Source organism: Lynx rufus, unplaced genomic scaffold (genome assembly GCF_022079265.1).
Source record: "Lynx rufus isolate CCGP_SWC_20201006 ecotype Redwood Valley unplaced genomic scaffold, mLynRuf1.p SCAF_2, whole genome shotgun sequence".
NCBI lineage: Eukaryota > Metazoa > Chordata > Mammalia > Carnivora > Felidae > Lynx > Lynx rufus.
In genome coordinates this window covers 191,546,189-191,688,665 of record NW_025814834.1, presented here as the reverse complement: position 1 = coordinate 191,688,665, position 142,477 = coordinate 191,546,189, and the positions used below count along the sequence as shown (strand labels likewise).

General features: G+C 45.5%; 3 protein-coding genes and 1 long non-coding RNA gene across 8 annotated transcripts; 2 read left to right on the top strand and 2 right to left on the bottom strand.

Annotated features, from left to right (window-relative positions):
• Positions 1 to 22,513: 22,513 nt before the first annotated feature.
• MFSD2A (MFSD2 lysolipid transporter A, lysophospholipid) lies at positions 22,514 to 35,505 on the top strand. The gene is made up of 14 exons (XM_047085708.1): positions 22,514 to 22,736; positions 24,238 to 24,369; positions 25,824 to 25,948; positions 30,063 to 30,186; positions 30,321 to 30,399; positions 30,756 to 30,913; positions 31,309 to 31,399; positions 31,519 to 31,640; positions 31,875 to 31,958; positions 32,386 to 32,469; positions 32,568 to 32,680; positions 33,089 to 33,232; positions 33,323 to 33,499; positions 34,370 to 35,505. Exons 1-14 carry the CDS (start codon positions 22,644 to 22,646, stop codon positions 34,431 to 34,433), a joined length of 1,590 nt encoding a protein of 529 aa, XP_046941664.1. The 5' UTR covers positions 22,514 to 22,643; the 3' UTR covers positions 34,434 to 35,505.
• A 41,049-nt stretch (positions 35,506 to 76,554) lies between these two features.
• LOC124515801 (uncharacterized) lies at positions 76,555 to 85,078 on the bottom strand. Its single transcript, XR_006962878.1, has 3 exons — positions 84,806 to 85,078; positions 77,712 to 77,794; positions 76,555 to 77,425 (listed from the first exon to the last, which is right to left on the bottom strand). It is a non-coding gene; the product is annotated as an uncharacterized LOC124515801 (long non-coding RNA).
• Positions 85,079 to 85,106: 28 nt separating this feature from the next.
• On the top strand, positions 85,107 to 113,702 carry CAP1 (cyclase associated actin cytoskeleton regulatory protein 1). Of its 5 annotated transcripts, none has more exons than XM_047084822.1 (13): positions 85,107 to 85,205; positions 100,990 to 101,111; positions 101,712 to 101,815; positions 103,230 to 103,307; positions 105,301 to 105,444; positions 105,546 to 105,631; positions 106,971 to 107,076; positions 108,243 to 108,420; positions 110,484 to 110,668; positions 111,120 to 111,243; positions 111,368 to 111,450; positions 111,775 to 111,918; positions 112,517 to 113,702. In XM_047084822.1, the coding sequence occupies exons 2-13, from the start codon at positions 101,000 to 101,002 to the stop codon at positions 112,598 to 112,600; spliced, it is 1,428 nt and encodes a 475-aa protein (XP_046940778.1). In that variant the 5' UTR covers positions 85,107 to 85,205; positions 100,990 to 100,999; the 3' UTR covers positions 112,601 to 113,702. The 5 variants fall into 5 exon arrangements, with proteins under 5 accessions (XP_046940778.1, XP_046940777.1, XP_046940779.1 ...); XM_047084821.1 differs by having other exon boundaries at positions 85,115 to 85,223; XM_047084823.1 differs by having other exon boundaries at positions 85,115 to 85,223; positions 100,987 to 101,111.
• Positions 113,703 to 113,891: 189 nt separating this feature from the next.
• On the bottom strand, positions 113,892 to 141,025 carry PPT1 (palmitoyl-protein thioesterase 1). The gene is made up of 9 exons (XM_047084825.1): positions 140,902 to 141,025; positions 136,393 to 136,502; positions 136,043 to 136,170; positions 135,659 to 135,729; positions 133,767 to 133,869; positions 119,345 to 119,435; positions 117,996 to 118,094; positions 116,646 to 116,717; positions 113,892 to 115,436 (listed from the first exon to the last, which is right to left on the bottom strand). Exons 1-9 carry the CDS (start codon positions 141,023 to 141,025, stop codon positions 115,314 to 115,316), a joined length of 921 nt encoding a protein of 306 aa, XP_046940781.1. The 3' UTR covers positions 113,892 to 115,313.
• Positions 141,026 to 142,477: the final 1,452 nt, after the last annotated feature.

The following is a 142,477-nucleotide window of genomic DNA, read 5'->3' as shown; positions in this document are numbered from 1 at the left end:
GGGGGGCGGGGGGCAGGGGAACACCTGTATTTGCAGTGTTTAGCAGAGTGCGAGGCCCAGAGGAGAATTTTTTTATTTTTAATTAATTTTCTTAACGTTTATTCCTTTTTGAGAGACAGAGAGAAACAGAGCCTGAGTGAGGCAGGGGCAGAGAGAGAGGGAGACACAGAATCTGAAGCAGGCTCCAGGCTCTGAGCTGTCAGGACAGAGCCTGATGCAGGGCTCGAACTCACCAACCACGAGATTATGACCTGAGCTGAAGTCGGATGCTTAACCGAATGAGCCACCCAGGCGCCCCTCAGAGGAGAATTTTTTAAATGTCAGTTTTCTTCTGTTTCCTTCTTTGGCAATTTAAGGTAAACAATATGGGTGGAATCTCAACCAAGGTCTTGAGTGCCTATCTAAGGAGCTTGGACTGAAGCTGTAAGCAATGAGGAATTATAGGAGATTTGTGAGTGGAAGAGTGACAAATATATCTATGCTTTGGATATATCCCTTCCAGAAGAAGAGAGTCCAAGCATAATGCAAGAGAGGGAGTCCTGAGCCACAGCTCTACATCTAAGTGACTCCATTTTCTAATGTGCCCAACACATATGAAAGGTCTCCAACAGTGTTTCCCTAGTGGGCTGTGAGTTGTGTGAAAGCTTAATCCCTAAGGCAAACAGGAAAGCAGCCTGTCTTCTTAGAGACAGACCTGACCGTGGATGTTCCCCAAACATGAAGGGCTGGTGTAGCCAGCCTGAGCTGCCACCTGGGGGATGAGATGGGACTTTTGAGAAGCTCTAGAGAGTGTGACAATGGCCGAAGCCCAGAGGGCCCCCCTGGCGCTGCCCTCCAGAGAGAAGGAATGCCAAGTGCCTGAGGACAATTTTGAAACCATACGGACCCTCATTAAGAACATTTTCTCATGAAGGATGACCAACCTCATCCACACCCTCTGGGTTGAACCATGGACACAGGTGGAGCGAGAGAATCACCTGGAATGACTCTTCTGTCCACTAGAGGGAATCCCAGGCTAGAGATGGGGAGTCCTGTGTGTAGGAGCCCTGAAGCTGGAAGAAGGCACGGAGGGAGCTGCCAGCCAGGGGACCCGAGTGACCCTGGCTCAATGTTGACGGGAGTTAGCGTGTGTCAGCTGGGTGAGAGCCGAGTTTTGCATTTCCAGGAATCGTGCGAGCTGGTTGTTAAGCCCGGTCATTAAAAATTAAATTCTGTGAATTGACACTTAAGTTAAATGTTAAAAACAAAAGTAGTCAAGACCCCAAACTCACCATTCCCTACTTATTTTACTGTTACCTCTCTATTGAATCTGTTACGTCAGCAGTACTGTATAATGGTGTGCTCTATCCAATTTCAACTGTGGTAGCTTGAAAGTGGCCATGGTGGAATATCTGCTCCATGGAAACCCGCAAATGCTACAAATTGGGGCTCCACCCCCCCCAATCCCGTGCCAGTTGTTAAATATTTGCCAGGACATCACTGCCTCGGCCTCTCCCACATCAGGTGTCGCGGGGAGGAGATGAGCTTTTCCAGTGGTCTTGCCAACACAGACACACTCAGATGTCCCCATGGAAGGAAGCACCCAATTGAAGCAGGCAGAGGCTGTTGAGGGGTACAGCAGTGGAGAGCACTGTTGTGTTGTTGCAGGCAGTTGGCCCAGGGGTCCTCACCCAGGCTCGGGCTTTGTGCAAGCTCTTCCTTCCACCTGAAACCTGTTTATGCTTAAGTGTTCAGGCATGCCTTTCTGTCTGCATAGCAACGAAGTGAGTTTCTAGATCATCCAACCCTAGAAAGTGTTCCCCATCAGAAGGGGGGTTTCTTGAGGGCCAGGGAAACTCCCACCAGGGTCCCAGGCCTGCTGCAAATCCCTGCTCCGGAAGTTTTGGAGCAGCTACACAGAACACTGCAGCACCAGGCAAGACACGGGAGTCCTGCAGATCTGGGCTGGGTCACCCCATTGCCACATGACCTGAGAGAGGCACTTAACCAGTCTGGTCTCCGGTCTCCTAACTTGTGAAATAAGGAGAAGAATGATCATCTTGCCTTGCATGGCCGTGGTGTCCATTAAACGCGATTATCCATGCAAAGCTCTCAGCCGGTGATTCAGTCACCTAGAAGGTGTTCCATGATGTAGAAGCTATTGTCATACTCAAAGGCAGGGTGTGGGGTGGGGAGGAGGGTGTGAATTTAAGTTGGCTCCGAGTGCCGGACCACCTTGACGCTCTGTGTTTCAGGAGGGAGGGCAGGAGGGGCAGGGCCAGGAGGCAACAAATCCGTGGTGGTACCGCTGGCCTTCTTGCCCCAAGCCCACAGCCAGGAAGTGGACTCGAACTGGAAACCGGCCCTCAGGCCAGGACTCGGCCAAACACTGGGCGACCGGCAAGGGCGCCTCCTCCGTACCCCCTTACCCCTCCCCCGCCTCCAGGGCTGGGACTTGGGGGCGGGAGGGCCGGCAGCCGGACGTCCAAGGGCCGGGGCTGGGCGCAGGAAGCGGCGGCAGGCCTGTCCTGGAGCCTCAAAGCGGCGGAAGGGAGGGAGCGGCCGGCACCTGCATTGTGCGAGCCCCGCTCCCTGCTGGGCCGCCAGGGACTCCCCGGGACGCGTTCCTGGCATCCGCTGCTGGGGCAGGACGGCGGCAGTCAGGCAGGTAGTAATAACTGGGCAGAGAAGGCTAGAGCTGCACTTTCATTCGTTTATTGGTGCATTCATCAATTTTTGAGCTATGGCAGGAGCAGGAGCGCAAAACCAGTCCATGACCCAAGGACGCTCCCACTTCGTGGCTCTGTGGCCAGATGGCTGGGTTGGAATCCTTGCTCCTCTCCCTCACTAGCTGTGTAACTTGAGCAAATTACTTGGTCCCTCTGGGCCTCATCAGGTGGAGTGTTGGATTAAATGAATTGCATGTGAAGCATTTGGAACCAGTCTGGAACTGGTAAGCATTCATTAAGTGTAGGATTTTTTTTTATTTGATTTATTTATTTTTTAGATTTTATTTTTAAGTAATCTCCACACCCAACATGGGACTTGAACTCATAACGGGGAGATCAAGAGTCCGACGCTCTTCCAACTGAGCCAGCCAGATGCCCCAAGTGTAGGATTTTTTTTTTTTTAATAATTTTTATTATTGCAAAAGACCATTTCGAGAGCAGCATGGAGGGCACACTTAGAGGGCCCCAAAGTTGCATACTGGGGGCTGAACACTGGTTTTGAAGATTAAAAAAAAACTTTTTTAACGTTTATTCATTTTTTGAGAGACAGAGACAGAGCATAAGCGGGGCAGGGGCGGAGAGAGAAGGAGACATGGAATCCGAAGCAGGCTCCAGGCTCTGAGCTGTCAGCACAGAGCCCGACGCAGGGCTCGAACTCACAAACTGTGAGATCATGACCTGAGCCGATGTCGGACGTTTAACCGACTGAGCCACACAAGTACCCCTCAAAGATTTTTAAAAACTAATTGCTAACATTTAAAATTGTGAGATCTTACCTAAAACTCAGATTTTGGCTTCTTTTAAAAAGGCTAAAGGTCTGGGAAGCTTGTATTTCCTAAGCTGTTATTGTATTATTGTATTTTGCTAGAAGTAGTTTTTTTTTTTTTTACATATAGTGTTTATTTATTTATTTAAAAGTTTTTAAATATTTATTTTTAAGAGAGACAGAGTGTGAGTGGGGGAGGGGCAGAGAGAAAGGGAGACACAGAATCTGAAGCAGGCTCCAGGCTCTGAGCTGTTGGCACTGAGCCTGACACGGGGCTGGAACTCACAGACTGTGAGATCATGACCTGAGCTGAAGTAGGATGCTTAACCAACTGAGCCACCCAGGCGCCCCCAGAGTGTATTTTTGTATGTCTCTTGCAACGTGGTGTTAACTTTTGGACCAGAAAAAAACAAAAAAAACAAAACCAAAATCAAAAACCTCTTAGGCAACTCCCCTGTTGCAAAGGTCTGCAAGACAAGTTTATTTTGAAAGGCAGATACTGTATTTAAGTTGTGATTATTGATTGTCAGATTTTAAAATGTTGCCTTCTGGAACACGTTCTTCTTCTAAAAGATGTCTCAAACATTTCAGAATGAGGCAGTTTATGCCATTCGAGTCCCCCGAATCAAGGAAAGGATTTGCAGGCCTTTGAGCTTTCCCAGCTGGGCTGGAGGTCAGAAGTGACAGGGTGGAAGATGTGGAGACATTAGCAGAAAGTGGAGCAGAGATGGAGAGAAGGAACAGACAGGCTGTAGGCATTTAGAAAGCAGAACTGATAAGGTGCGGTGTGCAGAGGAGAGAGAGGAGACAAAGCCTGGGAGCACGGGTGGGAGGAAGACCAATTCACTGACCCGAGGGTCCAGAGGAGGTGAATAAATTCATTTAGCCACGCGGGGTCTAAAAGTCTGGGCCAGTTATAAGACCAGTGGGATAGAGGGGGTCTGGTGCTCAGGAGAAAGAGCTGGCCTTAGGATGTATTGTTGGTGACAAGGAAGTCCTGTGGGCATGTGGAGGAGAGCAGGAGGCCCAGGATGGACCCCGAGGACCTGTTAACACTAAGGGATTAAGGACATTTAAGGGATTACAAGGGGAAGGAGAGGAGTCTACAGGCTCTGCGGGGTCCAGGTGCCTCCCTAGGTGGCCTTTGCCTCCATCCTGTAGGACTGGACCCCTCCTCAAGACCTCCCTGCACAGATAGACTGAGGGATAGGTGGGGAGGAGGGTTTCTGACTGGAGCCTGCTGTAGCCCGATAAAGGGTGAGGTGGGACAAGACCCCAGGCTGGTTCAGGACATCTAAGCATCCTTCAGAAGTTCCTTCCTTCCTCCAGGGTCACTTGGTGGGCCTCTGGGACACTACCGGGAAGGGGAGTTCAGAGGAGAAGCCCACCTGGGCCCACTGGCTGGAGAATAAGCAAAGAGGGCATCCAAGACATTTTTCTCAGCTGCAGGGAAATTGGAAGGCTGGAGGTACCTGGAGCTACCTATCACATGATAGGATACTTGGCAGGTCAGGCTAGGTCACCCCTTGTGGCCAGGAAGTATTGAGATTGTCACTGATAGAGGCCAGTGATCTTTCTCGGGAGCCAGAGATCTGGGCTGGGGCATGACTGAGTTTTGAAAAATTAATTGGCCCTTACCATGTGCCAAATATCATCATACATGTTTATAAAAACTCTACGAAGGAAATAAAAATTTCCCCGTTCTACAGAAGAAAAAACTGAGGCTCATAAGGCATAAATAACATGCAAGGACATGCAGCTGGTGAGAGGCCTAGTTGGGAGGACAAGGCTGGAGCTTGGGCTCTGTCCCTGCAGTTTCTCCTGGGGTGACCCCACTTCTGCAATAGCCCTCCCAGCCTCCCCGACATTTGAGCTCTGCCCTGAGGGTCCTCCTAGGCTCACCTTCTCCCTCATAATCAAAAAGTGATCACCAAATCCTGTCAATCATACCCCCTCTGCAGACCTTGCATCTGTGCCCTTCCCTTCAGTCCCAGAGTGACTGCACCAGCTTGGGCCTCATGATCTCCTGCCCTGGCTATCAGCCTCCTCCTTGGTCCCCCTGCCTTCCAGCTCTCCCTTTCCCTCCCCCAGGCCCTCATCCACACCAGCAGCCAGAGGGCTCTTCTCAAACACAAGTCTGACCCAGTCATTGTCCTTAACACCTGTCTATGATGTCCTGTTGCCCTCTGAATAAAGCCCAAATTCCCAAGTGGGTCATCAGGCCCTGTGGACTCTGGTCACCAGCCTTGCCAGCCTCGTGCTCACTGATCCCTGGACTGTTCCAGCCAAATGGGATGTTAACTCCCCCTCCTCTGAACAGACCCTGGGCTAGGCTTCCTGGCCTCGGGGCCTCTGTTCCCAGTGCCAACCTGGCTTACCGTAATCTCCCTTGTCCATCTCTGGTGACTGAAGTTCTGGCTACCCTTGAAAGCCTCGCTGCACAGAGGGTCCTTTTGCTGGAGCCTAATGTGCCTTGGATTAAAGTTCTTTGTGTCCCTGTCTCTCTTTCCTACTGAGTGGCGTGAGCTTCTGTGCATCCCTCCCTTGGTGCCCAGCATGTTACCTGACATAGTGGGGAGGCTCTGAAAACGTGGGATGGGAGCAACTTAGTCTCGATCTCCCTTCCGTCTGTTCCGGCTCTGGCATGGCCTGGAGTCACTTCAGAGCCAGCAGCAGCTGCAGGTCTAGCTCCTGGCTCAGACCCATCTCTGATTCCAGCTCTGACCTGCTTCAAGCTGGAGATCCAGCTCCAGGCCTAGCACCAGCTTTGGCTTAATATCCAGGACTAATATGGGCTTAGTCCATGGCATTGGGTCCAAGCTCACAACCCATTCATCTGTTTCCTACCCTCCCTTTTATTTTTATTCTTCTTTTTTTTTTTTTTTAAAGTAAACTCTACTCTCAACATGGAGCTTAAGCTCGCTACCTTGAGATCAAGAATTGCATGCTCCAACAAGCGAGCCAGCCAGGCGCCCTGTGTTTCCTACCCCCTCCCAATCCCCAGCTCCACTTTCCTGGGCTGAAGTTTCCCACCTCAGTTCCACGTTTCCCCTGCATTCCTATGAAGCCTTTTGTAAGCTAAAATGGCGTAAAGAAGCAATGGCCATGAACTTATATGGAAAAATTCTTCAGCATGCCCACACCCAAAAGCTTCTGTTAGGCTTTTCTGATACTTTAGGACACATCTTGCTAGTGTATGTGCAAAATAAATCCGAGATTAAAGCATAGATGCTTATAACACAGTTCAGATCTCTGGTGGCTGGATGCTGAGATGCTGAGTGTACTTCCTGGGGAAGGAGCTTGGTGGGGCCACTCTGGCTGTCAGGGGTTCACGCTGCTTCTGTGACAGCTTGATGCCAAACACTGAGCACTATTTTGGCTATTTACCGTTTTTGTTCTTTTCTTTTAGAGTGAGAGAGCGTGCAAGTGGGGGAGAGGGGCAGAGGGAGAGAGAGGATCTCAAGCAGGCTCCACGCTCAGCATGGAGCCCAGGGTGGGGCTCCATCCCAGGACCTTTGGCCCCATGACCTGAGCTGATATCAAGAGTCAGAGGCTCAACTGACTGAGCCACCCAGGTGTCCCGTTTTTTGTTTTGGGGGTTTTTTGTTTGTTTGTTTTTTCATCTTTTATAAAAGTGAAAATCCCCCTTGAATTTCTTTGGTTAGTAAAAAAAAACAAAACAAAACAAAAAACAGGTACTGATGTAGGTCTTTTGTAAAAGCAAAGTGGCGTTTCATGCAAACGTTTGAAAAGCATGTGGTTTCTGACTCTCCAGTTAGAAGGAAGGAGAGAGACTGGGAAAAGACCAAAACAGGGCCCCATGTGGCCGGTCTGCTTCTGGGATTACGCCTGCCCTGGAGCTGCCTTGCTGCATGCAGCATCCCAGCCCAACCTCAGGGCCCTGGTGCTGTAGGGACAACTAGTCCCAGGTTCAAAGCAAGACCCTACCACTTACTGGCTGTGAGGCTTTGAGCACCTCCTTGGGCCCCGATTCTCTTGTCTATAAAACAGGAGAACAGATGACATGAGAATGATAGGAGACAATGCTGTGGAGGTCTGGACATGGCGCCTGGCACACAGTAGATGTCAATAACCGCCAGGGCCTTTCCCCCTCACTGTTTTTCCAGATCCACCGGGTCAGCTCCTGTAGGTGCCCTGCACATTCCACAGTGCTCATTGCATAAGGGTTGTCCTGCCACTATGACATTAGTGGCCCTGGCACAGCCTTGCTTCCAGGCTTCTGGCTGGGACTATTGTCCCTAGGGCATCTTGGGCAGTGGGGTCAGAGCCAAGGCACCACACTGGAGCCCCTGCCTAGAACTCCATGTCCCTGACGTCAGGGGCAAACATGGCTCCACAGGGTACTGGGGAAAAGGCTGGTCTTCCTTCTTTGCTGTGGGCTGAGTGTATGTATTTGGGTTGCAGAGGTAGGGGTGCTTCCTTCTCCCCTCTGACTACCTCCTGAGTTCTGTCCATCAAAGCTCAGAAGGCAAGGGTTCCTATGCATAAGGGAACTTGGGGGCCCCTGTACCTTAAACACAGGACCCAACATCAATGGGGGACTGGGTGTGATGTGTACATAGGTAAGTGAATATGGAGGTATGGATGTATTTGTGCATGGTGTATGGTAAATACAGGCATGTTAGAATATCACGTGTAACACGTATATGTCTGTGTGCAATGTACAAGGGTCTCGAAGTGATGTGGGTAGTTGGAGGGCCATGTCTACATGTAGCACATATGTAGCGTGCGTAGGTGACTTTTGCGTGTGAATACCTGTACGTGGGGCGACAGATGTAGATCTGGGTACATGGGCTAAGCAATGTGCGTTGGTGTGTCTGTATATGATGTGTGTGTCTTGTGTGAGCTAGATCAGGGGGAGAGCATGAACTGGAGAGTTCTTTTAGGCAGTGGGGAAGTGTTGGTGTATTTAGGATTCCCTGCTGAACTCTCTGAGGTGGCCCGGCCAAGGTCATGGTCTACTTGCTGCAAGAGCAAAGAAGGGCAGTAGGGGCAGAGTCAAGGGGGTTGGGTCTATTCTCCAAAGAGCCAGATGCTTCACACTCAGCTGACTATCTTGCCCTGATGTCTGGGGAAAAAAAAAAAAAAAAAAAAAAAAAAAACACCAGGGAAATAAACACAACCTTTGGAAGTCCTGGTGATGTGTCTGGGGAGGCTGCTACAGCAGGTAGCTCATGTGGGCAATGCCCTGCCTTTGACTGGCCGCTAAGGCTTGTGAGGCCAATGGCCTTGCTGCCATTAACTGCTCCTAGATGATTACCTAAGTACTGCAACCCCATTCCGGAATTTCCACAGTATTCCTGCTGAATCTCTGTTCATCAAAGCTCATAAGGCACAGGTTCCTACGGTTAAGAGAACTGGGGAACCCTGACCCCCAAACACAGGAACCAACATCAATGGGAGGGTCTGGGGGTGACACATAGGTGAGTGAATGCGTAGGTGTGGATGTATTTGTGGCATGGTCGTGTCACAATTGCAAATTGGCATCTCTTGGGACCCCAGGCCCCAGAAGGAAAGTTAAGGGACTTTTTTTTTTTTTTTTAAGTTTGTTTATTTTTGACAGAGACAGAGTTCGAGCACGAGCTGGGGAGGGGCAGAGAGAGAGGGAGACACAGAATCCGAAGCAGGCTCCAGGCTCCGAGATGTCAGCACAGAGCCTGACGTGGGGCTCAAACTCACAAACTGTGAGATCCTGACCTGGGCCGAAGTCAAACGCTTAACTGACTGAGCCACCCAGGCGCCCCTAAGGGACTTCTAAAACCGCATCACACCTAGGCTGTTGATCTCTAGAGAAACCTAATTTTAACACAGGTTGGCTCCTCCCTGCCCCACCCCTTGGTGTGTCTCTTTCCTCAGAATGCACCAGGACTCCCCCTCTCGAAATGACTCCTCAGATAATGTGATCTTGTCTGTATTTTCCATTGCTCCCTAAGATGCACTCCATGCTGGAGACGCCTTGAACCACTTGCATTTCCAAGAATGACTGCCTAAAATGGGCTACTCCGCCTGGCTGACTCTGATTCATCCCTCAAAATTCAGGCTAAGTGTCAGGTCCTCAGGGAAATTTCTGAGGCTGAAACTGCTAGCTGTCCCCTAATACCCAATTATTCTGCTTGCCCTTAGTCATAAAACTCTGATTTTTAGTGGGGCACCTGGCTGGCCTGGAGTAAAAACCCTATTTCCTAGAATTCCTTGCAGCTAGGTGTGATTCTGTGACTGAATGTGGGTCAACAGCTTGTGGGCGCGACTATTCTGTGCAACTTTCAGGAACTGTTTTTTATCTTATTTTTTATTTAAAAAAATTTTTTTTAAGTTTTATTTTCACTTATTTTTTGAGACAGATAGAGAGCAAACAGGGGAGGGACAGAGAGAGCGGGAGACAGAATCCCAAGCAGGCTCTGGGCCGTCAGCGCGGAGCCCGATGCGGGGCTCAATCTCACAAACCACAAGATCATGACCTGAGCTGAAATCAAGAGTCAGAGGCTTAACCCACTGAGCCACGCAGGAACCCCAGGAACTGTTTTCTTTTTTTTTTTTTTTTTTTTTTTTTTTTTTTTTTTTTTTACTTTTTTTTTTTTTTTTAATTTTTTTTTTTTCAACGTTTATTTATTTTTGGGACAGAGAGAGACAGAGCATGAACGGGGGAGGGGCAGAGAGAGAAGGAGACACAGAATCGGAAACAGGCTCCAGGCTCTGAGCCATCAGCCCAGAGCCTGACGCGGGGCTCGAACTCACGGACCGCGAGATCGTGACCTGGCTGAAGTCGGACGCTTAACCGACTGCGCCACCCAGGCGCCCCAGGAACTGTTTTCTAAAGGGAGTGTGTGCTGTTTTTTACACCTTCCTCCTTCCAACTCACATGGAAGCCACGCTGGCCAGTGAGATAGAAACATTGTGTTAAGGATGGCAGAGGATGATGGGGCAATAGAACAGAAAGCACTGAGCTGTGATGATCATGGAGCCGCCATACTAGCTCGTGACGTGGCTGTGATTGGGGAATTTTGTCACCTATAGCCAAACTCAAGCCTAGCTGATACATTTCCCTGGTACCAGCCGTCTCTTCTCTTGTCCCTCAGCTCTCTCTGACGACACACTCCATTCCAATTGCCTGGTTCTATTTGTCCATCCGACTGTGATCTCACAAGGCCGGGGTCTGTGTCATCTACCAAGCACGGTGCCTAACAGACCCAAAAACGTTAGTTGTATTAACAACTGTGTGAAATACACATTCAGGCATCCAGGTGGGGTGAAGCCGTAGTTCGGGGAGTTATTGGTGTAATATGGTCACTGATGGGGTGGGAGAGGACGGGGTAAAGAGGAAAGAGGGTTGAAGGAAGAGGTCCTCAGAGCTCTGACATCTAAGGTTGAGGAGGAAAAGCCCTCCTGGGTCTGTGCTGAGGCCACCTCTGCCCAAAGTTAAGGGACTAGCGTTGAGGGAAGCAGTGGTCAAGGGTTCAGGGTTCTAGAGTCCAGGACATCTGGGTTTCCATCCTGGCTCTGCCACTCACTAGCTCTCTGACCTTGAGCAAGTTAACTACTCAGCCTCAGTCTCTTTATCTGCAGAGGAGAGAATAATAAAGAACTTACCTCATGGGGTTGTTGTGAAGTTAAAATTAGAGAATTCACGTAAATCACATAGCACGGTGTTTGGCATAGAGTGAGTGGTTAACAAATGTTGGCCATTATGATTCTTGTTACTATGGTCTTTCTTGCATTCATTAACTCACTTAACAAACAAGCTCTAGGCATTCTTCCACATGTGCCCAGTGCTTCAGCCAAAATGTATTTCCTGAGATTTCCTAACACTTACCATTCTCCCTCACCCCCTTTGGCTTTGCACATGCTGTTTGCTCTGCCTGACGTGCCCTTCACTCTCCTCATCTGCCTGGCACACTTGCCCTTTGAGCCTCAGCTAATAGCTCATATCCTTAAGGACTTGCTGAGACCTCCTAGGCTAGGTTGGAAGCCTCTGGGCTTGCACATGACCATGGCCGTCTCATTGCACAACTCCAGTGGGGGACCAGTCATATAGACCCTTTTGGCTGTGCAACGTGGCAATCTTGCCTGTATCACTCCTCTGTTTACCTTTATCGTAATTTTTATCAGCCTTTTACTGTAATGATTTATTTACCTGTTGATCTCTCTCTCTAGACTCTGAACTCCTTAAGGACTCTGCCTGACACTGAGGCAGGGCTCAGAGAATGTTCATCTGAATGAAGGGATCCTAGCCTCATCCCTGCATCCTGGGGTTCCCAGTCCGGCTGGGGAGACAGAATGAACAAACAAAACATATCAAGAACTGAGTATGACCAGGAGGTTCACAGCCCTGTGTGTTTCAGACAGAGGCGTTCCCACGATGGACAAAGAGAGCTCTAAGAGAGGATGCGGTGGTCAGAGCGGGGAACTGGAGCGGAGATGTAAAGAATGAGTACGTACTAGAAAACCCAATGCCCCACACTTCTGGATTGTTCTTCTCAGATGGGGGAAGAATTCTCGCCTTCCACTGCCCCTGACTTTCATATGGTCCAAAAATAAGAACATCATCTTTTCAAAGCTCTTACAAGGACAATGTATATCCAAGAGGAACCAGCATAGATTGAGGTCTTTGCCAGGCCAATTGTTACGCTGGGCCACAGCCTGAAGCAAGAGGAGGTACCCAGAGGATCTGACATTGCTCTAAAACTTAATTCGAGTTACCCCCACTACGGGCTTAGGACCAGATTATGGGGCTCTTAGGAAAGTGTTTCTCCTCCTCAACATGGATTTAGACTATATTGTTGCTGAGAATAAATAGTTGTGTTTTGTGTGCATGTGTGTATGTGTGTGTATTTGATCTGCATTTAACCACTCTCCTGCCATTCCCACTCACCCCAAAAGGCCAAATCTGAACAATGAGGAGGAGGCATAGCTCGTCATTTCTCATTGGTGGAAAGACTTTAAAGAGACAGGACACTGAGAGTCAAAATTTCCAAGCCCATCCTGGGCTGTTTGGTGAAGGCTATTTGCCTGTACCCCTCCATGCTCCTGCTAGGATAGTCTTTTAGACTGAATAACTCAGACTTTGGGAAGTGTTCTGCTAAGTGTTTCTTATCCTGTTGATCCTATCCCATGTGGCTTAGGGGGTGAGGCTTCCTGAACAGAGCCTGATGTAGATTTTGCCCAGGGGAGAACTGAAAAGGTGGTCTCTTTCAGTGGGTGTAAGGGAAGGAAGATCTGAGACGGGAGAATAAAGTTAGGAACTGAGTGTACTCACAAGGAGACATCCTGTTAACAGGTTTTGGTTGTTTTTCCCTTGGGCAGTCACATGACATGCACAATTTAAAATGATTTCTTCTAGTTGTATTTCCCTACAGGAATTCCTGCCCCTTCAGTGAAGTCTGTCACAGGCATGTGGGCCTTGCCTTCGTGGTAGCTCATGGAGTGAGCATATCCAGCAGTGGGGCTGGGGAGGAGTCCTTCTGGGTGCAAGGCTCCTGAGCAGGCATGGGAGGAAGACAACCTTACCTGAAGAGGAATAAAATGCGGAGCAGTCCATTTTAAGGGACAAGGCAGTCAGGTTAAGGGTGAGGGTGCAAGTAAAGCTTAGGGTGAGCCATGGGAACTACCTTTTCTGGGGACTGAGAGCTTCAAGTCCAACTCCTGGCCGGAACAGAGGGTGGGGTGAAGTTTCAGGAATGAGGTGGGAAAGGGGGGGGCTGGGAACCCCTCAGTCTCAGTCCCAGCCCCTGGTTGTGGCTTGCCTTCCCAGTGTCCTCACTGCCCTTTGCTCTGTGGGAAGGTCCTGATAGCAAGCAGAATGGATCGTGGCCACCGGAGGACACTTCCACGTGCCATCAGCCCTACCCTTCACCTTTCGTTTTTTCCTGATGGCCAGGAAGTCTTTGGGCAGCTCAAGGAAGGCTGCTACTACCTTCACTTTGGCCCTGTCACTCAGAAGGAGTAAGCAAAGCCAAAAGTCTCCAAAAAGAAGTGGGGTGAGGGGAGAGGCTCTAGAATTTGCTATTTTCCCTTCTTTGGCCTCCTGTTCCCACCCAACATAAGCCCAGAGCCTGGAATTCAGAGGAGAGATCATAATTTACCACCTAAGGTTTAGAATCCAGCCCAGCCCAGCCCCAAAGTCCAGCCCAAAGCTTGGAACGCAGAGCCCAAACAAGCCCAGACGGGTCAAAAGTCCAGCTCAGAAGCTAGCACTAAAGCCCAGAACCCAGGGGTGCCTGGGTGGCTCAGTTGGTTGAATGTCTGACTCTTGATGTGGGCTCAGGTCATGATCCCAGGGTTGTGGTATCGAGCTCTGCATCGGGCTCTGTGCTGAGCAGGGAGCCTGCTTAGGATTCTCTTTCTCTCTCCCTCTGCCCCCCTCACCAGACCCAAAGACCAGAGCTCAGGACTTAGAACCGAGTCCTGGGCGTATAATCCAGTTCACAGCTTAGAACCCAGAGCCAGAGGGCCAGAAGCTCAGAGCCAGAATTCAGACTAAAGCTAAGCCCAAAGTCCAGAGCCCAAAGCAACCCAGAAGCTACTCAAAAGCCTAGAATACAACACAGACCCATCTTAGTTCCAGGACAGCCTAATAGTTCCAGCCTAATAGTTATGGGGGTGCATAGAACTCCATACCCAGCCCACAGCCTAGCAGACCCCAGATGTTCCTCCTAGCAGCAGTTAGGGATAGATCAAGGCTGCAAGATGAGGAGGAGGAATTCCAGATTTCAACCCTACTCCTGGCAGGAGGGGAACAAGGAGCTGGTGTTTGTGTGGTGGCAAGGGGAGTGTTCTGTGGTTCTCCTAGCCCTGGTCTGGAGGGTCCATACTGGGGACTCAGACATCAGGCAAAACATGGCCTGGGGCTTTCTCTGCAAAGACTACCCCTTGGAATCTCAATGGGATGAGAAGCCATCCCACCGCTGCTGACATGCTGTGTGACTTTGAGAAAGTCCCTTCCCTTCTCTGGTCTTACTTTTCCCAAAAAGGCAATCAGAAAGTGTTTTATTTAGACTCATAGACCCAGAAACACAGAAGGGCCTATTACAGATAGTCCCTTTATTCATTTAATCTCTCCTTCATCAAATATTGGTTGAACACATACTACAGGTAGACTTTAAACAGGATGATGAAATGGCCAGATTTTTTTTTTTTTAATTCATCTGTTGTTGAAGATTGGATTAGAGGAGGCCCATTAGGGCATTGTTCCAATAGTTCAGGAGAGATAGAACGAGAGTCTAAGGATTGCAAGTGTCATGTCATATTTATAAAGTACAGACGTGGTCATGGCGCTTAGGTTGCGCAGTCCGTTAAGTGTCTGACTTCGGCTCAGGTCAGGATCTCATGGTCTGTGCGTTCGAGCCCCACACTGGGCTCTCTGCTGTCAGCACAGAGCCCACTTTGGATCTTCTGTCCCCCCTCTCTCTGTGCCTCTCTCTCACTCATTCTTTCTCTCTAAAAATAAACTAAAAAAAAAAAAAAAAGAGTGGGAGGTAATGATTTAAAAGAATACTAATAAAAAAAATAAAGTACAGATATGGTCATTTTACTCTTCTGCTTAGAATCCTTATAATGGCTCCCCACTATCTTCAGGGTGAGGATGCAAGGCCTCTTCCCATCTTCTCAGCCTCAGGGCTTATCAATTTCCCATCTAGCAAATGCCCAGTCCCCACCAAGATACTCATTGTTTCTATACCCACCATGCTCCATTACTCTTCCATCTGTGGTGTTCCTTTTGCTTCACATGCCCTTCCCTATCTCAGAAACTCTTACTCAGGGTTTGGCTCCATCATCACCTCCTCTGTGAAGCCTTCCCAGACTTCTATCTCTCAAACAGAATCTAGTGTTCTCAAGTCTGTGCACTCAGACAGATCTCCATTAGGACTTCGCTACATTTTGTAGCTTAGTCTGCTTATGTTTGTCTCCGTGATTAGATGTGACTCCCTCAGAGGTGCCTGGGTGGCTCAGTCAATTAAGCATCCGACTCTTGATTTTGGCACAGGTCATGATCTCAAGCCCTGCGTCGGGCTCCAGGCTGACATTGCAGAGCCTGCTTGAGATTCTCTCTTTCCTCTCTCTCTGCCCCTCCCTCTCCTCCTCCCCCTCCTCCTCTCTCTGTCTCTCTTTTTTCTCTCATGTAAGTGTGCACACACATTCACACTCTCAAAATAATTAAATAAAACTTTTTAAAAAATGTGACTCCCTCAAAGGACAGGATCATCCATACCTTCTTCACCTTTGTGTTGCTGGGTGGGTCCAGAGTAGCTCAGTAAACCACGGATAAGGCCACCTTTCTACCTCTTCCAAGTAGATTTTATTAAAAGAACAAAAAAAAATTTTTTTTAAGTAAACTCAATGACACATATGGGGCTTGAACTCACAACCCTGAGATCAAGATTTGCATGCTATACCAACTGAGCTAGCCAGGTATCCCTAAATTTTTTAAAAAATGTAAGGCCTCCATGTTTTAAGTTTATTCTATTCATTTTATTATTTTTTTTAATTTTAAAGATTTTATTTTTAAGCAACCTCTATGCCCAACGTGGGGCTCAAACTCATAACTCCGAGACCAAGAGTTGCACACTCCAACTGAGCCAGCCAGGTGCCCCTTTAAGGTTTTTTTTAAAAAATTTATTTTAGGGGCGCCTGGGTGGCTCAGTCGGTTAAGCGTCCGACTTCAGCTCAGGTCATGATCTCACAGTCCGTGGGTTCGAGCCCCGCATCGGGCTCTGTGCTGACAGCTCAGAGCCTGGAGCCTGTTTCGGATTCTGTGTCTCCCTCTTTCTCTGGCCCTCCCCTGTTCATGCTCTCTCTCTCTCTGTCTCAAAAATAAATAAATGTTAAAAAAATAAATAAATAAAAATAAAAAATTTATTTTAAATAAAATATTTTTAATTCCAGTATAATTAATGTCTAAAAATTTTTTTTACCTCCTATTTTGTTTTTAAACCCAGAACAGAAATGTTTTTCCAATGCCTTTTTTTTTTTTTAAGTTTACTTATTTTGAGAGAGAGAGAATCCCAGGTAGACTAGACACTGTTGGCACAGAGCCTGACTGTGAGATCGTGCCCTAAGCCAGATCGAGAGTCAGACCCTTAACCAACTGAGCCACCCAGGTGCCCCCCCTCCCCACTGCCTCTTCATCAAAGACATCCGGCCAGTCAGAAGAAATGGACAAAGGGCATAAATTAACATATGTTAACAGCCAACTATAAGTTTTGTTTTGCACATATATATTGTCTCACCCGATCCTCAGGATAACACTATGAGCTGTTATTATTGACCAAATAAATGAAGTTCAGAGAAGTAAATGACCTGCCTAAAGTCACAGACCTAGCTAGAAACAGAACTATATTCAAAACCTGACAAGATTGACTCCAGGCCACACTCTTTAAGGGCCCCAACTATGCTGTTCTCTTATTCCTTATCAGCATGAGATCACAGGGTTACCACAAGTCTGAAGGCCACCAAAGGCCAGGTCTCCACATGCGGTAGTGAAAGTGGAAGCAGCCGTTACTTGGTGCTAGGCTGTCCGACCTGCTTTTTTGAGCAGATGGGTAAAAGGAGGCCCAGAAGTGGGGTGGAACTTTGGGCTTCCCAAGGCAGGCTCCGCTTCTGCCACGCTGGCCTTAGTCCAGCAAGTCACTTATGCTGAAGATCTTACTCTGAGAGGGTCAAGGCCAGCAAGCCAAGGCAGGGCCTCCAGGCAGGAACGTGGTGTGAGCATAAGGAGAGCGAGGGCAGAGTCCTGGCTGGCCAGGAAGGGAGGAGTATTGCTCAGGTTTCAGCCTCCACCCCACCCCTTCTTCTTCTTTTTTTTAAAGTTTACTATTTATTTTGAGAGAGAAAGAGAGATGCAGGAGGGGCAGAGAGAGAGGGAGAGAGAATCCCAAGCAGGCTCCATACCATCAGCAGAGAGCCCGATTTGGGGCTGGAACTCACGACCTGTGAGATCATGATCTGAGCTGAAACCAAGAGTCAGATGCTTAACCGACTGAGCCACCGAGGTGCCCCATTGAGCCACCCAGGCCCCCCTCCCCCTTCTTCTGAGGCCAGGCTCTAAGCTCCTGCCCAGAAAGCGCCTCACCTGATCTCCTGGATCCTGAGGCTACCTGGCAGGATAGGCTACCTGGCAGGCTCCTAGCCCAATCCCTGGGGCTGTCTCAGATGGTGTGATTCTCTGAGCCAAGGCTGGTCTACTCAGCTCCTTCTACTCCATCATTCTTTTTTTTTTTTTTTTTTTTTTTTAATTTTTTTTTCAACGTTTATTTTTATTTTTGGGACAGAGAGAGACAGAGCATGAACGGGGGAAGGGCAGAGAGAGAGGGAGACACAGAATCGGAAACAGGCTCCAGGCTCTGAGCCATCAGCCCAGAGCCCGACGCGGGGCTCGAACTCACGGACCGCGAGATCGTGACCTGGCTGAAGTCGGACGCTTAACCGACTGCGCCACCCAGGCGCCCCTACTCCATCATTCTTACAACTCCTCTGCAGAGTCTTCCTGGGGGGTAGGGATGTCTCTCTCTTCTGGGAAGAAACTTGAACTTGGGGGAACCCAGGATGAGAAGATACAGGGATACTGGCTGGTTGGCTGGGGGAGGCACCAGGTATCCCAGGGAATCTCTGGGCACTCTCCATGCCCCTCAGTCCCCTGACACCTGATGCTCAGAAGTCAGACCTATCACCTAGCCTAGTCCCGAAGCCCATAATAGGGGGCCTCCCTCCGAAGTGGTCTATAGCCTCTCGTGGTCAGATGGATCAGCCTCGGAGACTCTCCTATCCTACAACTGCCCAGCCGACATACAGGCAGGAACTAGCAGCCTCCTGGTGACTTCAAGGGCCCTCAGATACTTCCTCCCCAAAGAGCCTCTCTTTGGGACCCTCAAGAGTCCCTTCTTCCTACTTTCTGCCCTGCCTCCTGCCTATAGGACAAATAATAGGGGCTCCAGGGAGAGTAGGTTGGGGCATCCCTCTTGTAGCAGCCATTCCAGGAAACCCTTGCTCCGGGGCCTGCCCAGGCCTTAACTCTGGCCATTCCCTGGCCTCAGAGCACCACCACCCAGAATGTAAACTTACTAGTGACTCTTGAGCTAAGTGTACTTTAAGGAATGGGCTGGTTCCTTTTTTTCAGAAGTCAGGGTGGTGAGTCTGCCAGTTAGGCACTGAGGAAATCTTCCACTGGATAACAAACTATAAGCTACCACACTTGGCAACTCTTTCACTTAGCTGAAACCTCAACAGCTCCACCTGATCATCGTGCCCCGACCCAACAGCATCCAATTGTGCTTGAAATACCACATTGTGGAACCAGACATAAATCTAGCCTCTAGCTATTTACATCAAATTTCCTCCCCTCTGACTTAAGCGGCCTTACTTGGAGAGGTTTTGCCCAGGGTGCTAATAAAGATAATAATAATAATAATAATAATAATAATAATAATAATCCTTTTATTTTTTAATGTTTATTCTGAGAGAGAGAGAGCAGGGGAGGGATGGGGAGAGACTGAAACAGAGAGAGAGAGAGAGAAAGAGAGAGAGAGAGAGAGAGAGAGAGAGAGAGAATCCCAAGCAGATCCATGCTGCCAACGCAGAGCCCAACGAGGGGCTTGATCTCATGAATGGTGAGATCAAGAGTCAGATGCTTAACCAACTGAGCCACCCAGGTGCTCCTAATAATCCTTTTAAAGTGCTCACTCTGTGCCAAGCACTGTTTTAAGCACCCCACTTAATCCTCATGCCAACCCCAGAGACAGGTACAATTATTATCCCCATTCGACAAGTGGGGAAAGTGAGGCTCAAAGAGATTTGGCAATTTGCCCAAGAGTAAACTGTAATGGTAGAGATAGGCTATGCAGCCAGGTAACCTGTCTCTGAGATCTTTGCACTTAACTCTGCTGCTCTGCCTCCCAAGAAGCTCTGGGGACCTGTTGGCCTCCCCCAAGGGCTCTCAGGGGACTATGCTAGGGCATATGGAGAAGCCCACCAAGCTAGGCATGGTGCTTCATGAGGGCATAGACAGGTGGAGAGCAACAAGGGGGCAGGGAGAGGGCTCTGAAGTTCATTTGCCCTAGGCCGTGAGGTCAGGCTAGACCCAGAAAAGGTCAAGGATGGCTAGGAGGGTGGTCCGAGCACAGAGTGGGGAGCTGTCTGCCCTTCAAGGAGAAACCCTTGTCCTCACTGCTGCCCTAGATGAAAAGAATGTTACTATGAAAAATGGGCCCAGGCCCCTGCTCCAGGCTCTGGAAGCTAATAGAGCCCTCTGCCTACTGTGGACTGGAGGCTCAGGACAGCCCCTTGGACTCCAGGCCTGGTGGTGTGGGGGTAAAGGGGAGTAGGAAGGACAGTTGGCAAGAAGGCCAGCGGAGACACGTGGTCAGGACTGGAAGGCATCTCTAAGTGACAAGTCTACAACCAAACCATCACCAGAAAAAGGGGCCTGACTCTGGGTTTATAAAACTAGTCCCTGCTTCTCCTCTATTAGCCTCAGGTTCATCGTCTATTAAATGGATTAATAAAAACTACCCTCTCCAGGGGTGTTGTGAGGAGTAAATGAGATGATATACACAAAGCACTTAGCACAGTGCTTGCCTGGCATACAGAGAGTGCTCAATAACTGGGAGCTTCTGTATTAGCTGTGCTCTGTTTCCATTGCTGGTCAATGAGTGTCCCTGGAGGTATGTTATGGGGGCTCTGTCCTCAGCAACACTATGGATGGTGGGTGGAATGAAGCTGCAAGGAGCAGCCTGGATCTAAACTTAGGGAGAGAAAACAGTGGGCAACAGAACCGGCATTCAAAACAATTTCTACAGGCTGGAATAAGCAAGATGACATTGTCCTTCTGTGAGCTCGAAGACATTCACACAAAGCAGAGGGTGGGGGAGAGACCTGACTTGACCTCAGCTCTGCTGAAAAGGATCTGAATGATTTAGTTGATCACAACCTGATGGGAACTAATCATGGGAGAGAAAGGCTCTGGAGCCCAGCAGTCTTAGGCTGCATTAACAGTGTGTCGCGTCCAGACTGGGGGAAATAATAGGTCTATTGTGCTGGCATGGTCAGGCCATATCTGGAATCTTGCACTGCTACACTGACAGGCTGGAATCAGGCCAGGAGGGGGACCAGTCCGGCTTCAGCTCCCAGGTACTTGTGCTAAGCACTTCCTGGGCATTTTCTTGTTTCATACCCAAAGCTACCCTACCAGGGAGTCACTATTACTATCTCCACTTTACATACAGGGAGGGTAACTGAGTTGCTCAGGACCAGCCATGCAGCTAGTAAACGGAGGAGCCTGAGGCTTTCCCAGATGGGCTCTTCCTGTGCTTGTACCGGAGGAAGACTGAGCATGCATCACTGAACACATATTTATTAGTTTCCTTCTATGAGTCAGATCCCAGCTAGTTTGTGGGGACACAGCAGTGGAAAAAGATGTGGTTCCTGTCTTCCTGGAGCTCATGGTCTGGGGGTGGGGGTCTAAATCACTTGTGATATGGCGTGATGCTACAGGAGTGAAGATTTCAGGGCTGGGAGGGATCAGAATCCACCACAGCCAACTCAAGCCTGGGGAAGGGAAGAGACAGAAAGAACAGTGTCACACAGCTCCTGGTGGAGCCATGGGAGGTCAGCCCGTGCCCTTTTCACAGCATCCAACTGTCTCACTTTGGCTCTGTCTGCTCAGCAGTGACCAAGAGCTGTGTGCCAAGATGGGAGCTGCTGGGGCATATGAGGAAGCTTGGTGTGGCCATCCTGGGGTAGCCAGACCTTATCTCTCCTCCCTGCAATCAATCAGAGAGCCTAAGAAAGAAAACAGGAGTGGAAGCTCAGCAATCACAGGAACGGGAGAAAGTGGCCTTTGAGATCCCAGCATCCCCTTCACTAATTAGAGCAACCGACCCCCACGCCCCTTCCCCAGCCTCTTGAGTGTCTGGGAAGCCTGGGGGTGATGACCCAGAGGTGGTAGAAAAAGCAGGTTTTCTGGATCTGTGTTTGGCGTCTGTTCCAGACTAATGTCCTTCTAGATATCTTCTTTCAAGGACCAGATTACTCAGTCCTCTCTTTTTCAAATCCTTCCTTGATTGTTTCAACCCAGAGTGCCACTGCAGTTTTGTCACATCTCCTAGGGCTTTTTGTTGGAGAAACACATATACCCCATTTAGCGTCCTGGTAATTTTTGCTGAGAGAGAGCAGGGCCGTTAAGAGAGAAGGCTCTGGAAAGGGACAAACCTGCCAGGCCTGGCTTTGCCACATAACAGCTGTTTCACTTCTCTGAGTTTCCATTTCCTCAGCTATAAAATGGGGATGATAATACCGTGCTCATGTCGTTGCCGTGAGGACTGGATGACATCATTTTAAGCACGGAGGAAACTCTCCATAAAAGGCCACTGCTACTATCATGGGGTACTGGGGGGCTGGTCCTGTCTCCTCTGCACACCTTGGGAGCTCCCTGCCAGCAGGGGCAGTGACTGCGATACGTCATCGTTGTCCCCCATTGCCCTGGGCCCCAGAGAAGCCAGTGTTGGGAAGAGGGAATGGTCAGTCTTGGGAGATGCAAGAGGGACATCGATACTGGAAGTGCCAGCGCTACATCCTCCATCCAGGTTTGGAGGAGAGGGAGGCACGACCTGACTCCTGATTTTGGAGGGGGGGGGGCAGTGGGCTTCCCAGCCCCTACCTTTCCTAGCCATGGGGGTCAGAAGTCACCGGCCGTGGGCCCGACTCAGGGAGAACTCACTCTGGGGCACCTCGGGCAGGTCCCTTCCAGCCTTAGTTCTCAGTTTCCTCGTGCGTGTCAGGTGGGTCTCCCGGTCTTCTCCGGGGTTTGCGAGGAGCACGCGCAGCCGGATGCCGGCTTTTGAGAACGTGGCTCAGTGGCAGAGAGGCTGGGAGGCTTAGGCAGGCGGGAGAGCCGCCAGGCGGGCGAGGAGATTGGCTGCAGGCAGGGCAGCCGGCTCGGCGATTGGATCAGAGTGGGCAGGGCCGGGCCTTTAAGAGGCGCGAGGGGGCGTGCAGGGGAGTGTGCGCCTCGCCCGCCCGCCGGGTTTACTAGCGAGAGGCGGCCGTGGCGGCGGCGGCGGCGGCGGCGGCGGCCACGACGGGAGTCCCAGCAGAGCGGAGTCCCGCGGAGCAGAGGCGCATCCCGGCTTTCCGGTCCCAGGCGGCGTGGCCCGCGGGTCATGGCCAAGGGAGAGGGCTCCGAGAGCGGCTCCGCGGCGGGGCTGCTGCCCACCGGCATCCTCCAAGCCACTGAACGGCCGGCCCAGGTGAAGGTGAGGACCCCCCCTCACCGCCCCCCCCACCCCCCCGGGCGGAGGGCTAGGGGTGAGAGCAAGCTGAGATGGGGACGTCGAGGAAGAGGTTTGGTTCCGGACGCCTCGGGCTAGCCGGGGACAGGCTAGCCCAGTGGCAGGGGAGGGCCCGGGTGTACCGGCCTTGGGGACAGGGGGTGATGGAGAGGATTTGTAGACGCCCCCTTTTGCTCATCCCCACCCCGCCTCTCCGCCGAGCGGCCGCGCCGGCAGCTTCACGTGGTGCCTGGCTGTGTTCAGCCGGTTTCCGTTCTTCTGTGACGAGCGGTTTAGGATTGCCGCCCTGGAAGCCAGAGACCCCAGAAATCCGGGAAACTCCCCTTAATTCCCCATCTCTCAGCCCCTACTCCCCACCCCCACATGCCCGCGCTGGCACCTCAACTCTGCGGTGAGGGCCGCTCAAGTTCATTCATAAGAACAAGGGCTCTCTGCTCTTAAAAGAGCAGCACTTCCGAGAGAGAGAGAGGCCCTTGTGTGAGTGTGGGTGTTGATGAGCGCGCCCTGCTTTGCGTGTCCTGACCTTCGACCCCATCCCCAGCTCTCTGGACCTAGTGAAGGACCCATTTGAATCAGGCGACTCCAGGGGGAGATCCCAGGCAATAGGTACCTGCCTGGGAGGTGACTGCCGTTTCCTTTTAGTTTTATTAAGTGATCCTTGCAAGGAGCGGAGTGTGTGTGTGGGGTGGGGGTGGGGGGGAGCAATTATGCTCTAATATGAGTAATCTTCACTTTCCTGGGCAAACTCAATCTCTCTAGTGCCCCACCCAGATAGGGCCCAGCCCTGTACCTAGAGGCCTTTCCTCCCCTCTCCAAGGTTCCCTAGGAACTGGGGATGGGGAATAGCAAGAGGGAGGGTAGGACAGCTCCCGGGTTTGCCTCAAGCTCTGGCTGACTACAGGGGCCAGGGTCGCTCTGGGACAGATGGAAGGAACAGCTGTGCCCCCAGCCAGCTGGGCTGGGCCCCTCACCCAGTAGGCAGGTGGGTCCTGGCCTCTGAACTAGGGCGGGAGCAGGGGCTGGGCTTAGGCGGCTCTTGGCAGCCGGAGGATTTTCAGGTTGTGACGGTTGGTGGTGCCTGGTGGGGACAGGTCCACAGGTCTGCTGCTGGAGCATGCTCCCCCTCCAACTGGAACAGAGCATGGTTGGAACCCTACGGGAAGTTGTTGTTGTTGTTGTTGTTTGTTTTGTTTTTAGGGATGGTGGGCTGCTAAATTAACTCAGAATCTGGGGGTAGGGTGGCTTAGGGGCCACTTCCTTGGTATGGAATCCCCTTTTCCAGCTTCCTAAGATAGAGAATACCTTTCTTTTCTTGTAGGAAGTGAGATCACCCTGGGTGGGAACAGGGCAAGGTAGACTTGTTCCTCCTGGCAGAGTGGATCAGAAGAATGGTCCTGCCTCTGGAACCTTCTAGGATGGAGGCCAGGATCCTGGGTCTCTTTTCATCCTTTCCTCTTCTTCCCAGAAGGAACCAAAGAAGAAACAACAGTTGTCCATTTGCAACAAGCTTTGCTATGCAGTTGGGGGGGCCCCCTACCAGGTGACGGGCTGTGCCCTGGGGTTCTTCCTGCAGATCTACCTGTTGGATGTGGCTCAGGTAAGTGGGGCTGAGCCCACCAGGGCTCCTCCAGCATCCTGAGGTGGGAGGGTAGATACGTTCAGTTTTCCCCATCTGTGAAATGGGACTGGGAATCCCTACTTTGCTGCCTCTCAGAGTCAGCTGTAGATAAGAAATAAGAAGGCTTGCTTTGGAAAGTATTCAGCAGGGGAGTCTATCTGCCCCAGGAGTCTTAGTTGGCAAGGTCAGGCAACTTCTTGCCTGGCAAGAGCAACAGAGCCTGGAGGGGCAGACAGTGGTGTGAGAAAGAATGGAGCCTGCTGGTGACCGTGTTCTTAGAAGAGACTGGCACACCGTGTCCCCAGCTGGACAACAGTCAGCTGGCCCAGCTCAGGGGCTGGTAGATGTTGCCAGGCTTGTACATAAGCTGTTTCCCACCTTCACCTGAGAGGCCGAGGCATGTCAGTGGGCAGAGAGGCCCCCAAGTGCTGAGCTAGGTTAAGGCACCCAGTGCACAGGGTCTTTGACTGAGAGAGGTACTTAGGGTGAAGCAGGGTTCTTCTCTGTTCTGAGAAGCTTTGGCCAGCAGCCTGGCATCCTGAGAATTCACCTTGTCTGGATGGGAGAGTGGGAGGCTCAACAGCCACTGCAGGCAAAGCATCTTCATTGTATCCATTTCTAGGTGGGGAACACTGAGCCCCAGAAAGGACAAATAACTTCTTTCAAGCAGCTAGTTTTCCCATGGGCTGGGTCCTGAGTGGGGTACAAATATGAGGAACCTGCAATCAAAGTATAGAATTGTCTTCATGAGTGTGAGGTTAGGGAGAGTCAGTTTGGGGAAACTACAGTGTGAGAGAGGCCACCAGTTTCCCTATTTCCTGGAGCAAAAGCAATATAGTAGAGCCTTGATGGATGTAAGGAAGAGTCCAGAGAAACTATTTAGGCCTAAAAGGTTTGCAGGGAGGGGGACGGCTTCAGTGGATAGTCACAGGTCACTTTTTAAAAGCATCTAAAGATTCCTTTCCACATCCAAGATAGAGCTTGACCTGTAAGACAGGGATCTTAACTCCAGTCCTGTAAGATAGGGATCATAACTCCCATTATACAGATGGGGAAGTTGAGGCCCACTGTAGTCAAGTGAGCAAATGCTCATTTTGATACCAGGTGCTTGGCGCTCAGGGCTGTGAGAGGGAAGCAAGGAAGTGATTCTGGATTCATTCTAGTCAATGGGGAGTGTTTTCAAGGGCATTGGAAGGGAGTACATAAGGGAGCAGATCTGGGAAAACTTCTAAGGCACTCTGCACTGGCTGTTATCAGGGAGCTGTTATCATTATGAACAAGGCAAGAGAAGATGATGAAGGCCTGAGTGAGAGCAGCCCAGAGTCCCAAGGGCCTGGCTGAGATGGGGAGGGAGGCCCTGCTTTTGCCTACCATCAAGGGTTGAGATGAGTAGAAGGATGAAGGGGTCACCTTTTACCTGTTCCCCATTCCAGGTAGACCCTTTCTCTGCCTCCATCATCCTATTTGTGGGCCGAGCTTGGGATGCCTTCACAGACCCCCTCGTGGGCTTCTGCATTAGCAAATCTTCCTGGACCCGCCTGGGCCGCCTCATGCCCTGGTGAGTAAAAGAGGCTCCTCTGAGGTGGCAGAAGGCAGGGCTTCAGGCATGCCCACTAACTCTTGATCCTTCCATCTGACTTGTCACAGGCTGGGGGGTGAGAAGAAATGACGCAGAAAACCGAGTGTTGAAACCCAGCTGAGGCCTCAGCTGCCCCAGGCATGGGCACTGGGATGGATGCTCTGCCAACTCATTTCCCAGGCTGGCTAAATTGCCAGACTGAGCAGCTTCCCCTACACCAGGCCCCATTGCTCCCCAAAGTCCATTCCCTCCTGCGAAGCTGGAATTCTAACTCCTCCCCCTCAGTCATTATAGCGGCAGAGATAGTGCTGCATAGTGGTTGAGAGGTTATACTCGGAAGCCAGCCTGCCTGTGTTTCACCACTCACAGCTATGCAACCTTGGGCAAATCACTTAACATCTCTGAGCCTCAAGTTTTTCATCTGCAAAATGGAGATAATAATTATGCCTATCTCGTGCATTTATGGTGAGGATTAAATTTTTTTTTATATGTAAAGTACTTAGAACGGTGCTTGGCACATATTAAGTAATGTATAATTTGGCACCCCTTCAGAGTAGCTCCTGGTGGTCAAGGGTGGAGGGTAATACCAAGAATGGGATTTGCAGAACCATAATCTCTGGCCCCTGGGATGATGTAAACTACCTTTTCCCTTGATACAAAGCCTACACTACTCAGCCTCAGGCTATAGGGCAAAGTGGGGGGAGGTAGTACCACAGATCACACAGCCAAGGGAGACACACGGGACCAGCTGACAGTCTGGAGCTCTGGTTCTCTCCAGGACATCCTGCTTGGTGGGGGGAGGGGGGTGGACATACCCCTTTCATCTCCAGCCCATCCAGGCTCAAATGGGCGCCTTCCTGCCCCAGGGGTGCCCATACCTGGTCTCCGGCCTTCAAAGCTCTTCCCACAGCTCCCACTCCACCCCCACAACTTCCTTTCCCACGAGGCCCCCCTCCCACCACAATCGCACCAGCCCCTGGCTAAGGCCCAGATTGGGGCCTTTGATCCAGGCTGCAGGGCTGCGGGGGTGGGGGGGGGTGGATTTGTGGGGAGGGGGAGGGGGAGGGAGATGGCGATGGGATGGGGGTGGCTGCAAGGCAGGACCATCCGCCTCACCTGGACAGGCCGCCCAGGTAGGAGCCAGCCCACAAGGCTGGGCCCCAGACCCGAGTCCCTGGCAGCCTGTGGGAGGTGGGGCTCTGCTGCCACATCTCCTCATGAGGCACAGCCAATGGGAGAGAGCTACCCTGGACAGCCCCTTGCGGTGGCCGGCGGCAGCAGCTGGGTTACTTCCAGTCACATTCGGTTTCTCAGCTTCTCAGCGAAAGGAGAGGAAGGAGTGTTTGACGAAGGCTGACGGAAGGAGCCCTTGTTCTCCGAGTTGACGCGTGGATTCGGGAAGGAGGGGGGAGAGCAGAGAGGGAGAAAAGAGGAGGCCCTCCCTGTGGGAAGCAGGATCTGAGGGCCTGGAGCTGGGCAGGTGTGGCAGCCAGCCTGGTGAAGTTGCTGAGGGGCCTTCAGGCAGGTTTCTGACTTAGCACGGTGTCTGCGTACATGTCCTCACCTGTTCAGGTGGTAATTCTGGGTGATACTTCTTGAATGGTACCTCCACCCCTGTGTCTGAGCGCACGTTGGATCAGTGGGGGGCTGAGGGGCTTTTGTGTAGGCTATGGGACCTCCTCCTGGTCCATACCACAGCCAGGACCTAGGTCCCTCAGGCCCGGGACCCAGCCCCTTTTTGTGGTGCGGGTAGAGGCCGCGCCTTTCCGGGTTCATCAGCCCTGTGGCCCACTATCTTCTCAGGCCTCAGAGCAGCCCCTGCCCTTAGCCGGCACTTACATCCACCCCTCCGGCCAGGAAGACTTTGACAGATGCTCTCCCTGGAGTTCCCAAGGCCACGTGGTGAGAGGCAGAGTATCCACAGGGTCACAAGGGCAGGCTGGGATGCAGCAGGGCTGGGCCTGAGGTCTGATTCCCTGGCCGTGGACCTGTACTCTCCCGCTGGGCTTTCTGGTGTGGTAGTCACAGCGAGCACTTACTATGTCCCAAGCACTGTTCTACATTTTAGTATCAACTTATTAAAGTCTCAAAACTACTTCAGCTCTGTGAGATAGAACCAAAGTCCTTACGGTGGCCTGTAAGGACATGACCTGGTACTCCATGTCCTCCAACCCCATCTCCTAATCCCACCTCCTGTGCTCACTCCACTCCAGCCCCAGTAGCTCCTTGCTTCTCCTCAAACTTGCTTGAGCACCTCTGCACTGACTGTTCCTGCCCGACACACATTTGCCTCAGACAACTGCTCAAGGCCAACTCCCTCCTCTCAGCTGAGTCTTGGCACAGATATCAGCACCTCCATGAGGGCTACCCTGTCTGCTCTTGTCACCTCTACCCCCATACTCCTAATCCCCTTTAGACTGCTTTCTTTTCTCCATGGCACTTAATCACCTTCTAATACATAACCTTTTGAAAACTGTGGTAAAATATACACATAACATAAATTTTTGCCATTTTAACCATTAAAAAAAATTTTTTTTGCATTTTATTTATTTTTGATAGAGAGAGAGAGAGAGACAGAGCACAAGTGGGGGAGGGTCAGAGAAAGAGGGAGACACAGAATCCAAAGCAGGCTCCAGGCTCTGAGCTGTCAGCACGGAGCCCGACGCGGGGCTCGAACTCACAAACCGCGAGATCATGACCTGAGCCGAGGTCGGACGCTCAACCAACCGAGCCACCCAGGCACCCACCCCCCGCCATTGTAACCCCTTCAGTATCATCAAGGGTCTGGCCTCCTGCTCCGTGCTCAGGATTTCAGTCCAGGGCCACTGTTGAAGTCAGCCCTTCCGGGCTTGGCCATTAGCCTCTTCCCAGAGACCCTGGGGTGGGTAGATTTAGGGGGAGGAATTCTCATTGCTGTGCAACCATCACCACCATCCATCTCCAGAACTTTTGCATCTTCCCAAACTGAAACTCTGTCCCCATGAAAAAAATAATTCCCATACCTCCTTCCCCACAGCACCTGGCAACCACCACTGTACTCCCTGTCCCTGAACACCTACTCTAGGTGTCTTGAGAACAGGATCATGCAATATTTATCCTTTTGTGTCTGGCCCATTTCATTTACCACAATGTCCTCAGGGTCCATCTGGGTTGTAGCCTGTGTCAGACTTTCATTTCTTTTTAAGGCTGAATAATATATATAACTTTTAAATGATGCTTATTCTTCATTTGCCAACTAGAATGTAAGATCCACCAGGGCCATAGCTTTCGTCTGTTTCGTTCACTGGTAACATCCTAAGTAATAAGAATAGTGCTTAGCACGTTGCTGGCACTTGAATATCTTTTGAGTAAATGTGGAATGTAAGGTAGGTGCTGTTACTAGTGTCATTTTACAGATGAGAAAATGAGCCTCAGAGAAGTTAAATAACCTGTAAGGTATTTATAGTCACTGGTAGAGCCAGAATTGGGTTCCTGAAGTATGGATCCAGAGGGGTTTCTTTTAGCCGCTGCTCTTTGCTGCCTGTGTGTACTAATGACATGCAGTCGGTCCCTCCTGAGGTCTAACCGCTTTTGCGACGGTGTAGAATGCACAAGTGGGAAGGCACACATTTACATCCCGTTATAGTTATCTCACTAAGCCCAGTCCTTCCGCCTGGAGTCAGCCTCCCCTACCGCTGTGTGTGTGCCCACAGTGTGTGTGTATGTGTGCTGACTGTATGTGTGTGCGCGTAAGAACACTGGTATTGGGGTTGCTCCCTGCCACCCTACTACCCGAGGGTTAGCTGCCATTCTCAGTTCCCCCAGCCCATAGGAAGCCCTTGCCTCGGGAGCCCTCTCCACTGGGGAGATGTAGGCAAGATTCAGGGTCTGGCCTCCTGCTCTGTGCTCAGGATTTCAGTCCAGGGCCACTGTTGAAGTCAGCCCTTCCGGGCTTGGCCATTAGCCTCTTCCCAGAGACCCTGGGGTGGGTAGATTCAGGGGGAGGAATTTCCTTCCCGGCAGGCACCCTGTGGGACTACAGAGCAGTCCAGGCTGGGGCCCAGATCCTGGAGTTTTGGCATCCAGCCCCTACTCAGACCTTCCCCTTCCTCAGGATCATCTTCTCCACACCCCTGGCCATCATTGCTTACTTCCTCATCTGGTTCGTGCCTGACTTCCCACAGGGCCAGGCCCTGTGGTACCTGCTTTTCTATTGCCTGTTTGAGACACTGGTCACGGTGAGTGTGGGCACCTCCCCTGGGTGTCTGGTGGGGAGGAATGAGGGCAGTCCCTGGGGCCTCCAGGGTTGGTGCCCAAAGCCACATCTGCCTGTCCATCATCTGACTGGTCAAGGGCCTCTCTTCCATGCCAGTGTTTCCACGTTCCCTACTCAGCTCTCACGATGTTCATCAGCACAGAGCAGAGTGAGCGGGATTCTGCCACTGCGTATCGTAAGTCTCTCTCCAGCCCACTGATCCATCCACCGGGGACCGTGGGTCTATTGTTCCTGACCCTCCCGCCACATTTCTTCCCTTGCTGGGAGTGGGTGTAAAACCATCTCAAAAATAACTTGATCCTTTTATTGCTTTGGTGAGAACAGAGAGGTGCAGGGACTAGCCAGCCAGAGGTCATACAAAGCAAGGCCATAAGTTTAGGCCAAGGCGTCATCTGCCTCACCACCCTGTATCTACCCTCCTGGAGCTGCTACCATCACCTGGGGCTAGAACTGGGCATCTGTCCACCTGACCTTCCTCCCTGGGGGCCTACAAGCCACAAGGCCCCTCCAAAGGACCCTTTTACCATTCAGGAATGACCGTGGAGGTACTGGGCACCGTGCTGGGCACAGCGATCCAGGGGCAAATCGTGGGCCAAGCGGATACGCCTTGCCTCCAGGACCCCAATGGTTCTGCACTGGCTTCGGAAGGTACCAATCACACACAGAGCGCCACCTCACTCAAAGAAACGGTGAGGCCCTTGGCTGCACAGGGATCTGGGGAGATGAGGCACAATGGGGTGGTTTGCAGTCATCCTCAGCATAGTGAATATTGGGCATCTGCTCTACAAACTGTTAATATGCCCACTTTTCTGATAATTCTAAATAATTTGGCCAGGGTCATAGAACTAGTGATTTACAGAAACTAGATCTGGGGGAGCTCTCACACTCCATAGCCTGGCTTCTTAACATTCTGTTCCTCTGGACTTTGCCTAGCCATGGGAAGCAGCAGCCAGCCCAGGATAGTTCTCCCACTTCATCAGTGGAGACAGGCCCCAGAGAAGGGACTGGCCCACGGAGTGGAGCTGCTGAGAGTTGGGATGAGATCAGACTGATGGTCTCTATGTTGCCTTTATCCCCTTTGCAGCAAAATGCATACCTGCTGGCGGCAGGAGTTATTGCCTCCATCTATGTCATCTGTGCTGTCATCCTCACCCTGGGCGTGCGGGAGCAGAGAGGTGAGGGATCCCTGGGGAGCGGTGCAGGCCCCGGCGCTGCAGGGCTTTGTCCCTCTGCCTGGGCCTCAGGCTTTGGGAGGTGTCGCTGCTCCTTCCTCACTGTCCCCTCTGGCTCCCAGAACCCTATGAGACTCAGCAGGCTGAGCCGATGTCCTTTTTTCGGGGCCTCCGACTGGTCATGAGCCATGGCCCATATGTCAAACTTATTGCTGGCTTCCTCTTCACCTCCCTGGCTTTCATGGTGAGTGGGGGCCTGACATGCTCAGCCTGAGAGCAGGCAGTGGTGGGGAGTGGATGAGTGGGGGTTGAGGGGAGTGCAATAGGGGTGGGGTAAAACAAGGACTCAGTGACGAAGCCTGAGGGACAGATGGATTGGGGGTGGGGTGAGCAGAGGTCCCTGGAACATGGGGAAGCCTTGGCCTTGACCTCACGTCTTTCCTTACATTTCCTTTCCTATATGCTGCCCATCCCCCAGCTGGTGGAGGGGAACTTCGCCTTGTTTTGCACCTATACCTTGGGCTTCCGAAATGAATTCCAGAATCTGCTCCTGGCCATCATGGTGTGTGTGGGGCCCCGAGGGTGGGTAGGCAGCCTGGACTTCTAGATGGTTCTTTGGATAGTCAGAGGATATTTCCTGGACCGACTAAGATTAGGAGGGCTGAGGGAGGAATCTCAGAATCGTCAGTTGGATCTGACCTACAATTGCTTAGATAGGACTGTGAAAGATGTGGGGCAAGATATTCCAGTAGAGAACATAGCAGAAACCAAGAACTTTGAGAAGCTATGCTCAGCTGAGCTCAGAGAAGGCAGGAGATAAGATTGGGACTAGCTCTCAGCTCCCCTGGAGAGCCGTCAGTGGTGCCTGTCAGCTTTCTTACTGCCCAGATGGTGTCATCTGGCTGCTAGGAGTTTCTTTGAGGTCCTGGGAAGGGCAACAGGGGTTCATGACTAACCCACTTCCCTCACCCCCCACTGTGCATCCCCAGCTCTCGGCCACATTCACCATTCCCATCTGGCAGTGGTTCCTAACCCGATTTGGCAAGAAGACAGCAGTATACATTGGGATTTCAGTGAGTGGGGCTGAAGGGGTAGGGCCCGGACTGGGTTGGGGATTGCTGGTGGAAGTCTCCAGGCTGACCCATCTTCCCATACTCACCCCTTCTCCTAGTCAGCAGTGCCATTTCTCATCTTGGTGGCCTTCATGAAGAGTAATCTGATTATCACATACGTGGTAGCCGTGGCAGCCGGCATCAGTGTAGCAGCGGCCTTCTTACTACCCTGGTGAGTGTATATAGGCCCACCTGGCTATGTTTCCCAGCCCCCTAGCCCCTATTCTGAAACTCCTGGGGGACAATTCCGCAGGAACTTCTCCCGCAGACCATTCTGTGGGTCCAGGTTGGGGGTAGAACAAGTCTTCCCTGTACAGTTGCACTGGTTGTGAACTGTGCAAAAACACCTAATCAGGATGGGACATGGGGGGCTTAAATCTGGTTTGCACTCTACTTACCAAGCTGCACGCCTAGACTGGGGCAACATCCACGAAGTTGTGAACTTCACAGAGCTGTGTGCCCTGGGCCTACAAAGTCTCAGAGGGCCACCTCTTCTTACTGACACAGAGGCACCACATGGGCTAGCGGGGGCCCTGGAGTGCTGGGTGGGTGGGTCCTCATGGCTGCCACCACTCTGCAGGTCCATGCTGCCTGATGTCATTGACGACTTCCACTTGAAGCAGCCCCAGTCTCATGGAACCGAGCCCATCTTCTTCTCCTTCTACGTCTTCTTCACCAAGTTCGCCTCTGGAGTCTCATTGGGCATCTCCACCCTCAGTCTTGAGTGAGTGGGTGGGGTCTTGGAGCAGTGCTGGGCAGGGCTGGGCCCCAGGTGCCCTGCCCTCACCACTCCCCTGACCACTGGGTCCCACAGCTTTGCCGGGTACCAGACTCGTGGCTGCTCGCAGCCGGCACGTGTCAAGTTCACACTGAAGATGCTGGTGACCATAGCCCCCATAGTCCTCATCCTGCTAGGCCTGCTGCTCTTCAAGCTGTACCCCATTGATGAGGAGAAGCGGCAGCAGAACAAGAAGGACTTGCAGGCTCTGAGGTGAGAGCAGGGGGGTGGAGGAGGGGGCATCATCCAATCTAGCCCCTCAGCTCATGCCTCCTGTGGCCAAATCCTGACTTAACCTCCTGCCCATCTTCCCTCGATGGTTCCTGCTCTATTTCCCCTTCTCACTGCTGACTGATAATAATGTCAGCTGACATCTCTCTGATACTTAGCTGCATGCCGGTCACTGTGCTGGCTCGTTTTACATTTATTCATTCAACAGATACTTATTGGAAACCTACTATGTGACCGGCATTGCTCTAGTGAATGAAACAAACAGAATCTCTGCCTTCGTGGAGTTTACATTTTAGGGAATGGGCATTCATGATCTCCTACAGTTCTTCAACAACCCCAGGTGTCAGGAGATTCCTACAATTCCCACTCGTTAGATGAAGAAACAGAGGCTTAGCCAGGAAGAGTAATTGGCCCAGCTGATAAGGAGTAGAACTGGGGTTTGCACCCTGACGTTCTCACTCCAGGGCCTGTATTCTTCACAGCTCTCTTGGTGTGCAGGGTCTCAGGTGTGGCCTGAGCCTGCCTTTCGGGAGACCAGAAGGCAGGGTCAAGTGAATCATGCCAGCCCAAGTCCAAAGTGTAGTTCCAGGGCTTGTAGTACCCTGTGGGCAATGAGAGTTGCAGACAGACCAACCGGCAGTTTCTGGGTTGAGAGAGGGAGTGAGCAAACTGTCCATATCCTATAGTTTAGACTCACCTGTACAGTTGCACTGGTTGTGAACTGTGTAAAAACACACCTGACAGCTGGCTAAGACTAGGGCCAAGGTCCTATGCGGAACAAGGCACAAGGCAGTTAGGGACAGGGAAGGGGTAAGGATGCTTCCTCCAACCCGTCTCCTTCGGCTCTTGCAGGGAAGAGGCCAGCAGCTCTGGCTGCTCTGACACAGACTCTACAGAGTTGGCCAGAATCCTCTAGGGTCTGCTGTGTTGCCCGAAGCCACCATCCACAGTGCCTGGGTCCCGGACCACAGAAGAAATCAGGACCTACTTGCCTGATCGCTGAATACCTGGTCTCCAGGTGCCAGGAAGGGAGCCAAAGACTTCAAGAGTAAGTGGTCCAGGATACCTCCTGTGCCTGCCACGGGGAGGGCTGTTCATATAGCCACCTGCCTCACGTCTGCCTGCCCATGGGGCCAAGCCCTGGGGCTGCTACTGTGAATATGCCAAGGACTGATCGGGCCTAGCCCGGAACACTAATGTGGAAACGTTTTATACAGAGACTAATTAATAACTTAATGACCATGTACATAGCAATGTGTGTGTATGTATATGTCTGTGAGCTATTAATGTTATTAATTTTGATAAAAGCTGGAAACCAGAGGTTCCTGTTTCTGTCTTTGCCCTCAGCCACTTTGCCCTGACCCCTTCTGTGCCAAGATGCAGATGGTGAGAGGGAACACTAAGCTGCAGGTGCCCCGGCGGGGAAGAATGTGTCTGGAGGTGTGATAACAGCATCGGCTAACATTTACTAAACCCCTATCTGTACCAGGCACAGTGTGGAGGCTTTACATTCACTTTGTTGGTGTTCACACTCAATCCTTGAAGCTGTCTTGCTATGTCAGGACTATTCCACTTTAAAGAGAAGAAAACTGAGCTCCAGTATAGAGAGGGACGTGGCTAAGGTCACATGGCCAAGAGTTACCGTACTGAAATATCATCCCAGGTCTGTGAGACTCCGGGACCTTAACCACCACTCTCCACTCCCCTGTGTCTGAGAGCGACCTGCTGGCTGTCAGACAGACAGGCTGCTCTGCCCAGGCCTGTGCCCTGTGCCTTCTGCTCTGTGCCTGCCTGAGCATGTGGAGCTGGCACATATCCTATGTGCTTGGGGCTGTGTGGGGTCCCGAGACCTGTGATTCTTTCCCCGTAGCTGTTAATGATGGTGTTGGAAAGTGAGACTGTAGCTGGCTGGGTTCGTGTGTCGGTTGAGGAAGGGTTCTCCCCATAGGTGTGCTGGTAAAAAACCACCTCTGGTGGGGAGGAGGCTGCTGGGGAAGACCTGGTTTATAGCGCTTGTCTGTTTCCATGGTGTAAATGCTCTTGCTGTAGCCAATTTCAGGTTACCTACCAATGGATGTACTAACAGAAGTTCCCAAAAATTTAACAGTCAGCTCTCTAGGAGCTTGCCCCCCAGCACATCACTGGGTCTCATACACTTAGGCCAAGCTGGCAGGATCAGGGGTACCGGTCCAGCTTCTCTATTTTATAGATGGATAAATGCAGGCCAGAGAAGAGAAGTGTGTGCTCTATTCAGGCTTGGTTTTTACTTTGGGTCTAGGGCTCCATTTTCGGAGGGAGCAGGGGAGGCTCCATTTTTGCTCTGAAGTTCTGCCAAGCCACTTTCATAAATTTATCAAGTGTTACTAACAGGCACAACCAGATGCATAATTTCTCTGTGAGGTGAGTCCATTATTATTCCCAGTTTACAGATAAGGAAGCTGAGGCACAGAAAAGTAACTTGTCCGAGGTCATCAGACAGAGGAGACGATGTTTGAATCCATTCTGTCTGGCTATAAGGCCAGTGCTCTCACCCACTACTTTAGGCCATTGTGTGAACCAAGAGTCTGGTCACCGCCAAGCCAGGTCCTGCTGCCTTTAGAGCTGCCATCTCAGGGTCAGGCTGCCTGGGCAGGCCAGGGGCCCTGGGCTCTGGGTTGGCCTTTGTAGTTGGAGTGCTCAGGGACTCAGATAATGTTTGCAGAAACCCACTCCTACCTCCCCTCTCCCTGTACTCCCAACACCCACCAAATCCTGTCTTTAAAAAAATAAAAATTATTTTAAACTTCCTAAACCACTCAAGCTTGCTTCTTTCCCATCCCTACAATTACTTATCCGGTCTCTCACCAGGAGGATTATACCAGCAGCCTCACTGGTCTCTGTCTTTGATTTGATCTCCTCACATTCCTTCTGTAAACTATCCAAGATAACCAAAGTGGCCATCCTATTTAGAAACCCTTCTGTGAGTCCCCATTGCTTTCAAGAGGAAGTCAGAGACCTTTGCTGATTTCCCCAGCGCCCCCAGGCCACCTGCCCAGCCCTGGAACATACTCTGGCCCCTGGTCCATCTGATAGACACTGGTCCAATACACCTTGGCTCCAGAATGCCTCTCTAAAGCAATTCCTGCACCTCTGTCCCTTGGGGCAGCTCTTGAGAATCCACACCCCTTCCACTTTAGTCTCCCATATTGAGCTCAGGGCTGGGCACGGTGGGGTGGGGCTTATGCAGCTGAGTTTTTAAACGCAAGCTCCAGCAAGAAGGCTTTGTGAGCCACACCCAACTGGCGCTGACCCACCATGATGCCTTTCTCTGGCCTCCATTTCCCCCAGTTGTACAATGGAGATTGGGAATTGAAAACCCCCTCTTCAGTTTCATGCTCACAGAAAATTGTTCTCCTCAAAGACCCCCTGCTTATTTCTTAGAAGATGATATGGGGGGTTGGGGGGGTGAGTAGGAAAGCAACCCAGGGATCCCAGAAACTCCTTGGGTCTTTGGCAACACGACGTGCCTTCTGGACAGCTCATATCTACTCATCCTTTGAGAAGCGCATTCTTGAGTTCCTCTCTGCTTGGATCCAGCATTACTACAGAAAATCCTGCCTGTCTCTTGACTCTGCCCTACTGCCCTCAGCCATGCCAATCATACATCCCACCCCCTACTCTCGCTAAGAAACAGGTGTGGCTTTGGCTCCACCTGCTGGAAGAAAGTGGCAAGCAACACCTTTCAACACTGCAAAGAAGGAATTCCAAGATCTGTCATTGACTCTGACCTTGGCTATCCATTTTATGGAACAAATATTTATATTGGGCCTACTGTGTGTCATGCACTGGCTCTGAGGATAGAGCGGTAAATAAAATAGAGTTTACATGCTCAGTGGGGACCAATGACAAATAAGTGGGCATATAAATAAGATAATTTTGGATCGTAAGAAGCACCATGAAAGAAGTAGGGTGATGTCATAGAGGGAACTGGTGTGGAGACTATTTTAAATTGAGTGCCCAGGAAAGAATGTTCTGAGAAAATGCTTTTGACTTGAATCACAAAGGAGGAGAATTAGCAGACCTTCAAAAAGCTTGGGGGAAAGCACTGTAGATAGAAGAATCAACTAGTGCAAAGACTGAGGTAGGAAAGAGCTCGGTGTATTTGAAGTACTCAAAGGAAACAGTGCAGCCAAAGTGCAGTGAATGCAGGTAGTATGAGGTGAGTTTGGAGAGGTCTACAGGAACTAGACCATCCAGGGCCTTGTGGCCTCAGTAGGAGTTCAAATTTTATTTTGAGAATAGCCAAAAAACTATTGGAGGAATTTAAACAGAAAAGTGATTTTAAGGCAGAAGCAAATGGTTCAAGGCTTTGTGGGCCATGTGAATGAAGCCTTTTGATCTTTACCCTAAGAGAAGAGAGAAGACATTGACAAGTTTTAAGTAGGGACACCACAAGATAGACCAAGAGTTTAGAAAGACCATATCATCTGCTTTGTGGAGAAAGGATTGAAGAAGTGGAAACAGGGTGGGGTGCCTGGGTGGCTCAGTCAGTTAAGTGCCCAACTCCTGGTTTTGGCTCAGGTCAAGATCTCACAGTTCTGGGGACTGAGTCCCACATGAGGCTCTGTGCTGACAATGGGGAGCCTGTTTGGGACTCTCTCCCTCTCTCTCTGCCCCTCTCCTGCTAGTGTGTTCTCTATCAAAAATAAACAAACACTAAAATAAAAATTTAAAAAAGGAAGTGGAAGCAGGGTGACTAATGTAGCAAATGCTCTTCTAATGTTTCTAGGCAATGAAAAGTACAAGATGGGTGGTGGCAGTGGAAATGGGAACAAGACAGATTTGGCAGCTGGTTGGCCTGGATAATACAGAGAGGGAGGGAGGAGGGGAGGAAAAGGGAAGGGAGAAGAGAGGGAGAGAGAAATGAAGGTTATCCCTAGATTTCTAACTTGGGAAACGGTGGCACCTCAACTCAGTAGCTCAGGGAGCACCAGAGGAGCAAGCTAGAGGGACAGAACAATTTATTTGTCACCTGTTTGTATCATTTTTATATAAAAAAGAAGAAACCACACTTAGAAATTCTATTAAATCAGGAACAAGAATACACACTATTACCAATATTTCTATATAACCTTTAATTGGAGGTATTAGCTGATGCAATTAGACAAGAAAAATCAATAAAAATTAGAAAATAATAGGTAAAATTATCTTTATTTGTCAATGACATGTTTGTATTCCAAGAGAACCCAATTCAATCAACTGAAAAACTACTGTAAACAACATTCTGTAAGGAAATGGGGTATGAAATTAACATACAAAAATTAATACCTATTATATATACAAACTGCAATCAGTTAAAACTACATTTTTCAACATGATAACCATGAGGCTATTTGAATTTAAATTTAAAATAGCTAAAATTGGGGCGAATGGCTGGCTCAGTCAGAAGAGCATGCAACTTTTGATCTCAGGGTCATGAGTTCAAGCCCCACACTGGGTATAGAGATTACTAAAAAAAATAAACTTAAAAAAATAAAAATAGGGAAACCTGGGTGGCTCAGTCGGTTAAGCGTTTCGACTTTGGCTCAGGTCATGATCTCACAGTTTATGAGTTGGTGCCCCACATCAGGCTCTGCACTGACAGTGTGGAGCCTGCTTGGGATTTTCTCTCCCTCTCTCTCTCTGCCCTTCTCTTTTTCTGTCTCTCTCTCAAAATAAATAGAAAAGCCCTTTTAAAAAATAAATAACAAATAAACATTTAAAAATAGCTAAAGTTAAGTAAAACTCAAAATTCAGTTTCTTGGGGCAGCTGGGTGGCTTGGTTAGTTAAGCGACTTACTCTTGGTTTTGGCATAGGTCATGATTTCACAGTTTGTGAGTTCAGGCCCTGAGTCTTGGGATTTTTTTTCTCTCCCTCTCTCTCTGCTCCTCCCCCACTTGATCGTGCTCGTTCACTCTCCCTCTCTCTCTCTCTCTCTCTCTCTCAAACAAAACAAAAAATTTTTAAAAATATTTTAAAATTCAGTTTCTCAATCATACTAGTCACACTTAAAGTTCTCAATAGCCACATGTGATTTGTGCCTACTCTTTTAACGTAGTTATAGAACAAATCCATCATTACAGAAAGTTCTGTTCAGTGCTGAGTTAGAAGATATGGTGAAAGAGAAGACCATATTTATGACAGCAACGAAATACCTAGGAATGAATAGGAAAGAAATAGTTCTTTGTTAAAGCACATGACTTAGTTTGTGGTCACAAGCCCCCTGCCTGGACCTCTCTGTATTACAGGAACAGCCAAAGTAGCATCTCTTTGCAAGTCGTCCCTGACTCTTCCAGGCTCAGTCAGAGGTTCTTCCAGGCTCCCCTAGGACAACATGCACTTGATTCTCGTTATTTGAAGATTCTGTATTTGCAAATTTCCCTACTTGCTAAAATTTATTTGTAACCCCAGGGAGGGAGGCAGGAGATAGAGGGGAGAAGAAAGAAGCAGCAGTGACAGAGAAAGTAGAGAGCCAGGGAAGGTTTAGGTCTGAGCGTTTTGGCTTAGATCCAGGCCTTCCTCTTTTCTTCCAGGGCAGCTGGGCAGAGCTGGGCAATGCTCATATCTCCAGGGCAATCAAGGAAGTCCCTGATTGCTATGGCCCAAGGACCTTTCCGGGGTGAGGCCCAAGCCCTAAAGAGGCCAAGCCCAGAGTGAGCTCTGATTGCTCATTATCCAGGAAATTGCCTTCTGTCTGGCAGAGATCCTACTGAAACTGGCCTAGGGTGGGTGTACTGGATCCCTACCCCTAGGTGATCTAACATGGCCTGGATAGCTTGTGGGGAGTCTGGGATGTTCTGCCGGTGACCTAGGGCCAGAGAAGCAGGGAGGGGGCAGTTTCTTGGGGCAGTTGCTGTTAATTGGGGCAGTAACTGTAACCGTTAACTTTAACAGTAGTTTAAGAGATGGGGAATGAGGCCTGGAATCTCCCTGACTCCTGTTTCCCACTGTGGTCGTAGTGGTCACTCATCCCAGTGCCTTCCCCTCTAGGACCCCTGTGCAGCCTGGAAGGATGTCTGTACTGGGAAATGCAGGGGAACCACCCAGCCTGGCTCCTGGGCTCAGAGATGGCAAAGGAGTTGCACAACATCACACAGCCCTCCAGAAGCAGAAGCAAGATGTAATTATTGGGTGGGGGGAGGGGAGAATTTTACTTTACCCTTCAAGGTTCTTCTGGCTGGTCTAAGAATTAAATTGACATGAGACAGATGAACACGAGAAATATTTAATTCATACTTATGGGAACTCATAGAAATATGAATCTCAGGAAAGTGACCAAAGTTGGCAACTTTTATACCTTATAGGCAAAGAAACATAAATCTGCGAAGAATTGACAGGGCAAAGAAAACTTATGTTTGGGAGCTTCAGTTAGTAAGGAATTCTAAACAAAATTTGGGCTGGGTAGTGAATTAGTAAAAGTAACAAGGTGTGTTTATATAGGCTTTGGCCCTGAATTCCCATCTCTGGCGGTAAGGATGTCTCTTTATCTGCTGGTAATCTTTCACATAGGAGATTTATTCCCTGCTTTCAAGGGTACAAAGGAGGGTCAGAGTGTCCTTTTTGCACTGGCTGTTTCCTAAGTAACTTTAATTCAAAATAATCAGTATGCCAAAATAGCATATTTTGGAGCAAGCTTGCCCTGAAATCCATCAGAATTTAGCTTTCACTCCCAGCTCAGGGTTATTTTTGCTTTCCCACCAAATTGTCAGTTTCTTAAGGACTAGCACTCTTGTCCTGTGTCCTTGCCTGCCCTTTCACTTCTACCAGAGACCAGACTCCAGAGCTAGCTCTCCAGCAGTCTATGGATGCCAGCAGATGGGCGTGGCCATCTCTGTTAATAGGAGTGGCATTTTGGTGTGTGAGAGGAGCTGTGCCACTCACTGCTATTTCTTTTAAAAATTTTTTTAATGTTTATTTATTTGTGTGTGTGTGTGAGAGAGAGACAGAGCACGAGCAGGGGAAGGGCAGAGAGAGAGAGGGAGACACCGAATCTGAAGCAGGCTCCAGGCTCTGAGCTGTCAGCACAGAGCCCGACACAGAGCTCAAACTCACCAATGGTGAGATCATGACCTGAGCGAAAGTTGGATGCTCAACCCACTGAGCCACCCAGGTGCCTCCACTCACTACTATTTCTTAAAGGGACCCAGTGGCGGAGGCCACAAGGAAAGAGATGTGGGTGGTCTAATCCACCCCCCATCTGGTATTGGATGCCCTCTACAACATCCCTGACTTGTGGCTGGCTGGGAGCCTTCTGTTCCCACACACTGCCACCGCAGACTGTTTCAAGTCCGCCTGTTTCATTTCTGGAGTAAGGTGTGAAAACGATCTTCCTCATCTCAAATGGAAACTATGTCCTTGTGGCTTGCCCCCACAGATCCTGGATCTGCCCTTTGTCATCTGCAGAAAACACGCCCTCCCTCTGTCCCATCTCAGACCTGCAGGGAGTTGAAGATAGACCCATGTCCTCAGAAATGGAGTCAAGTCTTGGTTTCATCCTTTTATTTACATTTGTTTTAATTCCTGTAAAAAGTGTCTATTTATTTTGCTTTTATAACTAAAAAAGAAACTCCTTATTTTAAAACTTGGTATCACGGTATTTCAGATAGGAAAATGGACAAATACTAATTATATTGCTCAACTTACCTGTATGTACACACCCATATAACCTCCACTCAGTTCAAGATACAGAGGCACTTCCATCTCACAGGAAGGTTCCCTGCACCCCATTCAATCAATACCCAATCCACCAGAGGTAACCACTATTCTGATTTCTATCATCATAGATTAGTTTTGCCCATTCTTGAACTTCTTATGAAGGGAATCATATAGTATGTATTCTTTGGTGTCTGATTTCTTTGTCTTAGCACAATGTTTTGGAGATTCATCTGTGTTGTTCTGTATATTAGTATTTTTTTTCATTTTGTTTATTGCTGATAAAATTACCTTTTACAAACATACCACAAATTGGTATATTCTCAGGGGTGCCTGGGTGGCTTAGTCAGTTAAGCCAACTTCGGCTCAGGGCATGATCTCATGGTTCATGGATTGGAGCCCAAAGCCTGGCTCTGTCCTGACAGCTCAGAGCCTGGAGCCTGCTTCAGATTCTGTGTCTCCCTCTCTCTCTCTTCCCCTCCCCCACTCACGCTCTGTCTCTTTCTCTCTCTCTCAAGAATAAATAAAAATTAAAAAAAATCCAAATTGTTGTATTCTTGTGTTGTATGTTTGGATTTTGTCCACTTTTGGCTATTATGAATAAAGTTGCTATGAACATTCTTATTTATTTTATTTTACTTTGAGAGAGAGTGTGAGAGAGCGCGCACGCATGCAAGTGGGGGAGGGGCAGAAGGAGAGAATGCTAGAATCTTAAGCAGGAACTACTCCCAGCACTGAGCCCAACTGCAGGCTTGGCTCGGGGCTCTATCTCACCACCATGAGATCATGACCTGAGCCAAAATCAAGAGTCAACACTAACCAACTGAGCCAACCCAGGCACCTCATATTTTTAAATTTTAATTAAGTCCAATTTATCAATTTTTTAATGGTTACTGTGTTTTCTGATCTGATTAAGAAATCTTTATTTACCCCAATTAAAAAAAATTTTGCCTATGGTTTTATTTAGAAATTTGTTGAAGTGTTGATGTTTTGGTCAATGATCCATCTCAAATTAATTTATTGTTATAGTTTTGAGTTAAGGGTCAGGGTTCCTTTTTCTCCACTAACATCTAATTGTTCCAGCATTGTTTATTAAAAGATCACCCTTGGGGTGCCTGGGTGCCTCAGTCGGTTGAGTATCAGACTCTTGATTTCAGCTCAGGTCATGATCTCACAGTTATGGGTTCGAGCCCAGTGTCGGGCTCTGTGCTATCAGCTTGGAATTGTCTCTTTCTCTCTTCCCCTCCCCCACTAGCTCTCTCCCTCTCTCTCTCTCTCAAAAATAAATAAACTTAAAAAAAGTTTTGAAAATTAAAAACATCATCCTTCCCCTACTTAATTACGGTGACACTTTTGATGTAAATCAAAGATAGTATTGGGGCGCCTGTGTGGTTTGGTCCATTAAGCATCGGACTTCAGCTCAGGTCGTGATTTCACGGTGTGTGAGTTTGAGCCCCACATCGGACTCTGTTGCTGACAGCTCAGAGCCTGGAGCCTGCTTCCTATTCTGTGTCTTCCTCTCTCTGCCCATCCCCACCTCACGTCTCTGTCTCTTTCTTTCTCTCAAAAGTAAAAATAAACATTAAAAAAATTTTTTTTTAAAAAGATAGTATATATATAGTATGTGTGGTTTGTTTCTGGAATCTTTATTCTGTTCCAGGGATTTATTTGTCTATTGCTCCTCCCAGGGTGCTCTGTATTATTTATTATTGTAAATTTTGAAATCTGATGATGTAAGTCCTCCAGCTTTTTCATCAAGAGCTCTTGAGGGGCACCTGGGTGGCTCAGTTGGTTAAGTGTCCGACTCTTGGTTTCGGCTCGGGTCATGATCTCACGGTTCATGAGTTCAAGCCCCACATCTGGCTCTGTGCTGAAAGTGTGGAGCCTGCTTGACATTCTCTCTCTCCCTCTCTCTCTCTGCCCCTCCCCGCCTCTCTCTCTCTCTCTCAAAATAAATAAATAAACTTAAAAAAAACAGAGTTCTTGATATGCTAGGTCCTTGATTATCATTATAAATCTTGGAATCAGCTTGTCAATTTACACACACAGAGATACACATGCACACGCGTGCACACACACACACACACACACCACAGCTTGCTGGAATTTTGATGGGACTGCATTGAACCTATGGACCAATTTGGAAAAAACTGATATCTTAACAGTATTAAGTTGTCCAATTCATGAGCGTGGAATAGCTATTTACTGAGGTTGCCTTTAATTTCTCTCAAGAATGTTTTGGAATTGTCAGTGTCGAGGTCTTATGCATCTTTCAGTAGATTTATCCCTAGGAATTTGATATTTTCCATGCAGTTATACATGGTATTACTTTGTAAATTTCATTTTCCAGTTGTTTCTTGCCAGTATATAGAAATACATTTGTTTGTATCTTCACCATGTATCTAGTAGTTTCATCAGATTCACTTACTAATTCTATGAAACTTCCACATATTTAATTTAAATATATATTTTTTCATTGATCTTAAAGCTAATATTTTGTTTATTTTTAAGTATCATTCTTTGAGCATCACCACTTGTCTTTGTGGCTCACTCTTGTCAGTATCCTGAATCCAATAACTTTTCAACTTCTTCAGGACATCCAGCCCATTGACCCTACCACCTTTTTGTTACCCTTCACCTTGCCCATTTACCTACCTTAGGGCCCTTGTTCTCATTATTATCAATATTCTCTTGCCCCCTTTCCCCTCTATAGATCTTGTCTGGATACATTCCTGTTTCAATCCAAATCTCTTATCTTCACTTCCTGCCTTGGTTGATGCCCCTATTAGACACAACGTCCTTAAAAAAATTTTTTTTAACATTTATTTATTATTGAGAGACAGAGACAGAGCATGAGCAGGGGAGGAGCCGAGAGATGGGGAGACATAGAATGTGAAGCAGGCTCCAGGCTCCAAGCTGTCAGCACAGAGCCCGACACAGGGCTTGAACTCACAAACTGTGAGATCATGACCTGAGCCGAAGTCAGACGCTCAACCGACTGAGCCACCCAGGTGCCCCTCACAACGTCCTTTTTAAATTTAATCTAATTTAGTTTCAAAATGTTTTACCATAAAGAATTTCAAACATACAAACAAATGTAGAGAGAACAGTACAATGTATCTTCATATATCTATTATTAGCATTTAATAGTAGTGAATTTGCTTTATCTATACCCTTTTACACCAAGTGCTTTGTCTATCCCTTTCTTTTTTTCTTTTTTCCTTGCAGAAGTATTTTTTTTTTTTTTTGAGAGAGAGAGAGAGAGATGGAGAGAGAGAGTGCGAGAGAGCAAGCACCAGCGGGGGAGAGGGGCAGAGGCAGAGAGAGAGAGAATCTCAAGCAGGCTCCACTCCCAGTGCAGAGCCTTATGCGGGGCTCGATCCCATGACCCTGGGATCACAACCTGAGCCGAAATCAAGAGTTGGAAGCTCAACCAACTAAGCCATCCAGGCACCCTTTGCTGAGTATTTAAAAAAATTTTTTTTAATGTTTATTTATTTTTGAGAGAGAGAGAGAAAGAGAGTGCACGAGCAGGGGAGGGGCAAAGAGAGAGGGGGATAGAGGATCTGAAGCAGGCTCTGCACTGACAGCAGAGAGTCCCCATGCAGGGCTTGAACTCACGGACCATGAGATCATGACCTGAGCCAAAGTTGGACGCTTACCTGACTGAGGCACCTAGGTGCCCCCCCTTGCAGAAGTATTTTGAAACAAATCCCAGACATCATGTCATTTCACTCCTACATACTTCAGTATGCATCTCTTAAAGACATGTGCCATTTTCTTGCACAACCATGATGCCCTGACCAAACCTAACAAAATTTAAAAATGTTCTTTGGTATCACTTAAAACCAGTCCACAACTGGGGCGCCTGGGTGGCGCAGTCGGTTAAGCGTCCGACTTCAGCCAGGTCACGATCTCGCGGTCCGTGAGTTCGAGCCCCGCATCGGGCTCTGGGCTGATGGCTCAGAGCCTGGAGCCTGTTTCCGATTCTGTGTCTCCCTCTCTCTGCCCCTCCCCCGTTCATGCTCTGTCTCTCTCTGTCCCAAAAAAATAAATAAACGTTGAAAAAAAAAAAAAAAAAAACCAGTCCACAACTACACTTTCCTTTGTGTCTCAGATATGCCTTATTACACGGGGTTTGTCCAAATTTGGATCCAAACAAGGTCTACACATTACATTTTGTTGTCGTGCCCTTTCAATCTTTTTTAATGCTAGCAATCCTCCCCCTCCCTTTATTTTTCATTCTACTGATTTACTGCAGAAACCAGCTCAATTGTCCTCAAGAATGTTCCACATTCTGGATTTACTCCCTTTTTATAACAAATCTTTTGTAATTTGCCCTTTGCTGTCCTGAAATGAAATTCAGAAATAATGTCACTAGTGTATTAGTTAGGGCCTGGCAGGAAACAGATGGCACACTCAAGCTGAGTCCAATTGAAGCCAGTTTAATGAAGGGATTATTGAAAACGATGTGGGCAAAGTTAAGGGAACTGACAAGGAATGAGGAAGCACTGGAGGGAGTTGTGTGCTATCCCAAGGTCTGAAGAGCCAGGATGAGGGAGCAGTATTTCCCTTTGGCCGAACTCAACAGGAAGCCACTGGGCAATGGAGCTGATTGACACCATTCATTAAAGTCTGCCTCCTGGGGCACAGAGCAAGTAACCCAAGAGCCGAGAGTGGATCAGGTCTGGAGGGGCAAATGGAGAGTACCTTTCACACCATTCTACATCCACAATTTCACAATAATGAACTTAATTCCCTATATTATAAGGAGAAAGAAGAGGAAACCAGCGCAGAAAAGTGTCACATATTCGAACATGTATAAATTATGCACAACTTCACCAGAAGCCCTAATGTAATCATCAGATGCTTGCAGCCATTCCTAGAATCACTATGCCTGCCAAAGCTGCACATGCAGACTGATCCAGGAGAACTGGACTGGCATCTCGAACACAGAGAGCAGCTGTGCGGCTGATTTTCTGAACAAGACAAAGCACCTTCTGCCATCAAGTAATCACACGGAAGTGGTGTTCCTGAGATATTCAGTACATATTAAAACCATAGAAAAAATACTCTGTGTTTATGTGGAGAATAGGTTTAGGCTCTAGACTGACATAAACAATCAATATATTTTCCACCAAACGAATGTCTGATAGGACATTTGAAACTTATGTGGAATGTGGGACAATTTCTGTCGTGCAGGATTGTCCTAAGCATTACAGGAAGCCCAGGAGCCCTGGTCCCACACATTAAAGCCTTGTAGTGGTCCCCACCCTAATCATCATGTCATCCCCCACCCCCACAAAATGTTCTGGCAATTTTCCAAATGCTTCTCTACTGGGTGGAACATCCCAGTGGAAAATCATTGGCATAGGTGATCTTCTCTGGTCCTTTGGATTTAAATATCCTGACATCTTCCAAACTATTCATTCTGCCTCATTTTTTCTCTTGAATACACACTTGTAGATTCCATTTCTATTTGATGTCTCTATTTATATCAGTAACTGACATCTCAAAATCTACGTGTCAAAACCAAAACCTTGAGTCTGCTCCCCAACACAGGTAACCCGACCCTCTTCCTCTCCCAGATTGATTTTAGTGTAGTAAGGGGCAACTTGATTCTCCTAATTGTTCAGGCCAAAAATATTTGAAATCTCCCTGACACTTCTTTTCTTCTCACGCTCCCCATCTGAGCCATCAGTCAATTCAACTGGCTCTATCTTCAAAACACATCCCAATCTGATCACTCTTTACCTCCACCAGCACCATTAACACCACCTTGATCCAAGCCATCATCATCTCTCTAAACTGCTACAACAGCCTCCAAAGTGATCACTCTGCTTCCACCCTACTCCCTATTTTCTATCTGTGACATGGCAGCCAGTGTGATCATTTTAAAAATGTGAGATCGGCTCATGCTTCTACTCAAAACCCTGCAAGGTTGTAAAGAAACTGGGACATCCAGCGTCTCTATGTGTTCAAATTTCCTCTTTGTATAAGGACACCAGTCAGGCTGAATTAAGGCCCACACTTAAACATCTCTATAAAGGCTCCATTTCCAAATATAGTCAAATTCTGAGCTACTGGGAGTTGGGCTTCAACATATGAATTTGAGGGGAACACAACTTAGCCTATAACAACATCTTTATGTATATGAGGGATACTTGCATCATATTAAGGGGAACAGTAATGTTGTTTGAAAGTTAAATATGGATAGAAAAATGTATATAAACGTCACTGACTAGCCAAAGGGATAAAACAAACCATACCAGATTGTTGGGTGAAAACCATTCTTACTTCCTTCCATAATTTCCCCTATATTTTGGGGGCTGGAAGCCTCAAACTGCATTTCCCAGATTCCCTTAACAGCAGAGTCCTAGGTATCCTGAAAATGAGAGGTGCTCATGTGAGTTTGGAAGGCAGAAGGAAAGGAGAGGCTGTTATTATTCTGTCAGTGATGATCAGGCCTAGGGCTTTGGCAGACAGCAGACAGAGGTTTGGGGTGCATATTTAGGCATCCTCCTATGAATCACCCATTTTGGTGTCTCTGGCCACTGAGATCATTGATGTTGGTTCCTTGTGATTCTGCACTTCCTGATTTCCTAAATATTAGGACACATATTTTTGGCATCAGGATTCTTTGCAAAATACTTCTCAAAATCTTACATTATCATTACAAACGCTCTTCCTCTTCCTCAATTGTACAGGTATGGAGGCCCAGCTGGGCAGGCCAAGTTGGAGTAGCCTTGTTCTCGAACCAGGAGCAGAGGCAGGGAGCTACTTCCTAATCAGATCTCATAATACCCTCAGGGCTTGGGTTCTAACATTTTCTCCAAGGAAACACTGTAACAGGTCGTTTGTTATGGGACATTCAGGGTGATGGACCAAACCTTGAACTCCGTATCAGAAGACTTTAGTTCTGGGCCCAGCCTTACTGTGTAATTGCAGCATGGCCTTGGGCAATACCCTTGCCTTCTTGGGTTTTAGTTTCCCCATGTATAAAATAGGAGAAAGGAGAAGAAAAAAAGTTGAATAATATCTAACATTTACATACTATTTTCTATGTTCCCGTCATTATTTCTGAGGACTTTCCAAATAACCACTCATTTAATCATCACAAAAATCATACGAGAAAGGTACTATTTCTATCTCACAATTGGGGAAACGGATATTAAGAAACTTGCCCCAGTCATGCAGGAAGTCTGTGCCCTTGTTGTGGTTTTGGCCACTAAACCATTTGGCTTCTTGTTACATGGAAATATGTGATAAATGGCCATTGATTTGTAGTTTTTAGAATCTGGAAATGACTGGCTTGGGATGTAGCACCCTCTGTCTTAAGTTCTTTGGACTCCTTAGACAAAGTAGGAATTTACTGGATCCAGTAACTAAAAACATCAGGAATCGCTATTTCTTCCTCACATATGTCACTCTCCCTCTCTCTCAACATCATTGCTTAGCTTTTTGTTCCCCATAGCAGGTAGAAGATGGCCAAAGTACAGCTCTCAAGCATATTTTTTCTCTGTTTGAGGGACCTTCCCAGATTGAACTAGATACCCCTGATTCTAATTACAGATTTCCCTGAGAGACGGAGAGATCCTATTAGCTCAGCTAGAATCGGGAAGTGATCATAGCACAAACTTGGTACATAGGGCTGCCCACTTAGGGGTGAAGGGATCAGCTCTCTTCAGCTCTCTTGACTGTAGAGATATTTATATCCTGTATCATATTTTTCAATGGCTGAGGGACAGTAATGTGGCTCTCTCCTTATGGGAAAGCCTCTTTCTACTCCAGGCCTGGCAGCCAGCCTCAACGTTCCAGGGATAGCTCAGCTATGGTGGAAAGAACCATACCTGCAATCTGAAGTCCTGAGATGGGATTGACTTTCAGGCTACCATTTAAGCTGTGTGACCTTGGGCAAGTTACATAACCTCCCTGAGCTTCTGCATATTCATTTCAGAAAAATCAGAAAATGCAAACAATTGTAACTAGAAAAAGAACTAGAACTAGACTAGAAATTGTAACTAGAGAACACTCTTTGTCCCTTTATTTCTTTCACTGGGCTCCTTTTCATAACACACAAGAGCACAGACTGGAGGAGTCTCAGGGTTTAGTTTCAAAGCTTTGGCAGGGCCTTTGTGTTTTTGTGTAGGAAAGGGAGAAGCTATTAACGGGTACCTGACTCTTCAATAGGCCTGCTCATTATTCTCAGCAGGCCTAAGAGAACATAGTTTGGAAGGCCAAGGATCAAAGAGAGAAACAAAACTGTTCTGCATTGCAAATAGAAGTCCTAATTCCATTGTGAGAGAGGCAGCTTTGCAAATTATGGGGGCAGAGGGAGTGAGGTAGCTAAGGCAGGAACAATTAGTGAAACCCAAGAGTGGAGAAGTGTATAAACCTCCGGGGGGCGGGCGGGGGTGGGGGTGGGGGGGAAGGTAGGTGAGGAAGTGTTGTATAGGACAGGTATGGGAGGGGTAGGTTTCTCCTTCCTGTTTTGACACAGCCGCGGGCAGTAGGGCCATCTCTGTCCCACAGGGCCCCTTAGAGGAAGTTAGTAAAGGGTACCCCCTCTCTGAGTGGATGCAGCTCTGTCTCAGTGTGTAGGGTTGGGTGAGTGGGGTGTGGGCTGGGCCCTTTATGTCCAGAATGATCTCTAAGTCTATGCCTAGTGGCCCTGAGTGCCAGTTCTCATTGTAGACTAGTAGGCTGTGAATATGTAACATGGATATTTAAACCCACTGAGTGGAGGTCTTAGAGTTAATGGAATTCATCTCTCTTTTTTTTAAGTTTATTATTTATTTTGAGGAGAGAGGGGCAGAGAGAGAGGGAGAGAATTCCAAGTGGGCTCCACGCTGTCAGCACAGATCCTGACACAGGGTTTGAACCCACGAACCCTGAGATCATGCCCTGCGCCAAAATCAAGAGTCAGGTGCTTAACCAACTGAACCATCCAGGTGTCCCTCTTTTTTCTTTTTTTTTTTACAGATTTTATTTTTAAGTAATTTCTCCACCCAACGTGGGGCTCAAACTCACAACCCCAAGATCAAGAGTCTCATGCTCCACCAACTGAGCCAGCCAGGGATCCCTCCCCATCTTTCTTATAATACTATTACATATGATACAGTTGTAAGAACCTAAGGGGGGAAAACTGTTAGATTTATTTGACTATGTAGTTTTCTGGTGAACCTCTTGGACAATGCAATACTTAATACATAGGAGGCATAGAATATTAGGTAAAGTTAGAAGCAAAGTGATTTTTTTAGCCAGACTGAAAACTTGAGTTGTTACCTTGACTTCCACATTGCTGGGAAGTGTGGAATGTTCTCATATATAGTATAGTCAGGAATACATTGATTTTAAATTAACTTGATTTTTAAATAGTAATGAAATCTTTGATTCGCCACTCCCTGAAGTGTGGAAGAGATACAATTAGCTGGGTTTTGTGAGGTCTGAGAATCATATAGTTTTTATAGGGTGTTTTTATTTTATTTTTTTAAATATCTACCTACCTATCTATTTATTTATTTAATTTATTTTGAGAAAGAGAGAGAGTGTGTGTGCACTAGGGGGGCAGGGGCAAGGAGAGTGGGGGAGAGAGAATCCCAAGCAGGCTCTATGCCCTTAATGCAGAGCCTGACTCAGAGCTCCATCTCACGAACTGTGAGATCATGATCTGAACCAAAATGAAGAGTTGGGCGCTCAACTGATTGAGCCACCCAGGTGCCCCTTTTATGGGGTATTTTTTAAATGGTGGTCCTTAAACATTTAAAAAATGTTATTATTATTATTATTTAAAGCTTTTATTTATTTATTTATTTATTTATTGGGGGGGGGCAGAGAGAGAGGGGGACAGAGGATCTGAAGTAGACTCTGCCCTGACAACAGAGAGCCCAACGTAGGGGTCGAACTCCTAAACCGTGAGATCATGACCTGAGCCAAAGGCAGATGCTTAACCTGCTGAGCCACCCAGGTGCCCCTACAAAATAGTATTAAAGATATAACTCAGTAAGACTTCAATGTCCTACTTTGGAAATGATGAAGAAGAAGGGTGCAACACCTGGGAAGGGCGAACACTTGTTCAGCTACTTTGTGCAATTTTGCCTAAAAATGGGGCTACCTAAGTCAGTGCAAATCTAGAGTGTGATTTGGGGGCAGAGATCAAAGCAAAGGGTCTCATTTTTAGTTCAGTTTATTTAATAAGCCAGAGAGTCTACTGTGTTCCAAGAAGTTCAAATCCATCCTGACAGGACTTCAGTGAATCTCAGCTCTTATGTTAGATGGTAGACAGATGTGCCAAGAGGAAATACCTACTACAAACTGGTCTCTTGCTATTCTGTGGAAAAGAGATGATCAAGATGATATATGGTTCCATAACTAAGATATTTAAGATCATCTTTTTAAGTGGGATCTTGTGGGGGGGGGGGTCCACACAGCTGGCAATTTGCCAGGATTCTTTGGAAGGGCAAGAAGCAATGATTGCGGAGTTAAGGGTATAGATGTTGAGTGACTTGGAATGGGTAGGACAGAAGGTTTCTCAGGGGGTCACCAAAACAGAGGGTCCCAGGGACACAGCATCTGCTGCTCTTTCCCCCCACTCCTCATGTTATCAACACCCTAAATCTCCTTTTTCTGGTAGTTGTCACAAAACCTGGGAGGAGGGGTTGTAAACTTGATTGCAAACAGGTGGGGTTCTTTTTAAGAAAAGGATTACATAAATATGAATATAAAATTAGGCCCTTAGAAGGGTGTCATGCAAGGAAGAAGTCTTAAATCTTAAGCTTTATTAGCTTCATGGTAAATATGTCTCTCTGCCTGAGATTTAGAAAACCTTTTTCTGCCTATTGGATTTCTGGCCATTGGTCCTTCTGGAAGGCATCATGGAAAAGGATGAAAATCCCCCATATTCATTCCTGCTGAGTGATGGCATAACATCAGAGCAGCAACTCTGGGTCATCATATGAACCAGCCTTTCACTAGCTCATCAAAGGTCAACTTTGTAATGAGAGAAGCAAGTAGCATAGGAGAAACCTATCTGGAAAATATCAGGTTATTATGACTACTTTTCCAACATTCTCATGCTGATTGCTCAGAGGTTATTTGCACTGGCTGTCCAATGAAGTGTGGAGAAGAGCCAAGATGATTAGGCCAAACTCTGCTATTTATAATTTCCCATAGCAGCAACACCTCCCTCTTTTTTTTTTTTTTTTTTTTTTAATTTGCTGGAAATGGAACATACATCATTTTTATGAAATGGCCCTGGCTTTCCTACAGTGTGGCCAGGGATGACACAGGAGGCTAAGTTTTCCAGGTGCCTTTTACATTGGCCCATGACTATATACCTGATGGGATCTGATTTATATTTTGGAAAAGTTCCCTGTGGCTGTTGAGTGGAGAACTGATAGTGCGGATAAGAGAGAAAGCAGGCAGATGAGTTAAGGGACTGTCACAGTAAGTGAGGTAACCGATGATAGGAGTTTAGACTTGGTGGGTTGGACTTCAGAGACAGGGTTGGGTTCTCAAAATCTTTCGAAAGGAGAGTCAACAAGACTGCTAATGAACCGGATGTGGGGTGACGCCTGGAGTATGGGAAGAAAAAAGAGGATACACAGTTGTTTCTTAAGGCTTTGGCCTGAATACTAGATAAAATTTCAGAAATGGGAAAGATGCGGGCAAGTGCAGGATTAGAAAAAAAGAATCAAGAATTCTCTTTGGATCATGAAATTGACCAAGTCAAACTTCACAGACTAGGGGGCACCTATTCTAAACAATGCAAATTTTCTTTTTTTTAATTTTTTTATTTTTTTTAACGTTTATTTATTTTTGAGACAGAGAGAGACAGAGCATGAACGGGGGAGGGTCAGAGAGAGAGGGAGACACAGAATCCGAAACAGGCTCCGGGCTCTGAGCTGTCAGCACAGAGCCCGACACGGGGCTCGAACTCACAGACTGTGAGATCATGACCCAAGCCGAAGTCAGACGCTCAACCGACTGAGCCATGCAGGCACCCCTAAACAATGCAAATTTTCAATCCTGAAATATCCATCCATTAAAGAACAACTCTATAAATACCAATGCAAGATTTGTATTTATGTAAATTAATGTTGTCTCTTTTAGCCTGACATGGAGAAGTCCATGCTGTCAGTGTTATGACTGGCTCAGCATAACCAAATTCCAGTTCCACTAGAGAATTTCAAGGTTTAAAAAAAAAATAAATATAAGAAGTAAAACTCAAATGACCACCGTGTTTGCAGGCCAAACACTGATAATCTGAAAGGCAAGTCCCAAGGTCTAATTATCAGCAACAGACAATTCTGAAAGAGAATCTTGTTAAAGGAGGAAAGTCTTCTATGTGACTTCTCAGTAATTAATTGATTAGTTAATTAATTAAATAATCTCACATGCAAACAAAAAGCACACTCAACTCCTTCCAAAGGGAGACAGCCCATGTCCAGTTATGTGATCTGTTCCTTCCCTGCTTGCATTCATTCATTTAACAAACATGTAATGAATGTCTATTATATACTAGGCACAGTGCTAGATTGTGGGAACATAATTATGAACAAAACATCCTCCCCGTCCCAATGGAGTTTGCAGTCCAGTGGGGGGTAGGGGATAGAAAAGTAAACACACAGGGACTTCCAACCTCAGCTATCTGAAACATTAGAAAAACTGAACACGTTCATATAATAAGCACTTAGAAATGCTGACTAACATTTAAAGAAACCCGTAACTGGGGAGCCTGGCTGGCTCAGTCGGTTAAGCATTCAACTTCAGTTCAGGTCATGATCTCGCGGTTCGTGGGTTTGAGTCCCGCGTTGGGCTCTGTGCTGATGGCTCAGAACCTAGAGACTGCTTCGGATTCTGTGTCTCCCCCTGTCTCTGCCCTTCCAATGCTTGTGCTCTGTCTCTCTCTGTCTCTTAAAAATGAATAAGAACGTTAAAATTTTTTTTTTAATTAAAAAGAAAAAAAAAGAAACACATAAGTGAATTGGTAAGATGAAAGAGAAACCTCCAGGGTCCAAAGTGGAGAGAGAGCTGAAAACCAGAGTAGTAAGCATGAGAGTGGTTGATGTAGCCACCCAGGAGAAGAATTAATCTCAGTAATCTAAACTATTCTAGGGTCTATTCAATGTGGCAGGGGACCATACAGGGCATGATCACCAGGAGTTGAGAATTATTGGGTGCTACCTTGAAGGCTGGCTATTACAACCCACTTGGCAAAGTACTAGACCAACTGAGGTGCTGGCCAATGACAAGAGAATGTGGACAGGTAGGGGAGGAGCCATAAATACTATAATCAGTTCCATAAGTGAGGACTGTTGCCTCTACTTGTATTTCCTTCCTTGCTGTGTCATGTATATTTTTCTCTTTTATTGAGGTATAACTTTGTGTGATAATTTTTAAAAATGTATATATATATACATATATGTATATACATATATATATACGTATATGTATATACATATATATATACGTATATGTATATACATATATATATGTATATATATATATATATATATATATATATATATATATATATATACACATACACACACATACACACACCCCTGGTTCCCAGCACACAGCTCCTAAAACCTTCCTAATTTCTTCAGTAATAAGAACACTAGGAACATCTTTTGTTCTAGTATTTTGTCTTTAACCCAAGCCCTGGCACAAAATCCCCAAATCCCTGGAATTTCCTGGGCAGTAGCAGTGGCTTTTGTTCTGATGAGGTGACTCTAGTGGGCTCCTGGTTGGCAGCTGGTCATTGGAAAAACCAAGCGATGATTAGATGCTTGGAATTTTCACCAAGAGGAGAGAGGGGCTAGGAATGGAGTTAATAATTGGTCATGCCCATGTGAGGAAGCCTCCGCAAAAATCCCAATAGTGTAAGGTTAGGAGAGCTTCCCGGTTGGTGAACAGGTAGAGGTGTAGGGAGAATGGTGTGCCCAGAGAAGGCATGGAAGCTCTGTACTCCTTCCCACACACCTTGTCCCACATATCTCTTCCATCTGGATGTTCATCTGTGTCCTTTACCATATCTTTTATAATAAACTATTAAGCAGTAAGTAAATGGTTTTCTTGAGTGCTGTGAGTTGCTCTAACACATTAAGAACTTGAGGAGGGTGTCATGGGAACCTCTGATTTACAGCCAGTTGGTCAGAAACGCAGGCAACAATTTGGGTTTGCAGTTGGCATCTGAGGTACGGGTGGGGGCAGTCTTGTAGGACAGGGTCCTTAACTTGTGGGATCTGACACTATTTCCAGATAGCATCAGAATTGAGTTAAATTATAGGACGTTTAGCTAGCGTCACAGAGAAACCCCCACATCTGGTGTCAGAAGCGCTGTGAGTGCGGTAGTCATGCGAGAGTAAAGGGGAAACACAGGAGGAAGACTGGGTTTTCCTTCTCTGACTTACATACAGAAAGTCAGATAGATAGATATAGATATATTTATTCATTTTTAAGAGAGAGAGAGAGACAAAAAGTACGAGTAGAGGAGGGGCAGAGGAGGGCTCAGAGAGAGAGGGAGACACAGAATCCAAAGCAGGCTCCAGGCTCTGAGCTGTCAGCCCAGAGCCCGACGCGGGGCCTGAATTCACGAACCGTGAGATCACGGCCTGAGCTGAAGTCAGATGTTTCACCGACTGAGCCACCCAGGTGCCCCGAAAGTCAGATATATTTAAAAGTATTATCCTTCTCCTCCCTATTGCCTTCCTCTAGAATTGTGTACTGTGTTGGTTGGCAAAGGTTAAATTTGTCGTTTTGTCCACAAGTTGCAAAGTATGGAGGGGGACCTTGATGAAACCTGGGAAGGAATGGATGCCATAACTGGACATGAGTTGTATCCTTTTGGAAGGAGTTGAATGTATTTTTTTGCTTGCATGTGAGATAATTATATTATGTTAGGCAGAGGCATTTAAAAAATTGTGTATGGTATGAAAAAAAGTGGGAGGACGTTGCTTGGCAACCCGTGGTTGGAATGCAAGGACATCTGTTGTTTTTCTCTATCAGCATTCTAGCTCCTTCTTTTGGAGAGTGTCTCCTCCCCCACTACTCGCTGGCTTGGTGGGCTGTCAGTCATGGGTCTCTGCCCTTCCCTCGTCAGACGATGGCATCAAATCCCAATAGGACACTGGAAAAATATTTTAGTGGGAGACAGGAGGACAGAAAACTCCTGGAGCTGATTGATTCTGGGGCGGCATCCTGAATAGGCTTTCTATTACCTACATATCCAGCACTGCCCTGATTTCTGAATATCTTGATCCTTGGTTGCTCAGATTGTCTTTTGATTTCGTGAATTTTCACATTTTCTTTCAATAAATGCCTTTATGTTTCCCTTTAAGTTAGCCAGAGTTGGTCTCTGTTGCTTGTAGACAAAGGACTTTAATTAGTAGTTGATCTCTTAGCATTAAGCTCAAGTAGGAGGGGCCTGTAGCAAAAGGACAGTAAACTCAGAAGAGTACCATAGATAGGAAAGAGAACCCCCAAATGAGATGATATTTAGTGATCCAGCTTTTTCAACACATGCATAGAGCAATCTTCTCCCCAGTGATACCTCCATTATGTCTGGATGGGAATGGTGTCAGGAAGGGTACTACTAGTTACTAGTTACTAGAATACATTGTATTCAGAACAAGCTTATAGGTTTTGCACTCCAAATAACACCACGAAGTGCCATTCACATAGATTAAACAACGAATGGTACCCTTGGTGTTGTACAGTGTAGTGACCTGGTACTCCCCTCTCATGGTCCCTGTTGCTGGACTGGCTCTTTGTGCCAGCCTCATGCAGCCCCCTTCTCAAATTTTTCCTCGAGTGCACAGTTGAGCTTGTCTGCAAATCCATCAGATGGGTTTGTATGTGTCTGAATAAAATAGCGGATAGAAATCAACACTTTGTTTCTCAGGGAGTTCCTAAGAAATCAGTGGATACATTGAATGTTTGTGTACTCCCACCCCCCAAATTCATATGTTGAAGCCCTAACCCCCCCCCCCACTCCATATGGCTGTATTTGGAGATAGAGCCTTTAGTAATTAAGGTTAAATAAGGTCAGGAGCATGGGTTTTTCTGATGTTAGGATTAGTGTTCTTATAAGAAGAGATAGCAGAGAACTTACATTGTCCTGTCTCTCTCTTCCTCTCTCCAAGAGCATCCACTGAGGAAAGGCCATGTGAGGACATAGCAAGAAGGTGGCTGTCTGCAAGCCAGGAAGAGAATCTCAGCAGAAACTGAATCAGTTGGCACCTTCAACTTAGACTTTTCAGCCTCCAGAACTGTGAGAAAATTAATTTCTGTTTTTCAAGCCACTCAGTCTATGGTATTTTGTTAAGGCAGCCTGAGTCGACTAAGCTTTAAATAGATACGTGGAGGTGGAGAGAAGGGTATTAATGAATCTCACCCATGAGAAGCACTGAGTCAAAAACTGGGCCCAACCTAGCAACCTTGCTACATGAAAAGGTTAAAATGAATTGATTGTGTGTCTTTTTGTTGTAGGGGAGAACAGATGAATGAAAAACATGTGAGAGAATAGAACCAAGTCTTGCTTGCTTGCTTGCTTCCTCTTTCCTCTCTTTTCTCCTTCCTTCCTTCCTTCCTTCCTTCCTTCCTTCCTTCCTTCCTTTCTTTCCACACCAAACCAACCAACTCTTTCTTTATTTTATGTTTTCTTCACTATGTAACCCATAAATACCTTATCGCTATAGGAAAGTAATTATCACATCACCACCATCAACACACACACACAAACATTAAAATAGAAATAATATCAATCAGCCAGGAAATGCAGACTGAAATCCCAATGAAATACCACTTCATGCCCACTAGGACTGCCATAATCAAAAAGACAGACGATAACGAGGGTTAGAATGTTGAGAAATAGGAACCCTGATACACTGTTGGTGGGAATACAAAATGATACAGCTACTATGGAAAATAGTTTGTACACAAATGCTCATAGCAGCACTATTCCTGATAGTCAGAAAGTGGAAATTACTGAAATGTCCATCAGCTGAGGCATAGATAAACGAAATGTGGTCTATCCATAAATGAAACAGTGTTCACGCACAAAATGAATGAAGTAGTCATATATGGTGCAACATGGGTAAACCTTGAAAACATTGTACTTAGTGAAAGAAGCCAGACACAAAAGGCCACCGACTGTAGATTCCATTTCTATGAAATGCACAGAATGGGAAAATTCATAGAGACAAAAAGTCCATCAGTGGTTGTCAGATGCTGGGTGGAGGACATGGGGAATGACTGCTAAAGGGTATGAGGCTTCTTTTGAGGTGATGGCAATGTTCTGGAATTAGTGGTGATGGTTGCAAGGCCTGATAAATATGTGAAAAACTACTGAATTTTGTATGCTTAGAAGGATGAATGTTACAGTATGTGAATTGCATCTCAATGAAGAAAACCAAAAAGGATAACAAGCTGACTCCTATACTTCTACATCTTGGACAATCAGCCATTTGGTAACACCATCCAACTTTGCATTTTCTACGAAAACGTTAAGTAAGAAGGAATTACTCAGAGAAGAAGGAGAAAAAGTTGATTATAAATTATGAAACATTAATTTTAAAAATCTGTATTGCACAGAAGGCTAATTATAAATGCAGTATGAGAAGTTACCTATGATTTAATTTTTTAAAACCTATATTGTATAATAGGCTAATTACAAATGCAAGAAAGAAATTGCCTATGATTTTTGCCATAGCTTGGTTATCCCGGATTGCAATTTTCTGCTATTCCCAAATAAACCCATTTTTATTGGGGCGCCTGGGTGACTCAGTCAGTTAAGCATCCAACTTCGGCTCAGGTCATGATCCTCATGGTTTGTGAGTTCCAGTCCCACATTGGGCTCTCTGCTGTCAGGGCAGAGCCCCCTTAGGATCCTCTGTCTCCCTCTCTCTCTGCCCACCCCCCTCTATCTCTCTCTCTCAAAAATAAATAAACATTAAAAAAGAAAATGTTTGTAATAAATAAACCCATTTTTGCTGGCTAAAAAGAAGAAAGAAAATTTTTAAAAAGAGAGAAAGTTCTACAAAATGCAAACAATAACTAAGTGTATATTGTAGAAAGTTAGTCTCCAAAATCCTACTGTGTGAGTAAATGTATGCTAGCAGTTTAACAAATCCTGACATCTCGGATGCATAATAAAATAAAAGTTTATTTTTTCCTTCTGAAATCCAAAATAGGATTTCATCATTGATCACTTAACTGTTCTCTTCTAAACAATGATTCAGGTGCCCAGGCTCCTTTCATCTAGTGTCTCCATATTGAACACAGACCTTCCAAAGCAGCCACAGAAAGAAAGAGTATGGAGAATTGTCAATTCTATTGGCCAGATCCCAGGCACAAGGCAATTCCTAGCTGCAAGGGTGGCTGAGAATGTAAGCTAATGAGTGCCCACAAGGAACAATAAAGAGATCTGTTGAATTGTTGACCGATTTCTGACACACCCACACCATGGGCACCTCTGTCAATGGCTTAGAGCAAAGTACTCCAACTTTTTTTGTATGCATATATGTATTAATATATAATGGTACTTAAAAATTTTTTTTGGGGGGGTGCCTGGGTGGCTCAGTCAGTTAAGTGTCAGACATCGGCTCAGGTCATGAACTCACGGCTCGTGGGTTCAAGCCCCTCATTGGGCTCTGTGCTGACAGCTCAGAGCCTGGAGCCTGCTTCATATTCTGTCTCCATCTCTCTCTCTGCGCACCCCCACCGCCGCCCCGCTGCTCACGCTCTGGCTCTCTCTCTCAAATATAAATAAACATAAAAAACTTAAAAAAATTTTTTTTTAGTTCTTTTATTTATTTTGAGAAGAGTGAGAGATCATGTGCACATGAGCATGAGTCGGGGAGGGGCAGAGAGAGAGAGGGAGAGAGAGAGAATCCCAAGCAGGCTCTGTGCTGTCAGTACAGATACTGACTTGGGGCTCGAACTCACTAACTGTGAGATCATGACCTGAGCCAAAATGAAGAGTTGGACGTTTAACCAATGGAGCCACCTAGGCACCCCAATGGTACTTTTTAAAAGTATTTTATTTTTTTAAGTAACCTCTACACCCAATGTGGGGCTAAACCTTACAACCCCGAGATCAGGAGTTGCATGCTCTACTGACTGAGCCAACCAGGCACCCCTATAGTGAAACTTTTTAATGAAAATGGAATTATACTATGCATATTGGATACTATGCATGGGTAGGCAAGATTCAGATATAACCTACACTTATTTCATTGTCATCCAGACATTCCGAATTTCGAATACACAGATTCAAACCTGGGTAATCTCGAGCAGACACTGCTCACTCTTGTTCAGATGCTTTTCCTGTTGACTCAGAGGCTGCCCCAAACACTCTTTGACATGCTAGTCTGTGTGGACGGGTAATCCCAAACAAAAAGAATTGAATGTGGACCTCACAGCTCTTATGAGGCTCATCTTCCTATGGAGTTGCCTCCTTTACTCCTTCAAAAGAAAAACTGATACCCTCTGGTTTTTTACCTGTTTTTATTTTTATTTATTTTTACAACACATTTCCATTCTTTTAAATTTATTTTATTTTATTTTAGAGAGGGACAGTGCACGCGAGTGAGGGAAAGGGCAAAGGGAGAGAGACAGACAGAGAGAGAGAGAGAGAGAGAATGAATCTGGGGCTGGTTCCCACAACCCTGGGATCATGACCTGAGCCAAAATCAGGAGTCAGGCACTCCACTGACAGAGCCACCCAGGCACCCCTGTTATTTTTATTTTAACTTCAGCTGCAGTTAATCATTTTCCTCATTTTATGGCACATTATCATCATTGGTCCATGCAGTGTTCCTCATATATATTTATATTCCCTTTCATTCCATAACCCATTTCCTTTCCTACTCCAGACAACCGCTGTAATGTATTTAATACACATCCTTGTGTTCTTGCAAAATAGATATTTTTTTCTGCCCGTATATTTTACATTTGCATAAGTGGTCTGTGTTTATAACTTATTCTGACTTACTAAAACCAGCCCTGTACATCTATCTAATCCATTGCTCCCTACTGCTATATGGTACTTTTTGGTGCACATTCACTGCATTTTATGTATTTACTCTCCAGATGACAGAAATTCAGACTGTCTCCACTTCTCTGCACCACAAATAATGCTGCAATGAACACTGTGGTTCATGATCCCTTATGGATTTGTGTGGGAATTTCACTGAGATATAGACTTAAGAGCAGATTTGCTGGGTTATTAGGTATACACATACACTATTGAACTATGTGTCACCATACTACACTCTAAAAACGTTGCACCTGTCTTTATTCCCACCATGAAGAGTTCCTATTGCTCAACAAAGCCCACCATTATCTCCCTAATTTTTGCTATCTCAAAATCTTTAAAGCAACATCTCGTTTGTTTGTTTGTTTGTTTTAATTTATTTTGAGACAGAGAGAGCAAGTGTGGATGGAAGAGGGGCAGAGACAGAGTGAGAGACAGAATCCCAAGCAGGCTCTGCCCTGTTAGAACAGAGCCTGACTCGGGGCTCATTCTCACGAACCTGGAGATCATGATCTGAGCTGAAATCAAGAGTCGGACACTTAACCCACTGAGCCACCCACGCGCCCCAAGAAATATCTCATTGTTAATTTATATTTCTCTGATTATAATTCAGTTGAAATGTCTCTTCATATGCTTATTACCCTTCTCAGTTTCCTCTTTTGTGTATTGCCTACTCATACCCCTTTCTATTTTTAAATTATTTTTAATGTTTATTTTTTCAGAGAAATAGAAAGACACGGGGGGGGGGGCGGGCAGAGAGAGAGAGAGAGAGAGAGAGAGAGAGAGGGAGACACAGAATCCGAAACAGGCTCCAGGCTCTGAGCTGTCAGTACAGAGCCCGATGCGGGGCTCAAACTCAGGAACCGCAAGATCAACCCCGCTGAAGTTGGACGCTTAAACAACTGAGCCACCCAGGCGCCCCCCACCCTTCTATTTTTAAAATTGGAGTTGCTGTATTTTTCCTGTTGATGTGCAGGAGTTCCTTGTCTTTTCTAGATCAGGGATCAGCAAACTATGGCTCACAGACCCAATGTGGCCCACTTCCAGTTTTGGTAAATAAAATTTTATTAGAACATGGTCACACCCATTCACTTTCTGCCTGTGGCCGCTTTCCAGCGACAACAGCAGAGTTGAATAGTTGTGTCAGAGAACAACTGGATCACAAAACCAGCCTAAGATAGTCAATGTTTCGTTGTTTATGGAAAGGCTCTGCCAAACTCTGCTCCAAATAATAATCTCTTATTGGCATTAGACATTGAAAGTATCTTTTCTTATTCTGTCGTGTCTTTTAACTTTGCCTACACAGTCCTCTGCTGAACCAAAGGTCTTGGTTTTAATATAATCAAATCCATGAAAGTTACATTTTTTGGAGTTAAAAAATTTTTCTCCCTGCCCCTCGGTTACAAAAATATCATTCGACTTTTTTTCCTATTAAATTCATAATTTTACCTTTTACGTTTAGGTCTTTAACCCATTGGGAGCTCGCCTTTACATGTGGTATTAGATAGGGATATTACTTTCTCTGTATAAGGAGACAATTTATCAAACACTATCTACTAAACAATCCAATTAGTCTTTGAGCCAGTTTTGATGTATTGCCTCACAGTCCCAAACATATCCTCCATTGCCTGCTCAGCTAAAATTAAGATGATGCCTTTAAATATTCCTCTATTGCCATATGGCATAATGCTAAGCTTTGTCAGTAGAGGGTACTGGAGGGGCATTGGAGGACAAGGAGTTTTTCCTCTTCCTGGTTCATCCTCTTGACAGGAGGTTTGCAGTATGCAGTTTCTGTGGTGCTGGGCTTGCACGATGTGGTTCCTACAGTGTGCAGGATCTAGTATCTAACAGCTTCCCCCGGCAACCTCTTGGGTAGATTCGCAGCAAATTTCACTGGTGTGGCACCTTACCAACTTCTCCACCAGCCAGTGAAGAGGCCACTCCCTCCTTAACCCAGTCTGGGTCTTAGGCTGGAGGGTAAGGAAGACTCTTCTTTAGGCATTCTCTCTTGCCCTAGAGATAAGAGCTGCTCCTTGCACCTGAGATTGTTGTATCCTTTAGAGCTCTCTTTATTTCTTATTATTCAATCTCCCGTTACCTTCACCCCGTTATAGTTAATAGTTCTTTATACTAAATGTTTCCTGTTCAAATTATTACGTGATTTCTGTCTCTTGGTCGGACCCTGATAGAGTCATCTCACTGATTTGTGCCACACTTTCATCATATATTAAATTCCCATATTTACACATGGGTTTATCTCTGAGATCTCTGTTTTGTTCTATTGGCCTATTGGTCTAACTTAATCTTTAAAAAAATTTTTTTAACGTTTACTCAATTTTTTGAGAGACATAGAGAGAGCGTGAGTGGGAGAGGGGCAGAGAGAGAGAGAGAGAGAGGGAGACACAGAATCCAAAGCAAGCTCTCAGCTGTCAGCAGAGAGCCCGATGCAGGGCTGGAACTCATGAGTCACCGGGTCATGGCCTGAGCTGAATTCAGATGCTTAACTGACTGAGCTACCCAGGTGCCCCAATCTAACTTAATTTTAAATGAGATAATAGCTTCAAAGTACCTAGCCATTACCTAGCACAGAGTAGGTATTCATTAAATAGTAGCTATATTGATCATGGTAGAGACTGTCAGAGTACCTGCCTAAGATCAATAATCTGCCTTTAGTTTAATTTTATGGGTTGGAAGAAGGGAGGCAGTCCCAGTAAGGGAGAAGAGCCTGTTCCTTGTGCAATCAGCTTATGAATGAGTGAAAATCCAGAAAATCATTTTCAGTGATTACTGGATTTTTCTGACGTGAAACCACTGCTTTAGTCATCATCCATAATTTACATTCATGTAAGCATTTGTTCTTGCAATGATTCTGATAGGTTTATACTATAATTTCTAAAACTTTTTGGACATAATTAATAATAATAAACCCATTCAGTACAGCCTCATATAGGAATTCTAGTAAATGTTCCAACTATACACAGTACTTGTTCCAAAAGGGACGGTCCTCTCATCAATTAAATATAACTGAGTTATAAAACAAAATCTAGACAAATAGAAAAGCATCTCCTATTCTTGGAAGGGAAGACTTAAAATTTCCAACCTACCAAAATAAATACATTTAGTACAATTTTAATTGTAAATTTAGTAACTTTTTTTTTAACGCACAAATAATCTCTAAGTTGATTTTATAGATAGTCTCCAGGGATGAACATGATTAATTCTTTCTCTGATGTTATCCCTCCCTTTAAGCCTGGACTGGATTTAATGACTCATTTAATCAACAGAATGCTGACTTGCTTAATCAGTAGAATGCCCAGGAAGTATTGTTCTGGGACTTCCTTAGATCATAAGAAACACTGTACCTTTCATCTGGTATATTAGAATGTTTTTTCTTAAGATACTCCCTCTCAGAACCCAGACATCATAGTGTGAGAATCCCAAGCCCTGTGTATACAGGCTACCTGTAAGTACTCTGATTGACATCCCCAACTAAGCTCCATCCAGCTATGTGAATGAGTCAGCCTGGATATCCAGCCCAATGAAGGCTTCCAATGGCTCCAGTCCCAGCTACCATCTGATAGTAATCATATGAAACACCCCAAGTGAGGACTGCCCAACTGAGCCCGGTCAACCCACCAAAGCATAAGAGATAATAAATTATCGGGTTTTTTTACGTTTATTTATTTTTACTTAGAGAGAGAGAGAGACTCCTAAGCAGGATCTGTGTTGTCAGCTCAAGCACATGAACTGTGAGATCATGACCTGAGCCGAAATTAAGAGTTGGGATGCTTAACGACTAAGCCCCCCAGGTGCCCCAAATTACTGTTTTAAATTTACTAAGTGGGGCGCCTGGGTGGCTCAGTCGGTGAGTGTCCAACTTCAGCTCAGGTCATGATCTCACGGTTCATGGGTTCGAGCCCCGCATCGGGCTCTCTGCTGACAGCTTAGAGCCTGGAACCTGCTTTGGGGTCTGTGTCTCCCTCTCTCTTGCCCCTCCCCTGCTCATGCTCTGTCTCTCTGTCTGTCAAAAATAAATAAATGTCCAAAAAATTTTTTTAATTTACTAAGTTTTGGTGTTTTGTTTTGTTTATGAATTAATAGATCACTAAAGCAGAAATTGATACCAGAAGTGTTATGCTGCTGTGACAAAAACCTAAACCACATGGCAATGGCTTGGGACCAGTAGTGGTTGGAAGCTGGAAGGGCCTCAAGGAAACTGTGCAGATCCGAAGAAAGGAAATTGTTACTGGAGTCTGGAGAAAGACAACTCCTGTTATGCAGTAGCAAAATATTCAGAAGAATGTCACCTGTGGTAAAATACAAACTAGAAAGTATACTTAATGAGTGGGTGAATTTGGCTAAGGAGATCTCTAGGCAGAATGTTCAAAGAGCCAACTGGTTCCTTTTAGCTGTCTATGATAAGGTACAGGAAGACAGAGATAAGCTAAGAAGGAAACTGTTCAGCTTAGAAGAATTTAGAGGGTACATGAAGGGCTCAGGACACTCTTTCTAGCCATCAAAAGTTCTCAAAGGGGGGCCCCAGGGTGACTCAGTCAGTTAAGCGTCTCTCTCTCTCTCTTTTTTTAAATGTTTATTTATTTTTGAGAAAGAGAGAGAGAGACAGAGCACAACTGGGGGAGGGGGCAGAGAGAGGGGAACACAGAATCCAAAGCAGGCTCCAGGCTCTGAGCTGTTAGCACAGAGCCCAATGTGGGGCTCGAACTCGTCAACTGCAAGATCATGACTTGAGGCGAAGCTGGACACTCAACCTGAGTCACCCAGGCACCCAGAGCATCTGACTCTTGATTTCAACTCAGGTCATTACCTCACGGTTGGTGAGTTCGAGCCCTCTCTGCTGTCAGCACAGAGCCTGCTTAGGATCCTCTGTCTCCCTCTCTCTCTGCCCCTCTCCCATTCATGTGCTCTCAAAACTAAAACATTAAATAATAATAATAATAAAAAAAGTTTTGCAAAGGAAAAATACTTTTTTTTTTAATGTTTATTCATTTTTTGAAAGAGAGAGACAGAACACAAGTGGGAGAGGGGCAGAGAGAGGGAGACACAGAATCCAAAGCAGGCTCCAGGCTCTGAGCTCTCAGCATAGAGCCCGAAGCAGGGCTCGGACCCACGAGCAGTGAGATCATGACCTGAGCCAAAGTCCTATGCTTAACCAATTGAGCCACCCAGGCGCCCCAAGAAAGCTTTAAATGCATGTTTCATAGATCCTCTCAAGTAAATGAAGTGACTTCTAAAAATGCTAAAATGTCTCTTACTTTTTTTTTCCTAGACAAGAGAATTTTCAAGAATCTTAAGAGTGTTTCCTATAGTATACTGAATGTCAGACCAAGCAGAAAGGGGCCTTTCTTTCTTGAAGAAATCTTTTTTTTTTTTTAAGTTATTTGTTTTTGAGAGAGAGACAGAGAGAGTGAGTTGGGGAGGGGCAGAGAGAAAGGGAGAGAGAGAATGTCAAGCAGGCTCTATACTGTCAGCACAGAGCCTGACCTGGGGCTTGAACTCACAAACCATGAGATCATGTCCTGAGCCAAAACCAAGAGTCAGATGCTTAACCGACTGAGGGGTGCCTGGGTGGCTCAGTCGGTTGAGCGTCCAAGTTCGGCTCAGGTCATGATCTCACAGCTCCTGTGTTCAAGCCCCGCGTCAGGCTCTGTGCTGACAGGTTGGAGCCTGGAGCCTGCTTCAGATTCTGTGCCTCTGTCTCTCTCTGCCCCTAACCCACTCACATTCTGTCTCTGTCTCTCCCAAAAATAAATAAGCATTAAAAAAAGGTGCTTAACTGACTGAGCCACCCAGGTGCCCCTTGAAGAAACCTTAAGTGTGGCTTTTGAGAACCCAAATAAAATTCACAGAAAACAACAATTTAAAAGAACTGCATTGTAGAAGCACCACCAGCTTCCAGCGAAAAAGACAGTTCAAAATGAAAAGAGCCTTGGAAACTCCCAACTTTCTACGGGCAAGAATCATGCCATGAAAGCCACATGGCAGCAAATATGAGCCACCTCCTTTAAAAAAAATTTAATTCCAGTATAGTTAACATATAGTGTTATATTAATTTCAGGTGTACAATATAATGATTCAACAATTCCATGCATCACCCAGTGGAATGTGAGCCACTTCCTACGAAAGGAAGGATGACTCAAAGTGAAGAATCACGAGCCCACAAAGCAGAGCTCGCAGCCACAGAGAATCATTCCCTGGGAGCAGGCCTGGGTCACAATCAAAGAAATAGAAACATGTTCTCGGCTGGGGTTTCAGGATTGCTACAAAACACTGACTGTTATGTATCTCCTATCCACCCCTCTCCCCCACCTCTTCTTAACGGGAATGTTTATTGCAATGATCCTAACCCCATAACACCAATGTATGCTGTTTGTGTTGCAGACAACTTGATTTTTCATTTCACAGATCAAGAGGAACCACATCCAAGTAGCCACATCTGAAGAGTCTCATCTACAGCTAGACCTCATTTAGATGATGAGGTCCTGTGCTTTGAGCTGACGCCATAATGTGATGAGACCTTGGGCATCCGGGCAGGAGGGTGAGTGTATTTTGTACATTCAGTGGATGTCAGTTATGTTGGCTAGAGGGTGGGCTGTGGTCAATTGCCTTTCAATATGTTACACCATCAGTCTCTGTTGTATCTATAGCGCGTCTCCTTTTTTACTTCAAACTTTTTCGTTCCTTTTCTTAATCATTTCACCAGAGTTTTACTTTATGATTTTTCTCAAAGAATCAACTTTTGGCTATGTCAATCTTTTGTTACTCACTTGTATTTGCTTTCTGCTTATTTAGTTTCTCCTCTTATTTTTATATGTCATTACTTCTATTTGTTTGGATCAGTTCTATTATTCTTTAACTTCTTGAATTTAACATTTAGTGTTTTACTTAAAAAATGTTTTAAAAGATTTTAAAATATTAATTATTTAGTTTATTTACTTATTTAACTCATGTTTTTAAGTAGGCTTCATACCCAGCACAGAGCCCAACACAGGGCTTGAACTCATGACCCTAAGATCAAGACCTGAGCTGAGATGCTCAACCAAGGTGCCCCTAAAAGATTGGATTTTTAAGCAATCTCTACACCCAACATGGGGCTCGAACTCATCACCCTGAGATCAAGAGTCACATGCTATATGGACTGTCAGCCAAGTGCCCCATCACTCAGCTCTTTAAGTATTGGCTTTCTTCTTTTATTTTATTTTTTAAAATTTTTAAAATATTCATTCATTTTTGAGAAAGGGAGAGGGAGAGACAGAGCATGAGCGGGGGAGGGGCAGAGAGTGAGGGAGACACAGAAACAGAAGCAGGCTCCAGGCTCTGAGCTATCAGCACAGAGCCAATGTGGGGCTCGAACTCACTAACCATGAGATCATGACCTGAGCAGAAGTCGAACGCTGAACTGACTGAGCCACTCAGGCACCCCAGTAGTGGCTTATCTTCCAATATAAGCACTCAAGGCTATGCGTTAAGCACATCCCACAGATTTCAATATATTGTATTTTTTTTCAGTCATTCAGTTCTAAGTGTTTTCTGATTTTTTTTTAATGTTTATTTCTTTATTTTGAGAGAGAGAGTGCACACGTTGAGTGGAGAAGGGGCAGAGAGAGAGGAAAGGAAAGAATCCTAAGCAGGCTCCTTGCTGTCAGCGCAAAGCAGGATGTGGGGCTCAGTCCCACGAACCATGAAATCATGACCTGAGCTGAAATCAAGAGCCAGACGCTTAACTGACTGAGCCACCCAGGCACCCTGTTTTCTGATTTTCTATATGCTGTCTTCTTTGATCAGTTTAGCAGCATGTTTTAATATTTCCAAACATACAGAATATTTTAAGATGTCACTATTATTGTCATCCAATTATGAGGAAGACACACAATGGGGTAAGTAAGATACTGATTCTTTGGTATTTGAGACTTGTTTCAACAAAGGTAGAGCCTGGTCTAGAATATGGACAATATTTACAAAAGCTCCATGGAAATGCTTGATGAAAATATATACTCTCTAATATTGGGTAAAGTTTTCTAAATAAAATCTATTAAATCAAACCTTTTAAAAAAAAGTTGCTTAGTCTTGGATCTCTCTGTCATAACTGCATGCCATCTGTGACATCTTTTGCCTGGCATAGTCTGGTTTTGTAGTTCTTTGTTAACAGTCTATGAAGTATTTGAAATTTTTATGGTGTAGGCAGTATGCTTAAAATAAAGCTATAAATCTGTGGAGTTTTACACCTAATAGTTCATCAGTATTTTAAGATACTGGTATTTAATATCCTCTTTACATGAACAAATTGATTACAAATTTTTTTTTTTAATTTTTTTTTTCAACGTTTATTTATTTTTGGGACAGAGAGAGACAGAGCATGAACAGGGGAAGGGCAGAGAGAGAGGGAGACACAGAATCCGAAACAGGCTCCAGGCTCCGAGCCATCAGCCCAGAGCCTGACGCGGGGCTCGAACTCACAGACCGCGAGATCGTGACCTGGCTGAAGTCGGACGCTTAACCGACTGCGCCACCCAGGCGCCCCTGATTACAAATTTTTAAGCTAGAAAATCATTGCCAAGTTCTTCAGAAAATTATTACAGCCATGTAAGTTTTGGAGATTTTCAATACTTAGAGTTATGTACAAATTGTTCACAGTGTCTGGTCATCCAAAAAATAATAAAATACCGATTACGAAAGTAAATGTTAGCATAAAAATAGACTGAGTTGGGACATAGATCCCAGGGTACATGAAGATTTTAGGAAGGACAAAAATTGTGTTTTAATTCAGTGAGGAAGATATGGTTTATTTGATAAATGGCCCTGGCACAATTAGCCATCCACCAGAAAGAAAATAAGATTGGACTCCCAAATTCACTACATTCAGAAATACATTCTGGATGCATTAAAATGTAAAGGTTGGGGCACTCGGGTAGCTCAGTCGGTTGAGCATCTGACTCTTGATTTTGGCTCATGATGTCATGATCTCACAGTTCGTGAATTCAAGCCAGGCTTTGGGCTCTGTGCTGACAGTGGAGGAGACTGCTTGGGATTCCCTCTCTCCCTCTCTCTCTGCTCCTCCCCTGCTTGCTCTCTCTCTCTCTCTCTCTCTCTCTCTCTCTCTCTCAAAATAAATAAATAAACATTTTTTTTTTTTAAGTATAAAGGGTAAAAAAAATTTTTTTTAATCTTAGGGACCCCTAGGTGGCTCAGTAGGTTAGGTGTCCAACTCTTGATTTTGGCTCAGGTCATGATCTCATGGTTCCTGAGATCCAGGTCCAAGTGGGGCTCTGTGCTGGAGGCATGGAGTCTGCTTAGGATCTCTCTCTGCCCCCCCCCCCAAAAATAAATAAACTTAGAAAAATTAAAATTTTAAAATAATATTTTGGCATATAAATATATACTTTAAGATTTAGAAAGACCTTGCAAACAAGAGAAAAGCTCAGAAGATCAAGAAAAAGTTAGGTTTATTTGACCTCGCAAAAATCCACTTTTTTAGTAAGGGAAAAGACGGCAAAGGCAAAGGATGAATTGGAAAAATGTTTTCAGTGCGTGGAACTGAAAAGAGATTATACCTGTAATATACAGTAAGAGCCTATAAGCTAATTTTTAAAAAAGACAAACATCTGCAGCAATGGGGGCTATAGTTCATCCCATCAACCTCCCTCTTCTAAGTTTTCGCTCAATAAGAAAGCCCTGGGAGAACCATAGAGGTGGAGCTGCTTTGCAAGGATGTGTGGAAGACCGGATCCTAAGCAGTGCAAGGGCTGGACTACGTCAGCAAGGAGGGGACTGTGTGCATGACCTCTTAGATTTACCGTCAGCAAAAAACTGCTGTTAAGATTGTAGGGAGCTGACATCTTCCAACTGTACTGTTCGAATTTGCCACAGCATTCATGCCAAGGCACACTTCCCCTGGATTAGTCTCAGCTGATGACTAAGCCCAGTGGGCACACTGGAGCTGGGCTATTTCTCCCTCATGTGGGGTTCTAACGGGAAATTAGCCTGGCCAAGGCTTCCTCAGAGCTGCACTGCACTCTTGAAGCATTTTCTACCCAATCTTCCTATTACAGGTGTCAGTCCCACATCATGGTCTTAAGATTCTCCCTGTTTACTTCTGTTCCCTCTCAACTTTATCTTTCACACGCATTGCCCCCTTGAACTTCTGACTCCATCCTTGGCATCTGCTTGTGAAAGGACTCAAGTTTATATAGCTTCTAAGTTTTGGGGTGACTCACTATGTAGCAACAGATAATGAAACAGTTTGGTATGGGTGCTGCCGTAACAAAAGCCTAAAATATGTGGCATTGGCTTTGGAACTCATGGCAGAGGGCTGGAAGGGCTGTTGCTAGCTCAATTTTCTTGCAAGAAAGGGAGGATGATTCAGAGGGTGGAACCAAGAGCCCAGATACTGGAGCCAAAAACCACAGTGAACACAGTGAAGAATGAGTCTCAGGCAATTGGACTAAGCTCTAATCAACATATGCTTGTTGGATTTCATATTGGTCCTGCTGCGTACCTTCCACTCTCCCTTTTTGAAGGGGAATGAGTATAGAGTTTATCCTATGCCTTTCTAACCATTGTATTACGATGTTTGTAGGGGAAAGAGAACTTGCCTCTGTAGTTCCCAGATTTTCCATGTAGGGAAGAGATGTGAGGGAGAGACCGATTAGGAGATAAATTAAGAGGCTCTTAAGATAGCTCAGGCAAGAGCTAATGGTGGTTTGGAATACGTAGCAGTGAAGAAAGTGCTAAGTGGTGAGATTCAGAATATATTTTAAAATTAGAGCCAATAGGCTTTGTTGATATTTTGGAAGTAGGACATAAGAGAAAAAGAAGAGTTGAATATGCTCCACAATCTTTAGCTGGAAGAACTAAGTGAATGAATGTCTCCCTCCAACTCTTGTTGTCTGTCTCCTTTCAGAGCAGAATTTTCAAGAGTGACCTACACTGCTGTCTACATTTTCTAACCTTCCACTTCTCATCTTAGTCCTGTCTAGTCTCTGCCTACCACCACTCCACAAAATCGCTGTTGATAGTATCACTCATGGCCACCATATTTCTCAATCCAGTGGATGTTTTTCCATCTTCTTTTTATTTGATCAGGTACAGGTATCCATTGCCTTTTTGAAACATTATCTTACCCTGGCTTTCTTGAACCATGTATTTTCCTCATTTTTTGCTACCTCACTGGTTTCTCCTTTTGTTGTTGTTGTTTTTTAAGTTTGTTTGTTTGTTTATTTATTAAGTCATCTCTATACCCAACATGGGGCTTGAACTCATGACCCTGAGATCAAGAATTTCACACTCTTCCAACTGAGCCAGCCAAGTGCCCCAAGGTTGCTCCTTTTGAATCTCCTTTTCTGGCTTCTCTTCTAACTTACTATTAATGTAGCTCTTCAGGAGTTCTGGCTAACCCTTTTCTTGTCCTTTGATCTCAGGACTCCTAAATCCACACCTTCTGGCCAGACTTGTTCTAAGCTCTAGTTCTGTATGTCTACTTGCATATTCAGGAAATCTAAGATACCTCAAACTAAGCAAACCAAAAAAGAACTCATCACCTTTCTCCACCAAATTTACTGTTACTCTAGTGTTCCCAGTCTCTACTAGGAAAGACCATCCATTCAACTGCTCAAGCTAGAAAACTGATAGTCTACTTGGCTACTCATTTTCTCTTACACACATTCCCATGGACAATCAATCAGTAGCTTCTGTAATTTCCACCTCTTAGATCACTTACTTTCAAATCTGTCCATTTCTTTTCATCTACTGCTGCCACTATAGTCTAAGCCATCATTATCCTCTTGCCAGGACTTCTGCATCAGTCCCCCACCCCTATCCCACTAGCCTCCTAGCATCCACTTTGGCTCTCCATGCTACGGCTAGCATGTTCTTGTTCAAACACAAATAGGACCGTGCACTTACTTAGTTTAAAGGCTTTGAATGATCTCCTATGCTCTTGGGAGTATATTATGAAACCCTTACAATAGCTCATAAGATCTTGCATGATCTGGACTCTGCTATCTCTTTCACCTCAATCTCATATCACTTCCCTTTATTTTCTGTAGCCAGTCACACTGATCTTTTCTCAATCCCTTGAGCCTGCCAGGCTTCTCTTACCTTTGGCCTTTCACGTTTTCTGTCTGCTCAAACAAGTCTTCTCCATTCTCTTTGTTTGGCTAACTCTTACTCATCCTTCAAGTCTCAGATTAAATAACATTTCCTCAGGACAGCCTGCCCTAATCACCCCAGATTAGGTCAGCTCACTGTGTTGTGTATTTCCCTAACTATCTGAACTTCCCTTAGGCAGCACTTTGCTTCTGATTCTTGTAATTATTGTGGACTGTTTCATCTCTCTTCCCTACTAGACTGTTAGCTCCATGAAGACAGACTGTGCCTATTTTATTCACCATTGCGTCCACAGTGCCCAGGAGTGCCTGACATGTAGTTAGATGCACACTGAGTATTGTTGGACCAGCTGACAATCAGGGAAGGCCCAAGTAGCACCAGCCTTTGGGCACAGGCTAGAATTGCCTAAGGCCACATTGTCACTCCTTTCCTCCCTTAAGGGAAGTTGTAAGGGCCAGGAGAAATGAAGTACTAGATGACTTCATGCACTGTCTAGTACAATATGAAAGAACAGGCATCACTTTACCTATTAGAGTGAAAAATTAGGAAAAAACCAACAGCCCTAAATGTCCAACAATATAGGAATGGCTTCATAGTATTACACCAGTGATTTAAAAGTATTTTCTAATGTATCTAATCCTTATTTTTCAAATAGAACCTGACATGGGAGCCCCAATATGTAAAATGCATTAAAATGGGACCATTCTAGTTGAATGGGTAATGGGGCAGAGCTTAATCTCTTAGGCTACCCCAGCTTTCCCTTTCTCTTCCCATCCCCCATTTTTCTGTCCTTCTCCTTCTAAGTCTTGAAGGCTTTCCAATTCCTGGCTCTATTGTATCTTTTAAAGCCAGGGCATCATTTCCTTTTCGCCTTCTACAAGGCACTCCCAAATGCTTTATTGTGTTGTTAAGCTGGCTCCCGTTGGTTTTCAGTTACTTGTAATTAAAAACAAAAACAAAAAGCCTTAAATAATACTGCTGCAGCTTGAGATTCACTTACGTAATGGAAAGAGAATTACGTGTGGAGTCAGAAAAATGGTTTCAAATCTAGGTCTCGACTTTGGGCAAGTAACCATTTTCAACTCCGTTTTCTCATCGGCAGATTATACTTAACTTTTGAGAATTTTTTTAAAAACCCAGTAACAATAGATTAAAAGACTGGCTATTGAGCAGATTTTCGGCAAAAGTTAAATAAATAAGATTAAAGTCTTTAGAAGTCATTCCTACTCCCTCCAACTTGGAGTTGGATAAACTGTATTCAGCGCAGCCAAAATTAGCAAGGCTGCCATCTTGTGGCAGTTTATTGACACACCGTCCAATGTCATTTAGCAACATTTGAAGCAAGATGTTCAAGAACCTAAAGCTAAATTAAAGGATGGCAGACACACCAGAGAGACACTGAAATGAAGATAATAACTGAAGACATGAGATGAGGCTAATTCATCAGTGGAAAGAGCAAAGAATAAAGAATCTAAGACTGAACTTTAAGGAACTGTCACATGCAGCAGAGAAGTTAGGGAAAGGGACAGAAAGAAATGACTGATGGAGAAAAAGTGACTAAGTTTAGTTCAGTGTAACACTCAAGCCAGGGTTGATATATATATGATATAAACATATATGTAAGTACATACATTTAACTCAAATAAATATACGTATTTACATTGACAGCTAACCTGATGTTATCTTTTTTCCCCCAGACTTCAAAAACCATTAACAAAAGCTAGACGACACCATAATCCTTATAATATCATTGCCCGAGGCCATTCAAATGTTACTTCTACCTCTAAAGTCAATGCTTGGAGCACCTGGGTGGCTCAGTTGGTTAAGGCTCTGACTTCGGCTCAGGTCATGATCTCATGGTTCGTGAGTTTGAGCCCCGTGTCGGGCTCTGTGCTGACGGCTCAGAGCCTGAAGCCTGCTTCGGATTCTGTGTTTCCTTCTCTCTCTTCCCCTCCCCAGTGTGCACTCTGTCTCTCTGTCTCTCTCTCAAAAATAAAATAAACGTTAAAAAAAATAGTCAATGCTTCACCTTTCTTATACACCTTATTATAGTATGACACTGGTAAGAATTTTAGTAATTATGAGGCTACTGCATTGTCAAGGATTATCACTACTGCACATACCACGGGGAACGGGGTGCTCATTGAGGTCTGAGCCAGTTCCAGAATCCCATACTGAGAATCTGCTTTCTAGGGTCACTCCTACTACCAAATCTTTTAGACTTAATTTCCCCCAAAAGCAGAGTCTGAGACAAGTGCTTACAAACAGGTAGTTTATTTTCAGGAGTAATCTCAAGGAACATGGGGTCAGAGACTAGGAAGAGTAAAATACAGGCAAACCAGGAAAGCCAATCCAAGGATGATTGATCTGGAAGGTCACTGCTTTGCGTGTGTGGGTTTTGATTCTCCTGGAGACATTCTGAAGCAGAATGTGCCTCATAATTGTCCAACTAGGGAAGGAAGAGGGAGTATTTATTCACAAGCTCCTGTCCTTTATTGGTGAAGGGTTTCCCAATTGCTCATTAACTCCTCTGCATTCTCAAGTTGTCACTTTCAGGTCGACACGTGTATCAAAATAACTGTGCATGTTCCCCCAGATCCCATCGGGTGAATTCCATGAAAGCCCTGGGGCAGAACGCGAGATACTTGAAGAAAGCAGTTGAAGCCTTGGACTGTCAGGTCACACCTGCATGAACATGGTACCCACAGCAATGGCTGGAGTAGAAAGGTGTACCAACAGGCACCAAAGGTGCCCAATACACGGCCGTAAGTAAGAGACAACATCTTGAGAGACTGAAGTTCTATCCCGTAAGATGCATGGTGAGTTCTGAACCAATAAGCAAACTGCAGTAGCATTTCACTTAGAACCAGGAAGAAAGGGTAAATGTGGAATGGCAATTCTGTTCTATCGAATGGAGTACTAAATGTTGATCTTCATGTCTCTGTGATTCTGAGCATGGCTCTTCTCAAATTTTATTACCCAAGGGAGGAATGCTCCCACCAGAGGATATGAAAACAGCTCCACTGGATTGTAAACTAAGGCTGCCATTTGCCAGTCTGGGCTTCTCTTGCCACTAGGTAACAGATTAAAAAAAAAAAAAAAAGTTAATCCAGTGGTGTGCTAGCCCACTCATACAGGTTTACAAGAACTGACTGAGTGCACATGTTAGTTTCCTACTGTTGCTGTAACAAATGACCACAAATTTAGCGGCCACAAATAAATGGAACAGCACAGATTTATTATAGTTCTGAAGATCAGAAATCTGAAATGGGTCCTATTGGGCTAAGAAAAAAAAAAAATCAAGGTGTTAGTACAGGTGTGTTCCTTCTCGAGACTCTGAGAAAAAATTGGTTACATACCTTTTCTAGCTTCTTGAGGCTGCCCATATTCCTTGATCGTATCACTAAGACTTCTGCTTTCATCATCACAACTCTTTTTCTTTCTTTCTTTTTTTAATGTTTATTTTTGAGAGAGAGAGAGAGAGAGAGAGCATACATATGCGTGAGCAGAGAGGGGTAGAGAGAGGGAGACAGAGGATATGAAGCAGGTTCTGCACTGACAACAGAGAGCCCAAACTCACGAACCCCACCATGAGATCGTGACCTGAGCTGAAGTCGGACACTTAATCCACTGAGCCACCCAGGGGCCACAACTCATCTCTTTTTCTGATGCTAACTTCCTGCTTTTTCATTTCCTTATAAGGATGCATGTAATTGTATTGGGCCTACCTGGATAATCTCCCCATTAAGTATCCTTAAATTCATCACATCCTGTTGCCATGTAAGATAGTATATTAACAGTTTCCAGAGATTAGGATATGGTCATCTTTGGAGAGCCATTATTCCACATACCACAGTGCCTTTTTCTCAACTCTACATTCATTGACATATTGTTCAAAATCAGTCATGGTGGGAGTATTTACACCACAGAAATTGGCAAATGCTACATATTAGGGCTTTTACTTCTGGACAGCCTGTGGTTAAACTTTACCTGCATATCTTGGATTATGATGGTTGGCTGGGGTGAACGTGCCGATTATCACGGCAAAGGAGAACTGTCACTATGCAATAGGAAGGGAGGGTTATGAATATAATCCAGAGGATACTTAGGGGACCTCCTACTCTTGCCATGTCTAGTGCAGAAAATTATGGGAATATGTTACAGGCAGAACAGGCAAGAACTAGGTTTGGGTTACTTACAGAAAACTCATAGCTCCAATTACAAGCTATGTAATCACATTCTATTCATGCAGCATAGTGGAAGTAATACATGCCACTTCTTGACCAGGTCCTTTAAGATAGCAGCATGTTTCCTTCATGTCCTCTTTCTTTTCACATCACTGTGACCCTGATTAAGTGCTGGTTGAAGACAGAGACAATGGAATAGGTAATAGATACGTGAACTCATGAAGTCAAAACTATCAACTAAGACCTTGTGATAGCTATAGAAAGGTCTCTTGCCATGTCAGTTCAGTAGTTACATATTGTATCTAATTTTCTTCTCCCCCTCACCCCACCCCAACATATATAGGATGTGGTATGTTGTGGTGGTTGACTTTAAAGTTCAGTCCATAGGCTCAGGAACATTAAGGAAGCATCATGATGGAACTGGCAGAAAATCAACATTAGTTGGAAGTCCTAGACCTGGAGCTGGAGGAAGTAACTGATGAGGGTTTTGTCAGTTCCTTTTTCTGGGTAGGGGGGAGAGTGCAGTGATGACAATTCAGGTTATAAAAGGCGGGGGGGGGTATTTTAGTGAAGCATTTTGTTTCATTTTTTGAAGTTTAAAAGGGTATGTGTTGATGTTGGACCATTCTGGGAATTTATTATAGTGCGCACCTATCATTCCTATTGGACACTCAGCATCTGCAACCCCTTCATATATCTGGGTAAGACCCCAAACAAAGAGAGAGTGCACCTTACAGCATCAAAGCCGACAATGCTCTCTATCACTTTGCTAGGGCCAAAGCAGACCCAGCCAATCCCATTCTCTTGTCCTGAGACAAGTGCGTTGGGGTAGGGAGAAAAGCCAGTAAAGGGTTCATTAATGAGTGGGTTACTGCTGTAGGCAACTGGGGTTTGGTCCTTCTGGGGGCCCTCAGAAACACTGTGAAATGTGCAACCTTGGAAGTATTCCTTTGAGGAACCAGGAAGCTGAAATATTTGTTGACTGTTGGTTCTAGCTATGAGACAGAAAGCAGGGTATGCTTCATGGAGCTCCTTGGAAAACTAGCTTTTCAATTTCAGATGCTCTACCTCCTTCCTGTTTCCTCTTTCCTTAAATGTGACATAATGGCTTGGGCTACAACAGCCAATTCGCAACTCCAAAGGTAAGTCTAACTGAGGGGCACCTGGGTGGCTCGTTGGTTAAGCATCCGACTCTTCATTTCGGCTCAGGTCATGATCTCATGGTTAGGGAGTTCGAGCCCCGCGTTGGGCTCTGCACTGACAGCACACAGTCTGCTTGGGATTCTCTCTCTCCCCCTCCCTCGCTTGTGCTCTCTCTTTCAAGATAAATAAAGACACTTAAAAAAATAAAGGTAAGTCTAATTGAATCACAGAGATATCAGATGATTTTCCTGAACCAATAAAGCTGCCTACCTCCATTTTTCTTGAGAAAAATATACTTAAAAAAAAAAGTCACCACAGTCAAGTGTTCTGCAGCCAAAGCATTCGTATTCCTAACCGATTTATCTATCTTACTTGCAGCCAAGGGTACAAGCCCAGACTTTGAATCAAAAGGTAGCGATGTAAAGAAGCAGACCCTGTGGGGAGACTTGCCAATGATGTGGCAGTAGCAGCAGTGGTCTGGTGACACCATCCAGGACGTTGACACTTGACACCTTATTTTGCTTTCTGGTGGCCTTCACCACGAACACAGATAATAGACTCTCTGTACTGAATAATAATTGTTACTTCTCTAATTGTTACTTCTCACTAGTATTCACTGGGAACCAAGTGTTTTACAAATTCCCTCCTCGTCTTCATATCAACCATTCGAGATGGGTATGTTGTTTTAAGTTTATTTTTTGAGAGAGAGAGAAAAAGAGGGAGACAGAGAGCAGGGGAGTGGCAGAGAGAGAGAGAGAGAGAGGTAGACAGAATCCCAAGCAGACTCCGTGCTCTTAGCTCTTGAGAGAGAGAGAAAAAGAGGGAGACAGAGAGCAGGGGAGTGGCAGAGAGAGAGAGAGGTAGACAGAATCCCAAGTAGACTCCGTGCTCTTAGCTCAGAGCCCGATGTGGGGCTTGAACTCACAAACTGTGAGATCAAGACCTGTGCTGAAACCAAGAGTCAGACGCTCAACCGGCTGAGCCACCCAGGCGCCCCCAAGATGGGTATTAATATCCTTCTATGTGGTTAACTGACTTGACTCAGATCACACAGTAAGTGGCAGATTGGGATTCAAGTTCAGGTCCAAGTGACATCAAAGCCAGATCTTAACCACTGTATCATATGGCCAATATTTCTTTTGCCAATTTGTAATTTTTGGACCTGAGACCCTAACTAACTCAGGCTGGAGCCTGGGGCCCTCTGTGGGAGAGGAAGAAAGATGGGCTCACAGAGATCGTTGTCTGTTATCAGTCCCTTCTGGCTGGGGGATACAGGATCTGCCCAAATGCAGACAGGCTCTGAGCCAGGCTGCACAGATACAGGCGATCTTCTGAGCCAGGCTGGGAAACGCTCCAGATGAACTGCCAGACTTCTGTGTCTGAAACTCTGAGAGATAAGGAAGAATCTTGGGTGGTACCCTCAGAGACAAAGCGATTCTGCAGGTTTAGAATGTGCTGAAATCCAGGCAAAATACGAAAGTGGCAAAAGACATGAAGAGGGGAATTGTGTAAGAATCAATCAACTCTCTGTTGGCAATTCTTGCTTGCAGAATGATTCACTGTACTTCTTTCTCTTCTCAGGCTGGATTTTGAAGTCTGAGGCTCGAAACCCCCAAACCCTAATCCAGACTTCTTCCCACCTTCCATTCACCCATGCTCCAAGTCTCAGAACCATCTTGGCCCCTCTCACCCTTTCATTTAGCCACATTTTCCCATAAATATCTACTGAGGATTAATTTTGTGCTAGAGAGGCAAAGACTCTGACCTCAAGGTACTTACAAGGAAAGAAAACATTAAAAGACAAGTGTACAGGGGCGCCTGCGTGGCTCAGTCGGTTAAGCGTCTGACTCTTGATTTCAGCTCAGGTCATGATTTCATGGTCGTGAGATCAAGCCCCGCATTGGGCTCCGTTCTGAGCATGGAGCCTGCTTAAGATTTTCTCTCTCCCTCTCCCTCTGCCCCTCCCAGCTCTTGCGCTCTCTCTCTGAAAGAAAGAAAGAAAGAAAGAAAGAAAGAAAGAAAGAAAGAAAGAAAGAAAAAGACAAGTGCACAGATCATTACTTAATTAGAACTGTGATACCAGCCAGGAAGGAAAAGTAGTATTCGGTGGGAGTGTATACCTGGGGAACTAGGTCTAGCCTAAAGGTTCATATTCAGATCATCCCCCTTCCATTTGCCTTTCTCCTTGTCATCTTCCTCCTCACCATCCCCTTGATAACAATGGCATCTTCTGCCCTGTCCCTTCTGCATTGTCTCCTCTACATTGTACCCCCATGTCCCAGCCTTGATTCAGACCCTATGCTACCTTTGTACCTATTTTCTGACAGATCCCTCTGCCTCTTCCCCCTCCTCTCAAGCCCATGCTCTATCCTGCAGTTAGAGTTATATTTCTAAAATGGAATCTAACCAACTCCTTCTTTCTTTCACATTAAGGTTTTACCTCTCTTGTCTGGCACAGCTTGTTCAACCTCTTTCTCTTCAGCCTTAACTCCTATTCTTCTATAGGAACCTCTCACCTCAGCCAGTCACAGATTCCATCTCTCCTACCTTTTACTCAGGTCTGCTCTCAATGTTCTCCCCACCCATCTCAGCCCAGGAAATGACGATTCCAAATTCAAGGCACTCATTGGTCATGTGCCTGATGAAAGCCCACCATGGATGAGAAATTGGGCAAGATCAGTGAGGAGGAAAAAGCTGGAAGTCAATAGTAGTTCTGATGACTGCCCCAGATGGCAACACCTGTTTCCACAATAGATTGTAAGCTCCAAGGGGCGCCTGGGTGGCACAGTCGGTTAAGCGTCCGACTTCAGCCAGGTCACGATCTCGCGGTCCGTGAGTTCGAGCCCCGCGTCGGGCTCTGGGCTGACAGCTCAGAGCCCGGAGCCTGCTTCAGATTCTGTGTCTCCCTCTCTCTCTGCCCCTCCCCCGTTCATGCTCTGTCTCTCTCTGTCCCAAAAATAAATAAACGTTGAAAAAAAAAAAAAAAGATTGTAAGCTCCATGAGGGCAGGGACAGAGTCTGACTAGTCCACTCTCATACTCCTCATTGTGTCTAGTGCAAAGTAGCAAGGTGCCTACGATGCTTCTTGAGGAAGAACTCAATCATGAACTCATTTTTTTCAGTGTATAAACAAATGAATAAATAGGGGCACCTGGGTGGCCCAGTCAGTTAAGTGTCTGACTCTTGACTTTGGCTCAGGTCATGATCTCATGATTCGTGGGTTAGAGCCTTGCCTTGGGCTCTGTGCTAAAAGCACAGGGATTTGCCCTCTCCCTCTCTCTGCCCCTCCCTGCCTCTCTCTCAAAATAAATGAACTTTTAAAATGTTACAAAATAAATAAAGTGATAGACACTGCTCTTAAATTGCCTCCTGTGGGGTTACAAATACATGTGGTTAGACTCCTTAAAAGATTAGAAGTTTCCTTAGGGGCAGGGGTTGTGACTTACTCATGTGTGCACTCTTTACAAAGAATCACTTTACAATGTAGTTTCATATAGGTTACTGCTTCTGTTTCTTATTTCAACCCCACAAATTATTATCCCCATTTTGTAAATAGGAAAACTTTCTTCCTTTCATCCTTCTTCCTGTTTCCTCCCCTCTCTCCCTTACATCTGGAATGCATGTCTAGGTATCTGCTGTCTCTAAATTCAGAAAGAGATTGAGGGCTTTGGAGAGCTAATTACAATGAGGGTCAGGGAGGCTATTTGCCCTAGGTTTCACAAACATGAAGCACTCAAATATAATTATTTGATATATTTGTGTGATGTGTGTGTGTGTGTGTGTGTGTGTGAGAGAGAGAGAGAGAGAGAGAGAGAAAGTGTTTTTTGTTAAATGTAAATATTTAAAATATAAATTTTTTGTACCCTATTTTGTCATGTGGTCATTTTTCTTTTAAACATACTGGAAGTCACAAAATTAAAAAGAGGCCCAGGTTCAGCCAAGTCAGGTAACCTAGCCAGTCTAATCCCTAGTAAAGTGCCCAAGCCAGGAATTATGGAAACCCAGGATGTCTCCCCATCCAGAGGCATCACTAACTCAGAACTGTGGCACATGTTATTTCAGTATGGTCTGTGGCATACTCATGGGATTTCATCATTTAGATGTGTTTACTTCAAAGTTCTAAGTTACTTTGTGACTTTGGCAAGTAATTTAGCTTCCCCATTTGAAAACTGGAGGCCATAATAGCATCTACCACCGCGAGTTCCTATTAGGATTACATGAAAATGTTCTTGAAGCATTCAGCACAGGCCTGGCACATAGTGCGCAGTAAATGGTGGCTATTATTATAAGAACTGTATCTGTCGAGTGACTTTGGCATATAGCGCCTGCATTCAACTTGAAGCTTGGAGCTGTCACCGTCGCTCAGCCGAAGGAGTGGGAACAATTGCACTCGCCAATTTTTTCTGGAAATAAATCTTTGTGGGAGGATAATCACCGGTTGGAAAGTGTGAGCCTTGAGGGAACAAAGCTCTGATCCCCAGGCCCGAGGACCACGCGAAATCTCTCTCCCCCGCGGGCTGCGGCCACGGAGCCTAATGTCCCCGGGACTGAGTGGCAGGTGGCAGGGCACGCCCAGTTCCGGGCGAGGCGGCCTCACAAACCGGTTTTAGCGGAGCGGAGGATGATCTTCGCTCATTCCGCTCATCTTATTCTCGGGGACCACACCCTGCGCGCGGGGAGGAAGGACTCCAAAACCGCGGGGCGGAGGCTTCCGCGCGGTCCCAGACCTGACCATCTATGGTCACAGAGCACACGGAACAAACAGGAAGTGGGGCGAGCCTCCACCTTCCCAGCCAGCAAGCCGAGCGACGGCGGGCATGCCCAGAAACCCAGGGCTGGACCCACGCGCCCTCACCAACCACCTCCCCACACCGGCCTCGCGAGGTATCCCTAGGGCACTGTTCAGACCAAAGGCATCCGCACGTCACAAACGGCGACACTGAGATATGCACGCCCAAAGAGGCGGAGCTTCGCCTCAATCTCCTCGGAGAGTGGACGATTGTCCGGGATTCCCCGAAAATCCTGACTCCTAGTCCCTCCAAGACCCCTTCCGACGGCTAGGCTAAGGCACTGGCCTCGGTCATTGAGACCGCATTGATAGGAGCACTAATTTAGCCACTCACCTGTTCTCCTTCTCCGGAGGTGGAGCTTAGCTGGTAATTTCGGCCCTTCATTGGCCCGGACGACTCGGCTCCCGCCAGTTGGCAGGGAGGCGTGGCCTACCCCTGAGCACACACCGGGGGCCGCTCCGGCTTTGGGGGCGGGACCCTCTCCCACGTGCCCTCCGGTCTAGCCTGGATTCTCCCTTCCGGGCGTGGAGAATAGGGGGCGGAGCCACGAGCGGGGCGGAGCCACGAGCGGGGCGGCCAGACTTCCTCCCGGGTCCCTCCACTAGCTCGGCGTTTCAGCAGCCGTCCATTTCCGGTGGGGGTGCCGCGCCCAGTAAGGGCCCGGAAGTGGGTCGCGCGAAGATTGCTGGGCGGTTCTTGCCGGAAGTGGAGAGCGGCTGATCGCAGTCCGGAGGTGAGGCGGAACTCTGAGGTGAGGGTACGCGGCCGGGTAGGGACGGGGGTCCACTCCGCGGCCCACTGGTCTCTGGAGTTGTTAATGGTCTTACCGACCTATGCGCGTACGGTGAGCGTTGCTGAAGGGGCCATAGCGGAGGCCCTCAGGCCGACCCGGGATCCTGGGCGCGGTCTCTTGAGGTGGGGCCAGGGTGACCAACGGAGCCGGGCTCCTCTGGGGAGGCCCCTCCGCTGGATTTTGCAGTCCTGGCCGTCAGCCTCAGCGGGGGCCTGATTCCTAAGGTGCCCAGACGTAGGCATTCCTAAGGAACCAACGACACCTTAGAGTCTTCTCTATGCCCCATCTCCTCCCCATTGCACAGATGGGTAAATTGATCCCCGGGGAGGAGAGGCTGGTCTACGACCGTATAGCGAGTGAAGGAAACAGTTGGACTTAAGACCTCAGTTATTTAGATTAACAGCCCCAGGTCCTTCCCACGACTGTTTCCCAGGAACCTCTTTCTTTACCTCTGAGTGGTCTTCCGGTCGGTGTCGAGTCGCGGCGGGCAGCTGCAGGTTAAAGACCGCCCGCTGCGTGGAATTTTTTTTTTTTTTTAAATGCAACCTGTTTGGAATACCTGGGTAGTTTTTCACAAGAGAGTGGGGCAGGTCTTTGTGTTTGCAATCAGATAGCCTCTCCTTCCTCCAGGTCTGTTGCTCCTATTCTGAAAGGCTTGTTTAACTTTATTGAAGGTGTTGCATACTTCTGGACCTGAAATCAGATGGCTCAGGTTTGGTCTGTCCGCTCTGCTAAGTTTCTGTAGCTGTAGATGCATTAACTTCCTTGAGCCTTATTTTTCTTATCTTTTAAGCAGAGATCTCTGCATATCTCACAGGATTAAATTCAGTCTAACAAATTGTGTTTATTCTGTCAAGCACCCTGCCATATCTAGGGAATGCAGTTTTGGAAGAAAAAAAAAAAAGCCAGACCTTTGCCGGGACGTTTAAGAAGTAATTACAAATGTGGTGAGTGTTAGGAAAGAACAGTGTTGGAAATATATAACTTAGGGCTTAGGAAGATCCCTTCTGCAGAGCAGAATTTAAGATGAATTTTGAAGGATAAACAGCATGAAGCTTGGTGAGAGGACGAGCACCTTTTCAGGCAGAGGTTCGTATCAGAACTGTGTCAGTTGAAGCTCTTTGTAGGGATCCCTGTTCAGCTGAAAAACAGGACAGCCCAGCACATTCAACATTCACCACTCATTCATTGAGCCCTTAATATGTGTGAGGTACATACTAAATGAGGCACTTGGCCTGGTGGCCAGGGATACAGCTGTTACCATGGAGTGTAGGGGGGCAGACAAGTAAATCAGGGATGGCTTGCCATATGCACTGTCATAATGCACTGTGTGAGTACAGGGCTATGGGAGAATAGAGAGAGGAATACCTGAGCCAGACTTCCAAGCTTTGAGGAGGAAATGGGAGGATAAGTCTTGCAAAACTTACTTAGCTGTGTGGTCAGTCTGGAAAAAGGATTTCCAGGCAAAGAGTACAAGTGCAAGGACATGGAGATCTGGACATGTGAAAGACCATGGCTAATTCAGTAACTGAAATTCTAGTAATGCTTGGAGAAACGGAGGAAGTGGGAAGTGGTGGGTCAGATATAAAGGACCTTGTAAATTGTGCTGCATAATGTGGATCTTAGGAAAATGATGTGGTCAGATTTATGTTTTAGGAAGTTTAGTTTGTCAAGGCAGAAGGGACATGATGGCAGAGTAGACCAGTGTTGGGAAGCTGTTGCCATAGTCTTGGCCTGAACTGAGACAGTGACCATGGGAAGGAGAGGAGGGATCGGATTTGAGCAGTAAGTATGTATGTATTGTTTTTTAATATGGGGGGGGGGCAGAGGAAGGGGGATAGGGGATCTGAAGCAGACTCTGCACTGATAGGCTGACAGCGGTGAGCCTGGAACTCACCAGCCAACCAGGAGATCACAAACTGAGCCGAATTGGGACACTCAACCCACTGAGCCACCTGGTGCCCCTTGAGCAGTATTTAAAAAATAGAAACCATAGAATTGGAGGCTGATTATTAATGGAAATGAAGAGGGGTGCCTGGGTGGCTCAGTGGTGGGGCATCTAACTTTGGCTCAGGTCATGATCTCGCAGTCTGTGAGTTCAAGCCCTCGTTCGTCTCTGTGCTGACAGCTCAGAGCCTGGAGCCTGCTTGGGATTCTGTGTGTGTGTGTCTATCTCTCTGCCCCTCCCCAGCTCACGCTTTCTCTCTCTCTCTCTCTTTCTCAAAAATAAATACACATTTTTTAAAAAAGGAAATGAAGAAATAGAAGTCGTCTAGGATGAGTGCCTGGTTTTCTGGCTTAGGGAACTGGGTGGTACCATTCACCAAGGTAGGTAATGTGAGAGGAGAGGGGTAAGTTGGGGAGGTGGCATGGAAAGAAAATGAATTTTGGACGTATTTAGTTGGAGGTGTTTGCAGCACATCCAGACAGATGTCGGAATAAGGTATCCCAATTAGAGGAAACAAGAGCAAAGGTGCAGAGGCATATATTCAGTGAAGCACCTGGAGTATCGGAGTTCGCCTGGAGTTTGTGGTGGAAGTAAGACCAGGAAAAAAGGTAGATAGATGGCTGCCAAGTTGTGAAGGGCTTTTTTTTTTTTTTTTTTAAATTTTTTTTTTTTCAACGTTTATTTATTTTTGGGACAGAGAGAGACAGAGCATGAACAGGGGAGGGGCAGAGAGAGAGGGAGACACAGAATCGGAAACAGGCTCCAGGCTCCGAGCCATCAGCCCAGAGCCTGACGCGGGGCTCGAACTCACGGACCACGAGATCGTGACCTGGCTGAAGTCGGACGCTTAACCGACTGCGCCACCCAGGCGCCCCTGTGAAGGGCTTTTGATGCCTCGTTTGAACGCGTTTGGGTTTCATTCAGCAGTTGGCAATTTGCTTATTGTTTGAGTTGCACTGGTCCAGCATAAAGAAATGTCTGTAGGAGGGAAGACATTTTTTTTCTGTAGGAATTGCCTACCTTTTTCTTCACTAGAAATACTTTGTCAGTCAGGTGGACGTAGTTTATGTCTGAGAGGAGCTTAAATAAAATGGTAGCAGTGAAAAGCATTTTGTCAGGTACAACCTGTCATGCGAGCCCAGACTGGTGGTAATGTTAAGTTTCAGTGCGTGTATTTTTGCTCTGAGGAGGTTAGCTGTTTAGTTTGTAAAATGGTTTGTTTCCAATCTGGAGGGCGATCTTTTTTCTCACCCCCTTTTTTTGGTTATACGTACGTAGGTTTAGCTGCGATTATTTTTGTAACCAGGAACTAAGCCTTGTAAAAGTGACTTCCTCCTTTCAGTTTTCTGTGAAGCACTTGATGCATTTTACAGGTGCCTGGGTGGCTCAGTCGGTTGAGCGTCTCACTTTGGCTCAGGTCATGATCTCACAGTTTGGGAGTTTGAGCCCGGAATCCCCAAATCAGTCTCGCTGTTGTCAGCGCAAGGCCCTTTGTAGACCCCCTGTCAGCCTCTCACTCTCTCTGCCCCTCCCTGACTCGCCCGCACTCACTCTCTGTCTCTCTCTGTCTCTCTCTCAAAAATAGACTTTTTTTTTTTAAAGACGCATTTTACTTAAACGAGCAAATACAAAGTGTCATTGGAAGTTGAACTCTCTAGTTTGAAATTAAAAATTTTTTTTTAATGTTTATTTATTTTTGAGAGAGAGCGCAAATGGGAGAGGGGCAGAGAGAGAGGGAGACGCAGCATCTGAAGCAGGCTCCAGGCTCAGAGCTGTCAGCACAGAGCCTGACACGGGGCTCGAACCCACAAACCATGAGATCATAACCTGAACTGAAGTGGGACGTATAACCCACTGAGCCACCCAGGTGCCCCTGTCTGGTTTGAAATTTAATCTGAAGTTGAAATCTGAGGATCCTCAAGCCACATCTTGCCCACTCCTAGTGATTATTCCTTTGAATTGTCATCATTTTCTTTTTTTTTTTTTTTTTACTTTCTATTAACATGGCTTTCATACTTCACCTTCTCTACTACAACCAGGCTAATCTTTTAAAAAGAACCATTTTCATCTTCCCTGGCTTCATATTCCCAAAGAATTAAATCTAAATTCCCTTGTCCAGTTTACAAAATTCTCCACATTAGACCCTTAATTAGCTTTCATTGGATAGTACAGGTTGACATTCTGATTTAGAAAGTCCTGAACCCGTGGCGTTTTATTTATACCTCTTGTGCTTCCCTTTTGCTCCTTATTACATTAGAACAGGGTTTCTCAACATTGGCACAATTGACATTTTAGGCTGGATGGTTCTTCATTGTGGGGTTGGCCTGCCTGTACATTGTAGGATTTTAGCAGTATCCCTGGCTTCCACCCATCAGATGCCAGTAGCACTTGGCTCAGTTGTGCCTACCAAAGATGTCTCCTGACATTGCCTAGTGTCTCCCGGAGGATGAAATTGCCCTTGATTGAGAACCACTGCATTAGAAAGTATCATAACTATGTTTGTGCAGTGTTATCTCTCCAATTAGATTTTCTAGGGCAGGCTTCATGACCATGCTTAGCACAGTATATACACATCATAAGCACTGGATGTCCTGTAGTGAGTGAATCATTTTTCATTGAGGCAGCAAGAATCATTGTTTGTTTAAAGGAATTTCTGGGGTCCTTGAAGGACTTTCATTTTTGCTTTTTTCCTCAGAGGGTGTGATCTTGATAGAGAAATGCCTCTGATTAGGCACTCACCCAGAAGGAAGCTTTGGGTTAGTTGACAGTGCAAGTAAGCAGATTTATATATCTCTTACATTGAGGATATATACATTCCTGTTTTATTCATGTTGCCTTCTTTTCTTTTCTTCTCTTTTCTTTTCTTTTACTTATTTTTGAGAGAGAGAAAGAGAGCATGCCACGTGTGCACAAGGGAGGGGCAGAGAGAGAGAGAGAGAGAGAGAGAGAGGGAGAGAGAGAACCCCAAGCAGACTCCATGCTGTCAGTGCAGAGCCCAACATGGGGCTGGAACTCACAAACCATGAGATCATGACCTGAGCTGAAATCAAGAGCCTGATGCTTAACCGACTGAACCATCTAGGTGCCCCGGTGTTGCCTGCATTTAGACAGCTTAGTTTAGTTTATTATTATTTATTTTTTAAATTTAATTTAATTTTTAATTTATTTTTTATTTTTATTGTATTTAATTAAAAAAAAAATTTAACGTATATTTATTTTTGAGAGACAGAGGTAGAGCATGAGTGAGGGAGGAGCAGAGAGAGGGGGAGGCACAGAATCCCAAGCAAGCTCCAGGCTCTGAGCTGTCAGCACAGAACCCAACGCAGGGCTCGAACTCACTATGAGATCATGGCATGAGGGGAAGTTGGATGCTTAACCGAATGAGCCACCCAGGCGCCCCTAGATTACCGTTTATTTTAAATTGCCATTTTAAATTTATTTTAAATTGCCATTATTTTAAATTGTTATAGTTTATGTTCTTGGTGCTCAGTGTTTATTTTGATTAAGTTGTTATAGTTGAATCATCTTTAATGCGACTATAGCATTTCACCATGAAACTGTTTCTTTTTGGTATACCATCATGTAAACTTAATAAAAAGAATCAAAGCTCTAGGGGCGCCTGGGTGGCACAGTCGGTTAAGCGTCCGACTTCAGCCAGGTCACGATCTCGCGGTCCGTGAGTTTGAGCCCCGCGTCAGGCTCTGGGCTAATGGCTCAGAGCCTGGAGCCTGTTTCCGATTCTGTGTCTCCCTCTCTCTCTGCCCCTCCCCCGTTCATGCTCTGTCTCTCTCTGTCCCAAAAATAAATAAACATTGAAAAAAAAAATTAAAAAAAAAAAGAATCAAAGCTCTAAAAATATCCCTTATTTATAAATAAAGCTTCGTTTGCCTTGTATTATGAGGCATGTGTTAAACTTTTCCATTTGACTAGAAAATAGAGTTGAAATGTTTCATGGAAGGAGTGAGCTTGCTTTTTTTGTGTTTTGTTTTGTTTTGTTTTTCTGCAGAGGTCATTAAAATTCTTATACTTAAGTTTAATTATAGACTTACAGTCACAGATCTTTTCATATCTCTATTTGTAGCTGAATCCTGGCTAGGGACAAATGGCGTCCTTAGATCTATCTTTATGCAACTAGCCAGCTGAAATCAGCCAATGTGCTTTTTCCTTATACAATGTAAAAGTTGCCTGCTGAATGCTCTTACATAGTTGATCTTCGTAATATTCCTTGGGTATAAGAGAGAGGGGAAACCCATGGCCACACAAAGTTGTTTATTGCCCTGACTGTTGAAGCAGCTAGTTCTAAGTCTGACTTCAGCTTGTACATTCTAACTAGCTTTACTCACTCCTGGAATTTCAGATAGGAGACAAGTGTTGATATTGGATTGGATTCTTTCCCTCCCTAGAAGATAGGTCTTTCTCTTTTAATCTAAACCTCAGATGGCAGTGACTCAGGCAGTAAAATGTCATTGGTTCCCTCTGAAACCAAATGCTTAAGGAAGAACAGTGGCTCCTGATTTGGGTTAGATTTAGATGGTATCTTTACTGGGGCAAAGTGGTATCTGTTCTTTGGTTTCTGGTTAAAACAGCCAACTTGTGCAGTGCCTGGGTGACTCATTTGGTTAAGCGTCTGACTTGAGCTCAGGTCATGATCTCACGGTTCTTGAGTTCGAGTCCCATGTCAGACTCTGTGCTGACAGCTCTGAGCCTGGAGCCTGCTTCGGATTCTGTGTTTCCCTCTTCTCTCTGCTCCTCCCCCACTCGCACTCTGTGTGTGTGTGTGTGTGTGTGTGTGTGTGTGTGTGTGTGTGTGTGTCTCTCTCTCAAAAATAAACATTAAAAAAAACAAACAAACCCATAGGGGCACCTGGGTGGCTCAGTAGGTTAAGCATCCAACTTCAAAGTTCAGGTCATGATCTCACGGTCCATGAGTTTGAGCTCTGTGCTGACAGCTTAGAATCTGGAGCCTGTTTCAGGTTCTGTGTCTCCCTCTCTCTCTGCCCCTCTCCTGCTCGCACTCTCTGTCTCTCCCAAAAATAAATAAACATTAAAAAAAAAATTAAAAAACACATAGCCAACTTGTGTCTCCTGTTAGTATGTCTAGGTTTTACTTTGACGCAGTAGAGCCTACTGATGAGAACAAGGCTCTAATTCTATATTGTTAGGAGTAGAACTAACTAATGTCTTACAGCTTGGTGGTACCTTAGGAGAGAGATCCTAATGGAACTCGTTTTTGTTTTGTTTTGTTTTTTAATAAAGAAATTAACTATGTTAAAGAAGGTTGGAAAATCAGGAAGTTGTCTAAAACCCCATCACTCCAATGTGACAAATACTGTAAATTTTGTGTTCTATTCAAGTCTTTTTCCGCGGTGCATTCCTTGAAATTAGAGGTCTAAGTTAACGTTGCAGTGAATATCTGCCTGTCACTTTCCCCACATTCGGATTATTTTATTAGGATAACATCTCAGGGACAGAAATACAAAGTCAAGGCCAAAAGAAGCATTTTGAAGCAGATCAGTCGGGCTGCCATAGTATGCAGGCTGACTTGTATAGCTGCTTTTCAGTTTTACTTAAGGGTATGACTTAGAGGAACGACTACCAGACAAAGTAGAAAACATTTAAACGTGACAACTTCCTACTCAAGTAGACATTCATACCACTGGCTTAATTGTCTGGTGAGATGAGACAAGAACTGCAGGAGTAGCCTGGTTCCATTTACTTCTGAACAACTGCCTTGAATAGGCTGGAGGAATTGGGTTGTTTGAATTGTTCGAATGATGAGACTCTGAAGCAGCTTTGGCAGGAATCACTAGCCAATTCTGATTTTTTTCTTGGTTTTAGACCACAAAAGAAATTGCTGGAGAATCCACCTCATAGTTTCTTTTTGCTGTGTGTGATATCCCTCCAAGAGCCTATCCATTCTCATACTTTGTGATATTTCTTTGTGGATAACTTGCAAACATTGTTCTCCAGCCTTGGTCCTTCCCCAAGTTTTATTTCTAAATACCCACTTAGAAGCTTCAGCTCCTCTTCAGACTCTCCTTGTCCAAAACTGACTTCATCTTCTTGCCCCAAATAGTACATGCCAGAAACCTGTTTCTGCCTATAGTGTCATCCTTCTCTTAGGCCCCTGGATTTGCAATTCGAGTCATCTTTGCTTCCTTTCTGAGTGCTACAGTACTCAATAGTCACTACCACACAGTTAGTACTTGTTCTGTGTTTAATGCACACTTGTTTTGTATGACCTCCAAGGGCAGAACTAAGATCAGTGGGTGGAAGTTGCAGGGAAGCAGATTTTGCCTCCATATAAGGAAGAACTTTTAGTACTTTGAGCTGTCTGAAGGGAATGGGCTGCCTCTAGAAGTCTCGGTTTCCCCACACTGAAGGTACTTGAACAGAGGTTACCTGGCTAATTGCTGAGAATGTTGAAAGGATTGTTCTGGCATCAGATGGTGTTTTTACAAGATGATTTCTAGAATCCCTCCTAATCCTGGCAGTGAAGGATTCAGTGGAAGGTAGCTTTGTTTCTCCTGCTAGATTAGATTCCCTTGGAACAGGAAAACTATTTTACCACTTAATTCAGGTGCTGGTTACGTAGTTACCTAAAACTGATTATTTGTGGGTTAATTGATTCTTTTCCTTTCATTTCCATATCTGGCTGGAGAGTAGATGGTATAGATTTTTTTTTCTTTTGAAATATAAAAAATTTTTTTTTCAGCAGCCCTCTCATTTTACAGCTGGATGAATAGCAGCTTTCAACCTTAGACCCTATTAGCTTCCTAGTTCAACCTAACCTAGACCTTAATATTGTCCCATTTTTCCAAATTGCATTCTGTTTATCAAATAGTACTTGTAAAAATGTTGCTTTCATCATATTACTCCTTCACTCAAAACCCTTAAATGGCTTCACACTTATCACAGCATCAGATTCAAATACTGCCTGGCTTTCAGTGCCCTTCATTACCTAGCCTGCCTTGCTTATCCAGCCTTATTTTTCATGATGCTTGATGCTCTATGCAGATTAACCCTCATAACATACTTTATGTGCCTAGCCCCCTTATTCTCTCCTCTTTGCATCTGATTGCTCTAGAATGTCTTCCCTTTTTTCTTTTACTTTTTCTATCAGGATGCCCCCCTTTCTCCTGAAACCAGACTATCTCAAGGCGCCTGGGTGGCTCAATTGATTAAGCGTCCGACTTTGGCTCAGGTCATGATCTCACAGTTGGTGAGTTCGAGCCCCACATCGGGCTCTGTGCTGACCGCTCAGAGCCTGGAGCCTGCTTCGGATTCTGTGTCTCATTCTCTCTCTGCCCCTTCCCCACTTGTGTTCTGTCTCTCAAAAGTAAATAAAAATGTAAAAACAAACAAACAAAAAAACCCCAGACTATCTCCAGTCCTCACTGATTTCTTCTCAACTCTCAGAACATATAGTAATTTATAGTGTCATTTAGAACCATACAACATTTTACAAAGAAAAAGCTCCAGTATATAGGCTGATACTGGAACTTTTCCTAATCTAAATGGAGTTAGACAATCTCTAAAAGAACTTTAAAAAACGTGTCACCAGTATTTATCCCATTGGCATTTTCATTTGTGTTGGCCTTCCCAATAAGAATGAAATCTTCTTGGGGCGCCTGGGTGGCTCGGTCGGTTAAGCGTCTGACTTCGGCTCAGGTCACGATCTCGCGGTCCATGAGTTCGAGCCCCGCGTCGGGCTCTGTGCTGACTGCTCAGAGCCTGGAGCCTGTTTCAGATTCTGTGTCTCCCTCTCTCTCTGCCCCTCCCCTGTTCATGCTCTGTCTCTCTCTGTCTCAAAAATAAATAAACGTTAAAAAAAAATTTTTTTTTTTAATTAAAAAAAAAAAAGAATGAAATCTTCTTGAGGGCAGATGCCATTGCCTTCTCTGTCTTCAGTAGCTGCTAAGTACAGTGCCAAGTACAGTACTAAGCACTTTCATTTTATAAGCATCTTCTGTGTGCCCGGTTGTTGTAGGTACTGCGAATTGGTGGGGCTGGTTGGGGGAGGAGAATGGATAGATTCCCATCTAAAGCCTGAATTCTAGCACAACGCATGTAGTGATAACATTTTACATTTAAACTGTATTTTAAGGTTCCCAAAGTGACTATTCCTCTCCTTTGATCCTTACATCTCTGTGTGCTAGGTAAGGACTCATTAAATGACAGTCCTTTAGTTATACAGTTAATACATGGCAAAGCTGGGACTCAAAGCTTGGTCTCCTGAATCCTAGTTTTTTCTTAGACTTCTAAAATTAGGACTGTTTCCCTTTGTGAAGGTTTTATGATGAATGCCTAAATAGTTGGGATTCTGTACATTCATTTATGGAGGCTTACTTTTAGTTATTGGCTATTGTCAATCAGAAGTGGCAAACAGGGACACCTGGGTGGCTCAGTCGGTTAAGTGACCGACTTCGGCTCAGGTCACAATCTCCCGGTTTGTGAGTTCGAGCCCTGCATCAGGCTCTGTGCTGACAGCTCGGAGCCTGGAGCCTGTTTGGATTCTGTGTCTCCTTCTCTCTCTGCCCCTCCCCCACTTGTGCTCTGTTTCTATCAAAAATAAATAAATGTATTAAATTAAAAAAAAAAAGAAATGGCAAAGAACAAGATCAGGCAGGGCTATGGTTTTCTACTTTGGCAACTCTAAATTCTTATGGAAAAGCCTTATTTTAAACATTTGCCTTCCAAATATGTGTCATCTAGCCTATGAAAAAATATTGGTCTCCACGGAGAAAATTGAAAGCAGAGAAATTAAAAGCTGCTAATAATGTTAACTGAAGACACGGTGAAGAGCCCTTGAACCCACAGTAATGTGCTCAGCAAGCAGTAGGGGCTGGATGCTGTGATGAATTGCATAGTCACTTAATTTCTTTTTTTTTTTTTTTTTTTTAATTTTTTTTTTAACGTTTTATTTATTTTTGAGACAGAGAGAGACAGAGCATGAACGGGGGAGGGGCAGAGAGAGAGGGAGACACAGAATCGGAAACAGGCTCCAGGCTCTGAGCCATCAGCCCAGAGCCCGACGCGGGGCTCGAACTCCCGGACCGCGAGATCGTGACCTGGCTGAAGTCGGACGCTTAACCGACTGCGCCACCCAGGCGCCCCTCACTTAATTTCTTAAAAGCCATGTGGAGTGGTGGGAAGAGCCTCAGACTAGGATTCAGAAAATTTGTGTTCATGGCCTAGGTTATCTGCCTCTACCCACTGGTTGTTTCATATCTGGAAAGCTTTTTAACTTGAGTTTCTTCATTCTAAAGATGGGGATCAGTATCTTCATACCAGACTCTAGAGAATTATTTTAAGTCTTACAAGCATCAGATTGAGGATGTAAAGCACTTACAACTATAGGGGACTATTTTTAATTACTGTTATATAATCTAATAAGGTTATTTTCTTATGATACTTGGTTTGAAGATCTCAATATCAGTGTGGTATGTGCCTAAGAAGGTAGCATTTATTTGAAAGATGGGAGTATTTGTAAGATCCTGCAGATAGGCGAAGAGGAAAAAAAAGAAAGGTAAAACAAATCTACCCAGATTTGTCAGAGAGAGAGAGGAGATAGGCAGACTTGTTTTGAGGGGAGAAAGGTTAAAGAACCTGTAATAACCTACTGTATTTATAGTGCTTACTACATTTATAGTACTGGAATTACAAACACAAGACATGGTCCCTCCCTAGGGTGGCTGGTTGCCTATTAACTATTAAATAAATGATTTTAAACCTGTATATTAAATGTGTGGTAGAGGTAAGTGAACAGTGTTATGACCAAATTGGAAATGTTTCTTGGAGAGGTGGTACCTTAGCTGAGTCTTAAAAGGCAGTAGGAATTCTAGAGAGGGGGCAGATTAAGAAGGAAAAGCATACCAAACTGGACAGGCTTCCTGGAGAAGGTAGCACTTGAGCTGAATCTTAATAGGCAAGTAGGATTTATGAGATGGAACAACAACCAATCAGAGTGGATAGCATGAAGCCTCAGAAATGAGAGAAAGCATGATTCTTTCTGGAAAATGAAAGTAGTCCTGGGTGACTATAGTGTGTTTAGAAGGGTGTGGCAAGAGATAAAACTAGAGAAGAGTGGTGGGAGATAAAGCTGGACCAGATATGGAAACCCTTATTTGGACTTTACTCTGAATGTCCTGGGGAGTACTGAATGATGTTAAATATAAGGCTATCATAATTACATTTGCATTTGGGAAGGATTATGATGGTAATGTGGAGAATGGATAAACAGGGTGTATTACTGTAATTAGGGGATACTAGCAAGGAGGTTATTGCAGTAATCTAGGAAAAGTCATGAAGACCTGATTTCTGACAATCAGAATGAAGGCAAGAGCATCTATTCATGAGATAAACGAGATAGAGCCTGTGGATTTTGATAACTGACTAGACTTGGGGGAGAAAGGAAGAAGATAATTCAGTTAACTCTTATGGAATTCTTGCTATTTTTCAGGACTGGGTCCAGTACTGCTACATGTATAGTTGACCCTTGAACAACACAGGGGTCAGGGGTGCCAACCTTCACCAGTGCAGTCAAAAATCTGTGTATAACTTTTGACTCCTCCCCCCACCCCACCCCTGCCAATTTAACCACTAATAGTGTACTACTGACCAAAAACCATACTGATAAAATAGTTTATTAACACATATTTTATATGTTATGTATACCATAATACTGTCTTCTTACAATAAGCTAGAGAAGAAATGTTACTAAGAAAATCATAAGGAGGGGTGCCTGGGTGGCTCAGTCAGTCCAACTTGATTTCGGCTCAGGTCATGATCTCATGGTTGTGGGACTGAGCCCCACATCAGTGAGGAGCCTGCTTGGGATTCTCTCTCTCCACTCCGCAAGCATACACTTTCTCTCTCTCTCTCTCTAAAAAATAAATAAACATTTTTTAAAAAAATCATAAGGAGGAGAAAATACATTTACAGTATTGTACAAAATTCCTGTGTAAGTGGATCTGCGCAGATCAAACCTGTGTTCAAGGGTCAAATGTATTTCCCCTTTATTCTCACTTTAGCCCTTTGGTTTTTGTACTGTTGTCTCCATTATATAAATAAGGAAGCTGAGACTCAAAGTTTGCTAACACTTATTAGTCATAGAGCCAATGAGTAGTGTTATTCAAACCCTCAATTATCTGTCTTCTCAAAAGACCATGCTTGTAACCACTATACTATATGGCCTAATAGTTCCCGGGTTACTAACTCGGTCAATCAGGTGATTGGTAGTAGTGCTGGATTGCTGAGACAGCGGGGGGGGGGGGGGGGGGGTGAGGTGTGGGAAGACCATGAGTTGTTTTTGAGACATTTCAGTTTGAGATCCCTTCAGAATAGCCAAGAGGGGTGTCTAGGTGGAAGCCGGATTTCAAATTATAAATTCCAGAAGAATGGCTTGAGCTGGATATGCTGCTCTGGGAGTTGTTAGTGTCTAGGTGGTTGTGATCATGCCACTCTGGAAGGAGGCTGGATGGTACTGTGATAATGGTAGTTGAAGGCTTGGGAGTGGACATGACCACCTGAAAAATACGAATATGTGTGTTGGGGTGGAGAATGAGATGCGGTGTGTCTTTTGGTCCCTTCAATTCTGGATATTCTTTCCCATAACATCTCATATTTCACCCCACCTCTACCCAAAACAAAAAACTAAGTACTGTTCTATGTTTGGTTAATGGTAGAATGAGATTACCTATAAATGATAGCTGTATTATCCTATTACATTCTGTTTAAGTTAGACAGCAATGAAAGCTTACAAATACAAGCGAAATGTGGGAAAAAAGGAACGGAAATCTCATGAAGCTGTATTACTAAGCTGTTAAGATGGTTAGGTGTTCACCAACCCTGGCAGCCGTTAGAGACACTTGTACTATGTTTTCCATGTTAACACTGGCCTCAACCTGGAGCATCCATGGTATATGAAGGAATGTGTTTTATAACCAGTATATCAAATGTGTAGTAGAGATAAGTGTACAATGTTATGTGGTTGTATCTATTTTTTTTAACATTTTATTTTTAAGTAATCTCTACACCCAACATGGGGCTCAGACTCATAACCCCGAGATCAAGAGTTGCATACTCCACTGACCGAGCCAGCCAGGTGCCCCCAGAATGGGTGGTATCTGTTAATGGAAGATAGCTTGGGAGTTTATTGCGTTCCTTGCCTTTTCCTCTGGCATTTATAGAGGGTGGCAGATTATATGTGAATTTGTCCCTGGACAGTCAGTAATTTGAGAACTCAGGTGGCGGTGCATAACATGATTGCTTCTAGTCTGCTCCATTTGTGAGTAGAACAGAGACTTGGAGGCTTCTGCTGCTTCTCCAGGCCAGGGAATGAAAAGGTTTATTTGGTTTACCTTCACATTTTTTTCTTTGATTCTTTTTTAAACAACATTCTCTGGTTGGGCCCAGAGAGACCAGAGCCAACACACTGGAAAAAATGGACAGGGATTATGTTGTCTTCCTTACTTTGTCTTGTCAGCTGCTTATCTTGTCCACAGGGAGGGCAGTATGTTAGATTGAGATAGTCTGACATGACATCTTTGGGGAAATTGTAATTGCTGTGGTCATTTTAGGCAATTTCAAGGGTGTTGGGTTCATTCAGCTTCAGTTACCTGAACTAATTAATGTTTTGAAGTGGAATCTCCAAGTCAAGGCTTTGACTGAAATGTCACTGACTGATTTTTATATCACCATTTCATGTGGATGTGTGTTGAAAACATTTAATGATTATGAACTTTCAGAATACTTGTCCCTCTGGAGTTTGGGGATGCTATATTTCAGGTTCATTAACTTCATAAATATTTATTGAACACCTTCTACCTGCCAGGTAGTGGTCTGGATGGTAGAGGATAATAGGCAACAAGCCGGAGAAGTACCTTTCTGGGGTAGAGCTTACTTTCTTTAGGATTTAGACGTTGAATGAGACTAATTTCAGATAAATTAGTACTTGTGAAAGATCTGTAAAAAGCTCTTCTGGATGTGTCTATTTTTCCCTACTGCAAATCTGGATCCTACCCATCCTCTTTTGTGAAGCTTGGCTCAAGTGGCAGCTTCTCCATGCTATCCTCTCTTGATTCTTTCAGCTGATGCGCTCTTCCCCTTCCTAAAATTCTGTTATTTTCTGCAACATTCTTGTGTTATCTTCACATATTTTTTTCTATTTGTAGTTGTTAGGGTACACGTCAAATAACTACTGTCAGACTAAGTTATTGAGGGCAGAATAAATACCCTATTCATCTTGGTTTTCGGCATTCCATATGTGGGCAGCAGGATGTTGCAGGAAAAAAAACACTGAATTTAAAGCCAGATGACTGGAACTAAAGTGCTGGCTTTCCTATTAACTAGCTGTGTGACAGTAGGTAAGTCATTTAACTTCACCGCAATTACGTTTCCTATCTCTAAAGAGTGTGGTGATTAACCTTCCATTCCTGAGTAGTTGTTGGGAGGCACAAACTGAGATAATATATTGACCATACTGTGTAAATTCTAAATTCTGGCATAAATACTTGGTGTTGTCATAGTAAATATTCAGTAAGTATTTGAATGGGGAAACATTTGCTTTCAGTGAACACCTTTTCCTGGGTAGCTCTCTTGCTTAATGAGGTCTTGATGATTTTGCAAATATGTTCATCTGTTTTTCATCTGGTTTTATTATTAAATGATTCTGTTCTTCCGAATTGGCATCTTCTTCACCCCGTGAGTATTCTGTCTTTTCTCCTTAGGTGCTATGTACTATTAACACAAGTGACATGTGATCTCCTTTAGCAGGTCATACATTATGGCTGACATGCAAAATCTGGTAGAAAGATTGGAGAGGGCAGTGGGCCGCCTGGAGGCAGTATCCCATGCCTCTGACATGCACTGTGGCTATGGAGACAGTGTTCCAAAAGGTAAGCAATATGCAGCACAGCAGAATACTTTGAATGAAGACTCTGTCTTGGCCTGAAATTTTTCTGTCGTAGGGTATTCTCTCCTTTGGAGCTAACTTCCCAAAATGCTTAATCTGCTAAGTTCATCGCCTGTGAACAGATAAGAGAGGAAGTGACTTGTGCAGGGAGGCCTGTGGTTATTTTAACATAAGAACTTCCTGCTTGTGTGATATTTCCTGTTCTTTCTTTAGCAAAATGACTCTAGTGTAAGTCGAGTGACAAGTGGTATTAAAACTCTGTCCAAATGATTGGCAAATTAGCCATTTTGTATATGCACCAAATGAATCATAGAATGTTAGAGCTAAAAGGGAGATTGGGGTGTTTTTGTTTTTGTTTTTCATTTTAATTTTATAGATAAAGTCAGGCTCAGGGAGGAAAAGGAACTTAGGGTCACACAGGCAGTTAGTGGTGGTACTGGAACTAGAACCCAGGTTTCCGGACTCGTGTTCCAGTATTCTGTTTACTGTATTACCTTGCTTCTCCACTTTCATGTGGAAGTGCTTTTTAAAAATCATCTTTCTGGTGCATGACTGATCCTTTGTGGTGTGTGTCTCTCTCTAGCAGGAGCAGCTCCATATGTGCAAGCATTTGACTCACTGCTTACCGGTCCTGTGGCAGAGTACCTGAAGATCAGTAAAGAGATTGGGGGAGATGTGCAGAAACATGTAAGGATGTATTGCCCCTTTTCCCCCTCTTTTAAGGACTGGTGGTGGTCTTCAAATCCAACTCCTTCTTGGTATAAGAGTCCCTTGGCTCCTTCTCTTTTACCTTCACTGAGGAGCTCACTCCAGGCACTGGAACAGTTCCTCAGATTTTTCCAGGCCCTCTGCTTTGATCACATTTACTGGGTGGGCTTCTTTTATGCAGGTAACTTGCTTGGTGCATAAACTATGGCTTGGTTCATCTCTATAGTGAGAACATTCTACCATTCTGATCCCAACATGTTATATAACCAAGCCTAGGGTGGCTTATGCAAAGGAGTCATAGTCATGACTTAGCGTTTATAAAACTATGCTCGATAGTTATTAGTTATGCTAATGTGAGTTATTTTCACACTTAGCTCACAGCAGGAATGTGAAGTAGGCAGTGACAGGTGCCTCTCCACCCACCTCCCTTCATATGCTGCCACCTACATCGTCACCACCCCCACACTCACATATATATTCTGTATCTTTCTTTGGGACCCAGAATCTTTCTCCTAGTCCTGAACGGTCCTCTGTAAGCAATAACCATGTTTAGGATCTTCCTGACCCTTCAGCAAGACTGGTTGCTTGATCTTTGGAAGGTCTATTTTGAGCCTCTCCTGTGCCATCTGTTGGCAGTGGTGTTAGCTCTAGTGAGTGGGACTGGGACTTAGATTACAAGAGTGGGGGCTTGCGTTTTTTACTTTATGCAGTTTGTCACATTTAAAAGATTTAAAAACACGTATCACGTACACGTTCTAAAAATGCAAATCTAGAAAAAACAGGTTACCTTATTTGAAATTTTCTATTTAGATAGTGCCTGTAGACTTATGTTTCTTAAACTCCTTTGACCATGACGGTCAGGAAGAAAAAATGTATTTGTGACTGAGTCAGAAGCTTCACAAAGCAGTCTTACCTACTTGCATGGCACTCTTTTTTTTTTTTTTAAATCTGTGAATGGGTCATGACCCAACCTTTGAGAAATAGCTATAACCTAAAGGAGTAAATACCTTGGGAATTCGGGCATCAATTTGGCCTTTGCCTTGACTTCCACCTCTAGTTTTTGAGAAAAGAGCCTTTTTGGTGATGTGAGACAAGAGGGATTTTTCAGTGCCCTTCATATCGCACTGCGTGTACACTTGCTAACTTGATTTCATCTAAAGCTGACCCTAATTGCCTTCATTTCCCGGATATGTATCCCTGATTAGTTGCCACGGGAACGGTGGTACCTGTAATCCTTCTGCCACTCCCTGGAAGTGGAGTACCTGAGGAAAGCAACAGGAAGTTCCCGGGTTGCTACCAGACTACATGGAAGTGGAGGTTTCGGGTTCTTCTTATCAGGACCCTCTCCAGTTGTAATGTGGCGAGAATAACTGATTCTTCTCCTTTCCGGCAGGCGGAGATGGTTCACACGGGCCTGAAGTTGGAGCGAGCTCTCTTGGTTACAGCCTCTCAGTGTCAGCAGCCAGCAGGCGTAAGTTCACTGCTACTTGGTTTCCTTGTGGCTTGATGCTCAGGATGGGTTGAGAGGTTTCTGCCAAGTACGGCAACATGCTAAAATGGACCCTCAGCCTCGTGTGCGTTCACACCAAGTCCCAGAAGTAGTCAGACTTAAAGTGCCATATGAGAATGTGCCATTCAGTATTTATTGGACTCTACTGGTTTTTTTCCCCCCATCCTTTTTACTTGGGACTATAGTTACTCCTGGACTTTGCTGCTTCTCTCAATAGACAGCCTTTTTTAACCTCTTGGCTGAGGCCAAATTCATCATATTGTCCCGTAAGCCCTTGGGTCAGAGAGTAGTTCTCTTGCTTCACTGTGACTGGGCTTTAGTAATGCTGCTGTGGAGACCCTAAAACTCCTAAAGTACTGCTTCTTCCCTCATCTTTCCGTGGTGGAGATCTCCCTTGAAGTGTACTCCTACCTCAAAATTTTATGCTACCAAGGTGTGAGAATCAATTAGAGGAAATAGATTTTTCTCACAACCAAAGATTTTAGTTTTGTTCTATTTCTTTGTTTTTTAAGTGTTTATTTATTTTTGAGAGAAAGAGACAGAGTGAGTGAGCGTGCACGCGCTCCAGGGGGCATGGGTGCAGAGAGAGAGAGAGAATCCCAAGCAGGCTCCACACTGTCAGTGCAGAGCCTGACATGGGGCTCAGTCTCACGAACCACGAGATCATGACCCGAGCCGAAACCAAGAGTCAGATGCTTAACTGACCGAGCCACCCAGGTGTCCCTATTTCTTCTTTAGGCATTTGGCTTTCCGTGGCAGAGAGGTAACGAAGCAGGTCTTCCTGCGACTCTTGTGTTTAAAACCCCTGGACCCTCAGCATGCCTAAATAATATAAAAATAGTTTAAGATAATGTTAAATATATTAGACTTTAATTCTTAATCTGTCTTGAATGGTTAAGGCATTTTTTCGAAACCTTTTCTCCAAACCCGCACTTTCCACAACAAATCAGGCAGCTGAGACACAATTATATTTCCCTTGTTCTAGACTAGGGATTGATAAACTACAGCCTGCAGGCCAAATCTAGCCTGCCATCTAGTTTGTAAGTGAAAGATTTTTGGAACACAGCCATGCCCATTCTTTCAAGTATTGTCTGTTGCTGCTTTATGCACTATAATGGCAGAGTTGAGAAACTGTAGCAGAGACCATATGTCCTGCAAAGACTGAAATAGTCGCTGTGTGGCTGTGTAGAGAAAGTTTGCGGACTCCTGTGTTAGACTGTTTTCATGCTGTGATCTGAGAATGGCAATGTTCAGGAAACTGAGCTTTGGAGAAAGGGTAAAACATGGAAACACAAGATTCATCCATTTTGCTAAGCTGCCAGCTCAAATGCCAAGCCCTCTATTTGCATTTGGTTCATCAGATCTCTGCTCAGCAGCTGCTATATAGCTAGCAATGTGTGAGGGTTGTAAAGATTATAAAAGAAGGCTGAGACAAAGCCCTGGTATTTGAAAAGTTAATGAGAAATTTTGAAAAACATACTCACGTGGATCCACTAATAGTTTGTGTTGGTGCATGATAAGGTGCCAAAATTGGTTATGCTGACAATAAAAGCTATAGGAGGCCAGTGTGGCTGGAGTTGAAGGGCTGTTCCTCATGAAGTATAAGGAATATTTGGATAAAAAGAAAAAGAAGAGACCATTGTGAGTAAAGGCTCAGAAATGAGATAGTATCTCCTACTAGTGGGGCAGAAAAGAGACCAGTGGCTGAAATGGTAGAATTTTGTGGTATAGATGAAGTAAGGGTCCTGATCATGAAGAGCCACCAGATCTAGCCTGAGGAGGGTGAGGTGAGGAGCAGTGTTTTAGCCATATGAATCTGTGCAGGATGAGTACAAAGTTTATTTGGGTGTTCATTATACAGCCCATGAATTCTTGCCTGCAAGGTCCGAGTTGACAAACGCGTAAAGCTTTTGTGGAAAGACTAACCCGAATCTTCCCCTGCATCTCTTCCTAGAATAAACTTTCGGATTTGTTAGCACCCATCTCCGAGCAGATCCAAGAAGTGGTAACCTTCCGGGAGAAGAACCGAGGCAGCAAGTTGTTCAACCACCTGTCAGCTGTCAGCGAAAGTATCCAGGCCCTGGGTTGGGTGGCTGTGGTGAGCAGCGCAGCTTCCTTGGGAGGGAAGGGCTGGAATGAAAGAGGTAAGGGGACATGGCTGGAGAGGCTCTGAGTCACTGACCGCTGCTGTTTCTCTAGGCTCCCAAGCCTGGTCCCTATGTGAAAGAAATGAATGATGCTGCCATGTTTTATACAAACCGAGTCCTCAAGGAATACAAAGATGTGTAAGTCCAGCCTTTTCTTAAGGGGTACAGGACACGTCAGCTGATCACTTGCCGGAGTAGCATTTGGGGGTTAAGGCTGTTGTGTTGGTTCTCCATCCCAGGGCTGCTTTCTCAGAAGTTTTATAGATACTGGCTTATAGAGGCTGCATCTGCAAGCAGGAAGTGTTTCTCCTTTCACTTCTGCTTTTTCTCCAAAGGGTTTGTAGAGCCCCTTTTAGTCTTCTCATCCTTACCCTTCCAGGTTTAGGAAGTTTTGTTGGAGATAAAATGGACAAATGCCCTTTAATTTGCCTGTTTAGACAAGGTAGATTTTGTTCCTTTGTTGAGAATTTCTAACTGGCTTAGGGACAAAAGGTTCGGTAAGATTTACTCGGAAATCACCCTGACTATTCACGTAGTCAGGTAAAGTGAGAAGGCAGCTGTCTGGTGAAGCACGTGTATCATGTAAGAGGAGGAGAGTCTCTGTATGTCTAACCACATATGTTCACCAGTCCTAACTGACTTCTCCATTGCTGGTTTTGAGCTGGAGTGACTGCAGGCAGCTATCACTCAGCTGCATAATTACCCAAACCCTTCCTTTCTTCTGTCAGTCATCAGTCAGCCAACATTTGTTGAGTAACTACTGTGAAGGAATAGCTTCGTGTGTGTGAAATAGGTCTCAGAACACCAAGGCACTTCCTTGATCCCTCCTTCCAGCAACCTGGAGTTAAGCATCGCAGTGTTTTGACTTAACCTGCCTTTAAACTCCACACTTCACAGTTGAGCAAATTAGGTCTTATGATAAATAGGCATAAAGTCTTCTAATATATAAGAAGAACCATAATTCAGTGCTCTTTCTATAATCTAATGCTGATTATTTCCTCCAGGGAAGTTTTAAATTTTTGGTGGGTGGGGCATACTTTGACATAAGGCACTGTGGTATAAGGCAGGTGAGTTTCTTGAAGTCCTAGAGTTCCACAGTGATGTGCAAGAGACCTTCTATCATATAGCTTCATGCACAGAATGCCTGCTTTTATTCGTTTTGTATATTAGGTTCTCCCTAAGGTATACTTTGAAAAATATGGTTTTGTTATACTTAAAAAAGTTTGAAGAATACTGCTATAAGAGATAGAAAGAGATATAATCTGGAGTCCCTATCCTAATGGACTTTAGTCTAATTAGGGTAATAGCATAGGTTAAAAAAAAAGAAAAGCAAAGCTCAGTTGTGATAGAAAAGCTGCCATTGAGCAAAACCACACCACAGGTGGGAGGATATGAGCTCACAGGTAGGAGGGGTTCTGGAATCACTATGGTAATGTGCCCTGACTGTCTGTGGTGAGTTTCTCTTTAATTCTCCTAGTGATAAGAAGCACGTGGACTGGGTCAAAGCTTACTTGAGTATATGGACAGAGCTACAGGCTTACATTAAGGAGTTCCATACCACTGGACTGGCCTGGAGCAAAACGGTTAGTGAGCCTTTCTTCCCTCCCTCTATCCCTCCAGGACAGGGGTCCACAAGTTTCTTAGACTTTGGTGCTACCAAGGTCCAAGAAGGAATGCTAGTCTTTACAGTGGAGAGTAGAAAGAAAAGGGGAGAAAAAAGAAAAGTGTGAAGAAAGCAAGGGTCAGAGAAGAATATCCAATTCTATTCAGTTTCAGTACACATGGGTCAGAGATAGTGATTGGGCTGGAGGGGAGCCAGAAGAATGAGTTACATTATCGCAACCCTCCAGACGCTTAAAAATAGAGACAGAAAACCCCTAAATACAAGTCAACAAGTAAAATACTGTGATAAAGATATAGACGACAGAGTAAGAGGGAGTGTGAGTCTCACTGGAAGAGATTGTACTTTCAACAGGTGTTCTCTGATCTGGGACATTGCAAATAGAGAACAGTGAGAAGTGGGAGAAATGGGAATACTGGCAAACGGCATAGCTTAAACAGAGTACATGTAGAGTAAATGTACAGATTGGTCATCTCTGGCTTCAGTTGAAGGAGAGAGTCAGATTTTTAGGATAAAAGGCTGGAAAGGAAGGTTGATTGTGACTTTTGAGCAAGAGAGTAATAATGATCAGACTTGTCCTTGAGAGAGTCTCAGTATATAGGTTAGGGGTAAGGGCTCCTGCTCAGACCATGGAGGTGCTGATGGTGCTAGGAGCTGGTACAGAAGAATTTGCAGAAGCTATAAAAGGTAATAGGTTTGATGAGCTTGAGGGCGTTAGACTCAAGAAGATTGAAGAGTCAAGCTTGGATGGCAATGTCTTTTACTGAAATAGAAACAAGGGGGTGATTGTACAGGTAGAGGAGCAGGCAGGAGATGATGACATCAGCCTTGGACTTGTTGAGGCTGAGGTACTGGTGACACACGAAGTTGATTTGCAAAACTGTGGGTTAGAGCTGGAATCGGGTAGAGGCCAAAGGAATGATGTGAAAGTTGAAAAATGGAGCTGAATTGGATCTTTGGGAAAGGGTAAGAGGGAATAAAACTCTTTTGGGTGTGGATAGGGAGCATGAATCCTAGCGTCAAGGGCTACAGTGGGTACCCCATGTCCTAGAACATGTGTAGGACCCTACTGGGAATGGCACAGAAGGGAAGAGATCATGGCTGTGTTACCTGCCCTTATTGTTCCAGGGGCCTGTGGCAAAAGAACTGAGTGGATTGCCATCTGGACCTTCTGCTGGATCGGGTCCTCCTCCTCCCCCACCAGGCCCACCTCCCCCACCAGTCCCCACCAGTTCTGGCTCAGATGAGTCTGCTTCCCGCTCAGCACTGTTTGCGCAGATTAATCAGGGGGAGAGCATCACACATGGTAAGTGAATATTTTGGCAAGAAGAGTCGGTACAGTAAGTTGTTTGGGCCTGATCTGATCAACTAGAGACCTGATGGTCTGTAAAAACAGAACCCTGGTTTGTGTATGGGAGAATTCATTTGGGTGTCACTGTCCTTCAAGTTGCCCAAAGGGACATAAGGCTGGCTTAAATGGAAATTGAAAGTGGGTGATTATAGTTGGGGGAAGCCCTCTGCCCCATAAGCAGATGACTTAATATTAAGTGGCATATATAGAGTACCCTAGTGTGCCAAGGCATGGTGCTGGCAGTTCACCCTAGAGCCTTTTCTGTGTTACCACATGCTTTCTTTGGGAAGTCATCCTGGGGGTGGAGAGGGGGGCATATATTAGTCATGGAAATTTGCATAAGAATTACCAATATTGGGGGGTGCCTGGGTGGCTCGGTTGGTTAAGCATCCAACTTTGACTCAGGTCATGATATCACAGTTCATGAGTTTGAGCGCCGCATTGGGCTCTGTGTTTGACAGTGCGGAGCCTGCTTCGGATCCTCTGTCTCCCTCTCTCTCTGCCCCTCCCCAGCTCTTACACTTTCTCTCTCTCAAAAATAAACATTAAAAAAAAAATAAATATAATTACCAATGTCAGGATAGAGAAAGTTGACACCCTTATATATAGAAGGTGGAAGTCTAAATTATACAGCCCTCTTCTAGGAATCTACCCGTAAAAATATCTAAAATAAAGACCAACTACTGTATATTATTTGCAGTAGCTAAAAATGGTATAACAACCTAAATATCCAACAGTAAGAGAAATGGTTAACTGTGGTATATCCTCTTAATGGAATACTAAGCAGCCATTAATTAATGCCTTTCTTTGCAGGGAACCATGCAGTGTTTAAGAAAAAATCTAGTACTTATACTACAGCCACAGGGAGTAGTGGAGCTGAAAGGGCCAGTCAGTATTCGTTAAATAAATTGGGCCATGTTTAAGAGGAAGACATTTATCTGCCTACAGTGGGAAGGTGATAGTGGAATCTGCTCCTTAAAAAAAAAAAAATTTTTTTTTTTTTTTTTTTTTTTAAGAAACTAGGTTAGGGGCGCCTGAGTGACTCAGCTGGTTATGTGTCCAACTCTTGATTTTGGCTCAGGTCGTGATCTCATGGTTCTTAGGACTGAGTCCCATGTTGGGCTCTGTGCTGAAAGCGCAGAGCCTGCCTGGGATTCTCTCTCCCTCTCTGTCTGCCCCTCCCCCCCAATACATAAACAAACATTAAAAAAAACTGCAGGTTAACATGAGAAAGTTTTTTTAAATGTTAACTCGTTATGGGGCGCCTGGGTGGCGCAGTCAGTTAAGCGTCCGACTTCAGCCAGGTCACGATCTCGCGGTCCGTGAGTTCGAGCCCCGCGTCAGGCTCTGGGCTGATGGCTCGGAGCCTGGAGCCTGTTTCCGATTCTGTGTCTCCCTCTCTCTCTGCCCCTCCCCCGTTCATGCTCTGTCTCTCTCAGTCCCAAAAATAAATAAAAAGGTTGAAAAAAAAAATTAAAAAAAAAATAAATGTTAACTCGTTAAACCAAACTTGTTAACAGTGTACATAGTTATAACCAAATAAAAAACGTTTATCAATAGGAAAACTGGTGGAAGGAGATTTCAAATGCAAACACTGAGTAGGAGGTGCGGTAGGTTAGCTGTGGGTGAGGTTTCTTTCCTTTTACCAAATTTGCTTTACTATCACATATTTTTTCTTCTTTTGCTCTAAAAACTGTACATATTTTGTGAATATATATTTGGTGTATGTCTTTCTAGATCTTTTTCTGTGCATTCATATATCCTTTCCTCCCATATGCACATAGTCTGTATTTTATTTTATTTTTTAATGCCACTGTAAATCGTACCTTGGGGTAGAAGGGAAATTCTAAAAGTGCTTCTCCAAAACCTTTGTTTAAGAGAACATCTCAGAGCCCTGGCTTTTGACTTTTTGTTAAGTTTTTGTTAAGGCAGTTAATTCTGAGAACAGAAGTTGGTTACTGCCTCAGCCCAAAGCTGTGGTACGAAGGATGGGCACAAGGCAGCTGTTGTTCTTACAGCCCTGAAACACGTATCTGATGACATGAAGACTCACAAGAACCCTGCCCTGAAGGCTCAGAGTGGTCCAGTACGAAGTGGCCCCAAACCATTCTCTGCACCTAAACCAGGAGTCAGCCCGTCCCCCAAACCAACCACAAAGAAGGAGCCACCTGTACTTGAACTGGAGGGCAAGAAGTGGAGAGTGGTGAGTTAAAAATACCAGGACTGGTTTGCTGTTAAGGTCCGACTTTGCCTCAGGTCACGATCTCGCAGTCTGTGAGTTGAACCCCACGTTGGGCTCTGTGCTGACAGCTCAGAACCTGGATCCTGCTTCAGATTCTGTGTCTCCTTCTCTCTCCGCCTCTTCCCTGTTTTTTTTTTTTTTTTTTTGTCTCTCTTTTTCTGTCTCTCCCTTGCTGTTTTTCTCTGTCTCTCAAAAGTAAATGTTAAAAAAAAAAAAAAATATATATATATATATATATACACACACACACACACACACACACACACATACATATACGTAAATGTATATGGAGCACAGGCAGATGAGTGCAGGGTCTTGGGTTAGATTACAAGAACAGAAGTTTGGGATAGCCTGTTTTGGGGGGTAGTGTGTATTAGTGATGACATTCCTAAAAGCGGTATCTCTTTAACAGGAAAATCAGGAGAATGTTTCCAACCTGGTAATTGATGACACAGAGCTGAAACAGGTGGCTTACATATACAAGTGTGTCAATACAACATTGCAAATCAAGGGCAAAATTAACTCCATTACAGTAGGTGAGTTTTTGTCAGTCCTAGGCTCCGTCCTAGAGCCTGAGAGAGCTGGAACCATATCTACCCTGTTCCTAAAGGTTGTTAAATTTAAAGTTATACTGTTGACCTGCTCCCTTTCTTCTCCTAGATAACTGTAAGAAACTCGGTCTGGTGTTCGATGACGTGGTGGGCATTGTGGAGATAATCAATAGTAGAGATGTCAAAGTTCAGGTAACTTGATATCTTGGCTCCTTCCTTTGGCCCCTGAGGAATTAATTGAAAGACATGGCTGACCCACAGATGTTGCTGTGGTGGGAATCTGATTCTACTGAGTCTGTAAGCTGAGCTGCTTTGGTGGCAGGAGAGGAGTTGGCTTTTACAGCGAGGCCTTTTCCAGCACCCATCCCAACCCACCTCTAGTATCCGGTGTCTGCTGTGCACTTGTGAGCCTTTCATGTAGTTGCTGAATCACGTGAAACAGTGAAAGCTTCTTCCTGAAACTTCCTGTTGTTCTCCACAGCTACTGGGACTCAGCACTTTGGGTTTTCTCTGCAGGTAATGGGTAAAGTGCCAACCATTTCCATCAACAAAACAGATGGCTGCCATGTTTACCTGAGCAAGAATTCCCTGGATTGCGAGATAGTCAGTGCCAAATCTTCTGAGATGAATGTCCTCATTCCTACAGAAGGCGGTGACTTTGTAAGTTCCTTGATCTCTTTGGTAGTATGATCTCAGAATGGGGGACTGAAGATCACTTGCGCTGGAGAAGGCTGGTTCATGGTCATTCGGTACTGAGTGGGTCCAACCTAGCAATACACACCTCGAGCAGCCATAAGTATGAGGTAGTCACATGAAGTAGAGCTCCAGGTTGAGCAGATGCTCAGGTAGCAAAAAGGAATGGGACGGAGTCATCGCCCCCTATTGGACTGGCGCCGCGAAGTCCTGTACCTGCTCACTGTGCCTCACAGGTATAACTGTCTAAGATTGCTGATTCTGGAACAGAAGGAAACAAACTTAAACCTCTGTCTGCCTGGCTTTGGAGCCTTTGTTCTCATTCCTACACCGCTCCTCCAGGACGGCGGTGGCAGGGTGGCAGGTAGTGGGAGATGTGGTGCTGCTGGTTACAGAGCCAGGCTGTTCACTGGCGGTTCAGTTTCACTCTCAGGACCGCCTTGTTGCTCTAATAGTTTAGTGGAAGCAAGCATTGAGAGAAAAGTGTAAGATTTAACCCCAGCTTCTTTTGGAGCTTGGACTTGGGATTTCAACCCATTTTGTTTGTTTGTTTGTTTGTTTCCAGAATGAATTCCCAGTCCCTGAGCAGTTCAAGACCCTATGGAACGGGCAGAAGTTGGTCACCACAGTGACAGAAATTGCTGGATAAGCGAAGTGCCACTGGGTTCTTTGCCCTCTCCCTCACACCGTGGGATAAATCTGTATCAAGACGGTTCTTTTCTAGATTTCCTCTACCTTTCTGCTCTTAAACCGCTTCTCTGCTCTGAGAAGCACAGCTACCTGCCTTCACTGAAATATACCTCAGGCTGAGATTTGGGTGGGAGAGCAGGTCAGTTGATCTTCTGCAGGAAGGTGCGGCTTTTCCCTGTCAGCTCAACCACACCACCAGTCCGTTCTTAAGGAACTGCACACCAGGACTGCTGTGTTTTAGCTTTCAGCCTTTGGGGGTTATCTGACCAACAAACAGTCATTTGGGAAGAATAAAGCGGTCCCCAGGAAGTAACAGATCAGAATGTTCACTCAAGTTCATCTTTTTCTAACAATGCCCACGAAGGTAGCAGAGGCTGGTGTGATTCTAGCTGGTTCTTCTAACCAAACTAACTTTTCACTGTTGACAGGTGAGGCAGGGGTCGCACTGGACCAAAGGCTGAAGCCTGGCCATCTAGCATTCCGAGCAAAATTGATTCCTGTAGGCATTCCTTTTATTCTGCATTCCATCCTGGGTCTGCCTGAACCTGAGAGAGTAGGTTGTCCTGTATCGGCTGCTGGGCAGAGCCCTGCGCCCAGGCCAGTTAAAGGAGTCTTGGACCCTTTCTTTCACTGGGATCCCTGCCCAGCACCTTCCTACAGAGACGACTTAAACAAAAACAAAACAAGACAAAACAAACAAGGAAACTACACCATTCCAAGGAATCTGGAATTCCTTCCTTCTTCCATGCTAGGTGCCTGCCCTCCGTCTTCACTGCCTCCTTTGCCCTGTCATGCCCAACTGCTTTTGGTTTCTGTCCAGGCACCTGAACAAAGGACGAAAATCTCCACTGCAGCCTGGTTTTAGGTCTTGTGTAAGAATCTTGCACAGCATTGCTAATGTAAATTACAGTTTTTCTCTCTAGGACACTTACCAAAATATGCAACTTTTTTTGGTGGGAAGAGAGATTGTCCTGTGACTTCTACCCATTTCCTGAGGCCTGTGGAAATAAACCTTTATGTACTTAAAGTTATACAGAAAATAGAATAAAATTAATACCAAACTTGCTTAGTATTTACTGGTGGTATTTGCTGTATAGAGATTAATACTTTTTTTGAAGTAAACTCCACCCCCAACATGGGGATCAAAACTCACAACCCCTAGATCAAGAGTCACATGTTCTGATTGAGCCAACCAGGTGCCCTGAGGTGTATGTAAGAATATTGAAAAGAAAGAAAAAGGACACTAAGGATAAGAAACTATTCTTTATTTTAGACAATGTCATAAAACTTTTTTCATGTTCCCCCACTTGTTACCCTTAATCCTCATCTTTTAGTTGAGAAATAAGGCTTGAGAAAGGTGAGGGGAAAGTCATAAAGGGTAAAGTTTGCAACACTAACAAGGTGTTTCCCTCCTGCATAGCTATCATATCTCCAGTTGGCATTCTGGAAGAACAGTCTTCCAGGAAGTGCTGATAGGTTTTCTCCAGGTGGGGAGGGGGCGGCCAAGATGTCCATGCTCCGTGTGGGAAACAGTAGATTAAGGTTAGTTTTCTTTACTCTAAAAACAGGAATTCTGAGTCATTAATATTCGAATGTGAGTTGCTCTCCAACAGGAGAAAAGGTGTATACAATGTTCCCCAAACTTTTTGAGCAAATCATCCTTTTTTTTCATCAAATACATCAGATATAGTTTACAGCGTACTGATAAATACGGTTTTTTGAGATGGGAATTAGCCTGATCTCTTCCCATTTTTCCTCCCATTGTCTGCTAACACCAGCAACAGAGTGCCTCTAGAATCTAGACCACTGGTCATACTGAGAAAGGACAGGTTAATCAAGGATGGAATGGGAAGAACCAGCTGCCTTGTCATTTTTCATTTCTACTTGTACATTGTTTTTTAAATTCAAGTATAATTGACATAACAGTGTTATTGCTGCTTGTACAATTTTTTCACTCCCCTAAGTTAAGCAAGATGTACACCCCCCTCCCCTCCCTTAAGTAATCCAGTTGGGTGCCACTTCCCTCCTTTTGTGACAGAGCACCTAATTCATCACTACCTGAAGGGACAAAAAGAGTGCTACCGAGACCAGACGGTGGCCTAGCAGAACAGATCAAATGCTACCACAGGACAATATACTGAGAAAAGAGAGTAGCCTCAAGAAATTCTGCAGAAACATTAAGCAATACTTTAAAAAGCGCTGGTTGAATCACCACCAGCAAAATTGAGAGAGCATTTATGGTCGCCTCGGGCCTGGATCCCGGCTACCTCTTGGCTTGAAATGCAGCTAGGCTTTCCTGAACAAAGTGTCTGCCTTTAGACTCTAATTGCTTTAGTTTCAGCCTCTTCTGGGCCTGGGCACAGTTCTGACACTGATCTGCAGCAGACTCTGTTTCCTAAGACAGCCTGACCACATTGAGGGGTTGTAAAATAATCTCCATGCATGGTTATTAACTAATTAAACTTGCATTCAACACCATATGCTGATAGGATGAGGCAAAGGATAAGGTTCGAATCTTAGATCTTTCTGAGCAGGGCATGTTAGGTGATAAGTAGAGGGAAGGATTAGTTGCAAGCTGGATGTGAGCTCAGGCTGAGGCATGAAGGGAACTGTCTCCTACTGGTTCAGAAGTGCTTGGGGCTCCCTGAGCTCTGGTGCAAACTACAAGGGTTTCATTCAAGGAAAGGTATGATGTGGGCATAAAACCATGCTTCCGACAGTTGAAGATGGTCCCCTTCTACAGCCAGGAACACTAGCTGGCCAGCATCGTCCATTTTCTTTAGCCCCAGGCGGTCCTGCAGAGAGAAAGGCCATAGTTAGTCAAGAGGCCTAATGAAAAGTTTTACAGTTAAAATAGAAAGAATGTTCACTGGCGATAAATGCCCAAAAAGCAGTCTCTGCCCTGCGTAGTAAAATTTAGCTGTACTGTCTGTCGAAAATGCCAAAAAGGATACCTCCTTCCAGTTTTCCTCCTAAGCGTTCGAAACACACATGTAATTGAGACTGTTGTCTGGAGTTCTATATTCTTTCTGAAACTTTCCTAAAGCTTCTGGAGGACCACCTATGTGGGTGGGCAAGCCACAGACAAAACTGCCTCAAAATGTCAGTTAAGTGAGACTGAGCCAAAGACAGGAAAACATTAACTTAAAACACAGCCAACCCTTCAATAACAAACCTCAAGACGCTTTCCCATCCTGCAGTTGAGGATGGCATTACCCACGGTGCCACAGAACATGTACGGCCGGGAGGACGGGCAGTCGACGGTGCCGGAGCGTTGCTTGTAGCTTACCGTCGGTTTGGCTTTCACGATAGGGAGGTTCTTAGTTGTAATTTCCAAAGCTCAACAGACCCCAGCTTCCCTTTCCTTTGATCTCACCCAAGCTGGGGCACCAGATGCAGGAGAAAAGCTAAGAGAGGAGACCACTGGCCTCTGAAGGCAAGTGGTGCAGACAGCACTTGTGACTTTTGGGAGAGTCCCAACAGCATGGAAGGCTCCAGAACTAGAGGTCATGAAATGGTGCGACCTCTGCTTGAGAAACGCTGGGGGGCCTACTGCGCTTCTTCGGGCTCTTGCAGGAGCTCCCCCGGTCACCGCCCTAAATTTCAAGATGGGACTTCGTATCTGTTCATGCTTTAAAGTAACACCTCTCCTATGTTTTCATGATGCACGGGGGAATTCTTAGATTTGCACCCTGCACAGCAGCAAAAGAAGCCAGTTCTGAACCTTTTTATCAGAAGGAAGGAGCTGGAGATGATGTGACCGTTGCGCATACTTGAAAACCACGAGGTACAGGTCTTTCATTTGGGATCTACATTTCTGTAAACCGGCGCCTGATAAGCTGGTGTAACAATCAGCACCCTAACAAGCCTCACCCGTATCAAAGCCGGACGCTTCCGGGCACCCACAGCTCCCAGGTGTACGGGACCGGGTCTATCACCAAAGAACCTAGCAGCTTCAGGAGCCAGGAGCGGAAAAAAACAGCACCCTTCTCCTCCCCAGTTACCTGTGTGTACAGAGTGGTCTCCTGCAAGGGAATGGTTTCCTTGGCTTGGCCACTTCGGTAAAATCCAAACCACTGCAGGAGACGAGGAAGAAAGGTCAGATCAGATACATAGCCACACACTGTCAGACTGAGACTAGAGACTGGCTGGTCGTTAAGATAACCAACAGTATCACAAAGTTGTAGCGAAGAATAAAAATAGAGTCTATCTGAGTCATCTCTTTTTCAGGGTGGATCCTGAGGGAGGAGTTCATCTTTCCCAAGAACTTTCTAATTCTCCGGAATTCCTGTTTCTTACAATTACAGAGCACCTATGCTGTGAAAATCCTCGTGCTAAATTCCACACCCGAAAATATATATATATGGTCCCTGTTTTCAACAGTCTATGGAGGCACAGAAGCAACTGTGTAGCACAAGGACGAGCAAACTTTTCTGTAAAGGCCAGATACAAAGTATTTGAGGCTTTAAGGGCCACGTGGGTACAACTACCCAGTCAGTGCTACCACTGTAAACAAAAGCAGCCACTGACGATATTTTAAAAAGGAATATGACTAATTAATAAAATTAAAACAATATGGCTGTATTCCAATAAAAGTTTGTTTATGGACCCTGAAATATGATCCATATAATTATGTCATCAGATATTTTGATTTTTTTTCTAACCATTAAAAAGTGGTTCATGGGCCATACAAAAGCAGACGGCAGGCTGGATTTGGCCGGCAGGCTGTAGTTTGCTAGTCCCTGGTGGCCTGACATAATGTGATGATTCTGCAAAAGAGAGAGCAAATTCTACTTGGAATAGGGATGGCATCCTGGATGGAAGAAGTGACCACTTGAGCTTGGCCTTGATAGATGAATAGGAGCTCATCAGGTGGAAAAGCCCAGGGAAGGGAACTCTAGGGACTAAAAAGCATGAACAAAGGCACGTAAAAGAAACACAGGCCAACTCTGGGTCACTTCAAGAAGTACAAGATGGCTTGATCCTAGTGTATGAAGCGGGTAATGAAGGAAGACTGGGTTGAAAAGACAAGTCAAGGCAGACCTTGCGTGCCAACCTCAGGGATTTACAGACTTTGAGCTGGTGGTTTGGGTCACAGGTCTCTTGGAAAATGTGGTAAAAGCATTAGACCTTTCTTCAGAGAACACAACTTCATAATTTTGCAAACAATTTCAGGTGGCGGGGGTTCCAGCCCCCACTGTCCCAGTTCTAGACCTCAGGTGAAGACGCCCTAAGCTACACAAGAGGTGGCGGAAAGAGACTGAAGGTTTTTCCCCCAGCAGGCAGCTGTTTTTTAATACCATTTACTCCTTCGGTCTCCTGGCATGTTTTGCTGTGCCCATACAGTGTCTCACCTCAGAATCCACTGGGTCCACAACGGAATCATTCAGGAATTTCACCATCACAAACTTCTTCAAGGCCATCAGGTTTCTCTTGTAGGACTCATTGACACCCTGGAGGAAAGGCCAGCAGTATTTCAGGGACAACATCATCAGGTTCCAGCAGGGATGTTAAAGCCTTTCAGTGCTCTGGTCTCCCCGACCCTGGGCCACCATATTTCTTCTCCATGGTATGGACTGCTTTTCCAGCTCCCTGCCCAGAATGTATCTTGTACAGCCTTTTCTTACCATCCTATCTGACTGACAATACCCCAACCAACCAGAGCACACAGATGCCAGTGGCCATGAGTCTGTCACTGCACTCTATAGCCATCCATCACACGGGTTAAAGGCTACTACCCAGAGAAAGCCAAGGCAAAATGAGAAACTACACATTCTGAGTGGCTCTGCAATACAACTCTGTTTCTCCCCTACTGCCCTTCAAATTTTGTTTTTAAAAAACAAAAATCGGGGGCACCTGGGTGGCTCAGTCCGTTGAGCATCCGACCTCGGCTCAGGTCACGATCTCACAGTTTGTGGGTTCGAGCCCCGCGTTGGGCTCTGACAGCTGACAGCTCAGAGCCTGGAGCCTGCTTCGGATTCTGTGTTTTACTCGCTCTCTGCCCCTCCCCTGCTTGTGCTGTCGCTCTCTCTCTCTCAAAAATAAATAAATAAAATTTTTAAAAAACAAAAATGGGCGCCTGGGTGGCTCAGTGGGTTGAGCATCTGGTTCTTGATTTCAGTTCAGGTCATAGTCTCTGTGCTGAGCATAGAGCCTGCTTAAGATTCTATCTCTCCCTCTGCCCGTCCCCCTGCTCACATGCACATGCGCGCTCTCTCTCAAATAAAAAAAAAAAAAACTTAAAAAACCCAAAAATTTCGAGATAAGCCCGCTATAAATTGAGCCATGTAGTTTACCAGAATCGCTCAAACCAAGCTCATGCCTGGGACCCACTCCGCAGTCTCTCTTCTAAGTAAATCTTGCTTCCGAGAAAATCTGACCCCAAAGGGACCCACTAGGAAGGCTTCCCTCAGTAAGACAGCAGCTGCGAAGTTCCACTTAAGCCAGCCAGCAACCTGCTGAGCTTACCCTGCTTCTTCAACACAAGGAAAGGAAAAGGACCTACGGGGAGAAAGCCAGAAGAATCTCAGCCTTCCTAAAAGGAAACAAAGTTCAGAAGCACTGCCTCCCAAAAAACAGAACTTCTGCTTCCCAGGTTCTGCCCAGGATACGTTGGGTAAACAGTCACAGCTGATCTGTTCGTACTGCCCCAGAAGCAAAATGAATGCACAGCTACGGACGGCAGCCTGGGATGGGTGCTTACTCTCTCCTGGTTAATATCTGCCAAGAAGATGCTGTGGTTGCGGTACATGTCCTCCTTTATGGGGTCGTGCCAGTATTCTGCTTGCACCAGGCTGCAGGAAGAAGAAGGAATGAGTGAAGGGGACCGAGCAGCAGGTCAGTCAGCGCACTGGGTGCATGCCCCTGTGCCTAGGGGACCGTGCACAAAGAGACTTCAAAAGGACGAAAGATCGGAGCCGCCAAGTCCCAGGCCTGGCCCGTAAATAGAGCAGACAAGCCTTCCACTGATGAAACAGTTCAAGAGCCCCATGAACAAGACACCGGAGGCAAGGAAGTGCTACTTAGCACGATACAAGAGCCCCACAGAGTTAGGAAAAGGACTCATCAATATTGGTTTCACCATGGCCGTGAGCCCTACCACACTTAGACCTCCAGGTCAGGGTGGCACAGGCTGTCCCGCCCACAACCCCACCTCCTTCACCCTCCTCTGCTTCCCATTCCTCCCGAGAGACTCAGCCATCACCACCTCTGTCTCCTCTGCACCCAACCATCCCATCGCTCTCTCTTCATCCACCTTGCCATCCTCAGGCTGGGAGGGAGGTCTAACCTTTCAATCACAAAGCGTTTTTCCTATCGTTGACTGATGACACTAGTGTGCAGGATTCTGATAGGTCACATGATTTTTAAAGACAAAAGGCAGGGGGGGCGGCGCCTGGGTGGCTCAGTCGGTTAAGCGTCCGACTTCGGCTCAGGTCACGATCTCGCGGTCCGTGAGTTCGAGCCCCGATCTCGTGGTCCGTGAGTTCGAGCCCCGCGTCGGGCTCTGGGCTGACAGCTCAGAGCCTGGAGCCTGCTTTTGATTCTGTGTCTCCCTCTCTCTCTGCCCCTCCCCCGTTCATGCTCTGTCTCTGTCTCAAAAATAAATAAACGTTAAAAAAAAATTAAAAAAAAAAGACAAAAGGCAGAGATCTGGTGTTGTTTATACAGTTCAGACAGGTTTTCACGTCCTTTTACTTTCCCTCCAGTCTCTCTGCTTCCCCTCCCCTCCGGGCCTTCCCCCACCCACGCTGATCCCTCCCCAAGTCTTCCCTGCAGGCACTTCCACTCAGTTCCCATATCCACACCAGGATCCACACCGCAGCATTTCCACCGAGAGCTGAGCATGAACCTGACGGGAGAAGTCCTCTGGGGCAAAGGAGGAGTCAGAACACAGGTGGGGCTCTCTAGCCCAGGCTGGCAGGGGAAAAAAGAAACATTTCTACACCATGAGCTCTCCAGCCTGAGTGGAAGAGCTGCCTCGGAGGTGATGATCCAGAAAGTTCCACTCAGCAGAGCAGGAGGATATGAGAGCCCAGTTTGGAAGCAGCAGAGGTCAGCGCTCCTCACGGCCAGGGCAGGTGCGACTGAGGTCAAAGGGGGGCGCTGTCAGCCCGTCAGCAGTCAGAGGGATGTTCCATAAGTTCTTTATAAATGTTTGGGAAGCGGGGCGCCTGGGTATCTCAGTTAAGCGTCCGACTTCGGCTCAGGTCATGATCTCACGGTCTGTGGGTTCGAGCCCCGCGTTGAGCTCTGTGCTGACGGCTCAGAGCCTGGAACCTGCTTCGGATTCTGTGTCTCCCTCTCTCTCTGCCCCTCCCCTGCTCGTGCTCTCAATGTCTGGTTTTCACTGATTTTTTAACATGTGATGAATTCCGACCACTTATGAAATACTGACATCGGCACTGGTCTAACACTGTGGTCGCTCACCCTGTGCGAGCTGGCTCCCTGTCCCCCCAAGGACGACTAGCTCCCTCAGCAGCGACACGCTGGCTGGCACACGGCAGGCGCTCAGCAGGACGGCTCTGCCGAAGGGAAGGGACCGAGACAGGGATGCCAGACAAGCTCCGAAACAAGTCGGCTGGCGCTGAAGGAGGGGTAGGATGTGGAGATGTGAGCAGAAGGGAAGGCAGGACGGTGAGGAGAACAAGGGAAGAAGCTTCAGGAGTGGGCGCTCAACAGTGTCAAATGCTCGGAAGTGGTGAGCCTCAGCACACACACGTCCACACAGGCGGCCAGAGTTCCTTCAAATAACGGTAAGTGAGGGGCACCTGGGTGGCTCAGGCAGTGAAGCGTCTGACTCTCGGTTTGGGCTCGGGTCATGATCTCACCGTTCGTGAGTTCGAGCCCCACGTCGGGCTCTGTGCTGACAGAGCAGAGCCTGCGTGGGATTCTCTCACTCCCTCTCTCTCTCTCTCTCTCTGCCCCTCCCTGCTGGTGCGTGCTCTCTCTCTCAAAATAAATAAATAAACTTCAAAAAAAAAAATTTTTTTTTTAAAATGTCAAGTGAATAAATGCAAATGTCTTTGGATCTTGCCAGACCAGGTTCCGGACACCCAGAATGACAGCGGGGAGCCCAATGGCTGAAAAGGCGGTAGTCCTAGGTCACCTTTTTGTGTGAAAAGGAAACAGAGCTAAGAAGGGGCAACAGGAAGAAATGAAGCACATTTGGTTTGCGAGAAGCTGGGTGCACAGGCAGCAGTGGGGGGAAGGGCCTGAGGCTGAGCAGAAGCTGAAGTGCTGCGGGAGGTGGAGACGTGGGGGAGGCAGACGGTTCTTCAGGAGGCAGAGAAGAAACATGGGCTCGTTATTATCTCCTTTGCACCAGTGAAGGGCCAAATTCAGGGAGGTTAAGCACCTCTCTCAAAACCGCTACACAGTCACAGACAAGGTAAGCTAGGAGCCTAAATCTGTCCACACTCTTTCCAATGCAGCCTGCTCACGAGGCTGTCAGCGCCCCAGAAGTTGGAGCCTTTTTTTCCATCTTTCTGTTTTTAACGTTTATTTATTTAAAAAATTTTTTTTCAACGTTTATTTATTTTGGGACAGAGAGAGACAGAGCATGAATGGGGGAGGGGCAGAGAGAGAGGGAGACACAGAATCGGAAACAGGCTCCAGGCTCCGAGCCATCAGCCCAGAGCCTGACGCGGGGCTCGAACTCCCGGACCGCGAGATTGTGACCTGGCTGAAGTCGGACGCTTAACCGACTGCGCCACCCAGGCGCCCCTATTTTAAAGAGAGAGAGGAGGACAGAAGATCCACAGCAGGCTCTGTGCCGACAGTCAGGAGCCCAGTGTGGGGCTCCAACTCGCAAACCATGAGATGGGTGACCTGAGCCAAAGTCGGGACACCTGACTGAGCCATCCAGGCACCCCCCCACCCCCTACTCCCCACCACCCCCAGTTGGAGCCTCTATCCCTGAGGCCTGCTCTAGCCACTGTGGCTTAGAGACAATAGTAGAAGCATGAGTATAGCACTTACATACACTGGGCCTCTTCTAAGCACTTGACATACATTAACCTATTTAATCCTGACAAGAATTCCATAGGGGAAATGCTATTATTAGCCTCGTATTTACAAATGAGGCAGCCATACCCAGAGTGATTAAGCAGCTTGCCCGAGGTCGTCCTGCTGGGAGGTAATAAAGCCAGAATAGCCTAGCAGGCAGTCTGCCCCCCCCCCCCCAAGCCTTGCTCTTAACCACGATACACGTGTACTGTCTCTGCGGACTGTGGGGTGCACACAGCACCCACAGCCGTGTATTGCACAGACCCAGGTTGGAATCATGGGTATTTGCCTCTCTGAGCTGGATTATAATTATATTTTTTAAGTAATCTCTATGCCCAACACTGGGCTCGAACTCACGACCCCGAGATCAAGAGTCGCAGACTCTTCTGCCTGAGCCAGCCAGGCGCCCCTTGAGCCGGATTCTTTGCAGGGTTGTTGTGAAAATTAAACAAGAGCCGTAAAGCTCGGTAGTGTGTCCACGCGTGGCACAAATTCCACAAAAGGTAGTGCTCTCAGACCTGTCACCATCCCCTTCTGTCCCTCCTCTCCCACGCTCTGAAGCCAGCTGCTTACCAGCAGGCTCGCGCAGAGTCCGCAAGGGGAAATGCTGCTCAAGTCCTAGAGTAAGAGGAACACGCGCCTGAAGGGGAGCGAAAGGAATGCAGCAGAGTGTGCGCTGAGGGGATGGCCAAACGCTAAGAAGGTCTGATCTAAATCACAAGATGAGTTTTGGTAGAATCTGACAATAATTTAAACTCCAGATGAAGGGCACAGCGAAACCGTCTGACTTCAGCTCAGGTCGTGATCTCACGGTTTGTGGGTTCGAGCCCCGCGTCGGGCTCTGTGCTGACAGCTCGAAGCCTGGAGCCTGCTTTGGATTCTGTGTCTCCCTCTCTCTCTGCCCCTCCCCCACCCAAGCTCTGTCTTTCTGTCTCTCTCTCTCAAAAATAAGTAAACATTAAAAAAAATTTTTTTAATAAATAAACTCGAGATGAAACAATAAAAGTCCAAGCACAGCCAAGACTTGAAGAGGAACTGGGTAAACGTTGCTATAGTAACTGAAGTAGCGTGGTCGCTGGGTGGAAATAGACAAATAAGCCAATGGAACAGAAGCGCAGCCCAGAAACAGACTCAAGCATAGAAAACTCCAGGTAGATGAAGAGCATGAGAATAAAAACAAAACGTTTTAAAAAAATGAGAGGAAAATATGGGGTAGGAGAAGAGCTTTGTGCATCAGTCAGAAGGACTGATAAAGTGGCCTGAATCCAAGTCAGAAGGCACTGCCCCAGATGCTGGTTGTACAACACTGTTAAGGTACTTAATGCCCCTGAACTGTACACTTAAACATGATTCAAACGGGGGGCGCCTGGGTGGCTCAGTCGGTTAAGCATCCGACTTCAGCCCAGGTCATGATCTCACAGTTCGAGAGTTCGAGCCCCACATCGGGCTCTGTGCTGACAGCTCGGAGCCTGGAGGCTGCTTTGAGTTCTGTGTCTCCCTCTCTCTCTGCTCCTCCCCCGCTCATGCTCTATCTCTCTGTCTCTCTGTCTCTCTCTCTCTGTCTCTCTCCTTCAAAAATAAATAAAAACATTAACAAATTTTTTAAATGATTCAAATGGCAAATTTTTATGTTTTATATATAAACATATTATATATAAACATCTATAAACATATATATGTTTTACCACAACTTAAAAAATTAATGTAATACACCTAAACCCAATGAATTATACACTTTAAATGAGAGAACTGTATGGTATGTAAATCGTAGCTCAATAAAACCATCTAAAAAACCAAACTGCAGTCAGGTGAGCATCCAACTCTTGATTTCAGCTCAGGTCATGATCTCATGGTCATAGGACAGAGCCCCATGTGGGAGTGGAGGCTGCTTATTAGGATTCTCTCCCCCTTCCTTTGCCCCTCTCCCCCTAGTGCATGCCCCCATGCACTGTCTCTCTCTCAAAAATTAAAAATTAAAAATTAAAAAAAAAAACTAAAAATAAAATAAAAAACCTGTTACATGAAACGAAGACACCATAAGTAAAAAGATGACCCACGGGCTGGGAGAAGTTAAGTGTAACATACCTAACAAAGAAAGGCTTAGTATTCATAATACACGTGCACATGCGTGTATATACTTACAAATCAGTAAGAAAAAGAGCATCCAACTGAAAAACAGGCAAAAACTAGAATAGGCAATTCACAGAAAAGGGACACCTGAGCAGACAACAAATGTGAACAGATGTTCAAGCTGTCCAACAGCACGTACAGATTGGAATGCGAAACCATTCTGCACACATCTGACTGACAGACACGTGACATTGGATCAAAAGTTAGTAAGACGAGGGGCGCCTGGGTGGCTTGGTCAGTTAAGCATCCAAGTCTTGATTTTGGCTCAAGTCATGATTTCTCAGTTCGTGGGATCGAGCCCTACGTCGGGCTCTGCACTAACATCACAGAGCCTGCTGGGGATTCTCTCCCTGCTCCTCCCCTACTTGCACGCGCACGTGCTCTCTCTTTTGCACTCACTTTCCCTCTCTCCCAAAATAAATAAACTTTTTAAAAAATTATGTTTATGAAGAATTTTATTTTTTTTTAATGTTTATTTTTGAGAGAAAGAGAGAGAGAGAGAGACAGAATCTGAAGCTGAGCTGTCAGCACATATCCTGACATGGGACTCGAACTCACAAACTGTGAGATCATGACCTGAGCCAAAGTTGGATGCTTAACCAGCTGAGCCACCCAGGAGACCTAGTAAATAAATAAACTAAAAAAAAAAAAAAAAAAAAAAAGTAAGACTGGAGAAAACAGGAACACTCACACTCTGTTGGTGGGAACAGAAATTGGTTCAACCACCTCGGCAATACCCAGTCAAGCCTAAAATGCACATGCTAACCACCAAAACAGCAGCTCAGTGCACTGTTTTCGAAGTACTGTTACTATGTTAAACACTCTACACCTATTAACTCATTTAACCTTCTTTACAATTCGTAAGGTATACTTATTGCTCCGTTTTACAGATGATGAAACTAAAGCAGAGACGTTACGGAGCATTCCCCAAATTACCCAATGAATCACTAAAAGTCTACATGTGAATTCTGCTAGTAGATAAATTCTTGTACGAGGACAGCTAAGTAATAGAAAATACATATATTGGTCTCCAACCCCAGTTCCTGGCACAGAGCTCCTAAAACCTTGTAACTTCCTAAGTGTTATGTAAGAATACTGGGAGCATCTTTTGTCCTACTCAGGAGGCTCTGGGTGGGCTCCTAGGTGGTTCCTGGAAGGGGCTGGTCACCAGAAAGACCAAACCTCCACCTGAAGCTCGGGATTTTCAACCCTGCTCCCCACTCTCCAGAGAGGGGCTGGGGGCTGGAAATGGAGTTAGTAATTCTGAAGTAGGCGTTCAGAGAGCTTCCAGGCTGGTGAACACATCCACACCAGAAGGGTACCCACCCCAGCTCCTGCGCTTGGGACCCCAGCGCTCCCAGACCCCACCCAGTGTATCTCTTCATCTGGCTGTTCAACTGTATCCTTTATCATACTTTTTAATAAACTGGTAAACATGTCTCCTTGAGTTCTGTGAGCCGCTCTAGCAAATGAGTCAAACTGAGGAGAGAGAACCTCCACTTTGTAGCCAAGTCGGACAGAGGTTGTGGGTAACCCGCAGACCTACTACTGGCAATGGGCATGTGGGGGGTTGGTAGGCTTGTGGGAGCCCTTCACCTGCGGGATCTGACGCTACCTCCAGGTAGACAGTGTCAGAATTGAGTTAAATTGTAGGACACCCAGCTGATGTCACAGAGAATTCGTCAGTGTGGGAAAACCACCACACATTTGGTGACCGGAAGTGAAGTGTCCTGTGTGAGTAGAGTAGTGGTGTAAAAGTAAAGGAGACACGCAGGAAGATAGACTGGGCTTTTCAACACAAGGGTGTTCTCTCAAAGTTGTTTGTTATAATGAGAAACTAGAAATGCCAAAATGTTTGTAATATGGAAATCAATACACTGTGGTAGTCACAGAATACAGAATGCCACGAAGCAGTCAAGACGAATGAACTAGGGTGCCTGGGTGGCTCAGTCGGTTAAGTGTCTGACTTCAGCTCAAGTCATGATATCTCAGTCCATGAGTTCCAGCCCTGTGTCGGGCTCTGTGCTGACAGCTCAGAGCCTGGAGCCTGCTTCAGATTCTGTGTCTCCCTCTCTCTCTGTCTCTCCTCTACTCATGCTCTCTCTCTCAAAAATAAACATTAAAAAAAAAAAAAAGACAAATGAACTAGATGTATATGTAACCACATGTTTAGATCTCAAAAACATAATATTGAGTGAAAAACTCATTTGCAGCATAAAGTGCACAAGATATTCATAACGTTTTAAATATATAAAATAATACTATTAAGGATAGATATGGATATAAATATACAAAATATTTTTAATGGACAGAATTTTTTCAGTTTTATTTATTTATGTTGAGGGAGACAGAGACGGCAGGCGCGGGGGAGGGGCAGAGAGAGAGGAAGACAGAGAATCTCAATCAGGCTCCGAGCTGTCAGCACAGAGCCTGATGTGGGACTCAAAACCACAAATTGTGAGACCACGACCTGAGCCAAAACCAAGAGATGGACACTTAACCGACTGAGACACCTGGGCGCCCTTCTACTACTCTAATTTCTTGACAATGGTTGTCACCAGAGAAGGAGGACAGAGAACGGAACCTGGCAGAGATGTGTAGAATTCAGTGTTATCTGAAATGTTTCAGTTCTTAAAATATCTGAGACAAATATGACAAAATATTACTTTTAGGTCTCAGATTACATTACTCCTTATACTGTTTTGAACAGTTAAAAAGTGCCTAAGGGAGCTTCAGTGGCTGCCTCAGTATTTCCAGAAAAGGGGGTGGCAAGTTGAGGGTGAAGGCATGGGCACAGTGGGACACCTGTGGATGAGCGCTCTATGAGAGCTGCTGGGGGCAGAGGCCCTGCCAAGCACTGGGCATGCAGGGCTGAGGGCTGCGGACCAAGGGGAGCGCCACTTAGGAGAGCAGAGCTGGCCCAGAGGAAGAGGAGAGGCCAAGGCTGAGGCCAGGGCAACAATGCAGTATTCCCTGGGGCAGGGATGAGCACAGGATACAAGGTGGAAACTGGAAGAAGGAGAAATCCAGGAAGGGCTGCCAGCTTCTCAAAGGGGAACTAGAAGGCAGACTTCACATCCACAAGGTGAGAGAGAATGGTCACCCTCACCATTCCTCACTGCTGCCCGCACTGAGCCTGGCCAGGGGCTGGTGCGGGAAAAGGCCTCCCTCACTAGCTTCCCAGAGTACTCCATTAAATTTGCTTTGCTAAGGCTGAATGATCTCAACAGTGTAGAAGACATCTTGAGGGGTCCCTGCCTAAGTCAAAATCAACCCTCCCTTGTCTGGGAACTGTATCCTTCCTGCCCTGCCCCTCCTGGTTACAGGGGCAAGTATAACTGGTATGTAAGGTCACACTTCTGTGGCCACAGTCGATGACAGAGACCTGACCTGAGCTGGGGCATGGTCCCTTCCTCAAGAATCTGGATTGGGACAGAAGATTCCAGCCTCGCCTGAGATAATAACCTAAGCAGAGATGATTAAAAACTTAGAAGCTGGGGCACCTGGGTGTCTCCGTCGGTCGAGCATCCAACTCGGCTCGATTGGTCGAGCATCCAATCTCATGGCTCAGGTCGTGATCTTAGGGTTTGTGAGTTCAAGCCCTGCATCGGGCTCTGTGCTGACATCGCAAAGCCTGCTTAGGATTCCCTCTCTCTGCCCCTCCCCTGCTCAATCACTCTCTCTCTCTCTCTCAAAATAAATAAACTTAAAAAAAAAAAAAAAACCCAAAAACTTGGAAGCCGGGCAAGGCCACCTTTTGCCATGTGGGTGGCCAGAGAGGCTGGTGTGCGTGGAGAGAGGTAGCAGCAATGCCAGCTGGAGACAGATGGACCTGGCTGTCTGTGACTCCCATTCCTTGATTCTAGAACCTCTGAAACCTTGAGTACCAACAGACTATGAACTACTTTAAAAATTTACTTTGGTTTGATTTGGTTATTCGCCTGCAATGAGAATCCTTCTGGGTACAAAGGGCAGCCTAGGAACATACTGCCAGGAGAACACAATCTCCTTCTGTCCTTTACACCCTCACCTCCCCCTTCCCGCCTCTCTACTGGGACTACCTGCCTCTTTAAATCTCATACTGACCATCTGCTAACCGGAGATATACATAGAAATATAAAATAAACTTTACAAAGAAAAAGCAACCCCATAAAATTAGAGAAGTATCAATCTGTAAATGAACTGGTGAGAACTCAGAATCCATTCCCCAGGGAAACCATGTGATACATGCTGAAATGTATCCTGGCTTGCAGTCTAGTTCAGCTACATTATGAAACGTATCTCGTGTCATTCCACTTCTCTCCATCTCATTGAGCGTCCACACCACCATCACCTCTTAGCAAGACGCTGCAACAGCCCCTGCTTTTCCTCTACCCACTTTCCAATCTGCTCTCTACAAAGCAGTGGAGACCTTCCAAAAACATGTATCGGGCCATGTTACTCCCTTGCTTAAAACCTGCCAGTAGCTTCTCCTGATGTTTTGAAGGAAACCCAAACTGCCGACGTGACCTGCACGTCCCTGCCAATGTAGCCCCTGCCAACTCTCCCGTCTATCACTAAACTTGTTGCCAGGGCCTAGAACGAGCCCAAGGTGTCCCAGGATCAGGCCTTTGTGCCTACTGTTCCCTCCGCCTGATGGCTCTTCCCTTAGCTCCTCCTGTGCTCCCTTTCATCTTTCAGATCCCAGCCTCAATACCTATTCTCCAAAGACCATTTTGTCCAGAGTAGATACGGCCTCCACTACCCTCCGCCACTGCATCCTGTTTCTCTCCACCACGGCCTTAGCACTGTTAGGGGTGGTCCCTGCCTCTGTTCACTTGGAGCCTCCTTTTCCCCACTGACAGGTTACTGCATGACAGCAGGGACCGTCATTCTCTCATTCTCCCTTTATCTGCCAGACCTACCACAGGGCCTGGCAAACTGCAGTGCAACAGCTGATGGAATTATGAATGGAATGCTTTAGAACTGCAACTAAAAGAAGACAAAACCACTGCAATACTTAATAAATAACAGAAACAGGAAGTTCAAGTTGAATAAACACTTTAAACACAACACCACTAGTGGTAACAGCCCAAACCTGCCTACTTGGTAAGAACTGAGCACGGCACTGAATTTCTGTGCAGGGAAGTATTACCACGTACTCCATGCTGGGGAAGAGGAGGAGGTTTGAAGACATACTAAGCCACGTAACTAGATGGGATAGAACTGAGTGTCTCCCAACAGGTGCCTAGAAAGAGGGGCATTCTTTTTTTTCTCCCATGTCTGAAGAGGTCTTTATTTTCCCTTCACATCTGGTTGCTCCTTGAAGGTTGGGCATAGAATTCTAGGATGGAAATCACTCTCCCTTAAAACACAATGGTACTGTGGGTGCGTGGGTGGGGTACCTGGGTGGTGCAGTTGGTTAAGCATCTGACTCTTGATCTCAGCTCAGGTCATGATTTCACAGTTTGTGAGTTCGAGCCCCGCATCAGGCTCTGTGCTGATGGCGTAAAGCCCGCTTGGGATTCTGTCTCTCCCTCTCTCTGCCCCTCCCCTGCTTGTGCTCACTCACTCTCCCTAAATAAATAAATGAATACATTTAAAGAATTAAAAAAGAACATAAAGGTACTGGGTGGCTCAGTCAGTTAAGCATCCGACTTCAGCTCAGGTCGTGACGTCACGGATTGTGAGTTTGAGCCCCACATTGGGCTCTGTGCTTGGGATTCTTTCTCCCTCTCTCTCTGTCCCTCCCCATCCCCTATGAATAAATAAATATATACATACATAAATAAGGACACAAAGGTACTGCACCACTCTCTTCTAGCTAGCAGTGCTGCCGGCAGGAGGGGCGGTCAGTAGTACGGATTCTGTGGGCGGCCTCCCTGGGGTCTCCTCTTTATCCCGGTGCTCTGAAATTTCACAGGAGCGTACCTCAACGTGAATCTTTTTTCACTGTTGCCCTAACCACTTAGCGAGCCTTTTCTGTCTGGAAACTCATGTCCTGTCGACCGGAGAAATTTTCTTGTATTGCTTCTTTGATAATTCCAATCCACCCTTTTCCTCTGGATGACTTTCAGAACTCCTATGGGTCAGAAACTGGACTTCCCAAACAGCTAAATGTCTTTCATTTTGTCAGTTCTTTTTTTTCCTTTTAACCTCTTCGAGTTTTTGTTCTAATTTCTAGGAGATTTCCTCAAGTGCATATTCCCATATTGCGCACACATTTTTGTTGTTGTTTATTTTTAATTTCCAGGAGCTCTCTTTTACTCTCTGATTGGTGGTTTTATTCACATTCTTTTCTGGTGCCCTGGATTATAATTCTTTATCTCCAAAGATAATAATTATAGGCTTTTTTTTTTTTAAGGTTTTCTTTGGCTCCTTGAACTGCCATCTTTTCTTTCTAAGTTGCTTTTTATACTTTTTGTTGGTTTTGGTCTGTCTTTCACCTTAGAAGCTTTCCTCAGATGTCTGACTGGGGGTCCGGGCTCATGGTTTACACAGACACCACAAAAGCTGGCTGGAGGCTCCTCATGTGAGAACAGAGCCTACCTCCTGGTGGCTTCACCTCAGGGGGGTCAAGAGGAATCCTATCATCTTGGAGGATTCCAAAACATCAACTGTAGATCTGTTCTCTGGGGCCAGTCAGGTTTTCCAGAGACGGGACTGCCGCTGAACAACACCCTAGCAGGTAAGAAGCCTCAATGCTACCATTCTGGGAACTGAGTGGGAGGGAAGGGGGAAGGCGTGGGTTTTCTATGTGGTGTCTTACCACCAACCTGTGCCTGTTGTCTCAGAGGCTGGCACTTCTCTAGTTAAATTGCTCCAGAGAATAAATTTTGCTTTTTTTGTCACAATGGGGGAGGAGCAATCACTTGGATGTGCACCGGTGGTTTGATCATTCCTTATATAGAAAAATTTTTCCCCAACAAAAAGTCCTGTTTTTAGCCCCAGGCACTTATCTCTACCTTCCAAAGGATCTTATGCACCTCATTCCTGACCCTTTCTGGAGCTATAAAAAGTGAATCTGTTCCCTTTTTGTCAGTACATCCTTCTATAGACATACAAGGTTTCAACGTTTTCTGCTAAAACAATTATCACTCATTCATCTGCTTTTTTTTAAAAACATGTTGACATCTTTTATTGTCTCTTCTCTCCTGTCTTCTCTGCCCTTGTGGGTTTATTACTTTTTATTCTTTTGCTACTAGTTGATTATTATTCCAGTAAAAGGAGGAAGTGAAGACAAACACATCAATCTACCACTTTTAATCAGTTACATGTGACTGGCTCCCCGCCATGACTGCTCATTTATAGTCACTAATAATTCTGATTGCCAAGGGTTGTATTTGGTTCACAAAAGAAACACAAAGAAAAAAAACGTTGAATTTTTCTGAGGCATCTGGGCAAGAGTTAGAAGAATAATAAGTAAAGAATAAATAACAATGAAGTTTAAAGAAGTCACACATATCCATGAGCAGAGAGAACAAGTAGAATATAGACAACCGAGCTGTGACTAGTCAAAACAGAGTTAGGGGTAAAGCTTAGCAGAGGTTTGAGATGCCTAATGGAAAAGGGGGTGGAGACATAGAAGTATCTTAGTTTCAGGGTGCCTAGCTGGCTCAGTCGGTGGAGCATGTGACTCTTGATCTCGGGGTCATGAGTTTGAGCCCCACATTGGGTGGATTTGAGAAAAATAAAATAAAATCTTAAAAAAAAAAAAAGTATCTTAGTTTCTTTCACTGACCACCAGGTGGCACTACTGACCCAACACAGCTTTGTCGCTGTGCATGTAGCCAAAGGGTAGGAAAGGAAGAGAGAGCTAGCCGTAGTTGTTTCCATATGTGAGTCACTGGCAAGGCTGAACCCTGGAAAATGGCTTCAAGGAAGTGTTGTATTGAAGAATTGGTATTAGACAAGAATGATATGCTTTGAAAACCTGTAGGGTAGGGGCGCCTGGGTGGCTCAGTTGGTTGAGCGGCCGACCTTGGCTCAGGTCATTATCTCGCGGTCCATGAGTTCAAGCCTCGCGTCGGGCTCTGTGCTGACAGCTCAGAGCCTGGAGCCTGTTTCAGATTCTGTGTCTCCCTCTCTCTGACCCTCCCCCGTTCATGCTCTGTCTCTCTCTCTGTCTCAAAAATAAATAAACATTAAAAAAAAAAATTAAGAAAAAAAAAAAAGAAAACCTGTAGGGTAGCTACCAGAGCCATACTAGTCGATGCCAAATCTGTTATCGTTTAGAATACTCCACACCTACTAAATCCAAATCTAATCTCTGATCCCAGGAATGAAGCCCCAGGATCCATTTTAATGAATTTCCCAGGGGTTCTGATGTACAATTTAAGTTTGGAAACAATTGAAAAGAATACACTCCAAAAGTGATTCTGTACATTTTTAAATATCCAAACACATCTGAGTAGTTGCAAACACTGACATAGGAGGCTAAACCCTCGTTACTGACAACACAAAGAATCTGTCATCCAAAATATATACGGTAATTTCTTGGGCTTGGGATTTTTTTTAAAGGCCCTTTTGTTAGTTTTATTTAAGATGGAAATTTATTTTGTTTTTAATTACATTCTTTCTATATTAAAAAAAAAAATACCCTAAGAAAACCCTGGGTGGCTCAGTCGGTTAAGCGTCTGACTCTTGATTTTGGCTCAGGTCATGATCTCACAGCTCGTGACTTCGAGCTCCATGTTGAGCTCTACGCTGATGGTGCAGAGCCTGCTTGGGATTCTCTCTCTCCCTCTCTCTCCCTCTTTCTCTCAAAATAAATAAAATAAACTTTATATATATGCATATTAAAAGAATACCCTCCCTTCCTTTTTAAAATTAGTATTAAAGCAGTTTTAGGTTTACAATATAACTGAATAGATAGCACAGAGATATTTACAAAAAGCCTCTCATTTGAATATCACTGGCCCCTACTCCTGGAATCACTGTTACCATGAAAGTCAGCATGATATTTTCATGCAATGACAGTTCTGTATCTTTTTTTAGCCAACCATACATACCGTTCTTGAACAGCTTTGTTGTAAGCCCCAACATTCAGTGTTTTTCTGATCAAGTCACAGATGTGAGAGCTCTCCCCTGGGCACCGAGGGAGTCCATAAACACCTACAACAGCAGAAGCCAAATATCCATTCTTTCAAGAATTGTGTACTGAGTAACTACTATGTGCAAGGCACTGTGAGGAACAAAACAGACCTGAACTAACCTCTGATCTTGTTCACTTATTCCTCAAGAAAATATGTATTGAGGGGCACCAGGGTGGCTCAGCTGGTTAAGCGTCTGACTTCGGCTCAGGTCACAGTCTCACGGTTCATGGGTTCGAGCCCCGCATCAGGCTCTCTGCTGTCAGCGCAGAGCTCACTTTGGATCCTCTGTTCCCCTCTCTCTCTGCCCCTCCCCTGCTTGCTCTCTCTCTCTCTCTCTCTCTCTCTCTCAAAAATAAACACTTAAAAAAGAAGATAACGTAGAGCATGCATACCATAACCAGCTTCCCCCTGACGCTCCTATACTCTTTTCTGCCTAAGGACCTTGGCACCGGCCGTTCCCTGGTAGATGTATTTCCTCTCTCACTGCTTCAGTGGTTGGACTCATTTCATTTCTCAGGTCGGAGCTTCGGGAAGTCACATCCGACTCTCCTAACTCAAGTAGTGCCTAACCCCAATTCCTACCCTTCCCCCACTTATACCTTCCACCTTCATCATCCTCATCAATAACATTTTCAGGGTTGCCCGGCATAGTTCTAACCATATGTCGGCAATAATTCATTTAATCTTCATGACCATGAAGAGAGGAAATCATTATTTGTACCATATTACAGATAAGAAACTTCTAAACAGGAAGATGAAATACTCTGCCCAAGGTTAGATACGAAGTGCTAAGAGTCAGGATATGAACACAGGCAGTTTGGCTCTAGAGCCCACACCTTTAACCACTGCCCTGTCTCTTAAGTATTATCCTATTTTTTTTTTAATGTTTATTTATTTTGAGAGAGAGGGAGAGCAGACATGTGCATGACTGGGGGAGGGGCACAGAGAGAGGCAGAGAGAGACCTGGGGCTCCAACCCACAAACTGTGAGATCATGACCTGAGCCTAAACCGAGGGTTGGATGCTTAGCTGACTGAGCCACCCAGGGACCCCCTGTCCTATTTTTTTTTTCTTGATCATAGTTTTCACTCTCTGTATTTATTTATTTCCTTGCTTCATTGTCTATTTCTTCCCTACCCCCCAACTAGAATGTTAATTTCCTGAAGACAGGGACCTTGTCTGTCTTACAGATTTTCAATACATGTTTGTTGACTGAATGAATGATAAGGTTTTTACCAACATGCATTTGAATAACACTTGTGTTTTTTAAAAACAAGGAGCACGGGTGGCTCAGTCAGTTAAGCATCTGACTCTCGATTTTGGTTCAGGTCATGATCTCATGGTTCGTGGGACCGAGCCCCATGCTGGGCTCTGTGTTGACAGTGCAGAGCCTGCTTGGGATTCTCTCTCACCCTCTCTCTCTGTCCCTCCCCAACTCATGCACACGCAGGTGTGCGTGTGTGCTCTCTCTCAAAATAAATACACTTTTAAAAATAAATAAACAGGGGCGCCTGGGTGGCTCAGTCGGTTAAGCATCCAACTTGAGCTCAGGTCATGATCTCGTGGTCTGTGAGTTCGAGCCCCGTGTCAGGCTCTGTGCTGACAGCTCAGAGCCTGGAGCCTGTTTCAGATTCTGTGTCTCCCTCTCTCTATGACCCTCCCCCGTTCATGCTCTGTCTCTCTCTGTCTCAAAAATAAATAAACGTTAAATTTTTTTTTAATATAAATAAATAAATAAATAAATAAATAAAATCAAGTGGTCGTGTGGATTAGAACGGAGAAAAAAGGAGGCAAAGAGGCCAAGGTTACCTTGATGTTGTCCCCCAACCGAGATCAGATTGATCATGGGTGGTGACGGGCATCTCTGAGCCACTGCCCTCCTGGGGGAGAAAAGGATTATCAGATGGAAATGTATCATCAACCACCAACTTCCCAGATGGTGGTTCATCTTCATTCCCTGTGATTCCCCAAAGCCAGGGAGTGTCAGGATTTCCCCCAGATGGCCAAACAAATCCTTATTCTTTCACAGAAAATAAAGTTCCATAAAGCTTTTTATATGCAGACATCTTAGAATAGTGTTCCTTCCAAGATAGATGAAGAGCTCAAAAGAATTAGAGGAGTAGCTAGATCTGAATGAAAGAAAAAAAAATTCAATCCCATGTAAGTCGTATGACATCACAGAACAGGACTTACAGAAATTGGCCTCCCTGGGAGAATCCCATAGCATTGTAGCCTTGCTGTAATTTAGGGTCCTTAGCCAGAATCTGACACACTGTTGTTACTTGGGAATTGACATTCAAGAAGAAGCTGTTCTCCACATCCTAAAAGAGGAGCCACAGAGGAAGGATGGGGATGAGAACCACCACTGGTGTCTTCTCTAAGAAGGCAAATTTGTTTCGTTGGAATCTGCACACAAGCCACTCAAGAGTTAAAGTATCATTGCAAGATTTGCTGCTAAAAATGCAAGACAAAGCATTTTAATAGTACATTCTATGAAATCAGTCAGCAAACCTTCAAAGGAACAGAGCTGTGAAGGGCCTTACCTCCATCAGGGTCTTCCCAATCTCTAAAGATAAGACATAAATTCCAGGTATTTTCTTCTCAACCATTTTTTTAATAGCACCCATGCTTAAGGGATTACAACAGCTGTCTCCTAGACAACAAAGACAATGGCAGATATTCATGAACCAGGTTACAGAGTTTTTAAAAAGTTTTAAGCTTCAAAGGGCATTATAAAGAATGTGAAACATGACGTGTCTGGGTGGCTCAGTCGGTTGAGCGTCCGACTTCAGCTCAGGTCATGATCTCATGATTTGTGAGTTCGAGCCTCGCATTGGGATCTGTGCTGACAGCTCAGGGCCTGGAGCCTGCTTCAGATTCTGTGTCTCCCTCTCTCTCTGCTCCTCCCCTGCTCATACTCTGTCTCTCTCTCAAAAATAAATAAAGATTAAAAACAAAAATTTTTCTTAAGGTGAAACATACAGAATGGGAGAAAATATTTGCAAAAGGAAAAAAATAAAAAGGGAGAAAATATTTGCAAATCATATATTTGATAACGGTTTAATACCCAGGATACACAAAGAACTCTTACAACTCAACAAGAAGTTAACCTAATTTAAAAATGGAAAAGGGACTTGAACAGACATATTTCCAAAGGAGATATACAAATGACCAACAAGCATATGAAAACACGTTCAACATCACTGGTCATTAAGGAACTGCAAATCGAGGCACCTCGTGGCTCAGTCAGTTGAGCGACCGACTTTGGCTCCGGTGGTGAGCTTTGAGCCCTGCACCAGGCTCCCTGCTGTCAGCGCAGAGCTGGCTTCTGATCCTCTGTCCTCCTCTCTCTCTGCCCCTCCCCACTCTCAAAAATAAACACTAAAATAAATAATTTAAAAAAGGAAATGCAAATCAAAACTACAATGAGATACCACCTCATACCCACTAGGATGGCTTTAATTTAAAAAACTGGAGGGGCGCCTGGGTGGCTCAGTCGGTTAAGCGTCCGACTTCGGCTCAGGTCACGATCTCGCGGTCCGTGAGTTCGAGCCCCGCATCGGGCTCTGGGCTGATGGCTCAGAGCCTGGAGCCTGCTTTCGATTCTGTGTCTCCCTCTCTCTCTCTGATCCTCCCCCGTTCATGCTCTGTCTCTTTCTGTCTCAAAAATAAATAAAACGTTAAAAAAAATTTTTTTAAACTGGAAAGTAGCAAGCAAGGATGTGGAGAAATAGGAACCCTTGTACATTGCTGGTGGAAATGTAATATGATGCAGCCATCGTGAAAAGTTTGGTGGTTCCTCAAAAAGGTAACCCTAACAATTACCATAGGATGCAGCAATTTCCCTTCTAGATATCTACCCCAGAGAAATTAAAACATGCCCATACAGAAACATGTACCTCAATGTTTACAGCAGCACTATTCGTAATAGCTAAAAGGTAGAAGTGACACAAATGTCCACCAATGGATGAGTGGGTAAACAAATTGTGGTATACACATACAGTGGAATATTATTCAGCTGTAAAAAACAAAAGAAATACACATGCTACATACATACGTACATATGCTACAATGTCGATGAACCCAAATTCACATTAAATTCACACTAAATTCACATTATTATAAGTGAAAAAAGCTAAACACAAAAGGTCACATAATGTTTGATTCCCTTTATATAGGATATATCTAGAACCAGCAAATCCATAAAGACAGAAAACAGATTGGACATTGGACATTGGACAGGAAGTGTTGGGAGTGGGGAACAGAGTGGTTACTTACGGGGTACAGTGTTTTCTGGGATGATGAAAAAAACTTGAAACTAGAGAGGAGCACTGGTAAAACAATATTATGAATACACTAATTGCCACTGAATTGCATACCTTAATATGGTTAATTGTAGGTTACATGAATTTCACCTCAAAAAAAAAAAAAAGACCATTTTTTGCGTGGCTCGTGTTTTCTCAAGTAATAACAAACTTCAAAAGCCCACACAATACAGTTGGGACACCGAATTCATAACTGAAACGTAAGCAGAGGTGCATATTACCCTGCCTTACCATTTGGAACATTTGGGGTTAGTAGAGTCAAGAGCACTTAGGAATCAAACTCAAGGACTAGGACTAGGGAAAGAAAAGTGAAACGCCTAGGGCACAAAATTTCAGGAGGTACTCACTCGCAGGTTCGTGCAAGTGCTGACCCTGAACTTCTACGAGCTAGAAAGTGAATGCCTTCTTAACTTTTGCAATGTAGGGGTCTCCTTGCCTCGTCCTACTCCCAGCCCTGTTTCTTTTCCTGTTTCAAAGAACTAAAACCAAGAACTGGAAGAAAAGTGACTGGCCGCTCAGTTGGAGAAGTAGGCTGAGATCATTTTCCATTTTGAGCTTAATCATTCCATTTCTAACTTAAGAGGAACCTTAAGAATTCATTTTTAAAGAAGGAAAAGCTGAGGCTTAAAGCATCCTCTATTTGTCTCATAATAACTTCTTTTAACTCCACTGTAGTAGCCCTGGAACCCAGCACAGAGCTTTGAGAAAACTGTTTATATTTGCTGACTGTAATTCCTCTTCAGGGTTTTCTGTCTTTCTTTCTTTCTTTCTGTCTTTTTTTCTTTCTTTCATGATTTCATTTATTATTTACTTACTTTTAATTTGTTTTAGAGAGAGAGAGAAAGAGTGCGAGCGGGAGAGAGGGGCAGAGGGAAAGAGAGAGACTCTTAAGCAGGCTCCATGCCCAGCGCAGAGCCCAAGACCGGGCTCGATCTCATGACCGTGAGATCGTAACCCGAGCAGAAATCACAAGTCAGATGCTCAACCAACTGAGATAGCCAGGCACCCCCAAAACTGCTTTTGTTAAGGTTATTAGTGATCTTCAGATTGCTAAATCCAATAAGCAGTTCTCACTTGACCTGTTGATAAAATTCCATGCAGCTGATTACTCCCTTCCTCTGGAAACATTTTCATTGGACTTCCGGGACATTGCACTCTTCTGACTTTCCTCCACCACCACCGTCTCCTTAGCTAGTTTCTCCTCCTCTGAACCTCCAAATGTTGGCAGCGCCTCAGGCCTCAATCTTTACACCTCTTCTCTCCTCTGTGTACACTCGCTCCCATGATCCTGCTCAGTCTCATGGCTTTAAATGCCAGCCACACACTGAAGGCTCCCAACATAAATCTCCAACTTGTATTTCTGTTCTAGACTCCACACTCCAAATGGCTCTACAACATCTGGATGTCTAACAAGCATCCCAAATCTATTAAGTCCAAAAGCAGACTACTGATCTTCTCCCTACCCTAAATTTGCTCATCGTACAGGCTTCCCCATTTTGGTAAAATGACAACTTCATCCTTCAACTTGTCCAGCCCCCAAACATGGAATCATCCTTGACTCCTTTCTTTCTTGCTCATCCCAAATCTAATCCGTTAATAAATCCCATTGGTTCCACCTTCAGAAGATACACAAACTTTGACTGCTTCTCAATATCTCCCCTATTACTATATTGTTTCAGGCCACCACCATCTCTTGTTTAAGTTGTTGCAATTGCTTCCTAACTTGTCTCCCTGCAAATGTCTGTGTCCCTCTACAACCTATTCTTAATATAGCAACTAGAGTGGTCCTTTTTAAAGTGTAAGTCATATTATGTTACTCATGTGCTCAAATCCCTCAAGGGCTTTCCAACTCATTGTAGCCAACTCCCTTTGTAGGCCCCAGCATCCCCATCCACCCCAACCTAAACCCCTACTTTCTTCTCCTTGCTCACTCAGTTCCAGCCCCGCTGACCTGAATGTTGTTCCTCCAACATATCAAACATACTTCTGCCTCAGGGCCTTTGCATTTGCTGTTCCTTCTACCAGCTATCCACAGGGTATCCTCCCTCATCCACTTCAGCTCTTTGCACAGATGTCACTTTCTGGGTGAATCCTTTCCTGACCCTGCTTATAAAATTGCAAGCCCCCATCTCCATTTCTCTCCTGCTCCCGGCTTTGCTCTTCTCCATTGCATTTGCCACCATTTTATTTAAAACATATTACATGTTTTAGTTATTTCTTTATAGTCTGTGTCTCCCCCTGGAAAATAAGTTCAGAAAGGGCAAAGACTTTGGTTGTTTAGTTCACGGTCTTATCTTCAGCATCTAGTAGGTGCTTAATAACTACGTGTTAAATGGAAACATGAACCTTAGGTACCTAACAAATCTCTATTCAGTGTGCGAATGAATAAAAGGATGGATGTCCTGGTCATGCAGCCACAGCCAGGATTGCCTCAAGTGCCAGACGCTGCACCCTGACACCACCGCCGTGAGAATTAAGCAAGAACCGCCGAAAATACACTAACGCAGCGCACGGGTCTCTGCCAGAGCTCACCAAAAGACAGCCCCTTCTCCTCTCTTCCTTTCCAATGCAGAGGAGCCCCCCCCCACCCCCCCATCCTAAAACGTCGGGCCAGCCTGCTGCTGTGCGACCACGGTCCTCGCTCTCCACCTCGCACTCTGCCGATGCGAACCCAGGTTGGGAAAGAGGAGTCGCCAAACCCTCCTGCTTCTCTTCTCCCTCACTCACCCATTCCATGCCAGATGACCAGCGGCAGCGGCACCGGCGGGTCGAGATGCCCCAGTGCAGGTGCCGCGCAAGACCCCGGCAGGAGAGCGACGGCCAAAAGCCACAAACAGCTGGGCGACGCCATCTTGACCCAATCACGTGACCGCGCTCCCGGGGCCTGGACCCGGCGCCTGCGGGGCGGACCGCGTGTTCCTCCCCCGCCCGCCACCATCAATCAAAATGAATGCCCAGGGTCATTCAACGCTTACTGCACAACAGACGTTCTTCTGTGTGCTTTTTCCCTGTTAGCAAATTTAATCCTCGTAACGCTCTGTACGCTTCTCCCCATTTTACAGGTCTGGACACTGAGGCCCTGAGAGTTTGGGTCAGGTGCAGAGTTCACCGAGATAGCAAGTTGGTGGGTCCAAAGTGGTTACTCAGCTGACGAACCGTACTGCCTTTGGGAGAAAAATGCTTTGTGGAGGGAAGAAAGGAAGGAGGGATTCGGCTATTAGAAATGGAAGGTGAGGGATCATTTCCAGCCAGGGTTAATAATGGCAGGGTGTGGTATTCGTCCTGGATCTTGAAGGAAAAACAGGATTTCAACAGGCAAAGATGAAATGCAGGAGGACTGAAATGAGCCAAAATATAGAGGTGGAAGAGAATGGTGTGGTTGTTTTTGTTTTTTTTCAGAAGTGGCAGGGCTTCCTGACTGACAAGAACATGTGTTGGATGTGGAAATCACTGCCACTTCCTGGTTTAATCTCAAAGCTGGATGATTGCAGGAGCCTTTCATTCACCATTTCTCCCTTTTCCATTCCCCCTCTTTAATCCAGTCTATGTTCTATTGCCAGATTCATTATTTTAACCCACTTTCCTTTATTTTTTTCATTTTGTTTTTTATTTTGTTTTTAATTTACATCCAAATTAATTAGCATATAGTGCAACAATGATTTCAGGAGTAGAGTCCTTAGTGCCCCTTACCCATTTAGCCTATCCCCCCTCCTACAACCCCTCCAGTAACCCTCAGTTTGTTCTCCATATTTATGAGTCTCTTCTGTTTTGTCCCCCTCCCTGTTTTTATATTATTTTTGTTTCCCTTCCCTTATGTTCATCTGTTTTGTCTCTTAAAGTCCTCGTATGAGTGAAGTCAAAGGATATTTGTCTTTCTCTGACTAATTTCACTTCGGATAATACCCTCCAGTTCCATCCACGAAGTTGCAAATGGTAACCCACTTTTATCCTCTCAATTGCCTGCTCAAAGTATTTTTTCAGAAAATCATTGAAATAGTTATGGGTAGAGAATTTGGTAAGTAAATTAGGATGTATGGACAGTACAATGGGATATTATGAGGCGAGTCTTCTAAAGGATAAGGTAAATTTATATATAACCACATGAAAAATGTCTCAATATATTGTAAAGGAAAAGCTGGTTGCACACCCACCCAAAGCCCTTTTATCTGATGCTGTTGGGCCTGGTGGTTAGTTGTTACATGAAAAAAATCAATTAAAATGCAGAATGGTAAAGCATTACACAGCACACGGTTTTGTTTAAGAAAAGTAAGTTCCTGGCATATTATAAACCACTGTTTTTGGT

Coding starts and splice junctions, on each gene's coding strand:
- PPT1 (XM_047084825.1), bottom strand. CDS start 141,025: ATGGCGTCGCCCAGCTGTTTGTGGCTTTTGGCCGTCGCTCTCCTGCCG. Junction 119,436..133,766: donor AACAAAGCTGTTCAAGAACG/GTATGTATGGTT, acceptor TTCTTCCTGCAG/CCTGGTGCAAGCAGAATACT. Junction 116,718..117,995: donor TGGACCCAGTGGATTCTGAG/GTGAGACACTGT, acceptor CGTCTCCTGCAG/TGGTTTGGATTTTACCGAAG.
- MFSD2A (XM_047085708.1), top strand. CDS start 22,644: ATGGCCAAGGGAGAGGGCTCCGAGAGCGGCTCCGCGGCGGGGCTGCTG. Junction 25,949..30,062: donor CTGGGCCGCCTCATGCCCTG/GTGAGTAAAAGA, acceptor CCCCTTCCTCAG/GATCATCTTCTCCACACCCC. Junction 32,470..32,567: donor CAGTATACATTGGGATTTCA/GTGAGTGGGGCT, acceptor CCCTTCTCCTAG/TCAGCAGTGCCATTTCTCAT.
- CAP1 (XM_047084822.1), top strand. CDS start 101,000: ATGGCTGACATGCAAAATCTGGTAGAAAGATTGGAGAGGGCAGTGGGC. Junction 107,077..108,242: donor GACTGGCCTGGAGCAAAACG/GTTAGTGAGCCT, acceptor TTATTGTTCCAG/GGGCCTGTGGCAAAAGAACT. Junction 111,919..112,516: donor CTACAGAAGGCGGTGACTTT/GTAAGTTCCTTG, acceptor GTTTGTTTCCAG/AATGAATTCCCAGTCCCTGA.